Below are 144179 nucleotides of genomic sequence, written 5' to 3'. Positions count from 1 at the left end.
CGGCAAGTCGCTCAGAACCCAGATGAGAAGCCTGCTCTTTGCCTTCAGAGGCTCGCTGAGGCTGTAACCCAGTACCCTCGCCTGGACCCTGCCTCCCCGGCCCCGTCCAGGGCTACTGTGGTGGCGACGCATTTTCTCTCTCAGTCCTCCCCGATACCCGGAAAAAAAAATTCAAGAAGGCCGAAGAGGGTCCCCAAACTCCCATTCCCGACCTGCCGACCATGGCATTGAACACCCGAGACGAAGAGCGGCTGAACCGCAGGGGCAGGCCAGACTGCAGCTGCAGCTGCAGGTGCAACTCCACACCCCAGCCTCGCTGGCAGCCCTGCGGCCGGCGGGCTCCGGGAGGCACACAGAGGGGCACCCCACCGCATCCCGCCTGGGGCTTGCGTCAGACGCGGCACCGAGGGACACCGGGCCCGTCAATGTCCCAGGATCACGGAGCCGACGCGGCCAGGCCCGCGATGTCGAGTGACGGGCCACTGGAAATCCGCCTGCCCTGGTCTCGGGGCATCCTCGGCGCCTCCACACGGAGGCAACCCTGAGCCGCAAAGTCCAACCTTCCGACTACTCGGACTGGACCACGACTCGCGGGGCCCAGACTCGGACACCCCCTAACCCAGGCCGAGCCTGGGGTGTGGGACCCAGGGAATTTAACAAAAATCCCCTGCCCCTGGACAAGCGGAGCAGGACTAACTCCATTTTCTGCTGCACCCGCCACCTCCTGCTATGACCCCCACAGGACCTGCTTATTGCTTAAGGCGCTGCCCCACCCTAGTCAAGCCACTGAGCACACCTTACCCAAAATCAGATCATAAAAATGTAACCCCCGCTTGTGCCCCCCAACACTGCGCGCCAATTCTGACCAGAGTGATAGGCCAGTTCAAACGGTCACCATAGGTAGGGTAAACTGGGAGTCAACTGGCCCCCAGTTGCGGGCGGACTCACATGACTGTGCAACCTTCTGTGTGTGTTACAATCCCGTGGGCCACTGGCCCCCGGAAAGCTGCTACGCCTCTGAGCCCCGGGGTCCAAGTCCCTGCTCCGCCGTGTCGGGTATACTTGGACCCAAGCTCGAGCTTGTAAAGAAACCCTCGTGTGTTTGCATCGGTGTCGGCTCCTGGGGGCTTTCTCGGATTTGCTACCTGGGGCACAACGTGGGGTCCTGCTCCCGGGAGCGGGGAAGTCCGTCTCTTTCCTGCTGGACACGGGGCGACTGGCTCCATTCTGCCTTCCACTCGGGTGCCGGGTTCCCCTCTCCAGTGGTGGTGGTGGTGGGAACTGATGGCACCTCCATCTACTCCACGGACGGGCTCCCCTCTCACCCTCCTTCCTTAGAACTCCTTCCTGCCCGGCTCCTCTCCTCGGCCGGGAGATCCTACACAAACTCAAGGCCACCGTTCGTCTTTCTCCCTCACCCACTGCCTCTGCTCACCTCGTCTTACCCTTCACTTCTCCTGATCCCTCCACTCCACGCCCCCCGTCTCCCTCTACCCCTTAACCCCCAAGTCTGGGACACCTCTAAACCAATGGTGGCCACTCACCACCCCCCAGTCAAAACCCACTTAAAAGATCAAACCCCCCCGCCTCCTCTCCTTCTCAGCCCCAATTCTCCATTTCGGAAACTCACCGACGGGGACTTAAACCTAGTACAGACCGACTTGGCCAGCACGGCCTCCTTATCCCCAACAGCTCCCCGAGCATCACCCCCATTCTCCCTGCCAGGAAACCTTCTGGAGCCTATCGCCTAGTACAAGGTTGAAGACTCATCAACGAGGCTGCTAGCCCTCTCCACCCGCTGGTGCCCAACCCATACACCCCACTTCCTACTGTTCCCTCCACCGCTACTCACTTCTCACGCTTAGGCCTCAAAGATGCCTTCTTGATTCACTGCTCCTCCACACCCACATTCATACGTTCTCTTGGCCTTCCCATGGGAAGACCCCGACACACATACCTCAGGACAACTGGCCTGGACGGTCCTGCCTCAGGGACTCCAAGGATAGTCCCCATCTCTTTGGCCAGGCCCTTTCTAGACATCTCCAACAATGCTCTTTCACACAGAGCACACTCCTCCAAGAAGTCGATGACGTTCCCCTTTAGTAGGCCCTCCCGACCTTCCTCACAGGAAGACACTGCTCTCCTCCTCAGCTTCCTTGGTTCTAAAGGGTACCCGGTCACTCCCTCCAAAGCGCAACTTTGCACCCCCACGGTTACCTAGCTGGGTATATCCTTAACCCCTACACCTCGAAAACACTCACTGGAGACCGCCTCCGCCTACCACAACACCAGCATCTCCGGCCTCCCCTCTCCCCGCCAGAACGCCGACAACCTTCTCTCTTTCTTGGCTCTCGTGGGTTTCCTCTGGTACTGGATTCCTGACTCCGCTCTCCTGGCACGACCCCTCCACAGGGCAGCCAAACCAACCCCACGGGGGCCACGGACAGACCCCTCCCCTGTCAAACACCTTCTCTCCAAACGGGAAGACTGCCTTACTTTGGGACCCGTTTCAGCTCTTCCAGATCCCCCAAAACCTCCCTACTTATTGACTGATGAACGTTCCCGCTCGGCCCCTCGCCTCCTGGTACAGCCAACAGGACCAACGGAGCGGACACGGGCGTACCTCTCACAACAGCTAGATGTCGCCGCTCAGGGCTGGCAACCATGTCTCAGAGCCCTGGCTGGGGCCGCCTCCCTGACAAAGGAGGCCCTTACACTCACTCTACAAGGCCCCTCGCCGTTTTCTCCTCTCACCGCCTGGGACACAGATCTACTGAGCCAGAAATCTGTTTCTCATCTGGACCCCTCTAGACTCCAACTTGATCTTCTCCTCTTCATCGAAAACCCGGACATCTACCACCCACCAACCTCTCGTCTAAATCCTGCTCCCCTCCTGCGGGTGGGTACTCCCCCCGCGACTCACTCAGAACCCTCCCATTCCTGCCCTCAACTCCTGCACGAGCTGACTCCTCCACGTCGGGACTTTCCTATCAAGCCCTCCCGAAGCCTGACCGAATCCTCTTTGGGGATGGTAGTTCTCTCATCGCCCCGGACGGCCAGAGAGAGACACGCGGCCTACGCCGTACTTGCTTACCCTCGATGCCGTCCTGGAGGCGGCTGCCCTCCCCTTCGGGACACCACATACACTGCCTCCAAATACGCCTCCCTCATCACACACACACATTCTGTCCTCTGGCAAGAGCGAGGGTGTCTTACCACCAAGGGTACCACCCATAATCAATGGGCACCTCATTTCACAACTACTGGAGACCCTCAGCCCAGACCCTCAGACCCCCCAACCTCACTCAAGTAGCCACTGTCCACTGTCGTGGACCGACCCTCCGAGGACCTGGTGTCCCGAGGCAACAACAAAGCCGACTCTCCACTGCCCGACCCACTGCCTTAGACCCCCACCAGCTACCCTCCTCTTCCTCCACACACCACAGTCCCCCTCTTACACACACCAGGAAACTCAGACAGACACCCAAAAGGATGGGAGGAATCGCCAGGGACACAGGCCGCATCTTCATTCCAAAGAAACTCGCTCTTCCAGACCCTTCAGCCCCCATGATCGTTTCAGACATACGGCAGGCCCTACACGTCGGGCCCAAGGCCTTACACCAGTTCCTACAACCCCTTTTCCACCCTCCACATGTGCCACAGGTTACCGGAGAGGCGCCGAAGTCTTGCAAACCCTGCTCCACGGTCAACGCTCGAGGGGGAATTCGCAGGCCCGGCGGGGCCCAATCCCCAGCTCTGCGCACACCAACCTGGCGAGGACTGGCAGCCTGACTTTTCCCACGTGCCACGCCATAAATCCTTTCCCTACCTGTTAGCCTCAGTGGACACCTTTACACGGTGGATAGGGGCTTTCTCCATACCTCAGGACACTGCGGAGGCGGCGGCCACCATAGCCCTCCAACACGTCATTCCGAGGTTCGGCCTCCCGCGGACCCTACCATCTGACAACGGCCCGGCCTCATCTCCAGCATCACCCAGCAAGTCTCCGAGAGCCTAAATATTACCTGGAAACCCCATATCCCATACCAACCCCAGTCTTCGGGTAAGGGAGAGCGGGCCGACGGCCTTCTCGAGGGACGTCTCACCAAACTGCCCTTGAAGCCCGCCCGTCCTGGCCACCCTCCTCCCGCTGGCTTTAACAAGGCTCAGAGCTTCCCCTAGAGGGCCGTGGGCTCTAAGTCCCTTTCAGCTTCTCGTGGGCGGCCCTTCCTGCTCACTCAAAATCTTCCCGTCACCGCCTCCTCTGCTCCTATCTTGCCTACCTTACCTAACTCTTCTAAGAGCCCTCCTGCGGGCCCATGCGACTCAGTCAGCCCGACTCCAGGGGAACCCACAGCAGATACTCCCCAAGCCCTGGCCCCAGGGGATTGCGTCCTGCTACAAGAACTATACCCAAAAACCTTACAGCCTAAGTGCACCGGTCCCGATACGGTGGCCCTTACGACCCCCACGGCCGCCAAACTCCTAGCACACCACCCGCGGGGTACACAGCTCTAAGTGAAAGCGAGGCCCCTCACGACACGGATGCGCAGGACCACCTTTGGGACCTACTCCAATACTGCTTTCAAAGCTCCATCCTCCTCCTCCTGGTCCTACCTCCTAGTTACTCCACCACTGACCCTGGTTTAGGTGGACGTTTACATGACAGAAACCTGGCACCGGGGAATGTCCACCACTGATTGTCAACCACTGGGTTGCCAGGCCCTCATCAATTTCTCCATCCCCAATTGCCAGTCAATTCCTGTATCCACATCTGATCCTAGAATCTCTTCCACCTATGATCAAGACCCATCCTACCTGCCAAAACTACCCGGTTGAAATCCACGGATGCTGCCCTTATCGCGACTGGAATATTCATCGCCTTGGCCACTTGTGCCGGGACCCTTTCGCCGGCACCTTTGCAACCAGTGACCCATGAGGCCGCTTCTACAGAACACACAGTAACTATAGCCTAACTATTCTGGACCCTTGGGATTCCCACTGGGCGACGGGGGTAACCGCAAAATTGTACCGCTGCCCCTTTTCCTCCTACCCTACCGTCTTCTCTCCCCGCATCTACACGACATACACACGTGCGGCTCTCACTTCCACCAATCCAACCCGACCGAAGGAACCAGACTCCCACCATACACGTGCACAGGAGCAACTTCTCCAAACCCACCTACAGGCTACCCCAGCTCAGGCCCGGGGCGGGGCCCCTTCTGCTAGATGAAACTTAGCCAACAAGGCACTTACTTCCCTCTCCAGCCTTTCAGGCATGGGCAATCTGTCCCACTGTTTTATCTGTGCCGCCTGGGGCAAAGCCCCCCTCTTCCCTGGTGGCCGTTCCCCTCCCTAACGCATTGAACTGCGCCAACCTCACACCCGCACCTCCAGGGCATTGCATTCTCCCTCTCTCCTGGACAATGCCTTATTCACGGACCCTCTCAACCACCACTTCCCTTTGTGTTACTCCACCCTTAGGTCTTCCCTGCGTGTAGTCACCCTGTCAAATGTTACCTCTCATCACGCCCCGATCCGTGGTCTCTCTTGGCGCAACGGGCAGCCTTTCTGAATCTCTAGGTACCTCTGCCTCTCTCCTCTGTCTGCCTGTCTCCCTGATTCCGCGACGAACTCTCTCTAGTCGGGCAGAAGTAGCCCTCCTGGCCAGCCTCCCGGAGAAGCACAAACGAGTGATCTTTCTCCCACTACTTATCGGGGTCTCCCCGGCTTCAACCCTGGTGGCCGCCCAAGGACACGTCACTGGCGAGACAGGACCCAGGTAGGAAACCTGAACCATACCTTACTTACCCAGACCCCATAGAAAGGCAGAAGCGCTTATCGCCCCGTACCGCTTCCTCCAGTCACATGCCCCAATGCCTATCAGCCCGTACAGACACGAGCCCTTAGCACTCCCCCTTCAAAAGCCGCCTTCCCCGGCTCTGCTCCCTCTCGGGGCCTGGGAACCTCGCCCCAGATGCGCCCACTGAAAGCCTCTTTTGACCCACCTTTGCCTGGCCTCTCTAGTTCATTTGCCTACCAGTCGCATGAAACCTGAGATTTGGTGCCGAAACCCGGGAGGAGTTCGAGGCCCCGCTCTGGAGGGAGCCCCTCTCCTCTCACCACCAGGACCTGAACTGAACCCCACGCCTCGAGACGCCGGGTAGGCGCCCCCTGATTCCGTGCCCCTGTCCCGCTGGTGCTGCCGGAAGCCGCGGCCGCGCCAGGGCAACTCCACAGAGCCAGCGGGTGGCTCTCCGGTGCTCCCTGGGGATCAGGAGACGTCCTCATCCTTAGGGCCACCTCTGTTTCTCTGGTGACCCTGGGCTGCAAACGGGGACGCCTGTCTTCAGTCTCCGGGTTACCCGGTGCGAATCATGGAACTGCCCAATCCCAATGTGACCCCGAAACTCCGACGGGTTGTCTACTGTCCAATTTCAAAACCCGGGGCCGGGATCCCTGGGTGGCGCAGCGGTCTGGCGCCTGCCTTTGACCCAGGGTCCGATCCTGGAGACCCGGCACCGAATCCCACGTCAGGCTCCCGGTGCATGGAGCCTGCTTCTCCCTCTGCTTGTGTCTCTGCCCCCCACCCCCTCTCTCTCTCTCTGGGTGACTATCATAAATAAATAAAAACTTAAAAAAAAAGAAAAGAAAGAAAACCCGGGGCCTTTCCCAGGACCTGAAAAGGCGCCGCCTCAGCCTCATTCATTTCTCTACGGTGGCCCGGCCCCAATATTACCTGGACAATCAGTCTCCACGGCCCCTGAGGGTACTTCTGACTACCAAATTCTCACGGCCCAGGACAATCTCTAGACCTCAGGGCAAGCGGACCAAGGTCCCAGACATGCAGGCTTTCTGGGACCTCCGCTCTCGCCCCTCTCTCTGCTCCCAATGTTCCACCCCCCAGGTCCTTTCGGCGCGGGAGCCGCTCCCTCCGCCCCCTCCACCCATTCCCTCAGCTCCAAGAGCCCCCGAATCCTTTCCCCCTTCCCCTGTCTCAGGGTCCCCTGACACCCTGGCCCGAACACCTACTAGGGGAACGCCAGCCCTGCCCCCTGCCCCCTTCTCCTCCTCCTGCCTCCCAACCACACACCTCCTTACCCGTTTCTGACCCCCAACCTTCACCCCCCTACCTCCCCTCCGATCCAGGTGCACAAGATCCCACAAGGTCTCGCCTCCCCTGACCTGGCCAGACCCCTGCGACAGGTGGTGGGAGCTGAAGGGATTGTTCGGGTCCACGCTTTCTCCCTTCAGGACCTTTCCCACATGGAAAAGGGGGCTGGGCTCTTACTCTGCTAACCCGGGACTGCAGCCAAGAATTCAGTATTTGGCCCAGGCAGAGGGCTTGCTTGACTTGGCAGGATTTGCATGTGCTGCAGACCACCCCCCTTCCACCAGAGGACAGGGAGCGAATGCAGGCTGCCGCCCGACAACACGCCGGCCGGGTCCGTTTCACCGACGGGGCTGTGCCAATCGGTGCTCGGGCGGTTCCCGCCGAGGATCCCGCACGCCCTTAGCAGACGGGACGGGAGGCGGGGGGGCCGCCGCCGCCGCCGCCGCCGCCGCCGCCGCCGCCGCCGCCCCACGTCCACTGTCTCCACGCTGGCACGCGGGCGGTCTCTAACAGGGCTGTCTGTCAACTACGCTAGGGTCCGGCAAGTCGCTCAGAACCCAGATGAGAAGCCTGCTCTTTGCCTTCAGAGGCTCGCTGAGGCTGTAACCCAGTACCCTCGCCTGGACCCTGCCTCCCCGGCCCCGTCCAGGGCTACTGTGGTGGCGACGCATTTTCTCTCTCAGTCCTCCCCGATACCCGGAAAAAAAAATTCAAGAAGGCCGAAGAGGGTCCCCAAACTCCCATTCCCGACCTGCCGACCATGGCATTGAACACCCGAGACGAAGAGTGGCTGAACCGCAGGCGCAGGCCAGACTGCAGCTGCAGCTGCAGGTGCAACTCCACACCCCAGCCTCGCTGGCAGCCCTGCGGCCGGCGGGCTCCGGGAGGCACACAGAGGGGCACCCCACCGCATCCCGCCTGGGGCTTGCGTCAGACGCGGCACCGAGGGACACCGGGCCCGTCAATGTCCCAGGATCACGGAGCCGACGCGGCCAGGCCCGCGATGTCGAGTGACGGGCCACTGGAAATCCGCCTGCCCTGGTCTCGGGGCATCCTCGGCGCCTCCACACGGAGGCAACCCTGAGCCGCAAAGTCCAACCTTCCGACTACTCGGACTGGACCACGACTCGCGGGGCCCAGACTCGGACACCCCCTAACCTAGGCCGAGCCTGGGGTGTGGGACCCAGGGAATTTAACAAAAATCCCCTGCCCCTGGACAAGCGGAGCAGGACTAACTCCATTTTCTGCTGCACCCGCCACCTCCTGCTATGACCCCCACAGGACCTGCTTATTGCTTAAGGCGCTGCCCCACCCTAGTCAAGCCACTGAGCACACCCTTACCCGAAATCAGATCATAAAAATGTAACCCCCGCTTGTGCCCCCCAACACTGCGCGCCAATTCTAACCAGAGTGATAGGCCAGTTCAAACGGTCACCATAGGGAGGGTAAACTGGGAGTCAACTGGCCCCCAGTTGCGGGCGGACTCACATGACTGTGCAACCTTCTGTGTGTGTTACAATCCCGTGGGCCACTGGCCCCCGGAAAGCTGCTACGCCTCTGAGCCCCGGGGTCCAAGTCCCTGCTCCGCCGTGTCGGGTATACTTGGACCCAAGCTCGAGCTTGTAAAGAAACCCTCGTGTGTTTGCATCGGTGTCGGCTCCTGGGGGCTTTCTCGGATTTGCTACCTGGGGCACAACGTGGGGTCCTGCTCCCGGGAGCGGGGAAGTCCATCTCTTTCCTGCTGGACACGGGGCGACTGGCTCCATTCTGCCTTCCACTCGGGTGCCGGGTTCCCCTCTCCAGTGGTGGTGGTGGTGGGAACTGATGGCACCTCCATCTCCTCCACGGACGGGCTCCCCTCTCACCCTCCTTCCTTAGAACTCCTTCCTGCCCGGCTCCTCTCCTCGGCCGGGAGATCCTACACAAACTCAAGGCCACCGTTCGTCTTTCTCCCTCACCCACTGCCTCTGCTCACCTCGTCTTACCCTTCATTTCTCCTGATCCCTCCACTCCACGCCCCCCGTCTCCCTCTACCCCTTAACCCCCAAGTCTGGGACACCTCTAAACCAATGGTGGCCACTCACCACCCCCCAGTCAAAACCCACTTAAAAGATCAAACCCCCCCGCCTCCTCTCCTTCTCAGCCCCAATTCTCCATTTCGGAAACTCACCGATGGGGACTTAAACCTAGTACAGACCGACTTGGCCAGCACGGCCTCCTTATCCCCAACAGCTCCCCGAGCATCACCCCCATTCTCCCTGCCAGGAAACCTTCTGGAGCCTATCGCCTAGTACAAGGTTGAAGACTCATCAACGAGGCTGCTAGCCCTCTCCACCCGCTGGTGCCCAACCCATACGCCCCACTTTCTACTGTTCCCTCCACCGCTACTCACTTCTCACGCTTAGGCCTCAAAGACGCCTTCTTGATTCACTGCTCCTCCACACCCACATTCATACGTTCTCTTGGCCTTCCCATGGGAAGACCCCGACACACATACCTCAGGACAACTGGCCTGGACGGTCCTGCCTCAGGGACTCCAAGGATAGTCCCCATCTCTTTGGCCAGGCCCTTTCTAGACATCTCCAACAAGGCTCTTTCACACAGAGCACACTCCTCCAAGAAGTCGATGACCTTCCCCTTTGTAGGCCCTCCCGACCTTCCTCACAGGAAGACACTGCTCTCCTCCTCAGCTTCCTTGGTTCTAAAGGGTACCCGGTCACTCCCTCCAAAGCGCAACTTTGCACCCCCACGGTTACCTAGCTGGGTATATCCTTAACCCCTACACCTCGAAAACACTCACTGGAGACCGCCTCCGCCTACCACAACACCAGCATCTCCGGCCTCCCCTCTCCCCGCCAGAACGCCGACAACCTTCTCTCTTTCTTGGCTCTCGTGGGTTTCCTCTCGTACTGGATTCCTAACTTCGCTCTCCTGGCACGACCCCTCCACAGGGCAGCCAAACCAACCCCACGGGGGCCACGGACAGACCCCTCCCCTGTCAAACACCTTTTCTCCAAACGGGAAAACTGCCTTACTCTGGGACCCGTTACAGCTCTTCCAGATCCCCCAAAACCTCCCTACTTATTGACTGATGAACGTTCCCGCTCGGCCCCTCGCCTCCTGGTACAGCCAACAGGACCAACGGAGCGGACACGGGCGTACCTCTCACAACAGCTAGATGTCGCCGCTCAGGGCTGGCAACCATGTCTCAGAGCCCTGGCTGGGGCCGCCTCCCTGACAAAGGAGGCCCTTAGACTCACTCTACAAGGCCCCTCACCGTTTTCTCCTCTCACCGCCTGGGACACAGATCTACTGAGCCAGAAATCTGTTTCTCATCTGGACCCCTCTAGACTCCAACTTGATCTTCTCCTCTTCATCGAAAACCCGGACATCTACCACCCACCAACCTCTCGTCTAAATCCTGCTCCCCTCCTGCGGGTGGGTACTCCCCCCGCGACTCACTCAGAACCCTCCCGTTCCTGCCCTCCACTCCTGCAGGGGCTGACTCCTCCACGTCGGGACTTTCCTATCAAGCCCTCCCGAAGCCTGACCGAATCCTCTTTGTGGATGGTAGTTCTCTCGTCGCCCCGGACGGCCAGAGAGAGACACGCGGCCTACGCCGTACTTGCTTACCCTCGATGCCGTCCTGGAGGCGGCTGCCCTCCCCCTCGGGACACCACATACACTGCCTCCAAATACGCCTCCCTCATCACACACACACACATTCTGTCCTCTGGCAAGAGCGAGGGTGTCTTACCACCAAGGGTACCACCCATAATCAATGGGCACCTCATTTCACAACTACTGGAGACCCTCAGCCCAGACCCTCAGACCCCACAACCTCACTCAAGTAGCCACTGTCCACTGTCGTGGACCGACCCTCCCAGGACCTGGTGTCCCGAGGCAACAACAAAGCCGACTCTCCACTGCCCGACCCACTGCCTTAGACCCCCACCAGCTCCCCTCCTCTTCCTCCACACACCACAGTCCCCCTCTTACACACACCAGGAAACTCACACAGACACCCAGAAGGATGGGAGGAATCGCCAGGGACAAAGGCCGCATCTTCATTCCAAAGAAACTCGCTCTTCCAGACCATTCAGCCCCCATGATCGTTTCAGACATACGGCAGTCCCTACACGTCGGGCCCAAGGCCTTACACCAGTTCCTACAACCCCTTTTCCACCCTCCACATGTGCCACAGGTTACCGGAGAGGCGCCGAAGTCTTGCAAACCCTGCTCCACGGTCAACGCTCGAGGGGGAGTTCGCAGGCCCGGCTGGTCCCAATCCCCAGCTCTGCGCACACCAACCTGGCGAGGACTGGCAGCCTGACTTTTCCCACGTGCCACGCCATAAATCCTTTCCCTACCTGTTAGCCTCAGTGGACACCTTTACACGGTGGATAGGGGCTTTCTCCATACCTCGGGACACTGCGGAGGCGGCGGCCACCATAGCCCTCCAACACATCATTCCGAGGTTCGGCCTCCCGCGGACCCTACCATCCGACAACGGCCCGGCCTCATCTCCAGCATCACCCAGCAAGTCTCCGAGAGCCTAAATATTACCTGGAAACCCCAGTCTTCGGGTAAGGGAGAGCGGGTCGACGGCCTTCTCGAGGGACGTCTACCCAAACTGCCCTTGGAGCCCGCCCGTCCTGGCCACCCTCCTCCTGCTGGCTTTAACAAGGCTCAGAGCTTCCCCTAGAGGGCTGTGGGGTCTAAGTCCCTTTCAGCTTCTCTTGGGCGGCCCTTCCTGCTCACTCAAAATCTTCCCGTCACCGCCTCCTCTGCTCCTATCTTGCCTACCTTACCTAACTCTTCTAAGAGCCCTCCTGCGGGCCCATGCGACTCAGCCCGACTCCAGGGGAACCCACAGCAGATACTCCCCAAGCCCTGGCCCCAGGGGATAGCGCCCTGCTATAAGAACTATACCCAAAAACCTTACAGTCTAAGTGCGCCAGTCCCGATACGGTGGCCCTTACGACCCCCACGGCCGCCAAACTCCTAGCACACCACCCGCGGGGTACACAGCTCTAAGTGAAAGCGAGGCCCCTCACGACACGGATGCGCAGGACCACCTTTGGGACCTGCTCCAATACTGCTTTCAAAGCTCCATCCTCCTCCTCCTGGTCCTACCTCCTAGTTACTCCACCACTGACCCTTGTTAGGTGGACGTTTACATGACAGAAACTTGGCACCGGGGAATTTTCAGCACTTATTGTCAACCACCGATTCTCAACCGCCCCTGGAATGGCCAGGCCCGTACAGACTGAGTTACTGCGGGAGATGCCCTGGCCGCCGCTTCTGTTGTTCCTCCTAGTGTCACTTAGTACCTCGGACAGATAGGGGCCGCCAGTGAGCAGAGGCCTCACGGGATAAACAGCTCCCACGGAGCCTTGCACCTGCTAGGGGGCGAAGCATGTCCCACATGTGCACACACCTGAGAATCAGCATGGCCGGTCCCTCCCCCAGAAGACCAGCTGGAAGGACAGGGGAAGAGCAAGTTCCTGTCCAAGCAGCGCTAGAAGGTTCAAGGCTAAGTCTAGGCACTTACAGTATATAAAATCAGAGGATACCCCTTCTTGTTTTTTGTTTCCCGCCCCCTTTCTTCTTTTTCCTGTACTAGTTGTTTTTAGCTAATCTGCACTGAGCAAAATGACTAGGAGGAAGGATTCACCACAAAAGAAAGAATAAGAAACAGTCCTCTCTCCCACAGAGCTACAGAATTTGGATTTCAATTCATTGTCAGAAAGCCAATTCAGAAGCACAATTATGAAGCTACCGGTGGCTCTGGAAAAAAGCATAAAGGATTCAAGAGACTTCATGACTGTAGAATTTCGATCTAATCTGTCCAAAATTAAAAATCAATTAAATGAGATGCAATCCAAACTGGAGGTCCTATCCTGCTAAAAGATGAAAGGGTCAACCAAGAAATTAGAGAATTAAAAAATTCATGGAAGCTAATGAGAATGAAGATACAACCACTCAAAATCTTTGGGATACAGAAAAGCAGTTCTGAGGGGGAAATACATCACAATACAAGCATCCATCCAAAAACTGGAAAGAACTCAAATACAAAAGCTAACCTTGAACCTAAAGCAGCTGGAGATGAACAGCAAATGAACCTTCCACCAGCTGAAGAAGAGAGTTAATAAAGATTTGAGCAGATCTTAACAAAATAGAGACCAGAAGAACTGTGGAACACATCAACAAAACCAGGAGCTGGTTTTTGAAAGAATAAGATAGATAAACCATTAACCAGCCTTATTAAAAAGAAGAGAGAAAAGACCCAAATTAATAAAATCAGGAATGAGAATGGAGCGATCACCAACACCAAGGAAATACAAAGGATTATAATAACATATTATGAGCTGAGCAGCTATACACCAATAAATTATGCAATGGAGAAGAAATAGACGCATTTCTGGAAAACCACAAACTACCAAAACTGGAGCAGGAGGAAAGAGAAAACCTGAAGAGGTCGATAACCAGGGAGGAAATTGAAGCACTCATCAAAATCCTCCCAAGACACAAATACGAGGGCCACATGGCTTCCCTGGGGAATTCTATCAAATGTTTAAAGAAGAAACCATGCAGATTCTACTAAAGCTGTTTGAAAGATAGAAAGAGATGGGATACTTCCAAACTTGTTATATGAGGCCAGCATCACCTTAATTCTAAAACCAGACAAAGACCTGTCCAAAAAGGAAATTACAGACAAATATCCCTGACGAACACGGATGCAAAAATTCTCAACAAAATACTAGCCAATAGGATCCAATGATACATTAAGAAGAGTATTCACCATGACCAAGTGGGATTTCACCGCGGAACGCAAGGCTGGTTCAGCACTCCTAAAACAATCAATGTGATTGATCATATCAGCAAGAGAAAATCAAGAACCATAGGATCCTCTCAATAGATGCAGAGAAAGCTTTTGACAAAATACAGCATCCATGCCTGATCAAAACTCTTCACACTGTAGGCATAGAGGGAACATTCCTCAGCATCTTAAAAGCCATCTATGAAAAGCCCACCCCAAATATCATTCTCAGTAGGGAACCGCTGGGAGCCTTTCCCCTAAGATCAGGAATACGACAGGGATCCTGAAGTGGGATTCAAATCCAGAACCCGAGGATCATGAACTGAGCCAAAGGCAGATGCTTAACCGCTGAGCCACCCAGGCGTCCCTCATCTCTCACTTTCAACCAAAAGCTAGAAACAATTAAACTTAATAGGCATGTTGAATCCCTAGAGAAGAGGTCAAAAGCTTGGTGTGTTGTGCCAGTGAGCCAAATTGTGAATGTAAAGGAAAAGTTCTTAAAGGAAATTGAAAGGGCTATTCCAGAGAACACATAAATCCTAAGAAAGCAAAAGAATCTTACCACTTATATGGGGAAAATTTTAGTGGTTTGGATGGAACATCAAACCAGCCACAATATCTCAACGCAAAACTTAATGCAGAGCAAGGCCCTATCGCTCTTCAATTCTGGGAAGGCTGAGAGATATAAGGAAGCTGTAGAATAAAAGACTGAAGCTAGCAGAGGTTGGTTCCTAAGATTGAAGGAAGGAAACCATCTCTATAACATAAAAGTGCAAAGTGAGGCAGCAAGTACTGATGCAGAAGCGGTAACAAATTACCCAGATCAAGCTAAGACAACTCATGAGGGTGCCTACACTAAACAAATTTTTTTTAAGATTTGAGAGAGACAGCACCCACCCGCACACTCGTGAGTGCACAGTGGGGAGGGGAAGAAGGAGAGCGAGAGAGAAACTACAAGCAGACTCCACGCCGAGCACAGAGACCAACACAAGGCCCAATCTCACAGCCCTGAGATCATGGCCTGAGCAGAAACCAAGAGTAGGATGCTTAACAGACTGAGCCACCCAGGAGCCCCACAATAAATTTTCAACAGAGACCAAACAGACATATGGGAAGAAGATGTCATTTGGGACTTCATGGCTACACAAGAGAAGTCATGGCACGCTTCAAAGGAGGGGATGACTCCCTTATTAGGAGCTCATGCAGCTGATGACTTGAAGTAGAAATCTAAGCCCATTTACCATTCCAAAAATCCTAGTGCCTTTATGAATTATGCTAAGTGTACTCGACAAATGGAGCCTGGATGACAGCACACCTGTTCACAACATGGTTTACTGCATATTTGAAACCCACTGTTGAGACCTACTGCTCAAGGGGGAAAAAAAAGATTCCTTTCAAAATATCACCGCTGACGATACACTTGGAGACACATTCTGATGGGAGTTGTACAATGGCATTAATGTTTTCCTGACTGCTACACATCTGCTCTGTAGTGCATGGATCAAGGAATAAGTATGCCTTTCAGGTCTTATTATTTAAGAAACAAATTTTGGAGGTGCCTGGCTGGCTCAATTGGAAGACATGTGACTTGATCTCAGGGTTGTGAGTTCAGGCCCCATGTTGGGTCTAGAGATTTCTTTAAAAAACCTAAAAATAATAATAAATAAATTTGTAAGGCTACAGCTGCCACAGTGATTCCTCTGATGGATATAGGCTAAGTAAACTGAAAACTTCTGGGAAGGGTTCACCATTCCAGATGCCATTGAGAACACTCTCATGGTACCAATGCAGGAAAAAAATCCAGAATAGAGACACAAAAGATGAAAGCAAATTACTATAAAAAAAATGACCAAATAATAAAGACAGCAAAAGACAAAGAAAGGAACACAATAGCAAAAGAAAACAACCAAAATGGCAATACTAAGTCTTCATCCATCAATAATTATTGAAATGTTAAAAATTAAACTTTTTTATTTTATATTTTAAAGATTTTATTAATTTATTCGTGAGAGTTAGAGAGAAGGGGGCAGAGATACAGGCAGAGGGAGAAGCAGGCTCCATGCAGGGAGCCTGACATGGGACTCGACCCTGGGTCCCCAGGATCACGCCCTGGGCCGAAGGTGGCGCTAAACTGCTAAGTCACCGGGGCTGCCCATAAACTCATTAAAAAAAACAAAAAAAAAGAAAGAAAGAAAGAAAAAGATGTATTTTTCCAGAGAGAGTGCACATGCATGTGAGCAGGTCAAGGGCAGAGGGAGAAGAGAGAGAGAATCCCAGCAGACTCTCTCCTGAACGCGGAGCCAGACATGGGGCTTGATCTCCTGACCCTGAGGTCAAGATCTAAGCCAAAACCAAGAGTCAGATGCTCAACCGACTGAGCCACCCAGGTGCCCCAGCATTAAACTCTTTACTCAAAAGCCATAGAGTGGCTGAATGGATAAATAAAACAAGAACCAGTAACATGCTGCCATAAGAGACTTGTGGTATATTGAAGAATACACACAGACTGTAAGTGAAGGAATGGAAAATATTCCATGCAAATGGTAACTAAAAGAAAGGGTGGCTCTGCTTATGTCAGACAAAATGGACTTTAAGTTAAAAATGGTCTCACGAAACGAAGAATGCCATTATGTAATGATAAAAGGGTTAACCCAGAAGTAAAACATAAGACTTGTAAATACACATGCACCCCACATCATAGCATCACAGTGATAGACAGTAATCCCCCTCACCCACGGTTTTGCTTTCCATGGTTTCAATTACCTGTGATCAACTGTAATCTGGAAGCAGATGACCCTCCTCCTTCTGAGGTAAGATCAGAAGATCAACAGTAGCCTAACACTACGTCACAAGGCCTACGTTATTCACCTACTTCATCTCATCACACAGGCATTGCGTCGCCTCACATCATCATAAGAAAAGGGGTGCGTACGGTACAATAAGGTATTTTGTGAGAGAGACATTCACATAACTTTTTTTAGGCCATGTTGTTACAATTTTTTGTATATTAGCTTTATCGTTAATATCTCACGGTACCTAATTTATAAAGTAACCTTTATCATAGAAATAGATGTTTAAGAAAAAAACAGGATATGCAGTTGATCTGTGAACACCACAGGGTTGAACTGCATGGGTTCACTTAAATGTAGCTTCTCAAAGAGCTGCCAACATTAAGCCACAAGGCATTTATTTACAACCGCATAGGACCAAACTGAAGGCCTTTAGCACAGACGTCCCATCTGTTGTTGCCTTCTGAGTACCTAGAGAGGCTCAGTGAGGCTGCCAGCATCCGCCCACCACAGGAGGTCCCAGGACTGGGCAGGTCACATCATGTACTAATGGGGTGATTGGGCTGAACTCCTGGGGCTGGCAGGTAGAAGGCTGGGCTAAAGTAGAAAGTGCCCAGAGGGCAGAGACAGTGCCGCAAAGAGAGCCCCACACCCCTGGTGCCCTCATCCCTCCCAAGTCCTCCATGCAGTAGGTGTGACTGCAGGCCTTGGGCCCCTCCTGGGCTGGGTGTGGACTCCTCCTCCTAGTGGTGCCCTGGCCCCATGGCCTCCTGGAGGCCAGCACACTCAAGTTTGGCTACAGTAGCTGTTGACCATGGCTTGTGGTACACCAGCAGGCAGATGGGGCAGCTATACTGAACCTCCAAGATACTGCTGCCACCTTTAGACCCACCCAGTGACCTACTGATGAGCCAAGGCTACCAGGCTGCAGGACATGGCCATCTCGGGGCCACCATTCCTGTCACGAGCCAGTACACTCACGTAAGTATGTATACAGTACCCTGACCCTATCTTCTCTTTTTTATTAGAGTGCAGGTGGGCAAGTTGCGGGAGGGAGTGGGAGAGAGGATCTTAAGCAGGCTCTATGCCCAGCATGGAGTCTACACTGGGGCTTGAATTCATGACCCTGAGATCATGTATGGTCTACGTTGAAATCAAGAGTCAGATGCTTAACTGAATCATCCAGGTGCCCCCACACCCTTGAAGGTAGACTCCATTGGGCGTGGAGCCCAATGCAGGGCCTGAACTCATGACCCTGAGATTGAGACCTGAGCCGACATCAAGAGTTGAACTCTTAACTGAAGGAGCCACCCAAGCACCCCTATTTTCTCTTCTTTGTGATTTTTTTAATATTTCCTTTTCTCTAGTTTACTTTACTATATAAATACAGTATATCATACATATAACATAAAATATGTGTTATTCCTGTCGGTAAGGCTTCTCACAATAGTATGCCATTAGTACTTACGTTTTGGGGGAAGACAAAAGTTATATACAGATTTCTCACTGTTGGCATCTGTATCCACCATGCTGTTCTCAAGGGTCAACTGTACTAACAAACTAAATTCAACAGCACATCAAGAGAGTCCTATACCCTGACCAAGTGGGATTTATCCTTGGGATTCAAAGTTGGCCTCACACATGCAAAATCAATGCAAATCAATGTGAGACACAATACAAACAATGAGACACAAATATTACATCATCATCATTTCAACAGACGCAGAACATGTGACAAACTTCAACACCAACTCATGTTCAGTAAAACTTCTAAAACCTCAACACAATAAAGCCCATCTATGAAAACTCTACAGCTAATATAACCAGTGCGTTAAACCTGAAAGAACAAGGCAACGATCTCCACTCTCACTACTGCTACTCAACACTGTTCTGGAAGTCCTAGCCTGAGCAATCAGGCAAGACACAGAAACACAAGGTGTAGAAGTCATAAAGAAAAAAGTAAAATTATCTATTCACAGGTGGAAAGATCATATATGTAGGAAAGTGTAAAGACTTTCCACAAAAACCTACTAAAATTCAGTAAACTTACACAATATAAAATCAACATTTAAAAATTGGAGACATTTCGAAAGACTAACAATGAAATACCTAAAAAAGAAATTAAGAAAACAATTCCATCTACCATAACAACAGCAAGAATAAAATACTTAGGAACCAAAAGAGGTGCAAGACTCGTATGCTGAAAATTATAAACACTGATGAAGGAAATTTTCAAAGACACAAATAAATGGAAAGACATTCCAAGTTCCTGGATTGGAAAAATACTGTTAACCTATCCATACTACTCAAAGTGAAGCCTCCATCTCCTTGACTCCTTCTCACCGTCTCTCTCATTTCTCCGCCTGGGAGGGGTGTCCCCAGCTCTCCTCATATCTGGGTGCTTCTCAACACTCACCTATGAGTCATCAGAAGGTTCACACAGAAGCCTCAATTCCCTGATCTTCCCCACCACAACCCCCCTCAAAAAGAATAGGGGCTATAAAGGAAAACCCCAGTTCTGTCTACCTCCTTCAAAGGGAAAAACCTGGGGCTTCCCTGCTGGGAGTCTCTCCTGTGTCTCCGTTACTCTTCACACAAGTGACTTCTGACACTTTAGGCGTGAGGCGATTTTTCCCTGCAATGAGAACTCAGTCACATCACATCTCTGATACCATCCACCTGGAGATAGTGGCGGATCCCAACTTACCCGCCCAGTCCCACAAGACCGCCCCCGCCCTACTTCAGATGCCAATAGTAGTTAAGTCCCCAGGTTATACAACTTGTCTGATCTGGATGCAAATCAGAGGCTCCCATGAGCACCCCCTCGGGTTGGAGTAATTTGCTACAGTGGCTCACAGATCTCAGGAAAACACATTTACCAGTTATAAAAGGACAAACAATACAGATGAAGAGCCGGATGAAGACTTACACAGGGTGAAGTCCTGGCGGGGGGAGGACGTGCAGGAGTTTCTGTCCTTGTGGTGTTGGGGTACATCTAGGTGGAAGCTCTCCAAATCCCCTATGACTGGGGTTTTAGGGAGGTCTCCTCACATAGGCATGATCAATCATTCCATTTCCAGCCCCTCTTCCCTGCTCTGGAAGATGAGGGATGGGGCCTAAAATTCCAAGCTCGTAATCATGGCCTCATCTTTCTGGGGACCAGTCCCATCTGGGAGCCATCTGAGAGCACAGCCTGAGCCACCTCATTAGAACAAAAGATGATCCTAGCACCCTTATCACTTGGGAATTTATAAAGCTTTCAAGAGCCCTCTGGGGACTCCTGGGTGGCTCAGTGGGTTACCCTGCCTTTGGCCCAGGGCGTGGTCCTAGTGTCCCAGGATCCAGTCCCACATCGGGCTCCCTGGGCGGAAGCCTACTTCTCTCTCTGTCTGTGTCTCTGCCCCTCTCTCTCTCTCTCTGTCTCTCTCATGAATAAATAAAATCTTAAAAGAACAAAAGCCCTCTGTCAGGGATGGGGGTCAAAGACCAAATGCTGGAACAGAGGATGTTCCTAGTGTTATTACTTAGGAAATGACAAGGTTTCAGGAGCTCTGTGCCAGCAACTGAGGGCAGAGACTGATGCATATTCTCAATCATCTCATAGTGCTCCTAACTCCAATAAGCCCTCATCAGACTGGTATTCCTTCTGTCATTCTTACAGCGCTCCTTTGAAACCAGCTTTCTTACGGGTCTGCTGACTTGGTTTAGTGGGCCCCATCCTCTTTCAAAGCTAAGTTCTTGGAGAGCAGACACCCCGAATGTTTACACCGTCTTCCCGGTGAGAGCAGTTTCTGAACAAAACAGGAAGTCAACAAATATTTGAATAAATAGTTGAATGAACGCTCCGTGTTGATCGTATCACGTTCACCTATTCCTTTGATGAACATTTCATTGACCTTACTTTATAAACTAATGTTTTGAGAATTCACTCACCCAACTGCGTGTTGTTCAAAGTGGGAATACTGAAGCATAATGAAAGGGAAACTGGGTAAACAGACTAGAAGTACCAGTGTCAGGCGAAGTTGTCCTTTTATACGCAGCATCAGAACACTTGCACAGTGTCCATGTTTGACCAGTGCTTGTCGATTTCATGAAGAATTGAGCCCCAGCTGGATCCAGAAACAGCAGTCCCCACTGGAACGTTGGTTGTGTTTTCTTGTTTTGATAGTTTTCCTTGAAGCCACACCATCCGGGAAATCCACAACCACAGCTCCAGGACAGATGCTGCTCCTCTTCCCCATCAGGTCAGCTGTGCGTTTTCATTGTCAGGCCACTGAGGTAGAATTAGTTGACTCCATGTCGGCCCGCTGGGGTGGTTGCAACATTTCCTGCAACTTGGCGTGCACCCGGGCAAGTTCCACTCTGTTGAGCTTCCCCCACCTGTATTCATCCAAGTATACAACACATTCAGCAGGAACAGGGGACTGCACACGCTTCAGCTCCTTCAACCCTCCTAACTGTTGAAGCACGTTCGTGATGCCCGATGTGGAGATGACATTGTCGTAGAACACGAGCGAGGGGAGGCTCGAGCAGCAGCACAGAGCAGGCAAGCAGGGTTCGGAGCTGGGCTTCCTTCAGCCGGCAGCTGCACAAGTTCAGGTGCTGTAGAGTGCCAGACACCTCCCCCAGCAGAACCTGGAGGGGCCCAGGAACCGTGTGGGACAGGTTATTGCCACAGAGAACCAACTCCTTCAGGCAGGTGGCACGAATGCTCTGGGACAAGTAGGTGATGTCATTCTCAATGAGCCTGCATCCATTGATCACCAGCGTCTCCAGTGGTTTTGCAGGCCATTGTGGACAGACAGACACAGTCACTTCTTGGAAACTCGAGTGTCCCACTAGATACATTTGGGAAAGATCCAGAAATCTGGCCTGAGAAATTGGCACAATGCCTACCCGAGTCTGGATGCACATGGTGGGAGCCAGGCTTCTGTAGTGGTTAAGACCACAGAGTGTGGAGTGAAACCCATCCCCGCTGGCCATGGGACCTCTCTGTTTGCAGACTATGGAGTCAGGCACCTCTCAGCCTTAGCTTCCTAATAAGCCCCATCAACACAATTATCGCACATGCTCCACAAAGTGTGGCTGAATTAATGAAATTTAGCTATAGCTCCTACACATGGTAAAGCATAGGTTTTACTGGCTGGAGAATTTGGGAAGATGGTTCCCCATGCTTCTATTTACTCAAAGACCAGGCCCCAGGAGAACAGCTCTGTATTCAGGGGGGTAGGGGGGGGCAGGCTACAGAGAAGTCTGTGAGACACAAAAGAGAGGAAGGAGTTCATCAAATCAGCTGAGCTTAGACATTGGTGAGGGGGCAGTTCCCTCCCTCAAACACCACCCTGACAACCTACCATCCTGGTTCACTTTCTCTACATAAGCTCTAGGAAGACGAGACCCTGAGTTTGGTCAGAGTTTCATATCCATTCTTAGCTGTCTGCTTGGCACGGACTGAGTGCGTGAAAATGAATGAAAGAGTGAATGACAGGCCAATTTCAGACCTGCATCTTTCTCTTCTATAGCAATCGACAGCCACTGGCTGGTCCAAGACCTCAACCTTGCAGTCTGTGTCCTCAGTGACTCTGCGGCCTCACAGGATTGGAAATCCAGGCTTGTCTCTGCTCCGACGCAGCGGGGTTCAGGGACGACTCCAGGGATCCTGGCCCCTGGCCCTTCAGAGGGACTTGTCACACACTCAGCATCTTATGCAGCTGGCCCGAGAGACAGCCAAAGATGAGATGGAGCTTCTAGAGGCGGCCCAGTGGACTCAGCAAAAAGAAGCAGTCTGCAGGGAAATCCCAGGGGATGTCGTTCATGATGAGGTTGCCCAGGTTGCTCATTTACCCTTGCGCGGGTAAAAAAACTGGATTAGGTCAGAACGGGAGCAGAACGTACTCCTGTAATGAAGCCTCAGCTCCCGGATGGTCTCCAGCTCCAGCATCCCCAGGATCTCGACAAGGCTGAGGAATGGCACTTGGACAATGACCAGTGTCTGACAGTGGAGGCGCAGACCGCCATGGTTCTTCTCGACTCTCTGGAGTGTGTACGAGGGGAACCCAGACAGGTGGAAGAAGCCGAACAAACCACCTAGGAAAAGGTCTCTGTGTATTTCCTCGGGTTCTCGGTGATGCTAAGGCTGTTCTTTGTAACTGGGTGTCAGCTTGTCCGCCTCCGGCTCTTCTAGCATGTGAGTGATGACAAAGGGTGCAGGAGTAGCCTCCGAGCACTCCTCCCAGTTGGAGTGCTCAACGTCATGGGTAAAATCCAGCACCTTCAGCTTTGATCTCCTGTGGGGAATGAGGAGGAGAGCAGACATGAGGAATTTCAGGCCTGTAGAGCGGGGCCGGCAGGAGACCCGGCAGCAGCGGCAGACCCTGGGGACCCACCACTGTGCCAACCAGCAGCCCTGCCCTCTGCCGTCCACTACGCCTTCTAGGTGCCCTCCTTGCTTCCCCACATTATACGTTGCCGGGATACCACCCAGGAACCCAGCCACACTCTTAACCACCTCAGTAGCATGATCAGCTCTGAACTATGCCAGGACTCTCTTCACGGAGGGACTCTGACAATGGCCTCAGGGCCTCATGATGACAGATGCTGCACCACCAGGAGAGGCTAGCACATGCTTGGACTCCACATCCCTGAATCCAGCTCCCACTTCTGCAATTCACTGTGCCCCTACCAGCACCCCAACTCTCCAGTTACCTGGGCCAAACTGCGTTAGGAGGAACCAATTCCAGCCCATCCAGGACGGCTTCCAAGAGGTCTTGAGTTCTTGACTGATCTCTTAACGGTCCCAGACGGAGGCAGGGAAAGGGCCAGGCCTGCACCATTGCTGTCACAGTCTTCGTGTGTCCCCCATCAAAGGCTGCTGTGGACAGAGTTGGGAAAAGGCCCACAGGGAGCTCTTCCAGGTCACGTACAGCTGAGGCCTTCTCATTCCGCAGGCTCTGTGCTGCAAGATCCAAGAGATTGAGAGGGTCTTGTCCACTCATCTCCACCAACCTGGCACAAGGTTAAGGGAAAAGCCTAAGTAGATTTTCACAGTGCTCAGCCTCCTCCTGTTGGCACAGGACACTCAGCCTCAACCACCCATCTTAGCAGGAAGTGAGACCCTAGGCGGTCCTCCACCTCTCCTGCCATCCTACAACTTCTAGTCCTAAATCTTCAGCTCTTTCTCTGCTAGGTTCACCCAGTGTCCCTTAATACCAGCTAAGTGAAGGAAAACAATTATGGCTTCATCTCCATTCTTTATTGGACTTCAGAGAGTATAAATTGTTCCAAACCTAATTTCCTGAACTTTCCCAAAGATCATCACCATCTCCAAGGTGATTTCAAGGAGCCGGACAGAATAACCCATCTCTTACCCCAGTCCAGTGGTAAGAGGTCGGGTCCTGAGGTTTTGTTTGCCTTCTCTGGCAAGCAGAGCTTCTAAAACAGTAACGGCAACTTTCCACAAGTTCAGATCTGTCCTCCTTCCTGCTCTATGGAATACGTTCCTATTCACATTCTACCAAGCTCAGAGCAATTCAGAGACTAGAAAATTATTTTTAAAAAATCAAGAAGACATAAAAAACCCCTCTTATGGGGCTAGTGAATTTTTGACATAAAATGTCAGAAAAAGACAAGAGAAGGGAACATTAAAGCACCATCGTGGGGTGCCTGGGTGGCTCAGCTCTGCGGCTGCCTTCAGCTCAGGTCATGATCCCAGGGTCTTGGGATTGAGCCCCGAATGGGGCTCCCTGCACTCAGCGAGGAGTCTGCTTCTCCCTCTGCCCTTCTTTCCCCGCTTGTCCTATCTCAAGTAAATAATCCTTCTTTAAAATGTACCATCTCAAGTATAAGTAGATACAAAGGTCGTTACTAAAACATTACTAAGAAGAACTAATTGGCGTTCTTTGAACAGAATCACAAAGCATTTCTTCTAGGAACAAGAGCAGACTGACACATTTGAGAATCTCTCAGTGAACTTCTGATGACACATGGACAACTGAGCCTGAGTGCTCTCAGCTGCCTCCTGAAACCCTAAATGAAGTAAAGGAATAGCTAAGACCAGAAAGTCAAGTAGAATGAATTAGCCCCCTCTTCAAGAAAAGCCAACTTTTAGAATCTGAAAAAGGTGGATTGGGAAACTAGTGTGCAGACTACAGAAGCCAACACCTAAGCCTATACAGGTGGTGAAATCAGAAATCAATTGCAGAAGCCACGAGGCCTCAGGAGCAACAGCCGCAGGCAGGGCCCCAGGCGAGGGCCAGAGCCACCCGCCAGCACTGTGGTACTTGAGGAGGCTCTACAACCACATGCGTTTACCTCCACCACCAGCACGGCCAGCAATCCACACCCGGGCCCGACCTTCCTCTACTTCCCACCCCGACTGCTCTGCTGCTCCCTGGAGCAGTGCTCAGCCCTCACATCCCATGGCAGGCTGCTCTTCTGTGGGGCACAAGGGGAATGCGCTGGGGCAGGTTTGGTACGTGAGCATTTAGAACCACCAAAACACTGGACTATGACCCAACTGAGCATGCTCCACTTATGTATGAGCAGGAAGGGGCACCTGCTCAGAGCTGAGGCCCGGGAGGCAGCTTATGGAGCAGGCAGGACAGGAGGGCACACCAGGCCCCTGTCACAACCACCAACTGTTCTGATGGCAGAGCTCCTCGGAAGCAGGAGGGCCCTTGCTGCAGAAGTGGCTGTGTGTGAACCCTCCCCTGTGCTTCTGAAATGTCCCATTTCTCTGAAGGAACAGCCCAAGAAGAGCCACATGCCTGGAACCCAGAGGGGTGTCTCTGCCCTTGCCCCTCCCTCATGCCCCTCTCACTCAGCAAAAAAGTCAGTCCAACTACTTGACTCCTCATGAGGGATGTATATCCTACTGATGGCTGCAGAGGACACAGAAAAGAGGTTCTCCAAAGGTAGGCAGTGAGAACTCCCACCCTCTGAGGCGACCTCCATTCCCCTCCCCCTCAGCCTGTCAGCCTTCCTCCCAAATGCCTTTCTGAGGAGGAGCCATTCCCACCTACAGCTGCTCCCACCTGAAGCCACTAAGCATCTCCCCGATGCGCACCTGCACCTGAACGATCCTCATCAACCTCCCTCTGTAGTTGAGGTGGCTGTTTAAGCACAGTCTACTTGTCACACTGACTTCTGCTTTCTCCCTTTGTGGAGATTCTCAGCCCAAGGCCTCGGGCCTCTGCCCAGCAGGTAGGAGGAGATGAGGCCTCTGGCTTCTGAGTGCAGCCAACAATGGGTCACTCCTCTTCTCCTCCACAAAATCCAGGATCTATTGCTGGCCAACTGACCACGTGCACCGCCTGAATGCACTTCACCTATGTGGGAAGGGTCTCCCCTGAGATTCCAGTGGCCTCTAATCCTGGGGAAGACTCAGAAGAGGAAGACCAGTGAGTAAATGATGGCCTTGGCCACTGCAGCTGGTCTTGGGCTATGATGGATACTCATCTTGTCCTCCCTGCATTATTTGTTGCAGATTCCCCTCAAGGTCCCTACAAACTCTGCTGTCCTCCTCGCTAAGTTGCCAGGTGGCCTTCCTCACACCTTCATCTCTAAAATTTCTGAGCCCCAGCTCACCAGGCCTCTCTTGGCAAGGGTTGTGGCACTTGTCTTTTTACTGTCACAACGGGGCAAGGGAATACCAAGAGGGTCCTGGATGAATCTCCTGGGAGTCAAACTTATTGCTCTTTATGCCCTGGTTTTAATTTTTTTTTCCGATTTTATTTATTTATTCATGAGAGACACAGAAAGAGAGGCAGAGACAGAGGCAGAGAGAGAAGATTTCCCTCGGGGAGCCCGATGTGGGACTTGATCCAAGAAGTGCAGGATCACGCCATGAGCTGAAGGCAGGTGCTTAACTGCTGAGCCACCCAGGCGTCCTTCTATGTCCCGGTTTAAAAGCAGCCCTATCCTTTCCTAACCTGGGTCATTCACTCCAACCAAGAATGGGGGCTCCTTTGCTTGCCAACTCGGTGCTAGACACAAAGAGGATAAAGTCTTCAGGTGGCAGCCGTGGCTTCTAACTCTGTGGGACTCCTCCGCTCACCAGTGGATAGTTGTGGAACCTAACCAACGTTATCACTTGGTGGGTTTGACAGAACTTACCTCACAAGATGCAGTTCTGGGCATGCGGTCATGTCATGTCCAACGGTCTTCCACCAGGGCCCAGCAGCATTACAGGAACGGCTTTATGAAACATATCCGAGCCACCTCTGTGGACAGCATGGGTTTGCTCCAGACTCCTGGAAGGTATCGTTCCCTACCCATGATACACCCAATCTTCTGAGATCTGCTCAGTCTTATGCCCAAGTAACAAGGCTGCTTTCAACTGCAGCTTAGACTCTGCTGCTCTGCAGAGAACTTTCCTATCCTGGGATACACTCAAAAGTCGAAGTCTTTTTGGGTTCAGTCAGTTAAGAGTCTGACTTTGGTCAGGTCGTGATCTCAACGTCCTTGAATGGAGCCCTGCGTTGGGAACTTTGGCTCAGGTTGTGATCTCAATGTCCTGGGATCGTGCCCTGTGTTGGGATCCGTGCTCAGCAGGGAACCTGCTTCTCCCTCTCCCTCTGCTCCTGCCCTGTGCTCTCCTTCTTTAACAAATAAAACCTTTTTTTTTTAAGTGGCAGTCTTTTGTGTCACCTGGTATACAAGGCAGAGAAGTGTTCTGAGATGTGGAATATGTTGTCTCCAAAACCTGAAAAGTCCTCTCAGGCATTGTGCTTCCTTCTCTGCAGGAGATTCAAGTGGTAAAACTCATGTTTTACTTTGGATGATAGGACCCAGCATGTCCCCAACTGTTGGGGCACTCAAAATTGTTCTCATGTGGCAGATAATCGAATCTTCACAGGCATCTTCTCCAACAATGGAATGCACGTTTCTTACCAAGGCTTCCAATGTGCCAGACATTTCCTGTAATCTAACTCCATTGACAAGCTATCAGAGGAGCAAATCGGCACAATGTTCTTCAGATACCCAGGTGGTACGTGAACTATGACAGACTGGAAAGGTACAACCCTGGAGCAATGGGAAATGCATACTGTTGTCTGCTCCATGTGAATCCAAACGGTATCTGATAGGGATAGAAAGAAACACATTTGCCAACTAATGTTTGTATACCCTGTACCTGAGAAGTCATGAATCTGGCTTGAGCGAAGAGACTACATCTGGCATAGCAGCCTCAGTTGGGGCTACTATCTGGGTGAATTTATGGAAATTTCGGCCAACCTCCAGGATGAATCTGGTTTCTGCAGGGGTAGACAGGTGAATTAAATGGAAATGTGACAAGGACCATCACTTGAATCCTTTATATCCTTAAGAGGAATAAAATTAGGGATGCCTGGATGGCTCAGTAGTTGAGCATTTGTCTTAGGGTCAGGGAGTGATCCTGGGGTCCCAGGATCCAGTCCCACATTGGACTCCCTGCATGGAGCCTGCTTCTCCTCCCTCTGCCTATGTCTCTACCTCTCTCTCTCTGTCTCATGTGAATAAATAAAATCTTTTTTAAAAACAAAGGAATAAAAAAAACACCAAACAAAACAAAACAACAAAAGAGTAATAAAAATATCCGTCATTCCTCCTAGATTGTGATATTGTTTTATACTTACTATTTTGACCAGGGATGGAAACAGGTACAGAGGCCTCCACTTGGCCTCCACAATCATGATAGTTCTGATCCTACAAATGAAAGACGCAATGTGTGTTCTGCATGGATTTTCAAACATTCTATTCCATTACACATCTGCAAACTGAGTAATGTCACACGGTTACCATTGTGAGCTGGATCCTGACCTGGGATTCTATTTATTTGGCTCCCCATAGGCCCCATCCTAACAGTGAGCCACGATTATGTTTTGTATATCCAGAAACTAATGTTAACTCTGACCCTACATCCAACAATATTAAAATTCTTGGTATATTCCCCCTTCCCCAGTCCACTCCTCAAATTACTCCTAGAGTCCAATCCCCCTTGTTTATTTACATTTACCCAAATGTGGTAGGCAGCCTCCCAAATGGCCACAATGATTCTAGCCTCCTGGTATTCAGTCATTCCCTTGTGAAGTCCCCTGCCTCACTGAGTAAGGCAGACCTGTGACAATCTGTGACAATTACAATGTGTGACTTCCAACGTTAGGTCATAAAAGGCATTGTGACTTCCGCTTTGCTTCCCCTGGATCACTTGCTTTCACGTCACGGAAACACCCAAGTAGCCTTATGGAAACATCCATGAGGCAAGGAATTGAGGCCTCTTGTCAAAAACTTACTGGCCGGGCACCGGGGTGGCCCAAGTCATGATCCCAGGGTCTTGGGGTCAAGCCCCACATCAAGATCTCTGTTCAGCAGGGAGCCTGCTGCTCCCCCTGCTTGTGCATGTGAGTAAGCTGCCTTGGAAGTGGACATCCCAGGCTCAGCTCAACCTTCAAATGACTACAGCCCCAACCCACATCTTGTGTGCATTCTCAGAGACACCATGAGCCAGCACTATCTGGCTAAGCTTTAACTAGATTTTTGACCCACAGAAACCATGTGAGATAACAAAAATAGTCAATTATGCTACTAAGTTTTGGGGTAACTTATTGCACAGCTACAGGTAAAAGATATGCTGAATAACTGTACGAAAATTCCTGGAAGAATATTTATCCCCTTGCCATACATACATGGTCCTTTGTTCTGGGGACCTGGCCTCCTCTTCAAAGACTAGACAGTCCCAGGCCTGAACACTGACTAGAACTTGGCAAGGGATCATGCCTTAGTATTGAGCCGTCTTCAGCCTCCCATCATCCAGCCTTGATTTCTTTTGATAATAAGAGTACTACTCCTGGTGGCTGACCTTCCATTTTGTACGAAAAACACTGGGCTCTTCAAACCATTTCTGGAACCCTTTGTGGGTTGGTGCCTTGGCTGCCACTCCAACCTCATGGCTCACAGTAAATGGTGTAAACCTGGCCTCTGATGGTTCAATGCCACCGCCTGACCTCAAGTGCTGCAGGGTCCTGTCATCCGTTTCTATGACAGCCACTCTTACTGTTTGTCAGCACTGGCCTATGCACGTACCCCACCACTGAACTGTTTAACGACGCTGCTGTCCCTCTCATCAGCATATTCCTAGAGCCTTGGTAAATGATGTGTTTGTCGGTGCTTCCTGTGGAATATATCCATTTGCTTGGGTTTTCTTACCTTAGAAAGTCATCCTATGTATCCCAGCTTCACAATCCCTGAGCGGTTTAGCCTTCAGCTGCCATCTGTCAGGGGTCCAGCAATTTCAACCTCACTGAGCACGGGCCGTAGCTTCCTTTCATGCTTCTAGAAGCCATCCTTGTAGCAAGTTCACACAAACTCCTGCGGTCCCTGACAGAATGTCAAACCTTGTATCTCAGAAGAATACTCCCAAAGCAGTAAATTCACCCTACCCAATCTGAATCCCCCTCTCCTTTATCAAGCACCTATAATCCAGTCCCAAACACAGTCCCCAAGCTGGTACTTGCTGGTTAGGTCGTTCAGCCTCCTTAGGGTGTAGTACCTTCATCTGCCTTCTCAGCCTGAGCGCATCTCCTGCTCTGTTATGCTGGAACATAGCCCCAGTTACACACAAGGGGAGAAACTGGAGAAGAGGGCAAGAAGAGCAAATTCTGTCTCAGTGAAGGATAGCTCTGCAAGTATTCAAATAAAAGACTTTGATGGGGTTTTTGTTTCTTAGGGGGATGGTTTTTTTGTTTTGTTTTTGGTTTTGTGCTTTGGTTGTTTTCTTTTTAGGTAGGCCTCATGCCCAGTATGGGGACAGAACTCACCCCCCAAAGTCAAGAACTAAGCCAAGATCAAGTGCAATGCTTAACCAACAGAGCAACCCAAGTGCCCTAAAGATTTTAGCTTTGCTCGTTTTGTTTTTAAGATTTTATTTATTCTTGAGAGAGACAGAGAAAGAGGCAGAGACCTAGGCAGAGGGAGAAGCAGGCTCCGTGCCAGGAGCGCTATGCAGGACTTGATCCCAGGACCCCAGGATCAAGCCTTGAACAGAAGGCAGATAGATGCCCAACTACTGAGCCACCCAGGCGTCCCAAGATTTTAGTTTTTAATAGAGTGGGAGGGCAGCCCGGGTGGCTCAGTGGTTTAGCGCGCCATCAGCCCAGGGCCTGATCCTGGAGACCCGGGATCGAGTCCCACGTCAGGCTCCCTGCAAGGGGCCCGCCTCTGCCTCTGACTGTGCCCCTCTCTCTGTCATAAATAAATAAAATTTAAAAAAACTAGAGTGGCTTGGCCCACTCAGTCCCATGGGCTCAGAGGGTTCAGGACGATTTCAGATCACAGGGGCCTCAATGCAGGTAACTCCATCGACACGCCCAGGGGCCAGTCTTTCCCGAACGGGAGGACTTTAGCACAGCAAACCCGCCGTGGCTGGGAGTTGAGGCTTCTCGGGAACTCCGCTTCCCTGGGCAGTAGGTCCCAGGCGGACCCTTAGCTGCTCGGCCCGCATCCCCCACGCCCACCAGCCCGAGAGGAAGGCGTCCTGGCCGCTCCCCAGCAGCTCCCGAGGCGGGCTCTCGATCGCCAGTCGGCTCCCTGCCTCCGTGCGCCCGGCCCAGCACAGCCGTCCAACGCCGGGGTCCCCCTCGCTAACCACTTACTCGTCAGGACGCTCCCAGAGCGCGTGATGTGCGCGGGCTCGTGCCCTCCGTCCACGGGCCGCCCTCCCGAGTCAGCGATTCAGCGCCGCTGACGCCCTGACCCTGACCGTGGGGCCTGCGCATCCGCAGCCCGAGGCGAGGCCCCGCGGGGGGCGGGCGGGGCGGGGGCGGCTGCGACCGGGCCTAGCACGTGCCCTCGGGCCTCGGGTCAAGGCGACCAGGCCGCGCAGGTGGCGCAGGCGGCTCGAGCCCGAGAGAACGGCTCCGCCGGCCCGGCCCGTGGTGCCGCCGCCCGCACCCCCGGGGCCGACCGTCCGCCGTCCCGTCACACCCGGGGGCGCGGGGAGCCTGGGCCAGGCTGCGGCACACCCCGCCGTCCCGCGGCCTCGCAGGTGGGCTCGGGGCTCCTGCTCCACGTGGCGAGGCCCGGTGACCCCGGAGCCCCCCGCCGCTGACCATGGCGACGTGGGGACCCGAGTCGTCCCAAGAGCCCGGAACGGAAGGCTCAGAGCCTGACCGCGGCGCCTCGAAGCTTCCTCTGGCTCCCACGGCGGCGCCGGGAGGGGCGGCTTCTCCCTGAGTCACGTGGGGTGTGGGAGGGAAGAGCCTGCGCCCCTCCCCGGGTCACGCGGTCGGCAGCGGGCACAGCCCCGCCCCTTCCGTGGGTCCCCTGCGGGGAGGGCCTGCGCTTGTGGGTTCTTTGGTGGCCAATTAGCCATCATAGAGCGTAACGCCCAGTGCTCATCCCGTCAAGTGCCCCCTCAGGGCCCGGCACCCAGTCACCCCCACCCCCGCCCTCCTCCCCTTCCACCTCCCCTAGCTCGTTTCCCGGAGTTAGGAGTCTTCATGTTCTGTCTCCCTTTCTGACGTTTCCCACACGTTTCTTCTCCCTTCCCTCATATTCCCTTTCACTATTATTTATATTCCCCAGATGAATGAGAACATACACTGTCTGTCCTCCTCCGACTGACTTACTTCACTCAGCATAATACCCTCCAGGTCCATCCACGTTGAAGCAAACGGTGGGTATTTGTCGTTTCTAATGGCTGAGGAATATTCCATTGTATACGTAGACCACAGCTTCTTGACCGGAGGCTCCTTCCACAGTTTGGCTATTGTGGACATTGCTGCTAGAAACATCGGGGTGCAGGTGTCCCGGCGTTTCATTGCATCTGAATCTTTGGGGTAAATCCCCAGCAGTGCAATTGCTGGGTCGTAGGGCAGGTCTATTTTTACCTCTTTGAGGAACCTCCACACAGTTTTCCAGAGCGTCTGCACCAGTTCCCATTCCCACCAACAGTGTAAGAGGGTTCCCCTTTCTCCACATCCTCTCCAACATTTGTGGTTTCCTGCCTTGTTAGTTTTCCCCATTCTCACTGGTGTGAGGTGGTATCTCATTGTGGTTTGGATTTGTATTTCCCTGATGGCCAGTGATGCGGAGCATTTTCTCACGTGCGTGTTGGCCATGTCTATGTCTTCCTCTGCGAGATTTCTCTTCATGTCTTTTGCCCATTTCATGATCACATTGTTTCTTTGTTGTTGAATTTATTTTTTTAAAGATTTTATTTATTTATTCCTAGAGACACAGAGAGAGGAAGAGAGAGGCAGAGACACAGGCAGAGGGAGAGGGAGAGAAGCAGACTCCATGCAGGGAGCCTGACGTGGGTCTCGATCCTGGGTCTCTAGGATCACACCCTGGGCTGCAAGTGGCGCTAAACCGCTAAGCCTCCAGGGTTGCCGGCTGTTGAGTTTAATAAGTTCCTTATAGATCTAGGATACTAGCCCTTTATCTGATACGTCATTTGCAAATATCTTCTCCCATTCTGTAGGTTGTCTTTTAGTTCTGTTGTTTCTTTTGCCTGCAGAAGCTTCTTATCTTGATGAAGTCCCAATAGTTCATTTTTGCTTTTGTTTCTTTTGCCTTCGTGGACGTATCTTGCAAGAAGTTACTGTGGCCGAGTTCAAAAAGGGTGTTGCCTGTGTTCTCCTCTGGGATTTTGATGGAATTTTGTCTCACATTTAGATCTTTCATCCATTTTGAGTTTATCTTTGTGTATGGTGCAAGGGAGTGGTCTAGTTTCATTCTTCTGCATGTGGATGTCCACTTTTCCCAGCACCATTTATTGAAGAGACTGTCTTTTTCCCAGTGGATAGTCTTTCCTCCTTTGTCGAATATTGGTTGACCATGAAGTGCAGGGTCCACTTCTGGGTTCTCTATTCTGTTCCATTGATCTTTGTGTCTGTTTTTGTGCCAGGACCACACTGTCTTGATGACCACAGGTTTGTAGTACAACCTGAAATCTGGCATTGTGTTGCCCCCAGCTCTGGTTTTCTTTTTTAATATTCCCCTGGCTATTCAGAGTCTTTTCTGATTCCACACAAATCTTAAAATAATTTGTTCCAACTCTGTGAAGAAAGTCCATGGTATTTTGAATGGGATTGCATTAAACGTGTGCTTCTTAGGTAGCCGGAGCCGGAGCGTGGGAAGTGGACCAGGGCCTGCTCCCTGAAGTCCTCTCGGGCGGCCGGATGGGGCCTGATGGCATCACACTGGTCACCTGGGCAGGACTGTGGGCAGGGCCTGGGATCACTTGTCTGCTCACCCCCGTGTTGCGGGAGGCCAGCGTGCTGGGCAGGAGGGAGGAGCACCAGCATGGGCCTGGAAACCTTGAGGACTGAGATCGGGCTGTGGACTGGGCGCCCAGACTCTGGGACTGGCTCGTAGCCAGCCTGGTGTGACGAGGAGACGGAGGAGGGGGTGACCCTGGAGGACCCCAGAGGCAGCTAGACCCTGGGAGGGTCCCTCTGGGAATTGGGCAGAAAGAGCTTCTGAACCCGAGGGAGGGATCCTTGCACGCAGAAGTCCCAGCACTTGGTGTAAGGATTAGGGGCTGCAAGGCAGCCCTGCCCCAGTGATCAGCTTGACGACCCCCCCCCACCCTTTACCTTGGGTTTTGGTGCACCAAAAGGGTCCCCAGAGGTCTGCAGAGGCATGCTCTGAACCGTGTTTTGTGGAGAGAGCAGGTTCTCAACCTTCTCTCCTAATGGCATCAGGTAGCTGATGAAGTAACTACTTCTTGATGGAAGTCTCTCCTGTGCCAGGCACCCTGACAAGGGCTTTATGTACTACCTTTTGTCCTCCTAAGAATCTTGCTGGAGGGTTCTGCACACACCCTTCATTTTCTGTCTGACCCATATAGTTTTCTCCTTCTGGAACATTCTTTTTAATTTAATAGTCTTCATAAGGATATCCTTGTATATTTTTCATTCCAAGACCCTGATCCCATTCCCAAGATCCCGTTCATGTATCTTCCTAGAATAAAAACATTTTGTACGTAGTGCCTCTGCTAGATTCACTGATGAATGTGCACAGAGTAAGACTGTGTGATAGTTGATTTCATGTGTCAGTTTGACTCCTCCAAAGGATGCTCAGATTCAATGTAACTTCTACGTGTGTCTGTGAAGGTGTCTCTAAGTTAAATTAGCATTTGAACCAGTGCACTCATTAAAGGCTGTGGCCCTCGCCAAGGTGGGTGGGCATCTTCCTGTCCAGGAGGGCCTGAATAGAACAGACACGGGGAGGAAGGGGACTTTGTCCCTTTCTGCTTCCTGCCTGTCTCCTGAGCAAGGACATTTGCCTTCTCCTGTCCTTGGACTGGGTTTTACACTATGGGCTCCCCTGGTTCTTTGAACTCCCCTGAGCCTTTGGACTCAGACTGAATTACCCCACTGTGTTACACACACACACAAACACACACACACACGGTCTACGACTCGAAGACACACATCCTGGGACTTCTCAATCTCCATACCTGATTGAGGTGATTTCTCATAATAGATCTCTTCCTTTGTATATGTCCCATTGGTTCTGTTTCTCTGAAGAACCTTGATTAATAGGGACGTAAGTCTCTATCTGAGCATCCGGACAGCCTCCAGCTGCACAACCTGCATAGTTTTGTGGGCAGCATGGACGCAGAGAGCAGGTCTCAGGCCTTCTAGAAGTGCTTGGTGATGGGGTCAAACTCAGGTGAGGCAGGGATGGGACACACAGAACTTCTGCAGGTGCAGGGACTGGCCAAGGAGAGGGCGCAGGACCCCGGGGATTATTGCTTTCCCTGGGGAGACTATTGTGAAGAGGAGAGAGATTAGGAAGGCTGAGGCCAAGCCCCGGGGGGGACCTGATGGGGGCAAAGGCTTCTCTACCTCTTCCCCCACCTGTCCTGGGCCCCACATGGGGGCGTTCCCAAGTCCCTATTGGTGTTTCTTTCTCAGAAGCTGTGAGTCACTGCTGCTCCAGTCTAGGAGGGAAGAGGACTGGCTTTGGTGGGAGGGAGTGGCAGGAGCATGGAAGGGGACAGAGTATCCTCCTTACCCCAGGGCCCCAGCATTTTCTCTGCACAAAGCAGGGGTTTTCACCACCCTGAGGATATATTGTCTCTACTGGTTCACCAGACATCTAAATCTGGACAAGAACCATGTTACTGTGCAGTTCAGCTCCCTTAGGAGGACGTTGAGGTTCCCCTACCTCAGGGACCCCACCTTGCAGGCCGGCCTCCTGGGCACTGGCCCGTGAGCTCGCAGCAGGTGCATCCTCCCCAGACACTTCCCTGGGGCCAAGGCAAGAGCCACAGAGGCTGCCATGGGACCGTTCCCCAACCGCCAACTCAAGAAAGTTCAGGATGGTGGCAGCCAGGAAGCAGGCATGCAACGGCCCCGCCCCTGGGAGGGCACAGGAAGGTGCTGGCCCAGGCCCGAGAAGGCCCAGAACCAGCGCAAAGCTAACAGCCCAGCACGTCCACACCATGTCCTGGATCCCTGTCCTGCTGGCACTTCTGGCACACTGCATAGGTGAGAACACCCCGGAGTTCACTACCCCGGCCCCATCCCCGGCCTTCCTCTGCATGCCCCCCACCATGCCCATATGTTTCTGTGTCCCCAGGTGGTGGCTCCCAGCCGGTGCTGAACCAGCCACCATCCATGTCCTCATCCCTCGGAACCACAATCCACCTGCCTTGCACCTTGAGCAGGGACCACGATGTCAGCGTTTACAACATCTTCTGGTACCAGCAGAAGCCCGGCCAGCCTCCCAGATTCTTGCTGAGATATTTCTCCCACTTGGACAACCACCAGGTTCTTTGAAAGAATTAACAAGATAGATAAACCGTTAGCCAGCCTTATTAAAAAGAAGAGAGAGAAGACTCAAATTAATAAAATCATGAATGAGAAAGGAGAGATCACTACCAACACCAAGGAAATACAAACGATTTTAAAAACATATTATGAACAGCTATACGCCAATAAATTAGGCAATCTAGAAGAAATGGACGCATTCCTGGAAAGCCACAAACTACCAAAACTGGAACAGGAAGAAATAGAAAACCTGAACAGGCCAATAACCAGGGAGGAAATTGAAGCAGTCATCAGAAACCTCCCAAGACACAAGAGTCCAGGGCCAGATGGCTTCCCAGGGGAATTTTATCAAACGTTTAAAGAAGAAACCATACCTATTCTCCTAAAGCTGTTTGGAAAGATAGAAAGAGATGGAGTACTTCCAAATTCGTTCTATGAGGCCAGCATCACCTTAATTCCAAAACCAGACAAAGACCCCACCAAAAAGGAGAATTACAGACCAATATCCCTGATGAACATGGATGCAAAAATTCTCAACAAGATACTGGCCAATAGGATCCAACAGTACATTAAGAAAATTATTCACCATGACCAAGTAGGATTTTTCCCTGGGACACAAGGCTGGTTCAACACCCGTAAAACAATCAATGTGATTCATCATATCAGCAAGAGAAAAACCAAGAACCATATGATCCTCTCATTGGATGCAGAGAAAGCATTTGACAAAATACAGCATCCATTCCTGATCAAAACTCTTCAGAGTGTAGGGATAGAGGGAACATTCCTTGACATCTTAAAAGCCATCTATGAAAAGCCCACAGCAAATATCATTCTCAATGGGGAAGCACTGGGAGCCTTTCCCCTAAGATCAGGAACAAGACAGGGATGTCCACTCTCACCACTGCTGTTCAACATAGTACTGGAAGTCCTAGCCTCAGCAATCAGACAACAAAAAGACATTAAAGGCATTCAGATTGGCAAAGAAGAAGTCAAACTCTCCCTCTTCGCCGATGACATGATACTCTACATAGAAAACCCAAAAGTCTCCACCCCAAGATTGCTAGAACTCATACAGCAATTCAGTAGCGTGGCAGGATACAAAATTAATGCCCAGAAATCAGTGGCATTTCTATACACTAACAATGAGACTGAAGAAAGAGAAATTAAGGAGTTAATCCCATTTACAATTGCACCCAAAAGCATAAGATACCTAGGAATAAACCTAACCAAAGATGTAAAGGATCTATACCCTCAAAACTATAGAACACTTCTGAAAGAAATTGAGGAAGACACAAAGAGATGGAAAAACATTCCATGCTCATGGATTGGCAGAATTAATATTGTGAAAATGTCAATGTTACCCAGGGCAATATACACGTTTAATGCAATCCCTATCAAAATACCATGGACTTTCTTCAGAGAGTTAGAACAAATTATTTTAAGATTTGTGTGGAATCAGAAAAGACCCCGAATAGCCAGGGGAATTTTAAAAAAGAAAACCATATCTGGGGGCATCACAATGCCGGATTTCAGGTTGTACTACAAAGCTGTGGTCATCAAGACAGTGTGGTACTGGCACAAAAACAGACACATAGATCAGTGGAACAGAATAGAGAATCCAGAAGTGGACCCTGAACTTTATGGGCAACTAATATTCGATACAGGAGGAAAGACTATCCATTGGAAGAAAGACCGTCTCTTCAATAAATGGTGCTGGGAAAATTGGACATCCACATGCAGAAGAATGAAACTAGACCACTCTCTTTCACCATACACAAAGATAAACTCAAAATGGATGAAAGATCTAAATGTGAGACAAGATTCCATCAAAATCCTAGAGAAGAACACAGGCAACACCCTTTTTGAACTCGGCCATAGTAACTTCTTGCAAGATACATCCACGAAGGCAAAAGAAACAAAAGCAAAAATGAACTATTGGGACTTCATCAAGATAAGAAGCTTTTGCACAGCAAAGGATACAGTCAACAAAACTCAAAGACAACCTACAGAATGGGAGAAAATATTTGCAAATGACATATCAGATAAAGGGCTAGTTTCCAAGATCTATAAAGAACTTATTAAACTGAACAGCACAGAAACAAACAATCCAATCATGAAATGGGCAAAAGACATGAAGAGAAATCTCACAGAGGAAGACATAGACATGGCCAACATGCATATGAGAAAATGCTCTGCATCACTTGCCATCAGGGAAATACAAATCAAAACCACAATGAGATACCACCTCACACCAGTGAGAATGGGGAAAATTAACAAGGCAGGAAACAACAAATGTTGGAGAGGATGCGGAGAAAAGGGAACCCTCATACACTGTTGGTGGGAATGTGAACTGGTGCAGCCACTCTGGAAAACTGTGTGGAGGTTCCTCAAACAGTTAAAAATAGACCTGCCCTACGACCCAGGAATTGCACTGCTGGGGATTTATCCCAAAGATACAAATGCAATGAAATGCCGGGACACCTGCACCCCGATGTTTCTAGCAGCAATGGCCACGATAGCCAAACTGTGGAAGGAGCCTCGGTGTCCAACGAAAGATGAATGGATAAAGAAGATGTGGTTTATGTATACAATGGAATATTACTCAGCTATTAGAAATGACAAATACCCACCATTTGCTTCAACGTGGATGGAACTGGAGGGTATTATGCTGAGTGAAGTAAGTCAGTCGGAGAAGGACAAACATTATGTGGTCTCATTCATTTGGGGAATATAAATAATAGTGAAAGGGAATATAAGGGAAGGGAGAAGAAATGTGTGGGAAATATCAGAAAGGGAGACAGAACGTAAAGACTGCTAACTCTGGGAAACGAGCTAGGGGTGGTAGAAGGGGAGGAGGGCGGGGGGTGGGAGTGAATGGGTGATGGGCACTGGGGGTTATTCTGTATGTTAGTAAATTGAACACCAATAAAAAATAAATTAAAAAAAAAAGAAAATCCCCTACAGATCCAGGCTTTAAAGTTAATTTGTATAGAGTTTTGCAAAGAATTCCCATAATTATTTTGTGTTCGTCTGTCATTAATGCCCCTTCCTTGTTCACATGTCTCTTCATTCATTCCTCTTTCAGCTTTCCTGTAACTTATTCTCTTCTCCATTTTGTCACGTTGACATTAGTTCACCGGGTCGGTCGCTGACCTTGCTGGGTGACTCAGAGCCTGGGATCTGCTCCTTTCCTCACCCCTGGTAGAGGACTGATGATAAAGAGTTTTCCCCATCCCCAACCAGCCAATCTTTTCTCTCTTGCCTATAAGAGCTCCCCAGGGATATCATAACACCAAATGGGTGACTTTCTAAACAAAAGGGAGTCTGTTGTGGTACTTACATTGCTCATATTAAAAGCATTGGCTCCAGCGAGATTAATTTCTGGAGTATCTGGCATGAGGTGGACTGAAGTTTTATCCTTGTCCCAAAATTCTCTGTGCTTTGGCTGTGGAAGAAAACACAATAACAACATTACTTTGCAATTTGTAATTCTTCTAGTTCAGTGCACTACTTTCAACTTTTCTGATCTTAAATTTTTTCATATTAAGGAAAAACATCTAAAAGTTTTCCACGTTACTCAAATTTAATATGAAATTAATATTAATATATTTTTGTTTAAAACTTATAAACAACAATAAAACAATCCTACTAACATTACATATTAAAACCTAAAATCATCAATGGTATCATTTTACAAATAGATTACTGGGTTAATTATCAGTCACTTACAAGCATGACTTAATTTTAACATAGATGGGGAAAAGTGACTTTCAATACTAATATTCTCAGCATTCAACTTAGCAAGGACAACTTTTGGTGTGTCAACAATACGTGTCTACCTGAGGCTCTCTATAGGTGTCCGATAGACACTGTCTAGTAGGATCTTCTGAGCATTTTTGACTCTCAACTCTTCAGGAGACCCTGCAAGTCAGCCTTATAGATGGCCTGGGAAAGAAAACAAAGTTAGATAGAAGCGTTTTTTTTCTTTAATTATGATAAGAAAGCAGTTTCATGGTATATTTTACCTCCCACAAACTAATTAAAATTGAGCATTGGCCCGACAAACACAATTCATCATGTGTAGAGCAGGATGCATTAGAGCCCAGCAACGTTCTAGTCTGCTTTTTCTGTGGCGGGGCACCTATGCACTCATAAAGAAGAATGATGCAGAAGGAGCTCTCTCTCTATGGGATGCATGGAAGGTTTTCAATAATATTTAAGTAACCTCATACTAGCTCGGGTGGACTTTTAAAGCAATAATAACAGGCTTTCCAGTAAGTTTTCTATACAGCAGGCAGAACGATCTTTATAAAATTCACAATTCAAATCTGACACCACAACATTCCTCTCATCACATGGCTTCCCATTGGCTTTAGGAAAAAGATCAAATTCTTTACATGGACTAGAAGGTGAGGATAATCTAGCACCATCTTATATGCTTCCCTTTGACCTACGGATTCTGTCCACACTGGTTTTTTGGTTTGTGATTCGTACACAGCCCTCTCCTTTTGCATATATTGGTCATTCTGTAGGAATCCCTGTGTCTTCCTCACAGAACCAGCTCCTGTCCTCCCTTGCAATCCCTATTAATGTAGTATTTCCTTAGATAATCTTTCCCCACCTCACTTTTTCATAGCACCATTGATCATTATTTCTCATCCATCAGATTTTTTATTGATATTCTCTAGTTAATATCTGTTTATTTGCTAGCAATGTAAATTCCCTAAAGTCTGAAACTTTGTCTTGGTTCTTCCTCTTCCTTCACCATTGGATCTTCAGTGCTTAGCACAATACCTGGCACATGGTGTATTTTAAAGGGATAATTAAGAATCCAATCCTATTGTGGTAAACAGTAACAAGGTTGTTCAAAAAATTGAGTATAGAAATACTGTATGCTCCAGTAATTCCACTACTGGGTATTTACCCAAAGAAAATGAAAACTCTAATTCAAAATCATACATGCAACCTAAATGTTTACTGTAGCATTATTGACAATAGCCAAGGTATGGAAGCAATCAAGAGATGGATGGATAACGAAGATATGGTTTATGTATACACACACGCGCACGCATGCATGAAATATTACTCAGGATACAAAAAAGGATGAGATCTTGCCATTTGTGACAACACAGATGGACCTAGAGGATATTCTGTTAAGTGAAATAAGTCAAACTGAGAAAGACAAATACCACATGATTTCACTTATATTTGGAATCTAAACAACAAAAACAAATGAATAAAAACAAGCAAACAAAAAAAAAGAAGAAACAGATCAATAGATATAGAAAAACACTGACGATTATAAAGAGGGAAGGGGTAGGGGGTTGGGCAAAGTGGGTGAAAGGGAGTGGGGCATACAGGCTTCCAGTTATGGAATGAATAAGTCATTGCGAAGAAAGGTACAGCATGGGGAATATAGTCAACGGAGTTGAAATAGGATTGTATGGTCACAGATAGTAGCTACTCTTCTGGTTGAATCACTATGCTTTACTCGTGAAACTAATGTGCCATTAGGTGTAAACTGTAATTTTAAAACAAAGAATTCAATCCCTGGTTCCACAATTTCGATCACAGTTGGCTTTTCATTTTCCCTAGATATCTCTTCCTTTTGAATTAGGATTTACATTTTCTTGGTCATTTGTTTCTTTTTTTCACTTTCCTGTAATATTTTTTAAATAATAAATTTATTTTTTATTGGTGTTCAATTTGCCAACATACAGAATAACACCCAGTGCTCATCCCGTCAAGTGCCCACCTCAGTGCCCGTCACCCATTTATCCCCAGCCCCTGCCCTCATCCCCTTCCACCACCCCTAGTTCATTTCCTAAAGTTAGTAGTCTTCGTGTTCTGTCTTCCATTCTGATATTTCCTACCCATTTCTTCTCCCTTCCCTTCTATTCCCTTTCACTATAATTTATATTCCCCAAATGAATGAGACCACATAATGTTTGTCCTTCTCTGATTGACTTATTTCACTCAGCATAATACCCTCCAGTGCCATCCAATTGAAGCAAATGGTGGGTACTTGTCGTTTCTAATGCCTAAGTAATATTCCATTGTATACATAAACCACATCTTCTTTATCCATTCATCTTTCGATGGACACTGAGGCTCCTTCCACAGTTTGACTATTGTGGACATCGATGCTAGAAACATCAGGGTGTGGGTGTCCTGGCGTTTCGTTGCACCTGTATCTTTGGGGTCAATCCCCAGCAGTGCAACTGCTGGGTCGTAGGGCAGATCTATTTTTCACTCTTTGAGGAGCCTCCACACAGTTTTCCAGAGTGGCTGCACCAGTTCACATTCCCACCAACAGTGAAGGAGGGTTCCCCTTTTTCCATATCATCTCCCACATTCATTGTTTCCTGCCTTGTTAATTTTCCCCTTACTCACGAGTGGGAGGTGGTATCTCATTATGGTTTCTATTTGTATTTCCCTGATGGCAAGTTATGTGGAGCATTTTCTCATGTACTGGTTGGCCATGTCTGTGTCTTCCTCTGTGAGATTTCTGTTCCTGTGTTTTGCCCATTTCATGATTGGATTGTTTGTTTCTTTGCTGTTGAGTTTAAGAAGTTCTTTATAGATCTTGGAAACTAGCCCTTTATCTGATACGTCATTTGCAAATATCTTCTCCCATTCTGTAGGTCGTCTTTTAGTTTTGTGGACTGTATCCTTTGCTGTGCAAAAGCTTCTTATCTTGATGAAGTCCCAATAGTTCATTTTTGCTTTTGTTTCTTTTGCCTTCGTGGATGTATCTTGCAAGAAGTTACTGTAGCCGAGTTCAAAAAGGGTGTTGCTTCTGTTCTCCTCTAGGATTGTGATGGAATCTTGTCTCACATTTAGATCTTTCATCCGTTTTGAGTTTATCTTTGTGTATGGTGCAAGAGAGTGGTCTAGTTTCATTCTTCTGCATGTGGATGTCCAATTTTCCCAGCACCATTTATTGAAGAGACTGTCTTTCTTCCAATGGATAGTCTTTCCTCCTTTGTCGAATATTAGTTGACCATAAAGACATTAAAGGCATTCAAATTGGCAAAGAAGAAGTCATACTCTCCCTCTTTGCTGATGACATGATTTCATGCCGATGACATGATAAAAAATGATATTTTAGTAACTAGTTAATAGCATACAAATAACAAGCTAGAAAGATATATGAGGAGTGAATTGTGGAGTAAAATTTCTATCTTAGTGAAGAACATTTTATATTTTAGCGTGTAAAGTATGATGGATATCCAAAATTCAAAAGAAGGGATTCTCAAAAAGGATTACATACAGATTTTGAAGTTTCCCTTTCTCATTCTTTAGAAACTTGATTCATATGCATTCCTTTGTATACTAATGTTATTCAGGTTAATGCAGAGTTTACATTTCTCTAAAAACTGGCCTAAATCTACCACTTGGCAACTCATGTCAAGGATGGGTATGGGTACACTTTTCTATAACAAATGTATTCATTAGGAGAAAGCATTCCTTGAAGCTCTGGGAACCAAGTTTAAATAATTAAAAGAACCCGTGATTTCCAGTAGAATGGGCAAAAAATATGAATAAATCTAAAAATATTTCAGGTAAACTAATGAAACACCACAGTGTGGAGACTACTACATTAAGGGAAACTAGTGAGTTTGGAGCATGCTGCTAACCTTTGAAATTAATTTTAAGGAAGTATCCCTGTCATTCTTCAATTGAGAGGCCATGGCAATTTTCATGTTTAGGAAACACACAGCACACGTTCAAGAATCTACGAAAAATTCTGGTAGCACCACCAAGAGTAAAAAATAAAACTTTCTAAATAAGCCTAGCTGTAAGGTAGACATTCAGTAAACTTGGTAAAATGCTAAAGGGAAGTGCTTATTAGGGAGAGTTGCGTTTTCCCAAGGCCTAGGAGGAATGACCAGGCAAAGCTGTGGAAGGCTTTCTCCCCAGAGAACAGCTCACGACTCAGGCACCTCGGCTGGTCCTCTCTGCACAAGCAACAACTTACATTACTCTGCAGGTAGTGGGCTTTCCCGGCTTGGATCACATTGTTCTGGTCAGGAAAGCAAGACCAGTCAGTGGTGCAGATACTGGCGATAATCCACATCACTTGCTAAGGCCTGGCCTTCTTTGGCAGCTTTGATGGACACCATGTCCACTGGGATGGAGATCTTGGCCTTGTGGTTATTGTAGGCCTTTTTGTACAGCCTGCGATTCTGCATTTTTTTAAAATTTTTTATTTATTTATGATAGTCACACACAGAGAGAGAGAGAGGCAGAGACACAGGCAGAGGGAGGAGCAGGCTCCATGCACCGGGAGCCTGATGTGGGATTCGATCCCAGGTCTCCAGGATCGCGCCCTGGGCCAAAGACAGGCGCCAAACCGCTGCGCCACCCAGGGATCCCCCATTCTGCATTTTTAACACAGTTGCTGCCCAAGCCAGCTTAGGGTCTTCCTTGGTATTGCGACATCCAATATAATGGCCTTTCTGTTTCTCGTAAGCGGTTTTCCATAGATACTGGTATACGTGAACAAAAAAGAAGAGTCATGTTTCTCAATTCACTTTTTCTAAACAGTCTGCTCCAAGTATGTCCACCTCCCTTACATTAGCCTTTTTTGGGCACTGTTTTTCATGAAGTCCATACTCTAAGATTTAGGATTCCTAACCCATTGGTTTGTCTTCTATGTCTACATGCATGAACACATTATGAGCATTTCTAAGGCAAGAAGTGTTCTTCTGGATTATCCCCAATACAGGCTTATCTAGTGTTTCCCAACCTTGAGTCACTGTCTACTACCTTCACCTTCTGCCACAATCAAGTAGCACCGTACTTCACACTTTAAATTTAATAAACAAAAAAATCTAGTCAATAAACTAAAGTATAAACTTTGAAATAGTTGTATTCTAAAATTTATAATCTCATTTAAATGGAAAAATATATTTCTAGCACATATTAACATATAACTTTTAAAAAAGGCTTGTCCATCCACTGGACAAGAACATCCTGTATGTTTAAAATTCTCACAGGAGAAACTTTATGTATGCTGCACTTCAAGAAACAACAGAACTTTTTGTATTCATTGAATTTTTATAAGTGCTTGTAAATTACATGATTTTGAGATGACAGTGAAAAGAAAATAAAAACCTGCGCTTAAACATAAGAACAACAGAACCAAGCCCGATGCAGAAGGGGCACCAAACTGTTGTACAAGTTATTCTTGGTTTTGCGATTTCAAAGCAAGACACTAATCACGATGATCTCCTTTCTACTTAAGTGTATTAATGGGGAATTAAGCTAAAGATCAGAAAAATATTCATTCCCATATGACATCTATTAGCATTGGTTAAGGCTGGGAAAAAAGGAGCTCTCACATCACTGGCGATCTCCCTGGAAGCCCTGGCGTGCTGAATTGGGATGGCATCTTCCCGCAGGTCATAACCCTTCATCTTGACATCTTCTCAAGCTTGGTTACAATGTTTCTGCAAATGGAGATTGCAATGCCACAGTTAATCTGAAGAGGGAGCCACTGAGTCAGCCTTACTGATGTGTAAGAAAACCTGTTAATAAGTCACATGGAAAATTAATCTCCCGTTAAGACTTATAAAAGAGGCTGGTTTCATACTGAAATTAAGTTCTAGTAGGTTTTTTAAATGAAATTTAGTAAAGTTCATTCTTTTCAAGAAAGAAATTAGGAGACAGTAAATCAAGTAAAAAATGAGAAAAATAGATAGCGTTTGGCTTTAAAAGGAAAACTCAGTGATGGGCCACTGAAAAGAGAACCAAGTAATACTATACTTGCATATATGTATGTTTTTCTGTGGTGTTTTTGGTGAAAGCAGTGCATGTTTCCTTCCAACAAAGATAAGGACACACATCTCTATTTATAAACACAACGTGCATATGCATATGCGTGCCCGTGTACGTGGGTGCTCACACGTGGCACTTCTCATTAGTTTAAATACTAGAAATCAAAGGAATGGTAGGGAAATGCCTTTTGCTAAATTTCCTCTGGAACATATCAACTTAAGTTTCAGTTAGGCAGAAAATATTGTGTAACGCAAGTGAGCGTGTAGCTCCTTACATTACTGATCTGTACGGCATTGATCTTGGACTGCAGCATCCTTGGGGTGTCCGCTGGCACATTCACATTCGCCTTCTCTCTCTCCCAGGCATCACAACACAATGGCTGCTAAAAACGAAAAACGAGAGATGGTTGATAAGTAAATAGGCCAATTACCGCACGAATAAAATTATAGGGACAGTTAACGGTTCTCTTTGGATGTTCTCAGATATGAATGATATAAATCTAGATCACATTTTGTTTTCATTGTGTGAATTTTCTGGGTTTTTTTTTTTTTTTTGGTTGTTGTTGTTGTTGTTAAGTACTCTCCACAGCCAGCATGGAGCCCAACATGGGGCTTGAACTCACGACCTTAAGATCAAGACCCGAGCTGAGATCAAAAATCGAATGCTCAACTGACTGAACCACCCAGGCACCCCTTCATTTCTGTTTTTATTTAAAAGGTGCCAATAATGACTCCAACAAGAAGAATACATTGATGTGTGATAGAATATAACTGGAAAATGAATCCGAAATACAGTAGTAAAATGATCCTTTTTCATCAAGTCACATGTAATCATCTGGCAGGAAAACCTACATTGCAGGTAACTATGATAATCCACATCACTAATCAAATCCTGGCTTTCTTAGCCCAAATAACTATCATGGTATCGAATATTGAGGCCATCCCTGGACTTTTCAATTTCCCTCATGATTGAAAAGCAATAAAAGGTGGCAGTTCTGTGATCATGGTATTACCTGGGAGACTTGCATTACAAGCAAGACCTCAAAATGTATTCAAGAATGGGTATCCGAGTCTGCAGGATATAAAGATGCCGACCGCATCTATGTCAAAGTGTCATCTAGGTAACTGAACTGTAGATACCATTAACTTATTGACTACGAAAGTGTATCTGGATACATGAATGTTCAAGGTTCTAATCCTGGTAGTAGCAACTTAAATGTCACACAATTCTTATGGAGACTTCTTCAACACGTCCGAACACATCATCAACCCCACTCACCTCACTGATCTGTATAGCACCGATCTTTGCCTGGATGACTTCAGGGGTATCAACAATGCTGGTGAATTTGAAGTCCTCCGGCTTTATACAACCTCTCATTCAAGAGGTTCTTGAATGGGCATTCTTCACTCTCATCACTTCCACAGAACCCTCTGGCCACCATCCTATACCCTTCAAACGTTCCAGGTCTGATCTGTACATGTTCCGTATGAAGGAAAGGACCACAGAGTTCAAAGGAGTCAAGTCTGCTCACTGTATCACCATGATGCCAGCAGGCCACACACTACCTCTATTTAAACTAGCTGGGTGGCCAGTCCCATGGAATGGAAGGATCAACAGTAAATATTAATATTTGGTGTTACATCTCTGACACACATCTCTGGGAGAAGTTCACATAATCCTACAGGAATTGGAGCAGGGCTGACAAGTGACCCATGTGGAATGACAGCAATGGCACATTGTTTTGTTTTTATACAAGGTTGACCATCTGCGCTCACCACTTGAAATCTGCCTTTTTTGCACTACTGAGAATCACATCTGTAAGAACTTGAGAGAATAAGGTCTTCAGAGGCATATATAACGAGGAAAAATATATACTTCTACCTGTATACACCACTCTATCTATAAATGTATGTACCAGATAAACTTAAAATCCAACATTTCCTTACGTTTATATTTGTTTCTGAAATTTAGATATTTCATCATGCAACCGTAATGGGTTAAAAACAAAACAGTTGGAAGGAATAGGTATCATGATGACACTAAACGCGTGTCTTTCAATAGTAACTCTGAACGTGAATGGGCTTAATGACCCCATCAAAAGGCACAGGGTTTCAGACTGGATGAAAAATCAGGACCCATCTATTTTCTGTCTACAAGAGACCCATTTTAGACAGAAGGACACCTACAGCCTGAAAATAAAAGGTTGGAGAACCATTTACCATTCGAATGGTCCTCAAAAGAAAGCAGGGGTAGCCATCCTTATGTCAGATAAACTGAAATTTATCCTGAAGACTGTAGTGAGAGATGAAGAGGGACACTATATCATACTTAACGGATCTATCCAAGAAGAGGACTTAACAATCATCAACATATATGCCCCGAATGTGGGAGCTGCCAAGTATATCAATCAATTAATAACCAAAGTTAAGACAAACTTAGATAATCATACACTTATACTTGGTGACTTCAGTATAGTGCTTTGTACACTCGATAGGTCTTCTAAAAACAACATCCTCAAAGAAACGAGAGCTTTAAATGATACACTGGACCAGATGGATTTCACAGATATCTACAGAACTTTATGTCCAAACGCAACTGAATACACATTCTTCTCAAGTGCACATGGAACTTTCTCCAGAATAGACCACATACTGGGTCACAAATCAGGTCTGAACCGATACCAAAAGATTGGGATCGTCCCCTGTGTATCTCAGACCATAATGCCTTGAAATTAGAACTAAATCACAACAAGAAGTTTGGAAGGATTTCAAACACGTGGAGGTTAAGGACCATCCTGCTACAAGATGAAAGGATCCACCAGGAAATTAAGGAAGAATTAAAAGAATTCATGGAAACTAATGAGAATGAAGATAAAACTATTCAAAATCTTTGGGATATAGCAAAAGCAATCCTGAGGGCGAGACACATCGCAATACAAGTAGCCCAAAAACTGGAAAGAGCTCAAATACAAAAGTTAACCTTACACCTAAGGACCTAGAGAAGAAAGAGCAAATAGATCCTACACCCAGCAGAAGACGAGAGTTAACAAAGATACGAACAGAACTCAAGGAAATCGAGACCAGAAGACCTGTGGAACAGATCAACAAAACCAGGAGTTGGTTCTTTGAAAGAATTAGTAAGATAGATAAACCATTAGCCGACCTTATAAAAAAGAAGAGAGAGAGGACTCAAATTAATAAAATCGTGAATGAGAAAAGAGAAATCACTACCAACACCAAGGAAATACAAACAATTTTAAAAACATATTATGAGCGCCATACGCCAATAAATTCGGCAATCTAGAAGAAATGGACGTGTTACTGGAAAGCCACAAACTACCAAAACTGGAAATGGAAGAAATAGGAAACCTGAACAGGCCAATAACCAGGGAGGAAATTGAAGCAGTCATCAAAAACCTCCCAAGACACAAAAGTCCAGGGCCAGATGGCTTCCCAGGGGAATTCTATCAAACGTTTAAAGAAGAAACCATACCTATTCTACTAAACCTGTTTGGAAAGATAGAAAGACATGGAGTACTTCCAAACTCGTTCGTTCTATGAGGCCAGCATCACCTTAATTCCAAAACCAGACAAAGAACCCACCAAACAGGAGAGTTGTAGACCAATATCCCTGATGAACATGGATGAAAAAATTCTCAACAAGATACTAGCCAATAGGATCCAACAGTACATTAAGAAGATTATTCAGCGTGACCAAGTGGGGTTTATCCCCGGGATGCAAGGCCGGTTTGACGCTCATAACACAATCAATGTGATTCATCATATCAGCAAGAGAAAAAACAAGAACCATATGATCTTTTCAATAAACGTAGAGAAAGCATTTGACAAAATACAGCATCCATTCTGATCAAAACTCTTCAGAGTGTAGGGAGAGAGGGAACTTTCCTCGACATCTTAAAAGCCATCTATGAAAAGCCCACAGCACATATCATTATCAATGGGGAAGCACTGGGAGCCTTTCCCCTAAGATCAGGAACAAGACAGGGATGTCCACTCTCACCACTGCTATTCAACATAGTCCTAGAAGTCCTAGCCTCAGCAATCAGACAACAAAAAGACAGAAAAGGCATTCAAATTGGCAAAGAAGAAGTCAAACTCTCCCTCTTCGCCGATGACATGATACTCTACATAGAAAACCCAAAAGTCTCCACCCCAAGATTGCTAGAACTCATACAGCAATTTGGCAGTGTGGCAGGATACACAATCAATGCCCAGAAATCAGTGGTATTTCTAGACACTAACAATGAGACTGAAGAAAGAGAAATTAAGGAGTTAATCCCCTTTACAATTGCTCCCAAAAGCATAAGTTACCTAGGAATAAACCTAACCAAAGAGGTAAAGGATCTATACCCTAAAAACTACAGACCACTCCTGAAGGAAATTGAGAAAGACAAAGGAGATGGAAAATTATTCCATGCTCATGGATAGGAAGAATTAATATTGTGAAAATGTCAATGTTACCCAGGGCCATTACCACGTTTCATGCAATCCCTATCAAAATACCATGGACTTTCTTCAGAGAGTTGGAACAAATTATTTTAAGATTTGTGTGGAATCAGAAGAGACCCCGAATACCTAGGGGAATTAAAAAAAAAAAAAAAAGAAAGCCAGGGCTGGGGCATCACAATGCCAGATTCCAGGTTGTACTACAAAGCTGTGGTCATGAAGACAGTGTGGTCCTGGCACAAAAACAGACACAGATCAATGGAACAGAATAGGGAATCCAGAAGTGGACCCTCAACTTTATGGTCAACTAATATTCGACAAAGGAGGAAAGACTATCCACTGGAAGTAAGACGGTCTCTTCAATAAATGGTGCTGGGAAAATTGGACATCCACATGCAGAAGAATGAAACTAGACCACTCTCTTGCACCATACACAAAGATAAACTCAAAACGGATGAAAGATCTAAATGTGAGACAAGATTCCATCACAATCCTACAGAACATGGGCAACACCCTTTTTTAACTCGACCACAGCGACTTCTTGCAAGATACATCCACGAAGGCAAGAGAAACAAAAGCAAAAGTGAACTATTGGGACTTCATCAAGGTAAGAAGCTTTTGCACAGCAAAGGATACAGTCCACAAAACTCAAAGACAACCTACAGAATGGGAGAAGATATTTGCAAATGACGTATCAGATAAAGGGCTAGTTTCCAAGATCTATAAAGAACTTCTTAAACTCAACAGCAAAGAAATAAACAATCCAATCATGAAATGGGCAAAACACAGGAACAGAAATCTCACAGAGGAAGACACAGACATGGCCAACCAGTACATGAGAAAATGCTCCACATAACTTGCCATCAGGGAAATACAAATCAAAACCACAATGAGATACCACCTCACATCAGTGAGAAAGGGGAAAATTGACAAGACAGGAAATCACGAATGTGGGAGAGTATATGGAGAAAGGGAACAATCCTGCACTATTGGTTCGAATGAGAACTGGTGCAGCCACTCTGGAAAACTGGGTGGAGGTTCCTCAAAGAGTTAAAAACATATCTGCCCTATGACCCAGCAATTGCACTGCTGGGGATTTACCCCAAAGATACAGATGCAGTGAAATTCCGGGAACCCTGCACCCCGATGATTATAGCAGCAATGTCCACAATACCAAACTGTGGAAGGAGCCTCGGTGTCCATCAAAAGATGAATGGATAAAGATGTGGTTTATGTATACAATGGAATATTTCTCAGCCATTAGAAACGGAAGTACCCAACATTTGCTTCGACGTGGATGGAACTGGATGGTGTTATGCTGAGTGAAGTAAGTCAGTCGGAGAAGGAGAAACATTATATGGTCTCATTCATTTGGGGAATATAAAAAATAGTGAAAGGGAATAAAGGGGAAAGGAGAAAAAAAAGTGGGAAATATCAGAAAGGGAGACAGAACATGAAAGACTCCTCACTCTGGGAAATGTGAACTAGGGGTTGTCGAAGAGGAGGATGGCGGGGGGTGGGTATGACTGGGTGACTGATGGGCACTGAGGTGGGCACTTGACGGGATGAGCACTGGGTGTTCCTCTGTATGTTGACAAATTGAACACCAATAAAAAATAAAATTATTATTAAACAAAAGGAAAAAAAAACAATTGGGACTGAAATTTTCTACCTAATTACATAGAGTAAGAGAGATTTTCTTTGTCTTAAGAAAAAAGAATTGCCCCATAAGGAATCCTCCATAAAACAATGTTCCAAATGATTCTTTTACCATGAAATATTCAGATTATGTAAGGTTCTATTAAAATCACCACTTAAATTATATCCCTAGGTAGTACACCATGACACTATTCACAGAGACACACGTCTCCCCCCAAGAGTCTGGTGACAAATACATGCACATCACTCTGCAGTTCGTAGGCCTTCTTAGCCTGCCAGATCACATCATTCTGTCCTGTCAAACATGTCCGCTGGTGCAGATAATTACAATGATCAATATCACTAACCAGGACCTAGCACTTCTTAGCCTGAACAAGTGACATCATGTCCAATGGTGTATTGGGAATTCTTTCAGACTTCTCATAAGCTTTCTTGTATTTTCTGTCACTCTGGATCTTGGCAGTGTGTATAGACCATACCAATTTGGGGTCATCTTGTAGGGTGCGGAAACCCACGTGGTGGCCCAGTTGCTTATGCTAACCTTCTTTGTACTTGTACTAAAGTGGTGAAAAATCAGATAAACAGATATATGAAAATAATGTAGTACGGTCTTTTGAACAAATGTTTTCCGAATATTGGCAGTCATTTTATATTTCAGTTCACTCTGAGCAAAATAGAGCTATTTTAGGTAGTTTGATAGAGAACGGGAATAAATCAGGAGGGCAATAGGATGGTGAATAAGAGTCATTACAAAAAATTATAGCTGACATTTACTGAGCAATGACTATATATGCCAGACACTATTATGAGTGCTTCATATGTATCAGGCTGATCCGTGTGAAACTGCTGTGTTTTTTAGCAAAAAATAGTTGAGTAGTAGCAACTACAATCCCATTTAATCTTCCCAACATCTCTGTGAAGTGCATACTATTATTATTACATTTTTCAGATGTGGAAAATAAGACACAGTGGGTGTAATCATGGGTCTCCAAAGGCCGCCTGAATGGTGGAACATTAATAAATTATCTGGTCCCCCAAGAGGACTAACAATACCTCAGTAGGAAAAAGTTATTTGTGTGGTTTGGGAGACAGGTAAAAATGGCGCATATTTCACAGGAATGGAAAGCAAGGTGATTGGTTTGAATCAGATGACAACAAAAGCCCTGGAACAAGAGTTTCCATCTTGTTCAGACTTGTCCTAAAAGTGTCTTAGGACTAGACTAAGGTAATATCTTTTCTATATTTGGATAACATAGAAAAGTTTGGACAAAAGGGAGGGAGAGACACCTGGGAATAAGGCAGATCCTATAGACTGGCTACTGTATTTAGAGACAAAAATGAGAAATAAGAGGGAAGAAACAGGTGGATACACAAGATAAAAAATAGAGAAGAGCCCAGATAAAGGGAACAGGATTGCTTAAAGATTTGGAGCTGAGGGTGGGAGGTAGGGAGCTTGGTAGGATAATTATTTTGACTAAGTTTTTAAATTACTATTAAATGAACTTCAAAAGGTTGCTGAGAGCATTATACATAAGCCTCCAGTATAAAATCTTATGTATAGAATGTGATTTCGGTCTTGTCTGATATGAAACTTTCAACTGTGATCTAGATTTATGGAGAATGTCATAAATATTTGGGGGATAAAATGACACTGGTCAATAATCAAATAGATTGTTTCCTGAATTTTTCCCAAGAATTCTGCATAGATTCTTCATGGTTTTTTTTTTTTTCACTTCTACTTGGAAACAACCAAGAAGTTATACATATACCTCATCTATGCTAACCTTAATGTGCTTCATTCGGTTTTAATGTTTTTATTGTTTTGAAGATGTATCTGACAGGGAGAGAGAATGAGAGAGAGCATGAACACAGGCAGGAGGAGCAGCAGGCAGAGGGAGAGGGAGAAGCAGGCTCCTCATTGAGCACAAAACCTGACATGGGGCTTGATCCCAAGACCCTGAGATCATGACCTGAGCTGAAGGGAGATGCTTAACTGACTGAGCCACCCAGGTGTCCCCATTCTAATGTTTTTAAATAGAGAAAGTCTTTAGTTAGTGCAAAACAAAATAAAATTGTTTACATAGATTTTTTAACCCCCCTCGTCGATTGTTAAAAACACTACTGTGTTCGTTACAAGAAAAGCTAAACCACAAGGAAATAGAGGCCATACCTCACTGGAAATATCTCTGGAGTCTTTGGCTTGCTTGATTTCAATGGCATCTGCTTTGAAGTCATAGCCTTTCTGCTTGGTCTCATTCCAGTCTTTTTGGTAAAATTTCTGTTGAGGGAAAACTCAGGTTTGTTTACAAACATTGAAAATAAGTGAATACTCCAAGTACTCAAAATATGAATATGACAAAATGTGAATGAAGACAGGATAAGGAAAAACAGGGATTTCTGAGTTCCTCTGGTTGTTGGCTATTTCCTTAATGGAGTGCAGGATACTTCTGACTAAGATTTTAAAGCTAAACATCTAGACCTAGTAAATGTTTGAATGCTTGTCTTCATCACAATATGGTACACATCTGAAAATACCGCAACACGCAAAACATGGAAACTAAGAATCAACTGTGAAGCTAGAAAAGCTTCATCAAGGTCTCATGTAAGGTCCGGTAAGATATTTTTTTTCCTAATGTTGCCTTTTGACTTTTCAGAGGTCCCTGCTCAAGGGACATGACATAGATATGTTATCGTTTAGATATGATCTTAATAATTTAAAATCTTTTAACTTTCTGATGTGGAAAATAAGACACAAAGCTAATGGCTTTGAAATATCAAACAAGAATGCTCTGGATCAATCAAAAATTTATAAAGATAAAGGAGACTGTCACCTCATACTCCCTCAAGGAAGAGAAATTCAACTAGGTATTTCAATATTCTCTATTAATATATGATGAAACTGAGCTGTGAACATTGGATATCGAACAATGCTTTCAAGATTGAAAGGAAGACACCGATAGAATACAGATATCCCAACTCTTTGTAGTCCTGGGACCCAGCCATGTATTTAAACTAACATTTAAAAGGGAGAATTTCATTCATACTGCATTAGGAATAGAAAGCTAAAGAAAAAATGTTTAGCACCAAAAGCTGTACACATTTCTAAGATAGGTAATTTGTCCATTTCATTATACCACACTCCCAAAGCTGACATATATTATCCTATGAAGGTATTTTCAATTCGTATTTATGCCTCTTACATTGCTGATTTGCAGGGCATTTATAGGGGCCTGCAGCATGCCTGGCATGTCAGAAGGAATGGTGATGTTGGTTTTATCTTTATTCCATGCATCTTGATATAGTTTCTGTGGAGAGAAGGGAAATGTTATTTGAGTAGTGGATATAGACAATAAATTGGGCTTTCATTGTGATTTCACTGAAAACCCCACAACTTTGAATTTCATCCATGACAGTCCCCCTAGGCTATTCCTGGGGAGAGACATTTCGGCTGGGGAAAGACATCTTCATTGAGTGACAATAAATGGACGCCATATCTTTCCTTACAGAGGATGATTCTTACAGAAATCTGGTTCCTGCAGAAGGAAATGCCCTGAATATTAAATAGCCTCCACATGCAGCTCTCCATGAATCATGCTACAATCACAAAACCTCCCTGGTTCATTTAAGATGACTCACCACATAGATTAACATGCATGAGAATGTGAGTTTTAGTTAAAAAAAGAAAAAAACTTTCCTGAATTCAGAAAGAGTAGAGAATACTATTTATCATTCTACATGTCACCAATGAAATGGGTCTGCCAAGAGTGACCATGCCCTCTTGCTGGGAATCAAGGTGGTTTATATACTTAGTGGAATATGGTTTTGCCTTTGGCCTGTGAGTTAATAAAGACACTGTCAGTGACTGTAACAGGAGAACACAAAGCCAGCAAAAACCCTGATCATCTACCATGCTTTTTGGTAAAGGTGCATTTCTCAAATATCTTCCTGTATTGTGAAGCCTACTAAGACAGGAAGAGAATCACCCCTGAAGTGCCAACATTCCTGGGCCTGTCACACTCACATCGCTCTGAATTTGATTCACATTCCTGGTGTGCTTGCTTGAGACTCATGGCATCGGGTAGGTACATGTAATGGTGTACGGGCTGTTTGTAGTTGATATCGCTGACAACATCCCGGGACAACTTCGCAGCTGTAATGCTAAGCATGTCCCCAGGGGTATGGTAGCTCATTTTGACGTTCTCATAGTTCCTCTTGTGTTCATGATCCGACTACAGTTTTGCCACATTCATGTAATGGACCAGCGTGGGATCATCCTGAAGGCTTCTAAAACCCACATGCTTTCCCTCTGACTTCTCATAAGCTTCCTTGTATTTATACTGCGAAGGTAAAATTTGGTTAGCAAAGTCCTCGGCGTTGATAACATTAGGTATAGCAAGAATAGCCACACACAAAGGCACTTTGACACTGTGACTTTCTGGAAGACTACAAGAAATCCAAACCATACCTGCCCACTCCTATGTGCCCCAGAATATTCAGAGTGAAAACAGTTATTTCCAACACTGCTGGGATAGAAATAGGTAGGTATCATGATAAATTCAGGACCAGTTTTTTTCTTTGCTATAAATCCTACAAATGCTTTTGTATGTCGGACTTCACTTAAACAACCCATCTGAATGTTCATCCTTAATGCAACAAGACATTCCAAACATAAGGCCAGTACCTCTTGGTTTCCTAGGGATGTGAATTTTCCCAATCCAATATGGCACCACCACCACAGAATGTTATCATACATCACAGGACGTTAGAAATTAGTGTGAAAACCTTCCATTTACTGCTCCCATTGACTGAGTGATACGTATGCAACTGACGCAGAAGAAAATCCAAAGAACTCTGTGAGTTCACACACAGTTTTTCTTGGGAGTAGGGGGTGGAAAACTTTACTATGTTGTCTCAGGCTGCTGGAGTAAGGTTAGAACAAACCCCTCTTCTTTCTAGGGGGCATCAATTTAGATACTGCATAAGCAGGTAGCCAGGCCTTTCCCCCCCCCATTTCTCGGCAGCCACTTTCCAAGCCCCCTGCTGAAGCAGCTGCCGATGAGTTCAGGAACAGGAAGGGCAGGAATGGCTGGGAGCTTCCCCTGGCAGTAAAAACCTCAGCACAATGCTCCACAGCCCAAGCTCTCTCACTGCTGGACCCAGCAATGGTGTATAGATAGAGTTGTACGGTAGGTAACAGGTCAAAACCTCAATTTTTATAGAAGAGAACTCAAATCCACTTAAATTCTGCAGAAACTCTGCTCGTGCCATTTATGCACTGATTTATAAACAAGAGCTTAGCATGCACTGATTTATAAACAAGAGCTCAGCAGACAAAAGGGTCACCGAGACATTTCTAGGTATGTTAGAAAGAGCCCTGCACAAGGCCTTAAAGAATGATAAACTCACATTTAGACTTTCATTTTGTCCTTAACCGAGAAATGTACTTCCTCGTGGTGTGCACATCTTTGAGGGACGCATTTTCAGGGACCTCTAAGGAAAGCTGTAGAATTCTTCCATCCTGAGCTCCCCTGTGGACTGCACACATGGGCATCTTATTTCTTCTCCTTTCCCAAACCGTAACTGTAGCCCTCAGAATAGTAGGTGACAGTGAAGTCTACGGGGCATGTGTGCTGTTTGACATTTTTGATCTGCAATGATAAGAAGTGGAAGTGTATACTTTTCCTATTGCAGATGAAATGGCATTGATTTACATACATGAAAATTAAATTCAAGAAAAATGGACCACACCTTTACCCATTTGGTTTACAAAATCCTTACATTTTATACATCATCTTTTCAATCTTCTTAATACAATTATTATGCAGGCAGTCATTTGAATTTAATGTGTTACTGTCAGGGAGGGTGTTCTCACTGAAAATTAATGTAGGCTGTCAAGGAAATGTGTCACTAGGGGTAATCTGGCCTACGAATCAGGGGAGAAAGTGGTTGTCAGATTTACGATAGCTCTACCAAGTGGGGTCAATGGAAAAGAATCACGGAATTTTGAAAAAATGACAGCTCCTCAAAACAGTATCTTGTGGAGAATTTCAACGTCATTAACTCGACATATTGTTTTCAATGTGGCAACATTTAGACAAGCACACATTTGATTAGTTTTTTAAAAGGCAATGCACCCACATTTCACCGAAAATGTTTACTCACATCACTGGCAATGTTTCTGGATGCTTTGGCTGCAGTGATGTGCAGCCTCACCTAGCGCATTGTTGCCCTTGGCTATTAAATCATGCCAGTCCCGTTTGTAGCAGACCTGAGGTATGAGGGAAAGAAGGAGGTCAGCATGCTGTACATGGATCAGCTGAAGTGAGTCCCCAATTGCTGGGACTGTTTCGTTCGTTTCCAGATATAAGCTAAAGGAATCTTCTACAGTACATTTTATTTTGGGAAGTCACATTAGCAAAACATTACACCTTGTGTAGCATGACATTACAGGATGCTGCACCAATTATACACCCAAACCTGGTTTGAGTACAGAGCAAAGCAGGATACTGAGAAACTGGAGTGGATCTGGAAGAGAGGAATAAAGGTTCTTTCTGGAAACCTTGGCGTGTGAGGACCAACTAGAGAAAATGAAGTTGTCCACTCTTATGGAAGGAAGGTCAAGGGAAGACCTGGTGGTTAGCTTTAGAAATTTCAGGTCTGCTGTAATAAAAGGATTTCATTCATTCTTATTTTTCTGCAGGATAATAACTCTCTCCACTTGCAAAATGAGGAAAACCAACTCGAAGTTTGAGAGGAATAGATGTTGGGCTCCACGTAAGGGAGAATGTCACATCCTTTTGGAATTATCCTGCCCTGGAAGAGGCCGACTTAAGAGGCAGAGAGCCATCATCATGAGATAGGCTCCATCCAGTGTGTGTGTAGGAAACCAACCTAAATAGTTATCAAGGCCCCATCCTACTCTGAGATTCTATTACTGTACCACCTTGTCTGGGTTTCACACCCCATTGAAAACCCTACTTACGTCACTCATATTGTAAGCATTGCACTTGGCCTAGAGAAACAGAGGAAGATCAGGACTCATAGTGTATTTATGTTTCACATCTTCTCCTTTAGCTTTGTAGAAGATCTGCAATACACAATCACAAAAATAACATGTATCACAGAGAGTACAAAAAAGAAAATGCTTAAAGTGAACACCAATAAAAAATAAATTAAAAAATAAAAAATAAAAAAAGGAGTATTTGGAATAAATCATGAAAGGAACTACAATGGAAAGGATGGAAACTGAGTGTGTGTGGGGGAAGTTAGAGAAAAATACAAATCATGAGAGACTCCAAACTCTACAAAACAAATAAAGGGTTGCCGATGGGGAGGTGGGTGGGGGGATGGGGTAACTGGGTAACAAGCATTAAGTAGGGCAGTGGTGAGATGAGCTCTGTATGTTATACCCTATGCTAACATATTGGATTTAAATAAAGTATGTTTTAAAATAAAAGAAAAAATATTCCAAAGGAAAAAGTTCTAGGTATACTAGAAGATGTCTTCAAATGTCTTTTGAAGTCATTTATCAGAAATCCTTCCAATGTTATGAGCCACTAAAATACTCTCAATAGCTTGTGTTTTCACACCCCACACACTGACCTCTTCCCACAAAACTCCCCAAAATCCTCAAAAATCAGCAATTAAAATTGTCATCTTACATTTGCCAAAGGGCAAACATTACTTTGCTGTTATCTTCTAAAAATAAAGTTGTTAAAAGCAAAATAAAATGCTTCAATTGTACACTTAAAGGAGTTATTCCCAGCACAGTCCCTCTACTACTTCTGTTGTTAAAAATCAAAGGTATTCTCCTATTTTTAAAAAAGTCAAGCATTTTTGTCATTTTCAGAAAGACCTAAAAACTCCGTGTATTAAAATAGACAGAAAAGTAGAAAACAGTGATCTTTGATGGCTAGAAATGAATGGAAATCATTTCAAATGCAAAACCCTAATTTGAATAAATGGAGTTTACCAAAGTCAGAAAAGTCCAATCTTTGCTAGTGGAGTAAACCGGTCTTGTTTTTGTTTTGGGTTTTTGATTCTTAGAAAATGGCATTTAGAATGAGACTTTCACTTCTGCTAAAAAAAAAAACAAAAAAACTTTCCAATTACAATTGTAGCACTAAAACCATATAATAATTTCCTCATGCTATGAGGGCGCTTCTACATAAACCCAGTGTACTTAAGAGGTTTACCATTTCATACTTACCCTATCTTATCCTTTTACAGATGTCCGGAAGACAGCTAGGTCCAGGATGTAGAACTTAGATTGTATCCTCCTCTTGGTAATAGAAAAGAAATTGCTTGATTTCTAAAATCTAAAATACAACTGGAACCACTAGATTTCCAGTCTCTTGACTGTCATTTATCACATAAACCTTTAAGCAGATTATCACATGTAAACTGTTGTCTATGTATCACAAAGTCTAAAGAGGCTGATATCTATTTGAATTCTCAAATCCTAAATAATTTCTTCTAGGCATCCAAGAGCTAACGTTATTCCCTCACTGCCTTTAGAAACCATAGCTAGGCATTCACAGAGTCTCACCGATTCTACCCTCTACACATCTCCTCTGCCATTGCTAGTGCTTTAGTTGAAGTCCAAAGGAGTCTTCTGCTAGGTTTCTGTAAGCACTTTTAATCCATCTTCTTACCTCCATCTCTTCCCTCATCAATGCCATCTCAGCACTCTTGGTCAGAAGTATCTTTTAGAACACAGATCTGATAATCCAACTCCATGGATTAAGATCTTCAACACCTCCCATTACCTACCCCACAATCTCCAGAGTATAAGCACACAAGATCCTCAATGATCACATAATAATCCCGAACCCTTCACCGTCCTTCCAGTTCATTAGCTCTTGTTGGTCATCATGATTTTTTCTTTCACCAGGAATGCACCCTTCCCTTATTTGCCAGGGAAGCCTTGGTAGGGGGTTACCCTCTTCTCTTGTACTTGGCACATACCTCTCCTGTAGCATTCACCTCTTGGTGTGGCAATGCTCTGGTTCCATCCATGCCTTTGTCTTACACTCTTATATCCTTGTCATCTCCTATCTATCTCACCACTCATCATCTATGGCGTCTTTATAGCATCAGCATATAATACAATGCCCGGCTCAGGGAAGGAGTTCAAAAACGTTCATTCAATGGATTAATAAATAAATGCTTTCCATGTCCCTTTAGTTCTTCTACACACTAAGCTTCCCTTTAGGTCTGACCTTAGCCAGGTCATACACATCGCTCATGGACAGCCAGGCAAATAACATACTAATCTCCAAGACCTAAGTTTTCTTTTTTTTAAATTTTTAATTTATTTATGATAGTCACAGAGAGAGAGAGAGAGAGAGAGAGAGAGATAGGCAGAGACACAGGCAGAGGGAGAAGCAGGGTCCATGCACCGGGAGCCTGATGTGGGACTCGATCCTGGGTCTCCAGGATCACGCCCTGGGCCAAAGGCAGGCGCCAAACCGCTGCGCCACCCGGGGATCCCCAAGACCTAAGTTTTCAAAAGCCTCTATAATATTTGTGTATGATGAATTCTGAGAAGTAAAACCATATAGGCATGTGAGTTATTTCCCTGTACTAGTATTTTATATACGAACAGCAAATATATGCAACTTAATATGGATCTGAAGGTGATGAGTTTGTTAAAGTGTCTGGAATTCAAGTTTAAATTTTGTGTGTGTATATACAGGTGTAGTACAAGAGTAGAACTTTTTCATCACAACAAATTTATCCCATAACACAGTATTTCAAAGGCAGCTAAAAAGGAAGATGTTATAAAAAGGAAGATAAATAGTAATATAGAAGAAAAAGAAAATGTTAGTGCCCAAACTAAAAATAATTGTTGTGGTTGTTCTTGTTTGTATTCCTAATGGAGCCCAATGCAGGGCTTGAACTCATGACTCTGGGATTAAGACCTGATCTGAGATAGCAAGAGTCTGACACTTAACCAACTCAGCCACTCAGTCAGGTGACCCCCAAACTAAAAATAATTGTAATTGTAATTTTAAAATACATAAAGTAAAAGGAAAATTAATGGCTCAGAAGAATTAAACTTTTGAGCTGCTATTTATTTTGTTGAAGCCTCCTCCCTCCATTCTTGGCCCCCTCTTTTGTACTTACATCACTGACTTGCTTTGTGTTCTGTTTTGCCTGGACCATAACTGGGGAGTCCACGGTGCTGGTAAATTTGAGGGTGTCTGGATGCTGCCTGTACTTCTTTTCATTCAGGGCATCACCTGCTTTCTTAACGTTTTCTACATCTAGACTGCCAATAGGTATCCAGCCTATGCGTTTCATCCAGGTGTTGTAGTCTTCCTTGCAGGCATTCTATTGCAAAGGGAAAAAAAAGGAGTAAGTGCCCCAAGCAGTGGGTTCTCATGCACTTTCTGACTTTAGGAGAGGATTATCCTGTGAAATAAGTGTCACTTACATTGCTCTGTACGTGCATCATGTTTTTAGACTACTCCAGGTCCATGGCATCAGGCAGATAGGTGTAATGATGGAGTGTATGCTTATAGTTGACATTGCTGGCAACATCCTGAGCTTTCTTGGCTACCACAACATTGAACACATCATGGGGTGTGTTGTATTTTGTTTTTGTCTTCTCATAGTCTTTTTTATACTCCCGGTCGGATTGTATCTTGACTACATTCATATAGTGAACCAGTTTAGGATCATCTTGGAGACTTTGGAAGCCAACCATTTTCCCTTTGGTGTTTTCATAATCTTTTTTGTATTGAACCTATTGGAAACAAAGTGGGTATATTTTAAAATGTAGTTATGAAGATTTTACTGATCAATAAGACTATGATTTAAAGCAATTGAGCTTCCCAGGAATTACTTCAACAACCAGTTAGATGTATTCATTTGTATATAGTTTGAAATGTAGCCTGGTAAAATTAAAATGTTACTTAGAGCCCATTTAATTGTCTGTAGCTGCCTCAGCCACCTGAGAGAGATTGGGGTGGGGAACGTTTCCATAATTCATGTCAGAGACAAGGTAGTAAGTTCCTTTCTACTTATACACTGGTAGAGACAAATGAAAAGATAAACATTCTGCAATCATTACCAGTTATATTGTGCTGCTCCAGGAGACCCCTCCCCAAATAGCTGGCTATCTTAGTTGTAGTAGAATTTTAATGAGTATTTGGATATTCAAAGGAAGACCCAGAGCCAGTTGTGTGTAAACATGAATTGGATCTAAATTATAAAGTGAGAAGAACTGAACTTGCTTGGGGAGATCTGGGAAGAAGCATGGGAAACTGAGAAGCAGAGATGTGAAGGAAAGCTAATGTGTGTGTTGGGGTGGGGAGGAGCTGGAAGAGTGCACCCAGAGAGAAAGGGAATGGGTATCATCAGCGCTTTGATGATACCAGTATTTATTACTCAATTGTAACTTATTTACATCGGCGCAATGTCAACTTCATTTCAAACCATCGATGAGGTTGTGCTTGGGACTTGGGTTCGGGGGACTAAAAGATGGTTCTGGACTGCTGTGTTCCATCTCTGGACCATGCAGACCAGAAAAAAGTGAACCCAGGGCAGGAGAGTCCAGGTGAGCATGAGCAAAACCACTGTGTACAAAGTAGGAGCCAGAGGTAATGGAAAGACAAACCTCAGAATATCTGCATTGAGCAGGAGGAAGGGTATCCTACTTCCTAGAGGTTAGCTGGTAGGGGTTTGAGTCAATTTGATTTGAATCTCAAAGAGGAAAGTAACTAGTTCATAGTTACAAGTATGATAAGGAAAAGAAAAAAGACAAAATTTTTAACTTTCATGGAGCCTAATGACTGCTATGGACCTTGGAGCCAATTAATCCATCTCTGGAAGCAATTAATTAAAAAGAAATAAGGGAAAGAGGGAATCCATGTAAATTAAGAAAATTTTGAGACAAAAATCTTACCCCCAGGAGGCGATTAGGACTTAAATAGTGACTGATTTGTTTACTTCCATGAGGAGAATAATGTGAATTTGTACAAAAATGCAGAGGAGACCTTAAACTTAGAGTGTTGCACTAGAACAGGTTAGTAAAGGTTCTACAAATCCTTACTGCCAGGAAAATTCAGACCTTTTTAGGGAACTTTCTTTTCTAAATAGTTTTCAACAGGACTCACTTCGTGCTGGGGACAGCAGACACGGCGACTTCTGCATAACGAATCCACCCCACCCATACTTCCTAGTTACAACACACCAGTGACCCCACCACCGGCACTTACCTCACTTGCTGCCTGCCAGGCAGCTTTGGAGGCTCTGATGGGAATCGTGTCCGTTCTCAGGTCATAGCCCTTCTTGCTCAAATCTTTCAAGCCTGTTTTTGTACATATTCTGAAAGAAAAAAGTCCCTTGCATATAACTGAGGCCACATTTAGAAAGGCCTTCACACGCAATCAGCAGCTGAGCTCACGTGCATACCTCATTGATACTGTAGGCATTAACTTTAGCCTGGATGAACTGGGGCAGGTCGGCTGGCAGGTTGTACTTGTGAAGAAGTTCTTCTCCTCTGGCTTTGTATGCTACCTTGAGAGATGAAAAGAAATGCATGAACAAAACAAAGGGGATCCCTGGGTGGCGCAGCGGTTTAGTGCCTGCCTTTGGCCCAGGGCGCGATCCTGGAGACCCGGGATCGAATCCCACGTCGGGCTCCCGGTGCATGGAGCCTGCTTCTCCCTCTGCCTGTGTCTCTGCCTCTCTCTCTCTCTCTCTCTCTCTGATGTGACTATCATAAATAAATAAAAATTAAAAAAAAAGAAATGCATGAACAAAACAAAGGAGGGAAAAGGGTTTAACGACAGGAAAATAATTTCAGAACAGATCACATTACACAGAGGTGCTTTTCTTGAAAGACGTTCTCTGGGTCACCTTCACATTCACCTGTGCAGATCTGTGGGCCTTCAAGGTCTCACATGCAATGCACAGAGTCCCATCCTAGTGCCCGTTCAGCCTTGGCAAAGGTCCCTTGGTATGTGCTAGGAACCTCTGAGCTTCGTGCGGTAGGGGCACCTCACAGAAGTTAGCCCCGGGAGAGGGCCTGATGAAAATGTTAACCTGCAGATACTTCCCTGAGCACCGAAAAGGCTAACTGGGTGGGATACACACACTATCTATCTTACACTTGGTGGGTGACTGATGGGACTTTGGGGTGGTTTTTACTCTATATGATTTTTGTCTTAGCTCTGACTTACAACGTAGCTCCTCCAGAAGGTGTGCCGCATACATTCATTTTCTTGGTCTTTCCTAAAAATAGGCTTATAGTGTGTCTTGTCATCAAGAGAAGCCCCTGACCTTCAGTGTTAAATGGCTGGAAGGACGGTCAGCGTAGCATCCATAACACCCTGAAGACGTGACGTAGGTGTGCCTTATTAGTGAAAAGCTGGGAGAGTTACAGAATTGCTCATGGAACTGAGTCTCTTTGGTTTGCAGAATAACCACAGGTGATCAGCACGTTTAGAACCAAATGTATTTGTTTCCGTTATTAAACTACAGATAGAATTAGCACTCATATCACTTCTTTGGGCCTGGTTGATTTTGGACTGTACTATAATCGGAGCATCCTCAATCGAAGTAAAATTGAGAGCGTCTGGATGTTGGCTGCATTTTTTCTGTTTGGTGAATTGAAACAAGATAAACAGCAATAATACTTTCACTTAAGGCTAATACATAAAAATCCTTGAGATTTATTTTGGAGGGACAAGGGTTTTTTTTTCCTGATTTAAAAATTTTTAGATACTAGCTTCTTGGTTGGCTTGGGGGAAAAGATGAATACAGTACAAGAGATGATGTTCCAAAAATTGGCTCAATTTTGGATGGTCTGGGGCATTACAGACCAAGATAACTTTCAGGAACCAGGCTACCTCTTGCTTATGAAATGAAAAGAGGGTACTCTTAGCTAAACAGAACCCAGAAACACCACAAAGTTTTCTAAAGTATCAGAAAAGCATGCAAGGAAATTTGGAGTGTCTTTTGTGTGACACTAACAGGCTCTCAGATTCCTGTCAGTTGAACAGAGGTAACGCAGCTCTTTGGTTGAGGGAGGAGGAACTGGGGAATTAGGCAATGGCTAGGGGTTCCTATAAGAAAGGGAGAACTTCTGCTCTGCAACCTCCATGTGACTAGTCCACAGCTTGTCACTAAAGTACTGAGGAGCTAGCTACAGGAGAGAAGAGAGTGGAAGGTGTTCCGACGGGACCTTCTAGCTACATTCCTAGATTTTCCTCCCTCTAGTCTCCCACTCTTCTTCCCTTGTGCATCTTCTACATCCCACTTCTGTGTATGAAGTGGCATCACTCAGCTTTAGACATCTAAAAACCACCAACTCAGAGGAACTTTTGTGAAAAATTGGAGGATATAAAATGTTGTTTCCTAAAAGCAAGCAAAAGCCCAGAACAACAGAAACAAGAACCTTCACTCAGTACCTCCGTCCCTCCTTTATGTAGGCTAACCTCCCTGATGTGTTCACCTGACAGCCATGGGAATGTGCCTCTGTCGGAGGGGAAGGGTCAGATCACCTGGCCATTTAGAGTGAAAGATCATCGCTGCTTTTTTCTTAGACTGAATAACAACTTATCTGGTACTTCAAAATGATCAAGAATAAGACACACGGTATAATAGTTAAAGGAAAATTTCTGTAGTATTCATTCTATGCATTATTCATAATTGCCAAAACTGGCAATTATGAATCCACATGTGTACCACTGGACAGCCAAAAATATAGCTATGCAAAGGAATACTACTCAATAATAATAAGGAATGAATTGTAGATATGTGCAGATATATAGATGAGCCTCTAAAGCATGGTGCTAAATGAAGGAAGTCTCCTACAAAAGAGATTTCTAGGAAAGTACAACTATAGGGACAAAAAGCAAGATCTCTGGTTGCCAGGCATTGCAGATGGGAGGGGGAGTTTTCAAGGAAACTTTCGCATACTAGCAGCATTTTAAAATTCAATTATAGTGATGACCATAAAAACTACATGAACTTATTAAAAATAGATGAATTTTATGGCATGCAAATTATACTTTGATACAGTTGTCAAAAATATTTTTATCATGAATGGTTAATATAAAGGATTTTGATGATGTAAAGCTTATCTGTCTGGATAATTCATGCATGTGGTAAGGGCTCTTTTCTCAGTAACAACCATGAGAGAATGAAGAGGGAAAAGAAGGTGATTCCACGGTTCTGGGGGCCTTAACACGGCACAATCCCAACCCCCTCTGTGGCACATGAGATGTCTTTACCTCATTTAGGGTGTCTGAAGCTCTCTTTGCCTTTCCCATTTCTAAGGATCCAAAAGGCACCCAGCCACAACCTTTCATCCAGCTGTTGTAGTCAGCCTTGTATTCAACCTAAAACACCAAGAGGAAGGTTACAGGTTTTTTGTTCAGCATCATCCTTATTCATGAAATCATTAACATTTTACCCAAAACAGTGTTAAGATTTCTGACCAGCTTCCTTACTTCATATATCCTAAGGTTTCTTTTTGTTTTTGTTTTTTAAGATTTTACTTATCTGAGAGAATGATGAGAGCACGCACATCAGTGGGGCAAAGGAAGAGAGAAAGAAACGCAAGCAGATCCCACATGGAGCACAGAGCCCAACACAGAGCTTAATCTCACACTCAGAGATCATGACCTGAGCCAAAATCAAGAGTCGGATCCTTAATTGACTGAGCCACCCAGATGCCCCACATTGAGATTATGTTAAGTATTTCCTTGGTGGGAGATTTTAACAGCCCTTAGGTTATCAGTGTTCTTCTAGCTGGCATGTAGTCCATCTCCTCCTTATTTCCAACTGAAAGGAAGTATGTGGAACTCTAATTCCAATATGGACAAATACTATATTTAAAGCTCTACTTCAAAGAATAAAAAAAAAATTATATGTAGATAATCAAAGGTGAGGTGTTTGCTCCCTGGAACTCTAAGTATTATGTTTCTTTGGTCAAATTAGGACTGGTGGCCACATTGAAGGTAGGTAATTTTGCTCACCTTCTGAGAAGACTTGATAATGGTTATTCGTACTATAGGTTTGCACATGTTGCCCTTCATGTGTAATGGTTAACTTTGAGTGTCCCCATATCAGTTAACAATGCACTTTAAAATAGTTATGCTAGGGGCACCAGGGTGGCTCAGCTGGTTAAGCGTCTGCCTTTGGTTCAGGTTGTGATCCCCAGGTCCTGGGATTGAGCCCCATGTCGGGCTTCGCCCCACGTCGGGCTTCCTGCTCAGCAGGGAGTCTGCTTCTCTACCTCCCTCTGCCCCTCCTTGCTGCTCACTGTCTGCTTAAATAAATAGATAAATAAAGTATTTAAAAAATAAAATAGTTACAATCAATTTGCTTGTACAAGGCTCTTACTATTTGGAATTTTTCCTATTTTGGGGACACACTTGATGCCATTAAAGTAATAGGCCAGTCTTGGTGTGCTTGGGTGGCTCAGTTGCTTACACGTTCAACTCTTGATTTTGGTTCTGGTCATGATCTCACTGTTGTGGAATCAAGCCCCATGTCAGGCTCTGTGCTGGGTGTGCAGCCTGCTTGGGACTCTCTCTCACTCTCCCTTCTCCCCTCTTCCTCAGCCCTCCTCACACACACCCTATTCCCTCTCTCTAAAAGAATAAAATAAAACAGTAAAATAAAATAATAGACTACTCTTATTGTCTGGCTATATGTGGTATGTAAAACTTATATTTCTAGATACAAATTTCAAACCATTGTTCTTTAGTGTGGGCCTTTTAATTGGAATAAAAAATCAAGAAACTATTTGGTTCCTGCCTTTGAAAGGCTTACCATCTACTTGGGAGAAAGAAACATAGCAAAATTAAAAAAATAAATAACCACGCATGATACAGGATTGTTAGTGATGGAAATTTAAAATCGTTCAGGGGTTGTAGAAAAGAGTAGATTGGGTCCTCAAAAAGTTAAAAATAGAATTACCATGTGATCTAGCAAACCCATTTCTGAGTGTATACCCAGAAGAATGGAGAGCAGGCTCTCAAAGGAAATATTTGTCACCTACGTTTGTAGAAGCATTATTCAGAATAGCCAAAAAGATGGAAGAAACACAAACGTTCACTGATGGATAAAGGGACAAACAAAATGTGGTATACACATACAATGCGGTATTATTCAACCTCAAGAAGGAAGGAAATTATGATACATGCTACAACACGAATGAACTTTGAGGACATTTCATTAAGTGAAATAGGCCAGTAACAAGAAGACAAATACTGAATGACTCTACATATACATGGTCTACAGAGCAGCCCAGGTCAAGTACAAGGGTGGTTGCAGGAGCTAGGGAGAGGGGAAAAACAGGAAGATAACTGCTAGAGTTTCAGTTTTAGAAGATGAAAAGGTTTTGAAGATGAGTGCACAACAATGTGAATATAATTAGCTGCTACTCAACGGCACACTTGGTTGGTAGCTTTCCCGGAGGGATATAGTGATGAGTTCATGCTAGATCTAGGTCTAACTCTGAGGGGCATGCTCTCATCAAGCCACAAGGGTCATTTCCCCATTACATACTAGCTACATACAGAAGACAATGCCAACACCTCTGAGAATGGCCAAAAACACCATTCCACTTAAAGATTATTTCCTTTTCCACCTTAGAAAAACGGAAATGAGAAAATGTGATTACTCACATCACTCTGCAGTGCATAAGCCTCCTTGGCAAGATCCATGTTGATGCTATCGGGTGGGTAGCTGCAATTGTGTAAGATGTGCTTATAGTCCATAGCACTGGCAATTTCCTGAGATTTCTTAGCTCGAGTAACTTGGAGCATATCAAGAGGTGTCCTGTAGATAGTCTTTGACTTCTCATAGTCTTTACGATATTCACGCTGTGAATAGGAATTTTCCATTTATTACCATAAATCCTCAATGGAATTTCCGGACAAGCACAGAAATCTCTCATAAACAACAGACACGAGTTAGAGAAACACATTCAAACGTGCGAGTAGTTTTTTTTTTTTTCCTAAAATTTGTTCATCTGTTACACATTATTGAACCCTTTCCCTCCAAAAACCTCAGACGTGGACATATGTTATCAAATCTACTTTTAGATCAAAGAGCAACTGTCAGACAACAGGAGGGGGCCACAGTTTCTACTTCAGGAAGGCATTTTATTTTAACACAGGGCTTTTTCAAGACCATTAAGAAGCATTATTTTTACCAAAGTAATCTAATCTTTTAATTGTGTTCCAATAAAGAAGTACTTTTTTAATTGATGAAGACTATAGAACAATCATTTCATGCTTCTAATTTCATAAAACGACCACTTCATGAATAAAGCTGTCCACTTGACTACTTGGCTTTTCTAACAGCATGTTTAAGTGGTCACTGAGTTTTTCAACCTGACTATTCTACTTTTGACAGTAGATAAGCTCCACTGAGAATCCCAAAGGTTCTTTTTTTACCAAGTTTAATTTTGGTAACAATTTAAAAGCAGCTTCAGATTGCAGCAGTAATAAGACCTCAAAGGAGAAAAGTTTGTGACACTGAACCATTCAAGTAACCTTGGCACTTATTACAGTGTTCTCATAAACCAAATGTCTTGACTGGGCCTCAGAAGGCACTTTCACTGGCTGGTTTTCCGGAATGTTAGACAGGGTGTTAATTAGGTCAAGGGGTCAAGGTCCCAGCTTCATCATGCCCACTCAACCAATTACCTTAACAGAGAGAAAAATTCTACCCCAGTGCCTGTAGGAAAATTCTAAACCCTTATATCTCCCCATAATCACATAAGCATTAAAGACGGTGACCCAAGCTAGCAAGTAGACATGTGCCTTATGAATCTTCTGTAGAAATTCCTGTTGCAAACAATCTGATCATTTAGCTCCCTTAGGGAATGTGATCTTCCTCCTAAATACTTTGTGGGCAATCACCCTCACTGAATAAACATCACTTAATTGTAAAATCTAGCCTTTGGTTTACGAAAATAAAATATGGAAACTTTCTGATCGTATGTAAGAACATTGAAAAAATAGTTTGTCTTTATTAGAAATAAGCTGATGGGGTGCCTATTGGTGCAGTTGGTTGAGAGTCTGACTATAGGTTCAGCTCAGGTCATGATTTTGGGGTTGTGGGACTGAGCCCCACGTTGGGCTCCACGCTGAATGTGGAGTCCACTTGAGTTTTTCTCTCCTTCTCCTTCTGCCCCTCCCGCTCATGCTCTCTCCTTCCTTCTCTAAAATAAATAAGTCAATCTTTAATGAATAAACAAACAAACTGATAAAGTAATGTTGCCACAGCATTGGTGTGTGGAAGTGTTTTTGACTAAACCATTTGATTCTTTTGTTCATGTTTATACCAGTTCATACATATCTGTACAATGTTGTCAAAGGTCCAAATGGCTTTAAAAGATTCTCTTTATTTTTTAAAATTATTCATTCATGAGAGACAGAGAGAGAGAGAGAGAGAGAGAGAGAGAAAGGGAGAGAGACAGGCAGGGACACAGGAGGAGGGAGAAGCAGGCCCCATGCCGGGAGCCCGACGCGGGACTCAATCCCGGGACTCCAGGATCACGCCCTGGGCCAAAGACAGGCGCCAAACCACCAAGCCACCCAGGCATCCCCTAAAAGATTCTCTTTAAAAGCCATGCATGTTCTATACCTGTAGCTTAGCTCTTAGCCTGGATGTATATGAAAATGATTCATCATTGACTAGCTCTTTTGGTTACCAGTATCAATCAATTAACAAGTATTTACCGAAGATACTACGTGCTTCGTGTTCTAATGGGTACTGTGATAGGATAAAGACATGTTCTGTCAACAGACAGATATGAAACCTTCTGAACTGAGAAAGGATAAGGAGCTACTAAAAAACATAATATGATGTATGTGATCACTATATACAGATATAAATCAGCGTGAAGTTATTAGAGAAAACTACTGACTACGGGATGCTTTAAACTGCCATAGGACTACACAGCACATGCAAAATGAATTAATGAAGATATAGATCATTATATGAATACATGGTTGAAATGAAAGTAAAGGATACAAACATCCTTCTATTTAATTTTGAAAAAATAATATTTGCAAGCTATGCTGAACACTCTTACCACTCTTTAAGGAATTCTCTAATCATTTTTTAAACACAGCATATACTGTGATTTGCAATAGATCTTTCCCCTCTCTAGTAAGAACTTTACCCAAAAGATGAGACTTGGCCCATAGACAAGCTGTAGGGAATTTATATTCTCTGAAATTCAGACAAAAGGCAGGAAGAAAAAGTTCAATTTTCTAGACGAGTGATCAAGTCTTTAATCAGAGGCTCAAAGGAGCCTATAATCAATGGAGTATTTTTCTTGAACCTATACCAGTACTAATTACTAAAGTCAATAAAAAACAATGATAATTAACAATAAGATTTTTATCTCTGACTCATGGTTTTCTTCCACTATAAAGACAGTTTCAAAATCATCATTTAAAGTTTATTTTTCAATCAGAAGAAAATATGAAACCATCTAGTGATGTTTTCAGGAAGTTTTGAGAATTAAAATCACTTCTTTACCGATTGCAATATTGAGAATTAAAATCAATATTCTATTACATATTGAAACAAACGGTTTTCAAACTGAAATAGAATCAAGTAATCAGAAATACCTCTCCCCAAAGGTACAAGAATCTGGGAAACCATTCTACTTCTAATGTTCATTCCCAGCAGTCTGTTGTGAACATGATAGAGCCCATGGATATGGAATCCTTTTACGTGCTACCAACCCCTTGGGCATATTAAGAGGGACGTCACCTTGAAAGCAAGATAGATCTACAAAGACATCACTCTGGTTTTTTGGCTCTCTTCAAAGAATGCAGCATCTTGGGATCATCATTAATGCTCAGGGCTCCAATCATCTTTCCTTTGCTTTTATCATAGTCTTTCTTGTACATCACCTATGAAAACATCACACATGCCAGATCCCACCCATCAGGCAGCGTCACTGGGGTCCCCTGCCCGGGTGCCCAGGCCATACTCTCATCCCTGGCGATCCTGCTGTTGGCTTCGGCTGCCAGCAGGGGGATGGCGTCCACTTTCATGTCAAACTGCTTTGCTTTGCTCTTCTCCCAGTCATGTTTATAGATATTCTGAACAGGAGGTTTCAGCAGAAAAATGGTTAGAACAACATCTAACTCAGAATCATTCAGTAACAATAAGAAACAGACTGAAAATTTCTACATGTAGACTCTTTTCACCTTCAAACACTATACTTCCCAAATGATAGTATAATTATTCATAAGCCTGTCATCTTGCTTCTCCCCTCCCACCACATAAGGATAATACGCTTTCTTAATATCCTATGAACTCTCTAAAGTTTCGGCTATGCCGATGTATAAAGGACGATGTAGAAAGACAACCACTTAGAGAAAGTGAAATGGGACATTCACAGGAGCTTGCCAATGCTACAGAGATTAGCTGAGGGTAATTAAGAGGATGTTTCTGATGGTAACAGAAAATGTGGAAAATGAATTAGAAGAGCAAAGTAAGAGCCTTCTGAGCAGTTCAGCCTTAAAAGCTCCACTTATACTCTGGAAACAATTGCCACCATTGTTTAATTGCATAACTCCTAATCTGGTCTTTTTAAATACCCATAACATTTCCCCTTCACGTGGGCACATAATGGTAGATTTCTGTAGCTTTGATACTTACATCACTTAAGTTATAGGCATTGACTCTGTGCTGGATAAACTGTGGAGCATCTGCTGGTACGCTGCACTTGAACTTCTCACTTTCACGTTTTGCTTTGTAATTCAGCTGGAAAACAGAAGATATCCAAACAGTTCAGGGTCAGGATTTCCTTGAGGGCATGTGGGAGAGTGTATATAAATGACTGAATTACTTCTATACTTCTACCCTTTTCTGAAACACGCCTCAAAGTGATGGTATATCCATCCAGTCAAAGTCTGTTACAAGGCCTAGACTCTGACTCCCTCTTTCAGGATTGTGGTGTAATCCAGTTTGGGTTGTCATTTTTATAAACGCTATCACAATGTATGTGTGGGAAACTCATTGATGGATCTAAACTTTTAGGCTGTGACTTCAGGACACGGACACTGAAAGTCTATTAAATTCTATGATCAGAGAAATAACAAAAATAGAAATAATCCTAAATAACTAAAATCCTAGTACAGTCAAAAAGATACATATATTCTGATTATTAAAAATGTAAAGTACAGCACTGTATTTAAAAAACTTAAAGCTGACATAGGTGGAAGGAAGGGGATAGAGACAGAATGAGGCTGTTGAATTCTGGAGCTAAAGGCAAATGCACGATTGAACGTCAGCAATAACCACCTCGAGAACAGTGCCCGTGGCCGGTCCAGGCCAATGAGAAGATCATGCTGTGAGAAGACACTGCCTACAACACTCTGTCCCTCGTCAGCTTACCGAGTTCAGCTGGGCCAGTGATGTTGGTAACTGGCCAGCGTTTAGCTGTTCCTTCTTGTGGCATAAAATATTAATATGCTAGAAATGCCGCATGATGAACTGACAGGACTCCTGGGGTATAGCGATGTCATTCACTTCATTACCAACTGCAAATGAGCTGTGATACTAAAACACATTTTATCGTAGGACAGGATGTATTTTCCTTCCTGAGAAGGTTGTGCCGCTCTTAGCTGCTGGCACCGTGCAGCCCAAAGTGTGGTCTAGCAGCAGCAGCATGGGCATCGCTGAGGAGCTTGAGAGAGAGTCAGCATCTCTCTCCAGACCAACTGAATCAGAATCTGTACTCTAACCAGGTCGCTGGGTGACCCACACGAGTGTGACCGAGAAGCACTGCTGCTCTTCCCCGATCTTCACCCGGCTGGACCGTTCTGCTTTAGATCACCCTTGACCACCCTCTCTCTCTCTCTCTCTCACCATTCTGTTTGAATTCTGTATCGGTATCCTGTATTCATTTTCTTATTACTACCTGATGTCTTTCTTGTTTCTGCACTCTTCGTATCTTTTTGTATTGCCTTTGTCAGCAAACTCACAATGGGAAATGCTTGCCTTGTTACCTACACAAGTACATGCTTTTGTTGTTTTCAAATTCATGAAATTTAGTATGCATTATTTTGGGTGTGTGTCAGATCCCAATGGGCAAATTCCCCACTAAAAATTGGTGACTTATTGAAGAAATATTATTTTTAGTATCGTCTAATACCACTTTTCCCAAGGCTGCAATTCAGTCAAGCAGCTTCATTTGCATCTTATTAAATCTTGAAAAATGACAGTGTTGGGTAGATAGATGAGCCCGCGAAAATGCTTATGTTTCAAATAAACACAGCATTCCAGGTCATCCACACTTGCACAAATCAAGGCACTTACATCGCTAAGCTGTTTCGTGTTGAGTTGGGCTTGCAACAGTACAGGAGTGTCGGTGACGGCCGTGAATTTGGTCTTATCTGGATGAACTTTCCACGTATGCTAGAAAAGATGTTCTTTAATAAAATATCATAATAACGGATCTTTATATTCTTGTTTATATACATACTACATATAAAGAGTTTCCAGTTAAAAATAGAATTTATTTTCTGAAAACTTGGTTGATATGTTGTCACTTCTCTCTCTCAATCTCCATCCCCTGATGTTGCCTCTAAATTGGTCTCCCTGCCACAATTCAGCAACCAGATTAATCTTCCTCCGGATGACACCTTACAACAGCGCTCCATATGACTTGACCTAAACTGTGCTGTGGGTGATGAGCCCTACCCTACAGAATCTGCCCACCCCCATCCCCTACCATTTCACTTCTTCCCACTGTCTCCGTCTCCAGAACGCTTCTGCTACTTCATCTTTGCAATTCCTTAAGTGCCCAGCTCTTCTCTCCTTAGACCGTTCTTCCAGTTAGTTGCTCTCACCTTGATCTTGGCAGGACTGCACATTCCTGCCTTAGAACTCTCTCAGAGCACCCAGCCTATGGAGCCCATCCAGTCTCACTCCCACTTCATCCTATTTCAATCCTATAGCATCATTCTTCATAGGTTGTATTATCATTGTCTAGTACCTTCCTTCTTTATACGTTTTTTGTTATCTATTTATCCCTCTCAAATGCATGCTCCCCCAGAGGCAGCCCACCTTGTTCCCTTTTCTTTCTCAGCATCAAGGACAGTGCCTGACATAAGCTAGCTCCTCGTGTAAATTTGTGAAATGAATGAACACCCCTCTCTCACAAATCTATCTTACCTTTCCCTCCACTAAGCCACGTGTACATAAACTACTGAAAGTAAAGCTTTATTAAGACCACAAACTATTCTGTAACAGATCGGTTTCTTCACAATAATTTTTGTGCTCCCCAGTTCCACCCCAAATTTAAAATTTAACATCTGCTAACCACTAGGCATTAGCATGTAAACTCCTGCTGAGTTCACCACTAGATGGCACAGGAATCCCAAACCCCATTTGGAGAACTCTGGGCAGCTGACTTCTGTCTTTACACTGGTCTAGCTTCGTGATTGCTTCATATTCTTGTGTGATTTTCTGAGGGAAAAAGCATTTCCCTTATCTTCTTCATACCTGGCTTTGTAATTTTTCTATAATGAGAAAGAACTAAAATAGATCATGACTGTTATTACCCCCAAAGAATGTCATCGAGAGACAGGAACAATGGTCTTCAACTTAATGTCACTGTTGGGAGTGGAGACTTTCATGCAGTGTATTTGATATGGGTCCTTGAAGCTGCCCACGTAATGGCCCAAGACGTTCTGTACATAGGAATGTTTGTATTTAGTCTGAAAGAGAAGCATATTGACAAATATGCCAATTAGGTACGTTATTTGTCACATCGTAGAAAAGCCCTCAAACCCCCGGAGCAACCATGGCCTTTCCAACCTCGCTGAAGTTCTTCAGCAGAGTGTCAAGTTGGTATTTAGGGGTCTCACAGTAGTTCCTGCTCTTTGCTTTTGTCTTCTCATAGCTTTCCCCTCTATAATCTCTCTGTCAAAGGAAGAAGAAAATTAAACAGAGAAGAAAAATCTATGTCATGGTGTAGAAGCCATTCCCATCATTGCTATACTTAACCACAAAGAAAAATTTTGTACTTTTTCAGAATTTATTTTCCATACGGCGAAAAAGGCAGTATTCCTATGGTAGAGGCTCACATCTTAGATAATCTAGTCTGCTAACAACCATATATGCGCTTGTGTTATTTATCCTAACATTGCTGAGCCAGGATATTCCATGACATAACAATGCTGCTTGAGCAACTTTTTTGTCTTAATGTAATTCTATCCACTTGAATGCATTTGAAGGAAAATGAATTTTTTAAATAGTACAAAATTAGGTAAAAGGTATAACATGGACCTTAAATACTTAGGCACAGTCCCAGAAAAGTCTTCAGCTCATTACTTGATGGAAACGCATTTTATTTACAATAACTTTGGAAGCTGGATTTTCTCCTTGAGTTCTAATATTTTTCTTTATAGTAATATGCAAAAATAGTTTTTTTCCATTTTATTATAGGTATCATGTATTCTTACACATTCTCCTTAATTTTACCGTGCAGAAATCCAAAAATATACGCAGGACAGACAAGCATACTTATAAATGATACAGGATAGGGAATATTTATTTAATGCCATGAGTTAGAGAAGCAATTTTTATAAGGAATTTTTAATATTTTAGTCTTTGAAATGAGATCAGTGTTTTATACAATTCTTAAAATACTTTGTTCTTGAGGTTATGCTTCATCATCTAGTTTTCCTACTTTATTGTCTTTAGCCTGATTTTCTCAGTTTTTGCCTTTTATTTTTCTATATATATTTTTGCAAAGTACCTGAAGTCAGATCATTACATGGAATGAATATGTGTTTATGACATACTGAGATATTAAATCTATTTCTAGGAAATGATAAAGAAAAGGCTATTGCTAGTATATTTTCCCCCTAATAAAACAGAGGGCATTAAAGAAATTAAGGAAACATTTACAATATACACTGATGTCTCGAAGTACAGAGTTGTTATAAGAATAAGGAACTTAATCATTTTTTACTCCTGGGCTTTTGTGTGTGACTTGTCATCCTGAATTGGAGATTTCATATAGGCTAAACATCTCATCCAAAGTTATAGTAAACAGTAAATGTAGCCATATCTGAAAGTAAGCATGATTTTACAAAGACACTCACGTCACTCTGGTTCTTGGGATCATCATTAATGCTCAGGGCTCCAATCATCTTTCCTTTGCTTTTATCATAGTCTTTCTTGTACATCACCTGTGATAACATCACACGTGCCAGATCCCACCCATCAGGCAGCTTTACTGGCAGCCCCTTCCCAGGGTGCCCAGGCCATACTCCCATCCCTGGCGATCCTGCTGTTGGCTTTGGCTGCCAGCAGGGGGATGGCGTCCACTTTCATGTCTAACTTCTTTGCTTTGCTCTTCTACCAGTCTTGCTTATAGACATCCTAACAGGAAAATTGTAACAAAGGAATCGACAAAGGTGATATGCATATTATCATACTGTCAAGACTAAGGAGTATCTCAATACTCTGTATTAATATGAAACAAATGAACCATTTTTGCTGTAGAAAATCATGCATATTTTAGTTATTTTTCTTCAAACTGAAGCTTCTAATTTTCCAAGATCAAGGTACTCTCCTCCTCATTAGAATCTTTCATTAAATTAACCTAATCCTAGTTACCATACTAATACCTAACTCCTGATACTGAGCCTTTCACAGAGTGGCACCAAATATTCTACAGTTAATTTACTTTTTCTGATCTAGAGATATCACTTTCATTTGATCTCAAGGTCCTTTGAAAGGTTATTTCCTGAATCATTACAATACTCATTGATGCTAGATAATCTAAGTACTTATTTATAGAATTGTTGAAGAAATGAGATCTACCCTTCCAAGGGGGATTTGCACTTTCTATAAAATTGAGTTTTGAAAATGAAAGGTAGCAATGGATACCTACCTGGCCTTATGCCTTTTGTGCAAGCTCTCTTACATGTAGAAATAAGCACCATTTATGTGAAATAAGGGATATTATACATCTGAGGAATAAATAAAATGAAACTGTATCTGAAAAAACAGGTCCTGGATGAAAATTAATCATTGTATAACATAAATGAATATATGGCTAAAATATCTCACATTATGATTTGCAGTCAAACCTACATGAGTGGTGGCATTTTGGAGGTTGGTTAAAACATATCAAGATTGTCTAATTGTATGAAGCTACCTACAACATTGCTACACACATTTATAAGGTGAATTGAACATGGGTAGAGGCATAAGGGCATGGTGCAGATGCTAAATGTTCTTCCCATCTTTATTTAAGATTTATCTATTATTGAGAGAGAGGGTGGGGGGCAGAGACACAGGCAGAGGGAGAAGCAGGCTTCATGCAGGAGCCTGATGTGGAACTCGATCCCACGACTCCAGGATCATGCCCTGGGCCAAAGGCAGGCGCTACACTGCTGAGCCACCCAGGGATCCCTGTTCTTCCCATTTTTAACACTGAAGTGTTTATGCAGTGAAACAACCCAGAAATAAAAGCACAGGTTGTCAGGATATCCCATACCATAGTATATAGGAACTTCCGTCACTCAGGTTATAAGCATTGACTTTGTGCTGGAGGAGGGGCAAGAGTATCCGGAGGTATGTGGCACTTGAACTTTTCACTTTCATGCTTTCCTTTGTAGTTCAGCAGAGATAGAGAGTGAAAGAGACAAAGACAGATAGAGAGACAAAAAAAGGAGACCATTAGCTCGAAAGAAGAATTGTCCCAAAATATAAAAATCTTGGGTGGTACATTTCATAGAATAAAACGTAAAATACATTATGTTAAATAACAACTGACAATGCTGTTGAGATCAATACAGAAGTCCAGAGCTAGGGTAGTCCACCCTGCACGACTGACAACCTGCATGAACGCACGTCTGTCACCGTGGTAGGACTATCCTGGAAGCAGGTGGCTCTTTCATATATGCTCCCTCTCCAGGCACATCACAACCGGCCCCCAGAATCAGTAGATTCTGAGACTCACAGCCCTTTCTCTCTTTCCATTGTCAACGCTCACTTTCTGGAGAAACACGTTCTAACAAACCTGGTTACGTCCCCTCACATACATTATGCTTTGTTAATACTCTTTATCTGAAGACTTTATTTCTGGCCATCAATTGACTGAGGTTACTTTTATTGCTTTGCTTACTTCAGCACAAGTTTGGAAGTTCATACTTAAAAGTCATGTGATAAAAGTATCTCCAAAGCTCCATTTTCCGAAACTTATTGGAGACAGAGACATACCGTGTATTAAACATCAACTCCGGGCCAGGGTATTTACTATGCTCAGATCTCCTTTCGTTTACTCTTCAAAACAACTGCAAATTACAAAAGGGTAACTAACACGAGGCATAACGAGGTTAAACAATTTGCCTAGGGTGCCGGGTTATAAACGACAGAGCTGGAATTTCACCCAGATTTGCCTGGCTAAAGACCTCATGTTCCTTCCAGCATGGTAAGCTATATTAGGCCCCCTTAGAGAACCATTCTGCTATCCTTGCTATACATCCCAGAAGATGCAAGGCAACTAAATAAGGAGATCTTTTAGGTGATTACAAATATAGACAAGTTAAATTTGATACACTCACTTAGCCTTTTTTTTTTTTTTGGTAAATGTGACAAGTCACTGGATTTTATATACAGAGTTATGATAGGTTATCCCTCAAAATTGGATTTCCTGCCTATTTAAAGGAACTTACATCACTCAGTTACTTGGAATTGACTTGGGCTTGCACCAGCACAGGAGAGTCGGTGACTTGAGTGAAGTTTGTTTTATCTGGATGGACTTTGTAGGTGTGCTGTGGAGGAAAAAAGGAATAGTCTTAGCAATCAAATCCTATAGTCCAAGCAAGGAGAACCCATTCCCCAAAAGAAAAGAAACTTGTAGTTAATAAAACACAAGGCTCTTTTCTAATTAGACTGCAGTGTTTTAGAGATGCTTTCGCAGCTGTACAAGAAACTTTCTCATTCTTCAGATTTCTGATAACTCCTCTTTGGGGAAATGAACTAGAATTAGCTCTTGAAAAGTATGGATGACAGCTAGGGAAAACAGTTCATCACCTACAAGATAGATTTTGTTTCTTATAATTTCCTTGCTTGCATATATTTGAAAAGTGTTAAAATTTTAAATTTCTCTTGAACCGCTAGATGCTCTGGAGGCCAGGATGTTTGAAGGTCATACTACAGACTCACATCTTTACATGGATCCAGCTTCTCGATTGTTTCATTTTTTTGAGTTATAGTCTGGGGGAAGAAGCCTTTGCCTCGGTCTTCTTCGAATTCTGCTTTGTAGTTGTTCTACGAGGAAGAAAAATCAGACACGAGGATGCAACCATTTTATCCATGCCCTAAAGATGTGTTAAGTGGAAAGCTAAACAACTGTCTTAGGACTTACATCGCTGTTTTGAGGTGCAACTTTCATGCAGTGTGTATGATATGGATCCTCAAAGCTGCCCACATAGTGTCCCAAAATATTCTTTAAGTAGGAATCTTTGTATTTGGTCTGAAAGACAAAACATATTTCATGTATTTATTGGGGGAGAATAATGGATCTTTTCTTAACAGAAGAAGTAACCACAGAGTTGCTTACATCACTAGTGAAGTTGTGCAGAACTGTATCAAGTTGGAATTTGGGGGTTTTACAGTAATTTATGCTCTTTGCCTCGGTCTTTTCATAGTTTTCCTTGTATGGTTCCTGTCGAAGAAAAAAATCAAAGTAGATTCTTGTCACTCCCACACTGATTATAGTGCTTGTATTTCTCAACAACAATAAACAAGAAGGAGAAGATAAAAAGATATATCCTGTCAACGGTCTTAAAAACTGACAATCAATATTGGGGTGTAGTGAATGAAAAGTTTCTTCTATTAGCAATTACTGTAAAGTTTAGGTTTTTAACATTCACCAAAAAAAAGTCAAGAAACCAGTACTCTACCTCAGACCAAGCCCTTAGTTGTGGAGATTTGTGTGTACTTCAGGACTGCTACATCCGCTCTCCCTCAACTCAGACTCGTCTTTCACTGATGGTGCAACAGACAGGAATCTTCTGAGCAACAGTGAATTCTTTTTGAAACAAACCTTCACAAAAATGTTTAGTATAAGTTGAGAAATACACTCTCTCTTCCTCCTTCCACCAAGGAAAAAACCTCCTTACACAAACAGATAGTATATCCTGTATATAGGTATATACAGGAACTCAGATGATAAAGCTACTCACTCTTCCTCTCAGCTATGACCCAAATTTAGCTCTAATACTGACAATAAACAACCACTGGATTTTAAATGCACAACTGATAAAGTGAGAGTCTTGTCCCTTTCTCATGTTAGGTTTTGAGGTTGTACATGGTGCTTTTTGGTTTTTAAAAATTTATATTGTTCTCTTTATCAACAAAGTAGGTTTGAACCTGAGCTTTGCTATGTTTGATAAAGATGACCTTTATTTAGGAAACAGAAAACATGCTTTGCATTGATTTCCCAACAGGGCTATTTGGACAGATCCACTCACGCTCTCTCACCTGCCACTCCAACTCCACTCGCCTCATTCCTCAATCACAGGTACACATTTCTATGGTGCTGACTTAATTTGAGGGACAAAGAAAAGATAACTAACCCACAGGGGGAACACCATGTATAATCCTCAAATATTGGGAAAGCTTAATACTGTGGGAATAACTTAATTGATCACATGTTCCCTCTTATTTATATAGTCAAAGTGGTCTTGGGCTGTTAGTCTCTTAATGCATCTCTCACTTATCCGATCTGTTTTATTTTAAATCTTATGGATTGGTCAGACTCTTAATTCTACAAGTAGAAACTCCTGTGAAGACTTAGGGAGCCACCTTTTATTTTTTGTTGTTGTTGTTTGTCTTTTGGGGGAGCCATCTTTTAAGTCGTGCTTTCTGCAAATGATGGTTTCTAGGGCCAAGATTTGCACAGAGAATGACAGAGGTGAGGGGAAGAACCTGTGGAACCCAGGACATTTGTCTTTGCCCTGCTTGAAGAACACAAGGGCAGGGTGCACACACAACTTCACCTCTCACTCTCTGCCCCTTGCAAAGCCTCTTTCTGTGTCAGGATCCCAAAGAAGCACAAGCACTAGAACCTATAAGCAAATGAGGTTTTCTCTGCCCCTTGAGCTAAATCCACAGGCACCCCCCCTCCCAAACTAACACACATCATACTCAGGGGGCATTCCTGTCTTCCTGTGGTTATATAGTTCCAGGGAAACTGCTACACTAGAATCCTAAATTATTTGCAAAATTATGTATGCATTTAGTCATTATAGAAAGAGAGATAGTTCATCTCTCTAGCAGCTAAAGTTAAAAAAAACACTTTCTGACAAGAACGTACTTATTACATCACTCAGGGCATTTCCTGCCGCCTTCAGCTGCTTGAGCAGTGGGTTCTCTGAGGCAGGAAGTACATTATAATCAGGCTTTCCTTTATTCTTTTCAGAGTCTTCTTTGTATTTTACCTGTAGGAGTGAAATGATAAAGTAACTGGGTTACTTTTGTTCTTGTCTCTATTATGGATATTATGACATAGTTCTACAAATCAATTTTCTCTCTAGAAAAGTGGCAGCTTGACATTTTATAAACAAAATACTCATAGTAACTCATAACAGCAGCAAAGAAACTGCATAAATCTCCAGGATAACTTTTCTTCCCATTCATTTATTCACTCAAAAACATCCATAGGGTATTCATTACATGCTGGCCTTGGGACAAATACGTGAAAGAATAACACCTGGTCCTTGCCCTCAAAGAGAAAAAGACATACACAAATAATGGCAGTGTATCATGTCTCAGACACTTGCTACTCCACAACTCTCATTTAACTTAGCCACCAGTGACCTAACTGCCAACACAGTTTTTCAAGAAAGCAAGCCAGAAGCATCATCAAAATCTATCCTCTGATGCCTCATTGACTGTGTGTGAGCATGTGTGCAGTTCACGTGCGTGCAGAAGTGACTGTACGTTGGTAATTTCAATTCAGAAACATTTTAAATAGCGGATCGCTCCTTTCTCCCTTCACTCACTTCTCACTCTCTCCTCACTCTACTCCTACCTCATCTCGCTGATGTGTTCACATGGAGATACTCCAGAGTTCAGTCCTTAGAGTTTTCTGTCTATGCTTGCTCCCTTGATGGCCTCCAGTCTTCGGACATTAAATACTCTCCATATACTGATGACTCCCAAATTTATACAACCCTCCCATATATCTCCCCTGAAACTTCAGACTTGTACAATCAACTGCCCACTTAACATTTCCACTTCGATGTCTAAAACGCATTTCAAATCCTACATGTTGGAAGCTTAGCTCACGTTTTCCCTCCAAAAATAATTATGCCCTCCTTCCACACTCTTCTCTCTTAATAAAGAGAAATCCCATCCTCCAGTTGCTTAGACCCATTCTTCTCATATCCCACATCCAACCCAATAGCAAACCAGGTCAGCTCTATTCTCAAAGTCCATTTCATCCATCAGCCCTGCTCCCCTCCTGATCTAAAACATCACTATTTTGCACCTGGATACTAAATGGCTTCCTGGTCGTGTGATATCCTTGCTTTCACTCCCTCAACAGGGCCAACGCTAGGGTTTCAACCAAGTCTGATTGGCTTTGAAGTTTATTTCTAGTGCTTTAGAACGTCCAGGATTCTTCTTACCAAAGTCTACTCTACAGAGTATAGGAGCATATCCATGGATTTGTGTATCTTGTCTGTGTCTAGATGTTCAGCAATTGCTGAAGGAAAATAAGAAAAATCATGGTAATAGATTGTGTGGGAGTTTCCATATTCAGAGAAGGTTGACAGCTGTCCTTTCTTGAGGGGTCCTTCTGTCTGAGAGCACAACCTTTCTAATTGCAGGTATCAAAAGGTCCTTTAACAAATACTGAAGATGATACCTGACTATTGTTAAAGGTCAGACATAGGAAAATTTTTCAAAAATTTGGTAGCCTTATGATAACCCCAAATTGCACTTTTTGTTGAGCCCCAAGAACCCTCTTTTTTTTCATTACATACAAAAGCAAAATTTCTAAGAAACTCACCCACAATAAGACCATCATGACAAATAAGAGCATTTCTTCATACCTTGCTAGCTGCCACTCCAGCTTGTTTATTCACTTTGTACTCTGGTGTTTCGGTCTACGTGAAGTAGATCTGGTCTTTCATATTCTCAAAGTCTTCCTGGTATTTCCTCTGTAAGACATTACACACACTGGAGAATTGCCATGAGCACAGACTATGAAAGGGTTCACATGGGAGGACAGGGGCCACTTCAAGAGCTCACGCACAGCCGTGCTCCTCTTGGCTTACACATGGGTCCGGTTACAATGAGAGATGGTAGTGCCATCATCAAAACAATTAGCAACTCAACAGAGATTTGGAGCACTTACAAGAGGCTGAAAACCAGCCTCTAAAGAGCTCTCAAAGACCAGGGGCAGAGAACTTCAGAGGGAAAAAAAAGAGCACTTTTACAGTGAAGAAACTCTGGGAAGAAACGAATCAGTTTCATAAAATGTACTGGTTGGGTTCTCCAGGCAAATAGTACTTTAACAAGGGCCCCTTTAACCTGTACTCACTTTGAAAACATATTGTTGATATGAAAATTGAGGCAAGCATAATGGAATTTAATCAAAACAGTATTTCTCAAAAAAAGAAAGATGGAGAGATTTCTTTGTCAGCAGGAACTCTACACAGGTCTTGTCCCCATGAAGAGGAACCTGGACTCCAATGTACTTGTAAACCTGCAGGTGCAGCTGAGGGCCAGAAGTCATAAAGGAAAGGGTCACTTTTTCAACCTAAGAATATCTGGCTCTCCCTTCGTACTGCTATTCCCACTAGCAGCCCCCTGTGCCATGTCCACAGTCACCCCTTCTTTTTCGACAGCTTCAACCGCTCGCTCTTCATTAGCTCCTTTCCTTTAACTTACTAAAGGCCTCTCTGTTGTTAAAGTATCATGTCCATTAAGCATGCAGCAGCCCCTTCACCCTTGCCCTCTTTTTCCTTCACTACTGACTACTCAGGGCTTTCCTTCCATCAACCTTGAACCCTGCCTCCAAAAAAGCAGGACGATTTGTCAATCCCCAGATACATGAAGCCCTCTTACGCCTGTGGACCTTGTACCTGCTGTTCCCTTTCTTCAACATGCCCCAGCTCCAGACTCTCCCCATCTGCCTACAGGCTGCTGCTCATTCTCCATGGCCCTGGGTCAGCACAAGATCCCCTCCTGAGCCCTCCCTGACCTGAAGACCTTCTCCTGGGGTCTCACTCAATGTGACCGTTAGCTCCTTGGAAGGAACTGTCGGATGATGCCATGACTGGTTGTTTACCTATCTGCCCCTCCTTGGACTGTCAGATCTGGATGACAGCAAACGTAACCTCTCATTTGGGAGCCCTCGTGGCTTGGGCAGACCCTGACCAGAGCAAAGGTTCAATGATGGATTTCTGAATCTATGTTTTATATACTGACGCCATGGAGGGAAATCTCATTAGGAGACTTACTGTGCCAACTCTGCTACTACTCACTTGTGAGACTTACACAAATTACTTCTCCTTCCAGGTGGCAGTATTCTTATTTACAACATACAGAGGCTGGATAGTTCCTGGGGCACCTGGGGGGCTCAGTGGTTGAGCATGTGTCTGGCTCAGGGTGTGACCCTGGGGACCCGGGATCGAGTCCCGCATCAGGCCTCCTGTGGGGAGCCTGCTTCTCCCTCTGCCTGGGTCTCTGCCTCTCTGTTTCTCATGAATAAATAAAAACCTTTTAAAAAAAGAAGCTGGATAGTTCCAAGGTCCCAGTCATCTTCATGCTTTAACCAAGTCTAACTATGTCCCATCCTAACAACATCTACCTACTGCCTAAAACAAAAGCTTTTACGAATATCCAAGGGTCAATGGAGATACAAAAGACCAGTTTTAAGATGCAGTTATATTAGTTCCTCTACTCAGTCTTTAAGGAGCGAAGGCTTTATTTTAGGCATAGGGCGATTGGTATTTTCCATGGCTGGCCGAGTCCTCAGAGTGAGCAAAGTCCTATCAGAATGAATGCTTACTAAGTAGGGCATCCTGTCAGGAAGCTCCAGAGAAACCGGATCTAGAAGTCCTCATTTCTCAGGAACTTTCTTCAGAATTCTGTCTTGTTAGAATTCTGTACTCTGGATCCACTTAAAGTCTCTCTTGGTATTTGCCAAATATTTGTTTCGGCTCAGATAACAAGAGAAACCTAGTAAGTGGATTTCAGAGAAACTGGAAGAAGGCACAGGTGAGGGGGACAGAAAGCCTCCAAACCCAAGCCCTCAGTTGAGATCTCCGTGCCTAGGCAGCGGAATGTTCTGTGAACAACAGCCCGCGGCGGGGGCGGGGGGAGCCTCTGTGCCCAAGAACTGTAGGAGCTCATGGTGTGGACAACAGTATTAATAGGCAGGCTGGGAACCTGATGCTTGGTGCAGTTAGTCTGCAATAAAGTTACAACCCGTATCTTAAGTGCCACGTTTTTCTGAGGAAGGATGGGAAGATTTTACTTCACTATGCAGTCTCCATTATGTATTCTGTTGAGGTATCTCAAGACATGTGGTCAACTGTACCTGTTTGAAGTCCCTAGCACCAAAGTGGCATGGAGGTTTCCCTTCATCTGTCCATCTTATGGGTAAAGGGAGACGGGAAATTAAGTATCTTCTTGGACACTCTTCCTGAGCTCACGTGACACGGCATTTCCTGGTTCTCCTTCAACTTCTCTGACCATTTGTTCTCTCATTACTCTGCCGGCTGCTTTCCAGATGTCCTAAGTAGGGGTATCCTCCAAAACTCTGCCCTTGGCCATACACTACTCCACCCCCCCTTCATATATTTTCATGTCCTCAGCTATCACTTTTATTCCGATGACTCTCCAATATTAATCTTTTGTCCTGTTCTTATGCCTGTGCAATAGGACAAAGTTTCTAATGGAAGATCCAGATCAAGGCATCTTATGGATGAGGCATCTCAACTCCATTCCTCCGTTCACTAGTACAGTTGTACCCCTATACACCCAGACTACCAGTCTCTGTTGTAAGCTCCTTGATGGCTCCTTTCACTCTCTCATCTCCAATATCCAATGTCCTTAACACTTTTAAAATACCTATTGCCCTCAGATTCCTTTCTTCCTCTCCGTTGTCCTCCCTTTCATTCCATGATATTATTAAAATAGTCTTCTTCAATGTATCACAATTATTCCTAGTCCCAATCCACTATATTGTCCATCAAAGTTTTTCCATATCCTACTTTTACCATACTGTTTGCCCCCCAAAAAATCACAGGGTATCTCTTAAGGACTACCATATCATGTCAAAGCTATTTGGTCTGATTTTCAAGGTCCTGCCACCACTTCCTTAAAAGCACCCTCCTAATGAGGTGTCCACAGCATTCAGTTTCTTTCTCCTCACCAGACTCATTCCACCTCTGTCCCTCGTTTCAAGTGTACTCTCTACTTGGAATGCCTTTTCTGGTCATAATTGCCCTTTCCCTTGGGATTACCACTTCCACGAGGCCTTCTCTAATTACTTGCATGTGTCTTTTCAGCAAGTATTAGACTGTAGAATTTGCTCCCTAAGATTTTTGAAAACTGTTTTCTTATTGTTTCATGTATAACAATTTCATCTTACCAGCCTGATTATAAAATCTCAAGGGAAAGGATGAAAACTTCTTTTCTATCCTGCCAGCTGTCCATGCATAGACTTTCAACAAGTAACTACTGATCACTTGATAAAGGTCACACAGTAATACATATTCATAGATACAGAAGGTTACACAATATTATATATTCATAAGATACAGAACCAGAAAATGAACTTAGAAGCAAGAAGTCCCTACACATTAAAATTGGTACCGTGTACTAGAGAGCCTTAAGTTTTTGTTATGGCTTCTCTAGTTCCTATGTTACTCTATGGAAAGACTGGAGCATAATCTATGCTATATTTTAACGAATTATATGAAAACAGATAAAAATATATCCCCTAAATTTGCAAATGACATCGAGTGAGAGGCAATAAAAGATCAAGACCTCGGGATCCCTGGGTGGCACAGCGGTTTGGCGCCTGCCTTTGGCCCAGGGCACGATCCTGGAGACCCGGGATCGAATCCCACATCAGGCTCCCGGTGCATGGAGCCTGCTTCTCCCTCTGCCTGTGTCTCTGCCTCTCTCTCTCTCTCTCTCTCTCTCTGTGACTATCATAAATAAATTTAAAAAATTAAAAAAAAAAAAAAAAAGATCAAGACCTCAAAAGTCGGAGACACCATCAAATGAGTCTGCATAATTCCAGTACAAGGCAAGATAGGATCCTAAGACCCACTGGAAATAAATCCCAGTAATTTTCAAGACGCCAACTGACTTGTTAAGTCCATAGTGAATGTAAGAAGTTCTAGGGGTCTGATTGACAACTGAATCAAAAACAACTTGTTGTTTTATACAAGAGTGCTCTCCTGAAGACTAGAACAGTAGCCTTTGGATTTTCAATATAGCCTCTAGCAAATCCAGAGGTCAAGAAATAAAGCTCCTCAAAACAAGGGGAAGTGCTAGAATCAAGTGGAGTTCTCTGCTGCGGATATAGCTTTCAACCTAAGGAGTCTCTTAGGCCTTTTAAGTCCCTCTAAAACTGTTTTCAAGATAAAAGACACTAAAATTCTGGTCAGTGGAGACAGCTGATTTTTCTTTTTACTAACTTTGAAATATCCTCCATGTCTTTGAAATATCCTCTGTGTATACCTTACGGCAAGAGCTTTTGTGGGGTAACTACACAAGCCATGTTTGGACAAGTGTGTCAGTTCATGTAGACAAAGGGGGACACATCACAATTCACACTTTAAAATTAGGAAGCAAATCAAACTCCTTCAATAACATTTTTCACTTAATATATTTCGGGAAATGGCTACGATCCCAACAGGTTTTTTTTTTAAGTGCCACTCTACTGTCACTGAAGAACTTCAACTCCAGCCAAGGGAACAGAGGGCACAGGCTACAGTGGAAAGAACACCGGTCTTGGGATCACAAGATCAGGTTTCTAATCTGGGTTTTGCCCACTAATGACCTAGGTCTTAGACTCAGGTTCTTCAACTAATAAAAAACAAGATTGGGTTTAATTATATCTAATATAAATTATACATCTAAGTACACATCATAAATTACAACGATTCTAGATGTATTCATCTGCTATTATGACATTTAGTCTTTTTGAAAGAGGAATTGCAAAGAACATTTGGCCAGAAGACCTAACTGGAAGCGTCCCGATTCCACACTCCCAAACAATGTTGACTGCACTTGACTTACATCACTGAGGGCTTTCTGGGCCTGGGCCACCCGTCTCAGCTCTGGGCTATCGTTGTACGCGTAAAACAAGCTTTTGTCAGCTTCCCAGTCCTCAGTGTACAGTTTCTAAATCAGAAAAGAGTGAGAAGTTATGAGATAGGAGCTCCCACTTATACGAAATACACAATTTTGAATTCATCCATCAATAGCAAGAAGAACCGAGGGCAGGGTAAGAGCAAAGGCAAATGGAATCTCCAGATAGCCTCCCCCATTCCACTCAGTCCAAGTCATCTTCATTAACAGCGTGTCCTGCTTCTCCTGACAAATCATGTTTTCAGGAGGGTAGATGTGTCGGATTTTGTTTCATCTCCTCTCTGGGGCCTTATCTGCTTCCCACAACAACTATGAATGCAAGCGGAAGGAGGCAGGAGGCACCTCGCATAGTTCCTTGTCACGAAATAAACATTTCGTAAGAGCGATAGTCAGAAATAACTCGAAGTGTAGCCCCGGTCTCTAAGAGCCAGGTCTCCGGCACATCTCCCTTCTCCCCACGTGTTCAGCTTCCCACCAGGACCCTCCCTCCCACTCAAGAGCTTTCCCCTCAGTTCCCCCTTGCCAGCCACAACCCCTGCAGCCCACACGGCTCAAGGACACTCGCAGAAAGGCTGGGCCACCACGCGCCAGGTCCACACAAGCACCAGGGATTCCTCTGAATTAGGTGGAGGAGGACAGAGTTCATGACAGAGCAGAAGCCCTCACCTTCCCACACATGGCTGTGTTCTTAACTGCCTGGACAAGCTCAGGGGCATCAGGGGGACGCAGGTACTCATCGTTGGTGTCTTCCCAGTTCTGCTTGTATAAAACCTAGACAGACAGGGAAGAGGACCCGTGGTTGAGGCCACCCACGAGCTATGAGGGTTCAGAGAACAGAGTGCTGTTGAGTCTTTCACAGTCAAAGCGCTCTCATGGAGGGGCTGCCCTTGTGCCAGTTGTCACCAGCACTGACTGTGCGAGCGGTGACCATGTCAACATCCCACGATACTTCCCCTGCATTGTAAGCTTTTACTTGAAAAGTCTGATCTCTTAAACTAAGTCATGATCATGATTCTCCATAGATTCCTTTTAAGGGCTGCAACCTTTGAAAGTCATTGGCCGATTCTGGAGAGGGGGCATGTTCCTCTTGACCTATGTGGTATTTTTTCCATGTTTTTGATTAGTTATTTACATTTGAAATTTAAGGATTTCTTGTAAAAATTAAGCTCCCTGACTTCTCTAAAAAGAAGTAGGAGCCTCTGGCAACCCTGGGATTGCATTCGGCACGGCAACTGCCTGGACCGAGTTGCAGGGCAGAGGTTTGACAACCCACTTCAGTCATCCGTGCAGTCTCCCTGACAGGTGTGGGCACCGAGCTCATGATGCCCTGAGATTCAGGGAAGACTGGCGAGCAGGATCAGGCCTGTCGCGTTTTCTTAGGTCAGATAGAGGAAACCCACATGCATCCCAAACATCCACACTGTGACCTCACCTTAGTGACTTGCTGCGACACTTTCTTCGCATGTTCAATGTCCTTTGCTTTTTCGTCCACGTGACACACAGTTTTAGCAACATCGCCATCCATTCGATACTTAACCCGCAGAAATCAAGCACAGCATTCGTGACGGGTGTGCCAATGTGAGTAGATTAAAGGCTATCTTACAACCAAACAGCATTAACCCAATGACTCAACGTCTGTGCCGCAAAGTGAAGTTTCTGCACTCTTAGAAAGTAGAAAACTATCATAGTAGAAAACTATCATAGTAGAAAACTATGATCCCCAAAGATCTGTGGAGCACCTGCATTCGCTGTATATCTGCTTTCCTGGTGGAATTCCAGCCTCCCTGCACTCCTCTGTGGAGGACCACAGTGAATTCAAACTTCCCATCTCCTATCATCTCTTAAGCTAACCTACTTAGCCAAGCTTTTGGAAATCTCTGGGGGGTTCTCATTTAGAGCCACATAATCTATAGCCAAAGCTTCCTCTAGATTTCTCGACTGTCTCAGACTAATCTGACTCGTTTCCTCTACACCTGTTAAAGCCCTCAATTCCCAGTGGTGAGCATGTTTTCCACCTCTCCCTCCCCTTTATTTTAGCAATGCCACCCACCTCACTGAGTTGATCTTGTACTTTCTTTTTTCATATAAATTTGTATGTTATCGGTGTTCTATTTGCCAACATATAGAATAACACCCAGTGCTCATCCCATCAAGTGCCCCCTTCAGTGCCTGTCAATCAGTCACCCCCAGCCCCCACCCGCCTCCCTTTCTACCACTCCTAGTTTATTTCCTAGACTTAGCAGTCTCTCATGTTCTGTCTCCCTTTCTGATATTTCCCACTCATTTTTTCTCCATTCCCCTTTATTCCTGTCCACCATTTTTTATATTCCCCAAATGAGACCATATGTACGTCCTTCTCCGATTGACTCATTTCACTCAGCATAATATCATCCAGTTCCATCCATATTGAAGCAAATGGTGGGTAATGGCTAATTAATGGCTGAGTTATATTCCATTGTATACACAGACCACATCTTCTTTATCCATTCATCTTTCGATGCACACCGAGGCTCCTTCCACAGTTTGGCTACTGTGGACATTGCTGCTAGAAACATCAGGGTGTGGGTGTCCTGGCGTTTCATTGCACCTGTAGCTTTGGGGTCAATCCCCAGCAGTACAATTGCTGGGTCGTAGGGCAGATCTAATTTTCACTCTTTGAGGAACCTCCACACAGTTTTCCAGAGTGGCTGCACCAGTTCACATTCCCACCAATAGTGCAGGAGGGTTCCCCTTTCTCGACATCCTCTCTAAGATTTGTAGTTTCCTGCCTTGTTAATTTTCCCCATTCTCACTGGTGTGAGGTGGTATTGCATTGTGGTTTTGATTTGTGTTTCCCTGATGGCAAGTGATGTGGAGCATTTTCTCATGTGCTTGTTGGCCATGTCTATGTCTTCCTCTGTGAGATTTCTGTTCCTGTCTCCTGCCCATTTCATGATTGGATTGTTTGTTTCTTTGCTCTTGAGTTTAAGAAGTTCTTTGTAGATCTTGGATACTAGCCCTTTATCTGATATGTCATTTGCAAATATCTTCTCCCATTCTGTAGGTTGTCTTTTAGTTTTGTTGACTGTTGGTTTTGTTGTGCAAAAGCTTATCTTGATGAAGTCCCAATAGTTCATTTTTGCTTTTGTTTCTCTTGCCTTCATGGATGAATCTTGCAAGAAGTTACTGTGACCAAGTTCAAAAAGGGTGTTGCCTGTGTTCTCCTCTAGGATTTTGAAGGAATCTTGTCTCAGATTTAGATCTTTCATCCATTTTGAGTTTGTGTCTGTGTATGGTGAAAGACAGTGGTCTAGTTTCATTCTTCTGCATGTGGATGTCCAATTTTCCCAGCACCATTTATTGAAGAGACGGTCTTTTTTCCAGTGGATACTCTTTCCTCCTTTGTCCAATATTCATTGACCATAAAGTTGAGGGTCCACTTCTGGATTCTCTATTCTGTTCCATTGATCTATGTGTCTGCTTTTCTGCCAAGACCACACTGTCTTGGTGACCACAGCTTTGTAGTACAACCTGGAATCTGGCATTGTGATGCCCCCAGGCCTGGCTTTCTCTCTTAAAATTCCCCTGGATATTCAGGGACTTTTGTGATGCCACACAAATCTGAAAATAATTTGTTCCAACTCTCTGGAGAAAGTCCATGGTATTTTGATAGGGATTGCATTAAACGTGTTAATTGCCCTGGGTAACATTGACATTTTCACAATATTAATTCTGCCAATCCGTGAGCATGGAATATTTTTCCATCTCTTTGTGTCTTCCTCAATTTCTTTCAGAAGTGTTCTATAGTTTTTAGAGTATAGATCCTTTACCTCTTTGGTTAGGTTTATTCCTAGGTATCTTATGCTTTTGGGTGCAATTGTAAATGGGATTGACTCCTTGATTTCTCTTTCTTCAGTCTCATTGTTGGTGTATAGAAATGCCATTGATTTCTGGGCATTGATTGTGTATCCTGGCACACTGCCAAATTGCTGTAGTTCTAGCAATCTTGGGGTGGAGGCTTTTGGGTTTTCTATGTAGAGTATCATGTCATTGGCGAAGAGGGAGAGTTTGACTTCTTCTTTGCCAATTTGAATGCCTTTCCTGTCTTTTTGTTGTCTGATTGCTGAGGCTAGGACTTCTAGGACTATGTCGAATAGCAGTGGTGAGACTGGAAACATCCCTGTCTTGTTTCTGATCTGAGGGGAATGGCTCCCAGTATTTCCCCATTGAGGATGGTATCTGCTGTGGGCTTTTCGTAGATGGCTTTTAAGATGTTGAGGATAGTTCCCTCCATCCCGACACTTTGAAGAGTTTTGATCAGGAATGGATGCTGTATTTTGTCAAATGCTTTCTCTGCATCTGAGAGGATCATATGGTTCTTGTTTTTTCTCTTGCTGATATGATGAATCACATTGATTGTGTTATGAGTGTTGAACCAGCCTTGCATCCAGGGATAAATCTCACTTGCTCATTGTAAATAATCTTCTTAATGTATTGTCGTATCCTACTGGCTAGTATCTTGTTGAGAGTTTTACATCCATGTTCATCAGGGATGTTGGTCTATAATTCTCCTCTTTGGTGGGGTCTTTGTCTGGTTTTGGAATTAAGGTGATGCTGGCCTCGCAGAACGAGTTTGGAAGTACTCCATCTCTTTCTATCTTTCTAAACAGGTTTAGTTAGAATAGGTATGGTTTCTTCTTTAACGTTTGATAGAATTCCCCAGGGAAGCCATCTGGTCCTGGACTTTTGTGTCTTGGGAGGTTTTTGATGACTGCTTCAATTTCCTCCCTGGTTATCACCTTGTTCAGGTTTTCTATTTCTTCCAGTTCCAGTTTTCGTAATTTGTGGCTTTCCAAAAACGCGTCCATTTCTTCTAAGATTGCCGAATTTATTGGCGTATAGCTGCTCATGTTTTTAAAATCGTCTGTATTTCCTTGGTGTTGGTAGTGATCTCTCCGTTCTCATTCATGATTTTATTAATTTGAGTCTTCTCTCTCTTCTTTTTAATAAGGCTGGCTAATGGTTTATCTATCTTATTAATTTTTCAAAGAACCAACTCCTGGTTTTGTTGATCTGTTCCACAGGTCTTCTGGTCTTGATTTCATGGACTTCTGCTGGATTCTTTATTAACTCTCTTCTTCTGCTGGGTGAAGGATCTATTTGCTGTTCTTTCTCTAGCTCCTTTAGGTGCAAGGTTAGCTTTTTTATTGGAGTTCCTTCCAGTTTTTGGATGGATGCTTGTATTGCGATGTATCTCCCCCTGAGGACTGCTTTTGGTGTATCCGAAAGATTCTGAATGGTTGTATCTTCATTCTCATTAGTTTCCATGAATCTTTTAAATTCTTCCTTAATTTCCTGGTGGACCCTTTCATCTTTTAGCAGGATGGTCCTTAACCTCCATGTGTTTGAAATCCTTCCAACCTTCTTCTTGTTGTAAAGCATTATGGTCTGAAAATATGCAGGGGATGATCCTAATCTTCTGGTATCAGTTAAGACCTGATTTGTGACCCAGTATGTGGTCTATTCTGGAGAAAGTTCCATGTGCACTTGAGAAGAATGTGTATTCAGTTGCGTTTGGATGTAAAGTTCTGTAGATATCGGTGAAATGCATCTGGTCCAGTGTATCATTTCAAGCTTTTGTTTCTTTGGAGATGTTGTGCTTAGAAGACCTATCGAATGTAGAAAGCGTTACATTGAACTCACCAAGTATAAGTGTATGATTATCTAAGTTTGTCTTAACTTTGGTTTTAATTGATTGATATATTTGGCAGCTCCCACATTCGGGGCATATATATTGAGGATTGTTAAGTCCTCTTGTTGGATAGATCCGTTAAGTATGATGTAGTGTCCTCTTCATCTCTCACTACAGTCTTCAGGATATATTTTGGTTTATCTAAGGATGGCTACCCCTGCTTTCTTTTGAGGACCATTTGAATGGTAAATGGTTCTCCAACCTTTTATTTTCAGGCTGTAGGTGTCCTTATGTCTAAAATGAGTCTCTTGTAGACAGCAAGCAGATGGGTCCTGCTTTTTCATCCAGTCTGAAACCCTGCGCCTTTTGATGGGGTCATTAAGCCCATTCACATTCAGAGTTACTATTGAAAGATAGGAGTTTAGTGTCATCATGACATGTATTCAGTCCCAGTTTTTGTGGATTGTTTCCTTGGACTTCCTTTTTCTTTTACAGGGTCCCCTTTAATATGCTTGCAGAACCGGTTTGGAGGTCACATATTCTTTCAGTTTCTGCTTATCTTGGAAGCTCTTTCTCTCTCCTATTCTTATTGGGAGCCTTGCTGGATAAAGTATTCTTGGCTGCAGGTTCTTCTCTTTTAGGACCCTGAATATATCCTGCCAGCCCTTTCTGGCCTGCCAGGTCTCTGTGGAGAGGTCTGCTGTTAATCTAATATTTCTCCCCATAAATTTAGAGATTTCTTGTCTCTTGCTGCTTTAAGGATCCTCTCTTTATCTTTGGAATTTGCAAGCTTCTCTATTAAATGTGCAGGTGTTGAGCGGTTTTTATTGATTTTAGGGGCGGATCTCTCTATTTCCTGGATCTGAATGCCTGTTACCGTTCTCAGATTAGGAAGTTTTCAGCTATGATTTGTTGAAATACATATTCTGGACCTCTGTCCCTTTCAGCGCCCTCGGGAACCACAATTAAACATAAATTTGCCTTCCTCAGACTGTCATTTATTTCCCTTAATCTATCCTCATGATCTTTTGTTTTTCTTTTTCCTCAGTTTCTCTCTCTGCCACCAACTTTTCTTCTATGTCACTCACTTGTTCTTCCACCTCATTAACCCTCGTCGTTAGGACCTCTAGTAGGGGTTGCATCTCATGTAATAGATTTTTAATTTCAGCCTGATTACATCTAGATTAAGTCTCTTTAGTCCTTTAAACTTTTTTCGAGAGCCACCCAGTAGCTTTATAATTGTGCTTCTGAATTGGCTCTCTGACATTGAATTGTAATCCAAATTTTGTAACTCTGTGGGAGAGAGGGCTGTTTTTTTTTTTTTTTTTTTTTTTTGAGAGGGCTGTTTCTGATTCCTTCTTTGTTTTTTTTTTTAATTTATTTTTTTATTGGTGTTCAATTTACTAACATACAGAATAACCCCCAGTGCCCGTCACCCATTCACTCCCACCCCCCGCCCTCCTCCCCTTCAACCACCCCTAGTTCATTTCCCAGAGTTACCAGTCTTTACGTTCTGTCTCCCTTTCTGATATTTCCCACACATTTCTTCTCCCTTCCCTTATTTTCCCTTTCACTATTATTTATATTCCCCAAATGAATGAGAACATATAATGTTTGTCCTTCTCCGACTGACTTACTTCACTCAGCATAATACCCTCCAGTTCCATCCACGTTGAAGCAAATGGTGGGTATTTGTCATTTCTAATAGCTGAGTAATATTCCATTGTATACATAAACCACATCTTCTTTATCCATTCATCTTTCGTTGGACACCGAGGCTCCTTCCACAGTTTGGCTATCGTGGCCATTGCTGCTAGAAACATCGGGGTGCAGGTGTCCCGGCGTTTCATTGCATTTGTATCTTTGGGGTAAATCCCCAGCAGTGCAATTGCTGGGTCGTAGGGCAGGTATATTTTTAACTGTTTGAGGAACCTCCACACAGTTTTCCAGAGTGGCTGCACCAGTTCACATTCCCACCAACAGTGTAAGAGGGTTCCCTTTTCTCCGCATCCCCTCCAACATTTGTTGTTTCCTGCCTTGTTAATTTGCCCCATTCTCACCGGTGTGAGGTGGTATCTCATTGTGGTTTTGATTTGTATTTCCCTGATGGCAAGTGATGCAGAGCATTTTCTCATATGCATGTTGGCCATGTCTATGTCTTCCTCTGTGAGATTTCTGTTCATGTCTTTTGCCCATTTCATGATTGGATTGGTTGTTTCTTTGGTGTTGAGTTTAATAAGTTCTTTATAGATCTTGGAAACTAGCCCTTTATCTGATATGTCATTTGCAAATATCTTCTCCCATTCTGTAGGTTGTCTTTGAGTTTTGTTGACTGTATCCTTTGCTGTGCAAAAGCTTCTTATCTTGATGAAGTCCCAATAGTTCATTTTTGCTTTTGTTTCTTTTGCCTTCGTGGATGTATCTTGCAAGAAGTTACTATGGCCGAGTTCAAAAAGGGTGTTGCCTGTGTTCTTCTCTAGGATTTTGATGTGATTCCTTCTTTGGATGTAAGTTTTTCCTTCTAGTCATTTTGCTCAGTGCAGAGCAGCCAAAAACAATTTGTATTGGGAAAAGGAGAAAAAGAGCGAAGAGAAAGAAGAATAGAAAAAGAAAAAAAGAAAAAAAAAGAAGGAAAAAAGAGAAGAAAAAAAGGGGGGAAGCAAAACAGAAAACAAGAAAACAAAAAACAAGAGGGAGTAACCTCTGATTCTGTATACTGTAAATCCCTCAACTTCCCCTGGAAATTTCCAGTGCTGCTTGGTCAATAATTTGTTTTTCCCCTGTCCGTCTAGCAGGTCTTCTGGCGGAGGGGCCTGCTGTGCTCATTCTCAGGTGTCAGCACTTGGGGGAGTTGCCCCCATGCTTGGTGCATGGCTCAGTGAAAGTTGTTTAACCTTTTTATCCTGTGAGGCCACTGTAAGGCTCAGTGGGGGTTGTTTATCCTGGGAGGCCCCAGGAGGAACAATACTGGTGGCGGCCAGCTCTCCAGCCCTGGAGTCAGCTTCCACAGTAACTACAGAGCTCTCAGTCTGCAGGGGCCTTGATGCTCCAGGGGCGGGAGTCACCGATCTGCACAGCTCGGGGCCGCCGGGTGGCAGGAGTATCCTTGCTGTCCTGTGCCCTCCTGGCTTCTGCCTATTCGGGGGTGAGCGCCGGATCTTGGGCTGTGTCCCTGGTGCCCTGTGCTCCCGGGCCTGCGCTCTTGGAATTGCACTCCCGGCCACACAGCTCCCTTCGTGTGGAGCCTCTGCCGGAGCTGCCTCTGAGCTGCTCCCGGGGTCGCACAGCCCCCTCCACGCGGAGCCTCTTCCCCTGCCGCCTCCGAGCTGCTCTGGGTCCAGCCGGGCGCGTGCTGCAGCCCTTTAGGGAGCTCAACCACGGGGTGTGGGGTGCTCTCCTGGGGTGCAGGTCCTCTGTTAGTGTCCCAGGGAGCCTGAGGGCATCCCGACTGCTCTGGGATCCTGCGACCTCCTTTCTGTCCGAGAAGATTGGTGCAGCTCCTGCTTCTCCAGGACAGGGCTTTCCCGCCCTGGGGGCTCTCGCTGGGGCCTTAGCCCGACTCCTGGTGGGGCTCCTCTCCCTTGGATTCCTCTTATTTCTTTCTTTTTTCCCCCCATCTTTCTACCTGAAGAATGAACTCTTCTCACTATAGCATTCCAGCTGTTCCCTCTTTAAATCTCAAGTCAAATTCATCGGTTTTCAGGATGATTTGAAAGTTATCTAGGTAATTTGGTGGGGACAGGTGACTTGGCCCTACTCTTCCACCATCTTGTCCCGCCTCGATCTTGAAGTTTCTTCATTTGGGGAAGTTCTGGTGTATCCATCGTGATGGCATATGGCTGTCCTTTTGCTTTCTCACAGTTCTCCCTATATTTATTCTGAAAAGAATAGCAGAGATTAGCCTAAAACCTGACAAGATGGTAGCAGAAATTTCAGGCAATGCATTCATCCCCTTGTGATAAAAAAAAAAATCCAGCAAGTTCCAACAATTATCAGTTATAACAGCTTTCTTTTTGTCCCCTACTCGATTCACAGCAAAAATTATAATAGATTTGTTATTTGTTATTCCTAACATGATTGGATACTTAAGACAGTAGAAATTTTATTACAAGCTATGGTCTCGAAAATGCCCTAATATGATTCAAAGTTTTTATTGTCTGAATGCACACATAAAAAGCCTGAACCTCAACAGTTTTAGAAAATATATATATAGAAATTGAAAAGATTTGATTGATAACACAATGCAAAAATACTCAATTCTGACGTTGCAGCTGAATCTCGATGGCTTGGATAGCTGAGACACCAGCTGAATTAATGGCAAGTCTGAATTATGGAGTATTTTGAAAAGGAATGCAATTTTATTATTTCTGCTACATATACAATGAGTTCTAATAAATAAAACACTAAGAGCTGTCAGTCTAATCTGTAGGAGCAGAACCTCTGATTGACCAAAAGGCATGTGGATTTAGGTTCATCTTTGTGCATGTGTGTCAGACCTCTCTATACTGCCCATGGCAAGTTTTTGATGGTCAGTGGCTGAGGTTGCAAGTGGCAGAGAGCTTTGGGCCTGTTGTACTGCTGTCGGGGGCCTCTCCCTCTGCCAGTAGGGGCTGCAGATGCCTAGTAACCAGCAAAGACAGGGCCCTTTGGGGGCAAAAGGATTTTTTCTAGTGTGATGTTGCTTGGGAGGGCCCAAATGTTGCTTGGGAGTGTCCGTGTCTTCACTGTAATTTCTGGAAAACGTTACCTCAGACCTCCCTGAATGGAGAGGTCTAAGTTTGGAGGGAAATTTGACAAAGCCTTCATTTGAGGGAACGGAGGAGTGTGTGTCCATTTCTCTGGCCGCACCGTAACTGTACATGGAAAGTTAAGGACCGGGGACTTTCAGCAGCGGTGATTATGCACCTGACCCTGGTTTTCTAAACTACAGGTTCTTCTTCCCTATATGACTCTTAAAGACCTTTTTATATATTTTTAACTAGTCTACTTAAGGGGCATCCTGCTCAGACACAGTGTAAAGAGGTGTTCTTTAGCTTCTGTGAATGGATTTCAATTGAATCTGTATTTAGGACTTCAGGATTCTAGATTAGCCAGAAAACTGTGAATAAATATCAATAAATGCCTCATAATAGGCCTCCTGTTTATTTTGTGGGAATGATTTCAGAAAGGAGGTTTCTCTGAAACTGCAATGGTGCAAATGAATTACATGAAGGGAAGATTCAAGAGTCACAAGAGCTTATGTTTCTGCAGATAAGTTTTTGTCTCCTACAAGGTTGAAGAACAATCTAGCTGGCGCCCAAAACAGAGTCACTGGAGATCAGTAATTTCTCTATAATAAAACCAGATTGGCACAAGATGTTAGAAACTCACCGGGCCAAAGAGGTCCTGCATCTTCTGGCTGTGTACAATGTACACAGGTCATGAACTTCAAAGAATCCAATTTCTTCCAGATAACCTTCTTCCTCTCCGCTGGATTGGCTGGTACTGGCTGTGCAACACCAATGCCGGTTTGGAAGGTCCTGATGGTTCATAGTCCAATGTGGTCGTCCTTGTGGTAGTAGTTTCAAAGATTTCTGTTATTGTCTGAAAATGAGACATGCAGTTCCAATGGTTATGGAAATAAAAATGGTGATGGCATGATCTAGTTGCATACGCATTATCCTGACCTCAAGTCAGACTTGCACCCTAGGGGTGCTTCAACATGTCTGAAACAGACCAAGGCGGCAAGCCATGTACTGTATACATCACGTTACAGAAATCTGAATGCTGATTGCTCAGGAGGGTGTGGAATCAAGAGGTCACTCCCTCTTCATTTGCTACAGTGCCTTAAAATTCCATTGGTAGGAAGGAACCCAAACACTTTCAGGTTGGATAAAACTCAGAAACACAATCTTTTTTTTTATTTTTATTTATTTATGATAGGCACACAGTGAGAGAGAGAGAGGCAGAGACACAGGCAGAGGGAGAAGCAGGCTCCATGCACTGGGAGCCCGACATGGGATTTGATCCTGGGTCTCCAGGATTGCGCCCTGGGCCAAAGGCAGGCGCTAAACCGCTGTGCCACCCGGGGATCCTGAAACACAATCTTCTTAAACATTTACAATCTTCTCAAATCGTTTGGGTAGAGCCAAAGCAAACTTGGCATCAGGGAACAAACAATTAAGAAGATCAAATAAAGCTCACCTTGTTGACTTCATATTAACTCTAAATGAGTCTATGAAAAACCTGCTTGCTTTTTCCACAGGTCTTCAGGCCTCTCCCCTGCAGTCCTAGGCAAAGAATAATGAACTTTAAAGGAATGAATCACATCAGTATCACAAGTGACTACCATCCTTTTGGCTTAGTCAGTTAATGTGAACTAGAGTGCCATTTACGCTAACAAATGCTTAGGTGGACCAGGATAAGGACGGCAACATAAGGGGGTAATCATCCTTGTAACAGTCGTACACGTGCAGTAGGTGGGAAATTACGGTTTCTTACGCCAGGGTGTACAGAAGAAACTAAGGCCAAAGTTTAGGTCTGGTCCAAGGTTAAAAGTACCGTATGTAAGAAAAAATGGTAAGCAGGCAACTGGTCCATCCACGTGATGGCAGGACTTCCTTCACAGCTAGTATCATCTCTACCAAAGCAAGAGTCCTTGCATCAATTATGGAAAGGGAAGCTGAACCAACAAGGAAACCGACATCTGGGACAACTTCCCCTGGTGTCATCAGGTCATTGCTGATGGGCTGCTTTCTGCTGCCGTTGCTGGCAAACAGGGATGGGGAGAAACTAACCGACTGGCAGCAGCTGCAAATGTTAGGTCTCATGCGCTCCAAGCCCTGTGACAGCCATCCTCTGTGTGCCGTGCTCAAGAGAAACAGATCTATCCAGAAAGGAAGCATGAGTGAGCTTTTTCACCCTAAAAAAAGTTCCACCTTGGAATATTCACGGGAAAGGCTTTGTGCTAAAACCTCAGTAACGTTTCGTTGCACCATCGGGGGCAAAGGCAGAGATGGTACCCAACAGGTTACAGCTCTCTACGACAAAGCTGCTGGTCACCCTGCAAGTCACCCGTCCGAGGCCCTGGGATTGCGACGGGTACCACGTGCTGGCAGCCTCTGGCATTATTGCAATTAGCACCCACTGTGCCAACAGCGCCCCACGAATGGTGGGGAATGATGCCCAAGCACCCTGGGTGTGCTGGAGAGCAAGAGCAGGGACACGGCCTGTCAGGGGCAGCATTTCTCGCCGGCTCCCGCAGCTGTGGGGTGCAGGCAAGGAACGGTCGCTGCCCCCCGACCCTGCGCGTGCCAGCTCAGAGCCCCGGGAGCCCGTGGCAGGTGCTGGCGGCCTCAGCGTGCACCTCAGGCAGCCTTACCTGTCTGGCCCTTAGGAAGGGGCTCCCCGGGTGCATCGTTAATGGGCGGCAATTTCCCTGGAGGCCAGGAAAACCTCTTCTGGGAGCCAGGGCCTTGTTCGCAGCGAGGCGGCAGGACGATGCGGGAGGCTGCTGTCTGCACAGGAAGGACCTCGGGTAATGCGCTGTGACCAACAAGGCGGCGGTCACAGGGCCGGGGACGAGGGCGGCACAGAGAGGAGAGCCAGAGGAACGCAGCACCCAGACCACCCTCGTCCCCAAGGCCCCCAGATGTCCCGAGGACGAGTGGCCCTCCGGGGCGAGGAGACGGAGCCCCGAGGCCGGGTATGAGGGCGGCAGGGACCGTGTGGCACAAGGTGCGGGCAGGCCAGGCCGCCACCTGCAAGGTGCCCCAGGCCCCACCCAAGGTCAGAGCCACTCTGTACTCCCGGCGTCACCGCCCGCCGCAGGAGCAGGTGCGGTCGGGTGGCCGCAGACACGGGGGGCCGCAGTCCCGGCCCCGCCACCCAGGCCCCCGGGACAGGCGCGCGGGCCCCTCGGCTCGCTCTCTCAGGCCACACAGTGCACCTCGTTCTATGCTTCACGTGTCCCTTCTCTGCCACCAAAGAAGACGCTCGGGGAGAGGGGAAAGCCAAGGACCAGACCTCCTGCAGCCAGGGTCCCACCTGTCCCCCGGGTCAGCCAACTCTTTCAAGTTACTTGGCCTTTGCCCCGAGGCCACCAGCTCTAGTCCATCAGCAGGGACTCGCCCAGGGTCCCCCGTCTTGTGCTTCCCCTGCTCCCGCACCATTTCTTAACTTCGACCCCAATACCCATCTGGGTCCTTAGGCAGAGCCAGAGATGCCTGGGCTCCTGCAGGACACCGGGTTCCTCCATGACGGGCTCAGCCTTCATCACATGGGAAATAGCGTTTGGCCGCTTGGGGGCGGCTGTTTGGTGGTGAGCCACAGAGAACCCCGCCTCTGGCCATACAAAGCATTGTCAGTGACTTGAGAAGGGATGTTACATCAGAGTGAAGGATTCACGATTTTGGATTTTCTTAGCACCCAGGGAAAAGCAGTCCTTTGGTAGCTATCCAACTTTACCTTTGTGGGACTCTCACCCTTGGCAGATGAAGCTTAGAAATAAGCTGATAAAAAAGCAACAATACCCAAATGGTTGGCATTAACTTACGTGCCAAATCCCACATAGTTTTTAGAGCTATGTCCCTAATTGGTTAGTGCATCCTTGCTTCTTTTCCTTTCTGTCCAAATTTCAACTGGAGTCAAGAGTGATAGTATGATTTTATTTAGATGTCTGAGACCCCTAACAGATGTTTTTAAAGCTAGTTCCTGGTTTTGAACTCTTCCCTGACCATCTTCCCAGATTTGCCACCATTCCATTCTCTGTGACATCTTTTCTGAGGTCAGGGAGACCTTGGGTGAACACTCCCAGGCAGGGAGTCTAGCAGTTAAGCAACTGCTGGTCAGTAATAGGAACAAAATGGCGAGGATGAGATGCCGAAAAATAGCCCCTTCCATTTTTTTGGCATCTAGTTAAATCACTCAAGTCTAACACCGAGGACAACTTCCAATGACCACTGAACGCCGTTATTTTAAGAAAAACAAGGGAATTTTTTAAGTTGAAGGCTACAAAGTATTACTGGCATTACTACCAGAGGGAAGGCAATTTAATTTATAACTGTGTCAGCGCTTAATCGTGATTATTCTGATTTTCAGATTATTCTGATTATTTCTTTGCAATTCTAAATCCCACATAATTACAGTAAAACTGAACGTAAAATATTCCCTTCTCATGCTCTCCTAACGATGCTTTGTGAAGTTATAATAGATGATGTATTTTATTTTGCAAATGATTGATTCACCTACAGTACGGCTTTGATTGTCGCTACATAAAATACTTGGCTGTCAGAGTCCGTTTTTCTCATCTTACCTCCACCACCTCCTCATATTCTTCGTCAGCTGCCATTTTCCCTGAGTAGTAGTGGCACCTACAAACTTTTCAGGTTCCAGACAAATGAAAGATACATTAGAATCTACCCTCGGACTGAAATCAGAACATCAGAAAAAAAGAATTTAAGACATATCCACGCTACACATCCCTAGATCTTTGTAGGCTAAGTGAAAGGAGAGATCTGAGTACAGGTCTAAAGAACTCGGGCCCCAAATGCCTTTCTCTGGATTCCCTCAGCAACATGCCAGGTATGGCTACTTCTAGCTACACGATCAATTTAGTTCAAGTTGTGAAAGGAAGTGGAGGTAAGAAAGCGAGAGTTTGGATCCAGAGAAACGTTATTTAAATTGCTAAATACTTGCAGAAAAACACTTTTAAGCAAAGTATTAGTTAAAGGGAGGTCAGCTCAGCTTCCAGAAGTTAGTTTTGGGCCAGCACCAGGATGCTACGAGGGTGCCGTAGGTCTCTAAAATGCTTTCCTACTTGAAATCAGACACATACAAACAATCTGTCAGTAGCTTTAAAAGAAAAATAGAAACCTCAAGGCAATGGGGTTATTCTTTTCCTAAACATCATTGGCTTGTATGGATTTTTCTCTTTTGTGTCTGTAGCCCTTCCTCAAACCTGAAAAACAAGACACGTTTACACCATTGACTGAAGCGCATCAAAGATCGTGGGCCTTGGGTCTAAGCTTCTAATTCGGGAGCTAGGGAAAGGGTCTCCCGGGGCCTCTTAGGTTGATGCCAGAGAGTGGGACGTGCTTGATAAAAGTGGATGATGACCTGGAGCAGCTGTCCCTTTCATTGCCTAAAGATATTTGCCGTGTAGACCAATACCCCACCATGGCTAGTTTTGTTAAGCTAGCGAAACCGCCGCCCCTTCTGAGGCAGATGAGGCCCAGTAGGATGGGATAAATATATAGGAAGCCAGATCTTAGAGCCCTTTTCATACTCATACATTTAGAAAAAAAAAAAAAAAGGCAAAAATTTTTGAGATTTTTTTCTGTTAAATGAGAAAGTCCACCGGGTCAAGCAACCAGGGGATAGTCCAGGGCCTGACTAACCTCACAGCACAGGGCAGATGCGAGTAGGGCCCGGGAGGGCGACAGGGCCACAGACTTCGCTAGTCATGTTCCCATCGCGATTTCCCCAGTTAGGATACCAAGCTTTGGAAAACACTTCAAGGGAAGCTGCAGAACGTCTCCAGCAAGAACATTACGAGAAAAAGCCACCAAGCAGCCTTCGCTGTCCTCTAGCACATCAATTTCCTCAGCAGCAAAGCCTCTCCAGACTCTCCCCTCCCGAGAGCCCCAGGCAGAGCCAGCGCGATGCCCAGTCTCCAGGTGACCACACGGCCGCGGCAGCCAATCAGACCCTGAGTCGCTCGAATTTCAGAAGCTAAATATACTGAGTGATCCCCTGAAAAGCAGCTGTTCATCAATTCCAGTAAAGGATAAAGGGTAACAGACTGCTTGCTTAGAACTACTCAAACGTAATGGAATTGCACTTAACTTCCAGCATACGGGCTTCCAGTTTAGGTTTCATCTCTCATTTCCTGCAACCCTGTTTAATACCACATTCGTGCAAAAGAATCTAGGATAAAATAAGCATGTCTTTGAGGGGCTGTGACCCTTCTGTAGCTGCTTTCCTAAGGTCACTTGCCTCATTTTCATGGAGGTAAACCTATTCCCTCTTGTACAGCTCCCCAGGTGAGCTACAGGTAAGTTACAGGTGCAAGAAAGGAATAAAATCCATGAAACCTCAAGTTGGCAAAACCAATGTCTAAAATCATGAACAAAAGAAATGACAGTGGGAAATGGTTGATGTGACCCTAGATAAGCTGGCCACAGAGCGTAAATAGAGAGAATAGGCTCCATCCTTTTTCTGTTACTAAGCCAGAAAGGGATGCGGAGACCTTACTGATTATCTTCTCCCTCCCTGGGTAAGGCTGCCTGCTAGCAATACCGAGCCGCTTTCCTAGGTAACCCAGCTTCTGATTTACAATTCAGCCAGGTAGCTTCTAGAGGCAGAGTGTGAACACAAGCACAAAAGCGTTCAATTTTCAAACAGCAGAAGCAGATACAATCTAAATCAATTACTAGGAGAAGATAATGCCCTATTAGGTAAGTCTGAGTGTATGACACTGAGTTGACAAAATTGACCCAGCAATTTCCCATCTGAAGACAATTTTCACTGACTTGGTCTCTCTCTAAACCTCTGTACTAAAGCAAAACCCCTTTTGGTCACTGGTTTCTTGACATGGGTTTAAAATTAAACATGTTCTTTTTTTAGCTAAACGTTAGGAAGCATTGCCACATTTCAAACATATGTACCTCTCCGCCTTCTGTGATTCAGACGGTGGTAAATAAAATTGAACAGGACTTTTAACCATCTAAACCAATTAAACCTTGTTCACTTCCTATGTTCTCACAGGTTTTATGACCAAGGGATATGTGTGTAATAGGACACCATTCCATTGGCAGATGTAAACTAGAACTGACTTACTCTTCATTATGTTTTAAAAGATGGTGTTAAATCGGAAAAGAATTCAGGCCCATTTTCTATGACACATAGGATAAAACCATATAAAGTAGAAAAATAAGCATAGACACTCGAATGCTAACCTGGAACTCTGTCCCCTAGGCATGAAAGAGCCAGTCTATATTTCTGTCCTATGTATGACCTTTCCCGTGGAAAAAGAATAAATGATCCCTGATCTATTGATGGGCTCTTATCACACGCCTTGCACGTAGTAAGTGCTCCATAAACATTAGCTATTATTATTTTTATTATCATATTTAATAGTTATTTTATTTGATATATATTCTAGCTAATAATCAATATTATTAGCAATAATTATAATCACCATTTTAAAATATTTCATTTATTCATTTCAGAAAAAGAGGGTGAGCAAGGGAAGGGCAGAGGCAGAGGGAGAAGCAGGCTCCTGGATGAGCACTAAGGCCAAGGCACACCTAAGCCGAAGGCAGACGCTGAACCCACTGAGCCACTCAGGCGTCCCTTATTATTAGCGTTTTACGACATTTTATTGGAATCTTCATGCTTTACTCTGTATTAAACTGAAATATTGTGACACTTCTGAAATCAGACAGTAGTTTGTCCAGGAATTTATGAACCAACAGGAGTTTGACGATAAGCCTACACAATTGACAAGAGCAAGGCAGGGTGAAGTTAGGTGCCAGGAGCAGAGTTTCAGACAACGTGTCCCTAAATGTCAGACAACAGAAGTATCCTGTCTGGGGACCAGAGTAGACCTGATGCACAAGATGGCACTGTAACAGAGCTTTTGTCTTTGCAGTTTCCTCTTCTTTTTTAAGGTTTATTTATTTGAGGGGGGGGGGGAGAGAGAGAATGAGAGCACACGAGAAGGAGACCCAGAGGCAGAGAATCTCTTGCAGACTAGACTCCGTGCTGAGCGTGGAGCCCATCTCACAGCCCTGAGAGCAGGACCTGAGCCGAAATCAAGAGTCAGAGGCTGACCTGACCAAGCCACCCAGGTGCACCTGCTTTTGCAGTTCATTCTCTTCTATTTATAATTTTAATCAAATCATACCTACATATCATTAAGAATCAAATAGTTTTTGTGAGGCTTGTTCCTAAATTGATGCTCCCTGTTCCCACCATTCCTCTACTTTCTCCCTCCACACAGACCATCGTTTTAACTCTTTTAGTTGAACCTTTCATGATTTGTCTGTACACATTTAACAAAATGTCTCTGTAACTTTTTCCTGATATTTCTGATATCTCACAGACATTATCTGTTAACTTCCCACCTTGGAATGTGAGGCTTTACAGCTCTTCCCTACGAACCCCCACTCTTACCAGACATACGCCTCATCTCAGCCCAGCTTCCTCCCCAGAAAGTCCTTTCTATTTGTGGAACTCAGAATTCAATGCTTATGATTAGCAAAGGCTATTCACAGAGGAACCCCATACACTATGATTATTTTTCTTTTCCTGCACAAGTTTGTTTTTCTGCAAATTGGGATTTCTCTCCTTCTCTTTCTCTCTTTTCCCTTGGCTCCATTCTTCTAGGCAAGCAATCCTCAACAGAACTTTCTGCAACGACAAGAACATTCCATACCAGCGCCATCCACCACGGAAGCCACCAGCCACGAGTGACTACTGAACATTCAAAATGTGACTGCAGAACTGAGTTGTTCTACTTTTTATTTAATCTAAACCTAAACAGCCACATGTGGCTGGTGGTGGTGGCACTGAACAGCGCAATTCCAGAGACGGATCACAACTATCTCATACTTTGTATATGACTCTGCTCTCAGGGTTTTCAGTGACCTCAGGCAGCAAGCATGGCATCACTGTACCCACCTCATCCTTGATCTCAAGGAGCCTTCTGTTCCGTGGGCCCTCGTTTCCTCTGTAGGTGATGCTCGGCTCTCATCTTGGTCCCCCCCTTCACTGTCATTCTGGGGGATTGTGTAGATGATAATATAAAAAAATCCCATTTCTTTAACTAATGTTTATTGAGCATGTTCAACGTACCAAGGACTAGTCTCGGTGCTTCCTTCCCACAGCATCACTAGTTGACCAAGCAAGATATATGTTCCACTTCTTGCTTGTTAACAAAACCACATTTTAGTTTGGCACAAAAATATCTTCATTTAAAAGATATGCTCCTCCTCAAATCCCAAGAGTTAGGAGTAAACTATGTCACAGTTTTGCCAGTAAGGTTGAAGTGTCATCCTAGAGATTAGGCTTCTAGGAAAGGTACAAGTTTACTGATGTGTAGGTCCAATCCAGCTGGCATGTACGGTTCTCCTCTTGCCATTCTTCCCTTCTCTATGCCTAGAACCCAGGTGTAATGTCTGGGACACAGCAGCCATCTTGAGACTATGAGGATAAGTTGTACATTAAGAATGGTAAAGCCAGAAGGAGACTTAGCCTTTAATGACTTCCTTAGTTCTTAGATTTTGTGATAATTTTATAGCTTAATACGTTTTGTATATCTGTATTTTATAGATGATTATATTCTGATTACTTTAAATGACCCTATATTTTACATATTATTTTTTCTATTTTGCAGTTTACCAAATCCTAATAAAATGTATTACTTTTTCATGCTTATTGATCCTTTGCAACTTTCACTCTGTGTATTGCCTGCCCTTCCACATCTCTTTTACATTGATTTGTAGGCATTCTTCATATACTATGGATATTAGCTTTTGTGTCTTGTAGACGTTGTGAATATTTTCTCCAAGTTGTTTGTTGTATCTGCGGCCATAGAGATGTTTTAAATGTATTTGCAGTCAACTTTGGCGATCCCTTCTTTCCAGTTTTGACACTCCCTGTTGAATGAATTGAATTTGGAATTTGAATTTGAAATATTACTTTTAGCAACCCATTGAAATAGCATGTATGTTCGTCTAGTGGCTTTCATGGTCTTTTTTCTTTTTTTTTTTTTTTACTTTCTGGGTTTTTTATTCTTTACTTTGATTATGAGGTATAATAAACAACTATCTAAATCTTATGTGTACAGTTTAGCAAATGATGGTAAAAAAAGCATCCATATAATGACCACTCAGGTACAAAAAGGTCATTTTTATCCTGACCTTGATGGTATTTATTTCCTTGCTTTTATTTTTAGTTTTACCATGGCCTGAAGCATTGCTAAACAGTATCGTTTAGTTTTGTCTGTTTTTAAATTTTATATAATATTCATGCTATATGCAATTTTGTAACTTCACTTTTTACTTACTATCATGTTTGTTGATTGTTATTATTTTGTTGTTGTTGTTATTATTGTACAATATTCCATTGTATGACTACACTTCCGTTTTACCCATTCTACTGTTGAGGCAGAATGGAGTATTTCCAGCTTTTGTCATTTAAGAACAAGATGAGATGAACATTCTCGCATGTTGATTCTGGTAATCATAAACAATTAAATGATGAGACCATGTAAGTAAGTAAGGAGTATGCTCATCTTCAACTTTAATAAAACATGCTACCTGCTTCCCAATATTGGTATCAATTTATATTCTCATCAGTTGTGTGTCCTCCTAACTTTGCTACCACTTGAGATAAAGCTTTCTAAACTTTGTTCATCTTGTAGGTGTGTAATGGTATCATCTTGTGGTTTTAATTTGCAATTTTGTGACTTGCTAGTAAAGTTGAACTCCTTTTCATATGTTTATTAGATATTTGCGTATTCTATTGTTTTTTGAGAAGTGTCTGTTTAATTCTGTTGCCTATTTTTCTGTTAAGTCGCTGGCCTTTTGCTCACTCATCTATAAATCCTCTTTTTCTGGATAATAATCCTTTGATAGTTAATGTGTGTTGTAAATATCCTCACCCTCTCTGTCTTTTTATTATTTTCGTACTGGCATTTGATGAACAGTTGTTCTTAATTGTCATGTAGTCAACTTCATCAAGGTTCTCCTTTGTGACTAGGAGAGTAAAAATCCTTCTACCACAAGGTCATGAAGATATATATATATAAACACACATATATGATATATCATATATAAACTTCATATATGATATATTTATATCATATATAAACTTCTAAAAAACTTGGGACTTTTATCCTTCACATATAGTCCTTAATTTACCTGGAAATTATTATGTTCTTGGATATGATATAAACGAGAGTTTTATTTTATTTTTTTGCATATGGATAGCCAATTTTGCCAGAATCTTTTACTAAAAAAAATCCATTATAGCTCTTTAGTATGTTTTGATATCTGTAGGGTAAGCAGTCCTCACTCATCTAAGATTCACTTGGCTAGTTATACTTCCTTACTTTTAGAAGTACTAAGAAATAGCTTATCAAGTTTCATGAAAATTATCCTTGAGTTTTTTAGGATTGCATTGAATTCATGGATTTATTTTGTAAGAATTGACACTTTCACACTTTAATCTTCCCATCCGGGTCCTAGTTTACATCCATCAGCAAAGTTTTCTGTTTTCTTTATATAGATCTTGCACATTAAGCGGGACAAGTGAATTCATAGGTATATTAAACATTCATTTTCACGGTACACAAGATTTTGTATAGAACTTCTTTTATACTAAATTTATTTTTTATTGGTGTTCATTACCCAACATACAGAATAACACCCAGTGCTCATCCCGACAAGTGCCCCCCTCAGTGCCCGTCACCCATTCACCTCCTCCCCTTCCACCACCCCTAGTTCGTTTCCCAGAGTTAGGAGTCTTCACGTTCTGTCTCCCTTTCTGATATTTCCTACCCATTTTCTCCCTTCCCTTCTATCCCCTTTCACTATTACTTATATTCCCCAAAGAAGATGTGGTTTATGTATCCAATGGAATATTCCTCAGCCATAAGAAATGACAAATACCCATCATTTGCTTCAACATGTATGGAACTGGAGGGTATAATGCTGAGTGAAATAAGTCAATCATTCCTTTGTATAGAATTTCTAATAGTACTTATCAAGTTTCTTTTTTTGTTACTATTGATTTACCTTTGGTATTATAAACTTTTTCATGGGGATCCCTGGCTGGCGCAGTGGTTTAGCGCCTGCCCTTGGCCCAGGGCGCGATCCTGGAGACCCGGGATCGAATCTCACGTCGGGCTCCCGGTGCATGGAGTCTGCTTCTCCCTCTGCCTGTGTCTCTGCCTCTCTCTCTCTGTGACTATCATAAAAAAAATTATTAAATAAACTTTTTCATGAAATTCATTAGGATTTTGAGAAAGGTGAATATAAAAGTGGGTGCTCAGTCAGCCATCTTGAACCCCAAGCACGGACACAGCATTTAGAGCAAATTTTGGATAGGACTTGAAGAGCTGGAAATGACAGGACGAAGAGCATTCCAGGATTATAGACAGGACGAGCAATCACATAAAGGGGGGAAAGTTTGTGGCATATGTGGGGAATGAAGATTGATGTGGTTTAGGTCAAGAAAGGTATATGTGGAGATATAATGGAGGACTACAGAGTAGAAGCTCTGCTGTGGAGGACCCTGAATGCCTAGCTAAGCGGGACACAGTGATACAGACTGGCATTTCAAATTGCTCCTCTCTTCATATGGTGTAGAGCTGTCAGTCACACATTAGCAGAGCAGAAATACATCACAAATGTACATCATACAGCATACAGAGTTAAAAATATTCAATGTGGGACATGCAGATCCAGTAACACAGCAGGATATAGAGATACGAATAAGAGCTTTCTCAAATTATCAAAACACCCAGGTGCTATCTGCTTTCCAAAATCTATATTGAACAGAGTAAGTTTCACCTGGGTTGCACACTTGTCTTTGTAAATACTTCCTCTAAATACGATCTCTTCCTACTGATGTTGCCTAAAGTCAGACGCCACGAAAAACACATAAACATGAAAGAGGGAGATTTAAAATGTTAAATTACCTGTGACCCATTTCCCTGATTTCTTGTAGGACTCAGAGGCTTGTTTTCTGTGTGAGCTCTTCTTTACGTTTTATTGCAGAAGAGTCCTGACTTTGAGGCAACATGTCTCTCAATCTCTGCCCTGGAATGAGAACAGGCAAGGATGTTTTGTGTGTTTGGCTTCTAGTCTCCCCTCTCCGCAACCCGATCTAAAATTGTTCTTTGAACCCCACTATGCCTGGGATGCCTGAGTGGTTCAGCGGTTGAGCGCGCCTGCCTTGGGCTAAGGGCGTGATCCCGGGATCCGGGATCGAGTCCCACATCGGGCTCCCTGCACGGAGCCTGCTTCTCTCCCTGCCCGTGTCTCTGCCTCTCTCTGTGTGTCTCTCGTGAATAAATAAAAATCATTTCAAAAAATGAACCCACTATGCCAGTTATTGAATGGCTATGCAAATAAATTATCAGCATCTACAACTTATTGCCCATCGCCAGTGGTACTTCACAAATGAATGTGGCCTCAAAACTACCCACCATTTGCTTCGACGTGGATGGAACTGGAGGATATTATGCAGAATGAAATAAGTCAATCAGAGAAGGACAAACATTATATGGTCTCATTCATTTGGGGAATATAAATAACAGTGAAAGGGGAAAAAATAAGGGGGAAATAGCAAAAAGGGAGACAGAACATGGAAGACTCCTAAAGCCGGGAAACGAACTAGGGGTGGTGGAAGGGGAGGAGGGTGGGGGGTGGGGGTGAATGGGTGGCGGGCACTGAGGGGGTCAGTTGACGGGATGGGCACTGGGTGTTACTCTGTATGTTGGCAAATTGAACACCAATAAAAAATAAGTTTATTATTAAAAAAATAAAAAATATAAAAACCCTTACGTGTGATTTCTTGACTGGTCACATCTATACCGACATGCCCAGGAGTTTAACAAGCAGCAGAGACCTTTGGTTTCTGTGCCATTGTGGTTAACCCCCCATGGTGGTGACAGAGCAACATTCCAAGGGATCTCAAAAAGGAATCCAGGGCTGCAGAGACTGGGAGGGCCTGGGAGCGGAATGCAAATGCACCTGAGGTGCCCAGGAGGCTGAACCTTCAGGAAGAGGACAGGGCGACCTCAGTCAGGGTATTCCGGGCAACTGAACAGGAGACCCTGCAAGAGGCTCTGGCGACGCATCAGCCTCCAGGGCACATCCCGCCCAGAACCCGGCCCTCTTCGAGGTTTGTGACTGGCTCCTACTTTCTGGAACCAGCAGAGAATGTTCCTCCAGAACGGGGACAACTAAACAACCGTCCTACATGCAGGGAACGGGCAGAGAAGAGGAACTTGGACATGTTCCCTGAGCATCCTCAGAAAAGCCAGAGGAGCCCCCGTCCCGCTCCCTCCAGCTCGGTTCACCTCGAGAACTGTTTGTGCAGTTGCACAAGGAGGAAGTGAGCGCAGACTCATAGGCAGGTGCCCCCCCTCCCAACCGCGCACCCGCCCAGGACACAGTCCAGCCGCAGCCCCCCGAGCTGCAGCTCAGGACTCAGGGGCTGCCCCGGCAGCTGCCGCCCGGAGTGCCAGAGACCACGCAGCCTCCGTCTGCACACCCGACGGTCCCTGCACCCTGCTTGGCTGCACCTGCTGCCCTGCACACCTGAAGCGTGCCCGCCGCGCCATGGTGGCACCTCCCCTTCCCCGAAGGAGCTGCCTGCACTTAGAGCACCTCCACTGAGGTCCCTCCCCGCTCTCTGGGCTGGGCTCTACATATCCCATGGCCCTTCCCCAACAGGAGGAAGGGAAGTCCCCAGAAACAGGTGGCACTGCAGAGGGGGCGTGGCTCTGAAGGCAAGCCTCCCCTGCACCTGCCTAGGTCTCAGGAGGGCACCCCACCGGGAAGTCACTGCACCGCGGACCCAACTCGCTGCCGCCCTTTGGCGCACCTGCAGTCCTGCGTCCCAGCTGCTGTGTCTACCTCCCTCCTAGGACTTGGGTCAACACGAGAGAGCACACTGCCCCTCTAGGGCCGTGGTTCTCAAAGTGTGATCCCAGGACCAGCAGCATTAGGATCACCCAGGAACTTGCTAGAAACGTGGACGTGGAGTCTTGCTCCAGCCTCTGGAATCAGACATTGCTGGGTAGGGACCTAACCTCCCTATTTTCATAGGCCCTCCAAGTATCCCACAAGATTCGAGAAGGCCAAAGTTGGAGAACTACCCTTGCAGGAGGTCTGTCCTGGCACCCGACCTCCCTCGTGGCTGTGACAATGTCCTGCTCCCGCTCCCACTAGGCGCCCACATCTACTCAGTGCCTGAGACCGCCAGCGCTCCCCGGTAGACCTCTCCTCTCCCCTGGCGGCGTCTCTTCTCCATGGCTTCCACTGCTCACCAGCTGGTCAACACAGCCTCCCCGCAGGCCCCCCCACCTCCTCTCCATCTGCCACCATGTTTGCGTGTGTCAAATGCACATCCCTAGCGCTTCAATTCCTCAGGGTCTCAGTGGCCCCTCCAGGGCCCATCTTTGAAGGCACCGTGGGTACGAGGGGACGAGGCTGGAAGGCAACATCAACCTTGGCCAGGCTCTCTGGCCCACAGGCAGGACTCTGTTCAGGAGGAGAATGGGGAGGGGCCGGAGCTAGGTCTTTCTCTGCCTCTGTAGTCTTCCTCAGGGAAGGTCTTACCCCCTTGCGGCCCTGGGGCCCCGTCACGCCTTGTGGCTCTAGCCCTTTCTGCACTATTCTCTTTGGCTCCAGGATTTCTCCGGAGATAAATTTGCCCTCTGCAAACTGGAGATAAATGCTTGCACATTTCTCTATCACACAGGGCTGGTGGAGCCTGAAATGAGAAAACTCTCTTTTTTTATTTAGTTCACGTGTTTAGTTAAGTAACCTGTACACCTGGTGTGGGGCTCAAACTCACAACTCCAAGGTCAAGAGTCCCGTGCTCATCCGTCTGAACCAGACAGGTGCCCCTCGAATGAGAAAATACTTTAAGAAGCTTTGAAAACTATTTTGTGGCACAGGTTACTTTGCCGATTGGTGACACCAAATGTCCCACCCTGTTTATGCCATTGCACGACGTCGCCAACCCTGCTACAACGTTTTCTAAAAATCTTTTTTTTTTCTTAAGCTTTTACATATCTGACATCGAGCCAGTGAGCGCAAGATGTTCCTGATTCAGTTACATCCCCAGCCTCCGTTAGGCCCAGGCTCCCTTAGTCTACGGACCGGACCGGACCGCAGGGTGGGTTTGCCTGTAACAGGACACCAGAGCCCCTCGGGATTTGCCGGCGGGTCCAACGCCACCCCAGCCTCCCGCTAATTAACTACACCCTCGGCTTAGTGAGGATGGAGAGGCGGCAAGTGCCTGATGGGGGGGGTAACCACGGGCCTGGACATGTGCCCCCCACCCCCAGCCCTGAGCACACACGCGGCCCTTGGGTCTTTTTAAAAGTAAGTCACAGGGCAGCCCGGGTGGCTCAGTGGTTTAGTGCTGCCTTCATCCCAGGGCCTAATCCTGGAGACCTGGGATCGAGTCCCACATCGGGCTCCCTGCATGGAGCTTGCTTCTGCCTCTGTCCGTGTCTCTGCCTCTCTCTCTCTCTCTCTCTCGGGTCTCTCATGAGTAAATGAATAAAATCTTTAAAAAAAAGAAGTAAGTCACAGACTGTTGGCTGCCCCACTGCTTTGCCTGCGAAACAACTCGTTAAAATTAAAAATGAGTGTGACTTCATGTTTGGCACACATCCCGGGGACAATGTCCACTGTACGTGGGTTTGCTCCTCTCCAACCATTAAGCACACTTACATGTGCGTGTGTGTGTGTATTCATTTCTGGTGTTGCTGTCAACACCATTGGATGTGACACGTTCTGACTTTTAACGTGACGCTAAGGCGATGATCATTTGGTTGGATTTATTTTTATTTTTATTTTTTTTTATGATAGTCACATCACAGAGCGAGAGAGAGAGGCAGAGACACAGGCAGAGGGAGAAGCAGGCTCCATGCACCGGGAGCTCGACGTGGGATTCGATCCCGGGTCTCCAGGATCGCACCCTGGGCCAAAGGCAGGGGCTAAACCGCTGCGCCACCCAGGGATCCCGATCATTTGGATGGAAATAATCACGTTGTCATCCAATATGTCCGTCACATTAAGAGGAACTTAATAAGAAAAGGAAAACCACGGTGATTCTTCAGATCGTTAAAGGTCATGTGTTTTCAATGCTGGACATTTAAAATTCCTCCGAATGTATTACTTCAAAGATATCCCATTTTTACCTCGCTCAAAAAAAAGCTGTGTTTTGTTACTTGCCCTTAGCTGCAAATCGAGTTATTTGTAACGGAACCGTGGTGCCTTGACATTGGGACCATCCAGTCCACCTGAAGAGCTGCCCAGAGCATCAGTCGGGAAGAGGGAGGCCTATGTGCTCACCATCTGTTTCCCACACTGCCTGAGGGAAGATCCAGAAAATCCCAGCACTCGGGGCGGTGACCTGCAGGTCCGACGCCAAAAGGAAAAGCAGCTCCTGCCACCGCCTGAACTGCCCGCAGCGCGATCACCACGCCTCAAGCTCAATGGTCGAGGCACGATGGGGTTCCGGGTTCTGGCTCAGGTCACCGTGTCAGGGTTGAGCGGGCCCCACAGGGCCTGGCATCCCCGACGGGCGCCCCTTGGGCTCTGCTTTAGGCGCCGTCCCTGCCCGCCCGCTGCTCGCACGCTCGCTCGCTCGCTCGCTCGGCAATAAAGGAATCCTTCAGAAACAACAACGAGGGGCATGTTACCTAAAGTCAACTATACGCATAGACGCGAAAGGAACACTTTTCTGTTCAACATTTGAAACAACTTTGTGGACGCGGGGTGCGGGCGGTGGAGCGTCTTGCTCCGGCCCAGGGCGTGACCGTGACCCCGGGGTCCCAGATCGAGTCCCAGACGGGCTCCCTCCGAGGAGCCGCCTTGTCCCGCTGCCTGTGTCTCTGCCCCTCTCTCCCTGTGTCTCTCACGATTGAGCAAATAAAACCTGAAAGAAACCGTGTAAGAGGCGACAATGTCCGCATGACGCAGAGCACGAGAAACCACTTGCGGACGGACGACGTTCCCTGGAGCCGGGAGGCCCCGGGGGCGGGGGCTGCACCTGCGGCTGCCGGCCTGAGCCTGCCCTCGGCGCCTTCCCGCCTCACGTCGCGGCCGGGACCGCCGGGCGCCAAGGCCTCGAGGCCCCGACTCGCTCGCAGACTCCGCAGGTGGCCGCGCGGCGCGGAGGGCTCCGGGGACTCGCGGCCGCCCCCCCCGCCCCCTCGCGGTCGCCCGCCCCCCACGGCCCCCCTCGCGGTCGCCCCGCCCCCCACGGCCCCCCTCGCGGTCGCCCCGCCCCCCGACGGCCCCCCTCGCGGTCGCCCCGCCCCCCACGGTGCCCCCCACGGTGCCCCCCACGGGCCCCCCCCCGCCCCCCTCACGCCCCGACCCGGCCTCCACCCCGGGGCATGTGTGCGGGGGTCTCTGGGGCGGACCCCGAGCTTCGTGCAGCCGCAGCCGCGCGCACCGCCGCCCCGGGGGTTCGGGTTGGCCCGGCCTCGGCTTACCCCTCAGGGGACGACTGCGTGTCCCGCGCCGGCTTCGGCGACCCGTCGGGGTAGTGGGGCCTCCCCGGAGAGCCTCTGCGCCTCCGCGGGCGCCTTCCCGAAGCTTCTGCCGTCGCCGCCCACCGCGCACGCGGCTCCGGGTCCGGCGCGGGCTTCCGGCTTCCGGCTTCCGGGCGCGTCCGCGCGGCCTTCCGGGGCCCAGGCGGCCTCGGGGCCCCTCGCGCGGAGGCCGCCGCCGCAAGGCCCGCCGGGAGACGCAGGGGGCCGGGCCGCCCTGGCGCGCGGTGGGGAGCGACGGCCCGTGTGGGGCCGCGTGTGGGGCCGCGAGTGGGGCCGTGGCCGCCCTGGGGAGGCCGCTTCCCGCTGCTGACGGCCGCGCCCGCCGGGTTCGCGCCGCACCTCCCCGCCAGGCGCCGGAGAGGGAAGCGCACGCACAGCCTGGGTCCCCGCAGCCGCCCTTGGTCCAGGCCCAGGTCAACGCCCTCCACCTGGGTGACGTGAGTGTGGGGCCGCGGGGCTGAGACTGCGGCCTGAGCTTGAGGGGCCGCGGCGGCAACCCCTTCGGGGCCTCTGATATTTATATATATATGCATATTCATAGAGAGAGAGAGAGAGAGAGAGAGAGAGAGAGATTACAAACAGTGGGAGGGGCAAAGGGAGAAGCCGACGCCCCACTGAACTAGGAGACCGACATTGGGCTCCACCCCAGGAACCTGAGATCGTGATCTCGCTGAAGGTAGATGCTTCACCAACTGAGCCACTCGGGCACCCCTGCTTTGTGCTTTATACATTTATTTGATTGAGAAAATCTTTTCAGAGGATTGGGATTTGAATCGTCAAGGAATTTTTGAAAATGAAAATAAGTTCAAATAATCAAAATTAAAAACTATTGGTCACAGCTAAAGAGAATGAGCTGGTGACAGGGCCAGGAGAGTAATTATGTAGAACGGGCTCAGACCTCAGGGTTCAAGTCCTCCCTCTGCCATCGGCTGGGTGCATGACTTTGGGCAAGTTTCCTGACTTCTCTGTAAAATAGATTTATTTTCCATCTGTAAAATAGAGATGATAATAGTATCCGTTTCATATGATGGTTGTGAGGATTAAGCGAAATATATATGTCATGTAGAGGAATGTTTGTCACAAAACATGTCCTATGTAAGCACTTGTCATGATTACTGCCATCTGAGAGGTTTGAGCGAAGCATAGCCATGCTAACAGTTGGAAATGGTTGGGAAATAGGAGAGCAAAGTGTGGAAGGACCAACAGTAAATGTTAATTACACACTTACTCTAGAATAGGTAGGTCTGAGGGGTTCACAAGCAAACATAAGCTGTAGTTCATCACACACGTGTGTGCACACAGTTTTTATTTAAAGATACAAAGGGAGGAGGGGCAAGATGGCGGAAGAGTAGGGTCCCCAAATCACCTGTCCCCACCAAATTACCTAGATAACCTTCAAATCATCCTGAAAATCTACGAATTCGGCCTGAGATTGAAAGAGAGACCAGCTGGAATGCTACAGTGAGAAGAGTTCCCGATTCCCTCAAGGTAGGAAGGAGGAAGAAAAAGAAATAAAGAAACAAAAGGCCTCCAAAGGGGAGGGGCCCCGCGAGGAGCCGGGGTAAGGCCGGGCCGAGTGCCCCCAGGACAGGAAAGCTCCGTCCGGGAGAAGCAGGAGCTGCACCAACCTTCCCTGGCGGAAGGGCACCCGCAGGGAGTAGGAGCAGGACCCCAGGAGGGCGGAGATGCCCTCGGGCTCCCTGGGACACTAACAAGACACCTGCGCGCCCAGGAGAGTGCCCCGAGCTCCGTAAGGGCCGCAGCGCGCACGGCGGGACCCGGAGCAGCTCGGAGGGGCTCGGGCGGCGGCTCTGCGGAGGGGGCTGCACGGCCGGGAGCGCGAATCCAACAGCGCAGACCGGGAGCACAGGGCACCGGACACAGCCCAGGATCCGGGCTCCCCCCAGGACAGGCAGAGGCCGGGAGGGCCCAGGATAGCAAGGATGCTCAAGCCCCGAGCTGAGCAGAGCAGCGGCCCCGCCCCCCAGAGCCTCCAGGCCCTGCAGACAGAGAGCACCGTAGTTACTGCGGGGGCTGAATCCAGGTTTCCAGAGCAGCCACTGTGGTTGTTCCTCCTGGGGCCTCACGGGGTAAACAACCCCCACTGAGTCCTGCACCAGGCAGGGGGCAGAGCAGCTCCCCCAAGTGCTAACACCTGAAAATCACAACAGGCCCCTCCCCCAGAAGACCAGCTAGAAGGACAAGTTCCAGGGGAAGTCAAGGGACTTAAAATATACAGAATCAGAAGATACTCCCCCGTGGGTTTTTTGTTTGTTTGTTTGTTTTTTGTTTTTTTTTTTGTTTTTTTTTTTTTTTGATTTCTGTTTGCTTCCCCCACCCTTTTTTTCCTTTTTTTTTTCTCTTTTTCTTCTCGTTTTTTTTCCTTTTTTCTTTTTTCTTTTTCTCTTTTCTTTCCTTCTTTCTCTCTCTTTTTCTCCTTTTCCCAATATAACTTGTTTTTGGCCACTCTGCACTGAGCAAAATGACTAGAAGGAAAACCTCACCTCAAAAGAAAGAATCAGAAAAAGTCCTCTCTCCCACAGAGTTACAAAATCTGGATTACAATTCAATGTCAGAAAGCCAATTCAGAAGCACTATTATACAGCTACTGGTGGCTCTAGAAAAAAGCATAAAGGACTCAAGAGACTTCATGACTGCAGAATTTAGATCCAATCAGGCAGAAATTAAAAATCAACTGAATGAGATGCAATCCAAACTAGAAGGCCTAACAACGAGGGTTAACGAGGTGGAAGAACGAGTGAGTGACATAGAAGACAAGTTGATGGCAAAGAGGGAAACTGAGGAAAAAAGAGACAAACAATTAAAAGACCATGAGGATAGATTAAGGGAAATAAACGACAGCCTGAGGAAGAAAAACCTACGTTTAATTGGGGTTCCCGAGGGCGCCGAAAGGGACACAGGGCCAGAATATGTATTTGAAAAAATCATAGCTGAAAACTTTCCTAATCTGGGAAGGGAAACAGGCATTCAGATCCAGGAAATAGATCCCCCCCCTAAAATCAATAAAAACCGTTCAACACCTCGACATTTAATAGTGAAGCTTGCAAATTCCAAAGATAAAGATCCTTAAAGCAGCAAGAGACAAGAAATCCCTGACTTTTATGGGGAGGAGTATTAGGGTAACAGCAGACCTCTCCACAGACACCTGGCAGGCCAGAAAGGGCTGGCAGGATATATTCAGGGTCCTAAATGAGAAGAACATGCAACCAAGAATACTTTATCCAGCAAGGCTCTCATTCAAAATGGAAGGAGAGATAAAGAGCTTCCAAGACAGGCAGCAACTGAAAGAATCTGTGACCTCCAAACCAGCTCTGCAAGAAATTTTAAGGGGGACTCTTAAAATTCCCCTTTAAGAAGAAGTTCAGTGGTACAATCCACAAAAAAAGGACTGAATAGATATCATGATGACACTAAATTCATATCTTTCAATAGTAACACTGAACGTGAACCGGCTTAATAATCCAATCCAAAGGCGCATGGTTTCAGACTGGATAAAAAAGCAGGACCCAACTATTTGCTGTCTACAAGAGACTCATTTTAGACAGAAGGACACTTACAGCCTGAAAATAAAAGGTTGGAGAACCATTTACCATTCAAATGGTCCTAAAAAGAAAGCAGGAGTAGCCATCCTCATATCAGATAAACTAAAATTTACCCGGAAGACTGTAGTGAGAGATGAAGAGGGACACTATATCATAGTAAAAGGATCTATCCAACAAGAGGACTTAACAGTCTTCAATATATATGCCCCGAATGTGGGAGCTCCCAAATATTTTAATCAATTAATAACCAAAGTCAAGAAATACTTAGATAATAATACACTTATACTTGGTGACTTCAATGTAGCTCTTTCTATACTCGATAGGTCTTCTAAGCACAACATCTCCAAAAAACGATCCTACACCCAGCAGAAGAAGAGAGTTAATTAAGATTTGAGCAGAACTCAATGAAATCGAGACCAGAAGAACTGTGGAACAATCAACAAAACCAGGAGTTGGTTCTTTGAAAGAATTAATAAGATAGGTAAACCATTAGCCAGCCTTATTAAAAAGAAGAGAGAGAAGACTCAAATTAATAAAATCATGAATGAGAAAGGAGAGATCACTACCAACACCAAGGAAATACAAACGGTTTTAAAAACATATTATGAACAGCTATACGCCAATAAATTAGGCAATCTAGAAGAAATGGACGCATTCCTGGAAAACCACAAACTACCAAAACTGGAACAGGAAGAAATAGAAAACCTGAACAGGCCAATAACCAGGGAGGAAATTGAAGCAGTCATCAAAAACCTCCCAAGACACAAAGTCCAGGGTCAGATGGCTTCCCAGGGGAATTCTATCAAACGTTTAAAGAAGAAACCATACCTATTCTACTAAACCTGTTTGGAAAGATAGAAAGAGATGGAGTACTTCCAAACTCGTTCTATGAGGCCAGCATCACCTTAATTCCAAAACCAGACAAAGACCCCACCAAAAAGGAAATTACAGACCAATATCCCTGATGAACCTGGATGCAAACATTCTCAAGAAGATACTAGCCAATCGGATCCAACAGTACATTAAGACAATTATTCACCATGACCAAGTAGGATTTATCCCCGGGACACAAGGCTGGTTCAAGACTCGTAAAACAATCAATGTGATTCATCATATCAGCAAGAGAAAAACCAAGAACCATATGATCCTCTCATTAGATGCAGAGAAAGCATTTGACAAAATACAGCATCCATTCCTGATCAAAACTATTTAGAGTGTAGGGATAGAGGGAACATTCCTCGACATCTTAAAAGCCATCTATGAAAAGCCCACAGCAAATATCATTCTCAATGGGGAAGCACTGGGAGCCTTTCCCCTAAGATCAGGAACAAGACAGGGATGTCCACTCTCACCACTGCTATTCAACATAGTACTGGAAGTCCTAGTCTCAGCAATCAGACAACAAAAAGACATTAAAGGCATTCAAATTGGCAAGAAGAAGTCAAACTCTGCCTCTTCACCAATGACATGATACTCTACATATAAAACCCAAAAGACTCCACCCCAAGATTGCTAGAACTCATACAGCAATTTGGTAGCGTGGCAGGATACAAAATCAATGCCCAGAAATCAATGGCATTTCTATACACTAACAATGTGACTGAAAAAAGAGAAATTAAGGAGTCAATCCCATTTACAATTGCACCCAAAAGCATAAGATACCTAGGAATAAACCTAACCAAAGATGTAAAGGACCTATACCCTAAAAACTATAGAAGACTTCTGAAAGAAATTGAGGAAGACACAAAGAGATGGAAAAATATTCCATGCTCATGGATTGGCAGAATTAATATTGTGAAAATGTCAGTGTTACCCGGGGCAATATACACGTTTCATGCAATCCCTATCAAATACCATGGACTTTCTTCAGAGAGTTAGAACAAATTATTTTAAGATTTGTGTGGAATCAGAAAAGACCCCGAATAGCCAGGGGAATTTTAAAAAAGAAAACCATATCTGGGGACATCAAAATCCCAGATTTCAGGTTGTACTACAAAGCTGTGGTCATCAAGACAGTGTGATACTGGCACAGAAACCGACACATAGATCAATGGAACAGAATAGAGAACCCAGAAGTGGACCCTGAATTTATGGTCAACTAATATTCGATCAAGGAGGAAAGACTATCCACTGGAAGAAAGACAGTCTTTTCAATAAATGGTGCTGGGAAAATTGGACATCCACATGCAGAAGAATGAAACTAGACCACTCTCTTGCACCATACACAAAGATAAACTCAAAATGGATGAAAGATCTAAATGTGAGATAAGATTCCATCAAAATCCTAGAGGAGAACACACACGCAACACCCTTTTTGAACTCAGCTACAGTAACTTCTTGCAAGATACATCCATGAAGGCAAAAGAAACAAAAGCAAAAATGAACTATTGGGACTTCATCAAGATCAGAAGCTTTTGCACAGCAAAGGATACAGTCCACAAAACTAAAAGACAACCTACAGAATGGGAGAAGATTTTTGCAAATGACATATCAGATAAAGGGCTAGTTTCCAAGATCTATAAAGAACTTCTTAAACTCAACACCAAAGAAACAAACAATCCAATCATGAAATGGGCAAAAGACAGGAACAGAAATCTCACAGAGGAAGACACAGACATGGCCAACAAGCACATGAGAAAATGTTCTGCATCACTTGCCATCAGGGAAAAACTAATCAAAACCACAATGAGATACCACCTCACACCAGTGAGAATGGGAAAATTAACAAGGCAGGAAACCACAAATGTTGGAGAGGATGCAGAGAAAAGGGAACCCTCTTGCACTGTTGGTGGGAATGTGAACTGGTGCAGCCACTCTGGAAAACTGTGTGGAGGTTCCTCAAAGAGTTAAGAATAGACCTGCCCTACGACCCAGCAATTGCACTGTTGGGGATTTACCCCAAAGATTCAGATGCAATGAAACGCCGGGACACCTGCACCCCGATGTTTCTAGCAGCAATGTCCACAATAGCCAAACTGTGGAAGGAGCCTCTGTGTCCAATGAAAGATGAATGGATAAGAAGATGTGGTTTATGTATACAATGGAATATTCCTCAGCCATTAGAAACGACAAATACCCACCATTTGTTTCAACCTGGATGGAACTGGAGGGTATTATGCTGAGTGAAGTGAGTCAATAGGAGAAGGACAAACAGTGTATGTTCTCATTCATGTGGGGAATATAAATAATAGTGAAAGGGAATATAAGGGAAGGGAGAAGAAATGTGTGGGAAATATCAGAGAGGGAGACGGAACATAAAGACTCCTAACTCTGGGATACGAACTACTAGGGGTGGTGGAAGGGGACTAGGGCGGGGGGTAGGGGTGAATGGGTGATGGGCACTGAGGGGGGCACTTGGCAGGATGAGCACTGGGTTTTATTCTGTATGTTGGTAAATTGAACACCAATAAAATAAATAAATAAATAAATAAATAAATAAATAAATAAATAAATAAATGTAACTTGCTAAATAATTTCTTTCTTTTTTCTTTAAAGATTTTATTTATTTCTTCATGAGACACACACACACACACACACACACACAGAGGTAGAGACACAGGCAGAGAGAGAAGCAGGCTCCATGCAGGGAGCCTGTTGTGGGACTTGATCCCAGGACCCCGGGATCACACCCTGGGCTGAAGACAGATGCTCATCCGCTGAGCCACCAAGGGGCCCTCTTGCTAAATAATTTCTAAGTATAAAATCAACTTCGTGAGCTAAATATTGTCCGAAAAGACACCTAAAGTGTGTATATTTAGGAAAACCTATGAGGACAATTAGTCCCTTCCTTGTGAGGAAAATTATCCCTTCTCAAACATTCACTCTTATTTGATCTGATGGGTTTAAAAAAAAGTCCTTAAAAATGGATTTTCATCCAACTTCATTTCAATCACTTTCTTCAAGAATCTGGTTTTGACATCAATAGAATCATAATTTTAAGTATATTTAGTTCTCAATTTTATATAATCAACCGCATTTCATCTACTGATGACTTAAGACATGTTTTCGCATTTACATTTTTCTGACGTAATTTCCTCCTGAAGCAACATTGTCCAGGCTCCCAAAAGTGTCTACTTCTCCCTTTGGCCACCTTCCTTCTGTTAATACACAGCCTTATTTGTGTGTGTGTGTGTGTGTGTGTGTGTTCTCTCCCTCCTGGTGAATTTAAATGTGGAAATATCAAACAGTAAGTTGATTTCTTGTTGGCAGCTTAATAATAATATTTAGGGGGAAAAAGGTAAGGAAATTAATAAAAATGGGCTTGATTTCCCTGGCATTCAGTTCTTTGCAGCTTACCTTTGACCACTAATGACTGCATTTGTAGTGACCACTAATGGTCTTCATTTGTAGTGACTCTACATGTTACCCTGGAGAAACAAGCCGTCATCATGTCTTTATCTTAATCAACAGGAGCTTTGCCTTCTCAGACTTTCTTCATTGCATGTAGAGACTGAGATTGCATCCACAGAAAATTGTGTTTGCTCCCTAAGTGACAGGATAATTACTCCACAGTGCTTTTGCTGTGTGCTGATGACAAGTCTGAGCAGGAGCTTGAGGACAGGGATGAGGAAGGACATGGCAAAGGGGGTCAGTGCCATAAGTATTGATTCATTACTCTCCCCAGCAAAATACTAGTCATTTCTGCCTGAGAAGAGGTCAAATATTATACTCAGGAGGGCTCGTAACCATGTGCGGGACCCCACAATGAGGTGAGGGCTAAAACAAGTGTTTTCTGAACTGATCTTTTGACTGTGCAAGTCCTCCCAGGTGCTGGGGGCAGATCCAAGAGGGCAGGGCTGGGGTCAGTTAAAAGCCATCTGGGCATCCCTCTTCAGACTCACCAGCCTACTCTAAGACACGAAACAAGCTTGATTTTCAGTATCATTAAGTTTCACTTTTTCTGTAAATTGTGTTAGGTAAAACTATAATTAATTAATTATTAATTAATTAATTATTAATTAATTAATTAATCATTTCGAGAGTGTGAAAGTGGGGAGAGGGACCAAGGGGAAGGAGGAGGGAGGAAGATTCCAAAGCAGACTGCACTGAGCATGGAGCCCACGTGCGTCTGGAACTCATGACCCCGAGATCAGTTGCTGAGCTGAAACCAAGAGTCAGATGCTCAACCAACAGAGCCACCCAGGCACCCCAGGTAAAACTCTGTCTTACCCAATTGTTTTTCTACACTGTGCCGAAAATTTATTCTGAGTGAAAATACTCTGAATTTAACTCCTCAGAGCAGCCAATGAGCTAATGTACATTTGCTCATGAGTTATGGCCAATGAGGAGCCTGTAGAGACCATGCATGTGTGCTACAGAAATTAACTGACTTGCCGGGCTAGCTCCTGTGAACCAGTCCAAGGGAGAAAAGTTCTTCCATCTGAGTCCCTGACATGGTTTCAACTGTGATGTTTTGTGAACTAGAGAGTATAGTTTGGGTGTTAAAATATTATGTAATGAACCCAACAGATGACATGAAAATATGCACTCCAACACTTTCCATACACTGTGTAATGTGACTCAGGTTAAGCAGAGAAGGAGCATTTGTTTGGTGAGTGTGACCCAAATAAATCAGGATAGAATTCACAAATTGGTTAATATATACCCTGCACTATTTCTTATGTGATTGGAAAGAAGTTCAGGGGTTCGATTTCAGTAAGAAATGCCATGTGCAAAGATGCACAAGACATATACTTCCAGTTTGGGTACATTGTAGATGCACTAATCTTCTATTTTTTAATAACCGATATTATTTAATGCTAGTGAATCCACTTACGTTTTAGAAACAGAATAGAACTCCATCATAATGTAGCTTACTTATATTTAGATTGGGTAATAATTATGATAATTACAAAAATTTACTGAGTCCTTAATATAGGCTACATCCTATGCTAAGTACCTTACATGTGTTAAGTTATATAATCCTTTCAACAATTCTATGGAGTAATTATTATTATTTTCTTCATTTATAAAAGGGGAAACATGTATGGAGAAATCAAGGACTTTTTTTTAAGGGATACACAGCTGGAAATTAGTAGAGTCCAGATAATCTGATTTTAATCTTTTTTTTTTTATTTTAATCTTAACCACTAAGGTACACTGCCCCTGTGAGTATAATATGGCACTTGTAAGCATGGCACTTAAACAAAGTAAAACACATGGTAACTAAACAAAATAACACACAAATGTAATATAGTACTTATGGTCAGTAAATCAAAAATTATTACATTTATAAAGAAGTACTATGGTTTGTCATAAATTGTGTTTATGTGGATGTCTCTAATATTTCTTAGGAGAGAAGTTGTTTCTGTTTCCACCAAAGTCAAAAAACTGCTAAAATATTATACTTAATTATGAGTTTTAAATCTATTGATCTTTAGTATCATTGTCCACTATGGAAGAGCTGTGGTCAGTTCCATATAAAAAAGGGTAGTTGGCAGTTTTTGTTCAGATTTTATTTATTTATTTTAGAGAGAGGGTACACACCCACGTGCAGGCCATGCAGTGGAGAGGAACAGGAGAGCATCTTATGCAGACTGTGCATTGAGCACAGAGCCCAATGTGGGGCCTTGATCTCATAACCCTGAGATCACAACTGAAACCAAGAGCAGGATGCTTAACCGACTGCTTCACCCAGGTGCCTCTTGGCATTAGTATTAGTCATTTCAAAAGTCATTAAAGGGTTGACTTGATCTCTCTGAATTTGTTATATGCCCTTGCTTTTGTTGCTATTGTGATTCAGTGTACCATGGTGACTGCATTATGCATTCTCTGTAAGTTTGGACAAATCCACAACCTTATGAAAGCTCAGTGTTCTCATCTGGGTGAGAATATTGGTTCATGGGGTGGTCAGGAGAGATAAATGAAATGTGTATAAAGTACTGCTATTATCACATTCTTACCCCTTAACTGGGATGCTTACTTGCCATATATGATTTCTTGGATAGCCCTTCATTAAACTTGTGACTAACTCATATTTGTGTATTTGCAATTCTTTGGTGCTTTCTTCGTTGACTGTCATATGACCATTCTACAAACAAAAGTGAAAATGTACTATGTTGCAGGCCTTTGGGCAATGTCTTTGGAATAGCACATTTCTGGTTGTCCTGTTAATTTTCCTAGGATTGGTTTTGCATTAAAGGATGATTCATTTTGAGTGGAGTATTCCAGTCTTCTGGATAAACTGTACTAAAACATGAGAACAGGGCATTCCTCTTTGCTCTGTACATACTCCAGCTAATGATGGTGGAGACATAATTGCCTTGTCCCCAAGTAACATCAAGGATAAATAAATGCTCATGAATGCTCTTTTCTGCTCTTATGACTCAAATACACAAGTATTTTTTTGTTCTATATTCCCATGAGAGATATCTCTGGCTTATCTGATTTGGCTAGTTTTTTTTTTAAGATTTTATGTATTTATTCATGAGAGACAGAGAGAGAGAGATAGAGGCAGAGAGAGAGAGAGAGAGAGAGGTAGAGATATAGGCAGAGGGAGAAGCAGGCTCCATGCAGGGAGCCCAATGTGGGACTCAATCCTGGGACTCCAGGATCATGCCCTGAGCTGATGGCAGATGCTTAACTGCTAAGCCACCCAGGTGTCCCTGATTTGGCTAGTTTTATACACTCCTCAGTTTCTTATCATTAGTCCTTTCCTTTCATATATGAATATCCAACATAACTTAATATAAAATTTTAGTGCAAACTGTGTACTCATAGGATAATATTTTTTTTGATGGATTGAAAGGGAGGGATATTAGCACCTGCATTTGGTACAATGAGCTTATTAAGAGTTTATGTGGAGTTATATTTCAGGTTACTATCCACTGTATTTTAAGATTTTACTTATTTATTTATTTGAAGAGAGAGAGCATAGCATGAGCAGGGGCAGAGGGAGATGGAGAGAGAGAATCTCAAGCAGACTGTGCTGAACAGAGCACAGAGTCTGACACTGGGCTCGGTCTCACAACCCTGAGGTCATGACCTGAGTGGAAGTCAAGAGTTGGGATGCTTAGCTGACTGAGCCACCCATCACCCCTGTGTAGTATATTTAATAGTAAGCTCTGTTTGTGAGGAAATGATTCTTTTGGAACAAGAAAATAAGCATTATTTGTTTACATCATCTCTAACAAAAGATTTACCTGATAGCCCTTCATACTTCCCAGTAACACAAGCTGAACTGTGGAGAAACTGAGAATAAGTGTCTCTGGTCTGCATGATCCTGGTTGGTTAGCTATCTGGTTTCTGACTTACTGAAGGATGTCTCCGGGCTGAATTAATGGCCACACATCTCCTGGTGATCCAGTCATTTCACAGAAGCTGTTTTTCCCTTTACACTTTTTACCAGTAAGTACCTTCCTAGTTGTGGAGATGGATTCTCATGAAAAAAAATTGAGTGATCCAGCTTGAAAAGAGAGTAAACAAATACAAATTCTAGTTCAAGGGTAAGTTAACTAATGATAGACACAACAAATATTTGTTACATACATTGAATAAAAATGACATTAATAATTTGACATTTTTCAGGATCAAATGAACTCCTTTATTTTATTAGATATTTCAGGGATAAAGCTTAAGTGTAAATAATACCCTGCTATCCCTGCAGTTTAGGAGCAGTGCTGAAAAGACCAGAGGTCTTTCTTTCCCACAATGATAAAAATACAATAAAAAATAATAATCAGATACCACCTTCCATATGCTAAGCATGGCAGTGCTACAGAACAATGCATTAAGTAGCTATTCTGTGCATACTATTTTAAAAACCTATATCAAGTGCTTGAGTGATAAACATGCAAACTGCACACTAAGACAAAATTTGATTTTGAAAAAGAAGCAGGCAACCTCAACATTATAGGAAAATAGTTCCCTTTTTCTAGGAAGTTATAAAGAGGATACTTTGTGGCACACGGGTGTAAAAATTCTCTACCCTACTAGACCTCCTTCAACATTGACGTCCATTTTGCCAATAAAAAGAAAACCTAATGAGGTAGAAAATAATTAATCATAAACTCCATTAATATGAACCCAAAGTCTACACTTACTTTCTAAAAAATAAGCTAAGGGAGTGAAGAAAATATTAATGTAATATATAATGCAAATGTATCTTCCCATGTTTGGAGATTTAAGACATTAGAGTCTGTTACCTTAGGGAAATGGGAGACGGAATTTCAAAAGCTAGAGAATAAATTGACAACGTGGTAATTTTCTGAGGGTACTACTCAAGTGGCAGCAATTATTTTGAAAAGATTATTGTGAAATGTGTGGACCCTGGAGGGTACTTAGGACTAAGCCATCTGTGTATAGCCATACCACTTGTCATATATAAAGATGTTCCCTCCATCCAGGCTTTGAAGTGTTGACACTGCATTACTCATCCCTTCTGGTCTTTATAGCTCCACAATGGCACATGAGGTGAGGGGCATTTGGGGATTAGCCCACAGGGTACAACACCCCTTGAAAGGTAAAGAGAGGATCTCCAAAAACTTATTCACAAACATCACATTTTCTTGGAGCTGGCCAACTTTTAGGAACATTAGTCAACTCTCTACAAACTGTAGAGACTCTTATTTTACAGATTTAGAAAAAAACTGAAAATGGACATCATAGTTCTAGTGGTCTGAGGACACCACATATCAAGATATCAGAGTCTTGTAACACTTTCATACTTGAAATTATAGCCTAACTTATACTTTTGATTTTTTTCTATGGGCTAGAGATGACAAATAGAATAATATTAAAAACCACAAACATTAATTCTTATTTTCAGATGAGAAGTGGAGATCCTGTGATGTTAGGTAACTTCTGCAAACTGAGAAATTAGGAAATTCTGCTTTGAATCCAAATCTGTCTGACATGTAGACCCACATAGATTTTTTTTCAATGGAAGCTTTTAGATGAGGAGACATATTTGAAGACTGCTTAACAGTAGAAAGATCTAGACATGGTAAAATGACTTAGGTTTCAATTACAACAAGATATCTCCTGAGATTGCATTTTATCTTGTTCTATTTCCCCTAATTGATTTATTTCCAGTTATAAGTTATCCTCAAGAAACTGGCTCATGATCCTGTTGTTTTATATACTGGTTCATTATCCGAGTAAGCATAGTTTCCTCTAAACTAAATCCATGTGATCTATATTTTAATAAAGAGTATAGACTCTATATTGTGCGGGAGTTCTGAGCCCTGAATCATGACAAATCAAAGAACACAAGTTATCTGAAACTTCTCTGGAATGATCCAGAGCTTCTTGCACCTCATTGTACTCATCAATCCCAGTCTTGGTTGCTATTGTTAGACAATACACTATATTTCCCTGGAACTGGCCTTCCATACTATTTGGGGGATTTTAAAGTCATGAATGATTCTACTAACATAGCTGACAAAGCTGGAAGCAATCAGATTCATATCCAAATGTACTAGACGAAGAATTTGAGATTGTAGAAGTCTACTAGCTCTGCTTGGATATATTGGTCACCATGTCCCAAGCCAGGATCATAAGGGCTTCTGACTGATTCAAGAGCAGGTTTTGCTGCTGTGTTGGAAGAGTTTGGTGCCAGCTGTCCGGTGATGACTTTGTTACTTGGGACAAAGTAAGGTCTAAGGCTTGTAGGATGATTAGAAATTTAGCATGTTCTTAGATTCTTGGTAATTCTGAGTCCCTGGTGATGGACTCAAGCTTAATTACATAGGAAAGATCTAATCTCCAATGTGTGGAGGGGTATGGTGGAGTGGAAAGCATCCAGTACAGCCTCCAGATTAAGCCAACCCTGACTGGAGTTCTGGCTGTGGAATTTGGAGACCATATGATCTTGGACCAGCCACTTGACCACTCCAAGACATTTTTCCAATCACAAATTTCTCACAATAATAAGAAATTCATTCATAGGGCTGTTGTGACCATCTAAGAAAAAAGTCGTATGAAGCTGTTCTATAAATTGAAAGGAATTGTTTAAAGGCTAGCTTCCTCAGAGCCTTTTTTGGAAAGGGACTAACAGTATAAATCCAATAAGAAATATATTAATGCCTATAGTTAGTTACTATTTTTTTTTCTTATAGATGATGCTGATAGAGTCAAGGTTAACTAAGAGGAAATCTCTCAACAGTTTGCAGTAGTAAGTGACATAGAAGGTAACTGTTAGATACAGATTAAGGAAAGTCCACAAATAATAATTTGTGTTTATTCTCAACATATTTAACAATAATTAAAGGTCATAGAAACCTAGAATTCCACACACAAAAGTCCCACTTCTCTTCACAACCATGAGCAAAAATCCTCACATAATTCTTGCGGCAGACTTGTGGGTTAATATTAGGGAGTAGAAAATAATGTGATTTTGGTATCTTATAATGAAAATTTCATTTCTATTTAGTATTATAGTGCATGAGAACTGATGGATTTATTGTCAGAAGGTTTGGTGTGTGTGGTTGGGATTTTCCCTCAAAATATGGGATACATGACACTTATGTTCCCCTTAGAGCAGTCCAGAGCAGGAGAGGCATACAGGGCTGCTGCTAGGGTGAGACATACTTTGTTCTGGCAGCTGAAACGGCTTTCTATCTGAAAGATGTTTCCTTCCCACTGGGCAAGACATGTCCTACGTATCATGGTGTCAAAATGAGGATCCTAAGAAATCCGTGTTGAAGTTCTAGAAGTTGTCATTATTGTCAAGTCCTGGAAGCTATATGCGTTTCTACTATAAAGGTCAAATTGAAGCCAATACCCAAATTCCTCAGTAATTGGAAATGTTTATTAATAGAGAAACATCCAGACTTGACACTTAAGCAATTTCATTGGCTGCAAAATAAGATGAGTCTTTGCAGCCACCTTCATTACCTCTCATTTCTTCAAGCTACCCATTTCTTGTAAAATAACTGCAATTCCTGAGGTCTGTTGCTGGCATTGATGTTTCTGAAGCAGGTGTGTTGTTTTGCAAGGGCTGCCCGGGGAAGGAGCTGCTTTGCACATTGGTGACCTCATGTAGCATGCTCTAAGATAAGGAGTAAAAAAGGTGAGTTCATTCCTGCATAGTAGGATAACGGATGTGACATTTGAAAATAATTTTTGTTATGAAGTAGAAACTTATATAAGACTGTATGAATTATTAAAATGACAAGACGATTCCAATTCCAATTAGTAAATTCTATTATTTTAATGTCGCTAATTAAACTTAAAATATTTAGAAATTGTTACAAAGTATTGAACAATATTCAGCAGGAGGGCAGCCCTGGTGGCTCAGCAGTTTAGTGCCACCTTCAACCCAGGGCCTGATCCCGGAGACCTGGGATCGAGTCCCACGTCGGGCTCCCTGCATGGAGCCTGCTTCTCCCTCTCCTCTGCCTGTGTCTCTGTCTGTCTCTCTCTCTCTGTGTCTCTCATGAATAAATAAATAAAATCTTAAAAAAAAAATAGCAGGAAAGCCGATTCGTAGTGATAATACCAACAGCTGACACACGTTGAACTCAAACTATAGGCCAGACTCTGTCCTGAGTGCTTCATTGGATTTATTTATAATTGTCATGTAAGATACATTGAGGCTTTGAGAAATCAGGTCATTTGCTTATGATTACTAATTCAGTAATGCCTTTCTGGGACTCCTACTGGTCAACTTCCAGAGGCCACATTCACTGCGTTGCCGCCTTCCCATCATGTGCTTTCTGCTTGGGTCTTGGGTTTTCTAAGCAACATGATGTGTACGTAGAGCAGTATACAGCAAACGCTGCATTACGTTTGTAAATGTGGACGGGATCAGATGCCTTTTTCATAGGGATGATGCTATTTAAATACTGTTTCAAGGCTATCTTGCATTTCTTCTTCTACTGATTATCCCCCAAATCAGTGTGGTCAGAAGAAGGCTATGTTGGCAAAGAGAATATACAGTAGGGTTGTTCAGTTACAGGCTGCTCATCCAGCAAGGGCGTAAGTACATGCAAAGCACTGTGACAAAACCTGGGAAAGGTCTGGGAGATGTAAATGCTTAACCTCTGGTATTGTCCTTCCCTAGGTGGACACACCAGAAACCAGAGCTGAGTGCTGTTTTTGGCTTAGGCCTCTGCCTTCTGTCATGCTGGGCTTGCTGGTGGTACATCTGCACATGCTTTCTCTTCCTCAGGAGACTTCCTTCTGTGGCTCCCACTGACCAAGCCCTGAGCAGCAGTGACAGTTCTGTTCAAGCCCCAACTTCTTTACCAGCTCAGACTGGCTCTCTTCCTGTCTCAGTTCTTATTACCAGAAAAATGTGCTTTTGTGGCAGTTGACGTTCTTGTATCATTTTTGCCCACTTAAGAAGAGAAAAACATGTGCTGCAAACTCGGGGACAACATCACGGGCATTATCTTCATCTGTGTATCTTGGCAACAGACTTTATACACTCCCAGAAGGTAAAATGAAGACTCGTTGATTGGTGCATTTTTATAAATTTTGCTCATTTATGTTTATTTAAAAAATTGACTCCTATAGCTTTTCCACTTTCCAGTGCCGTGTGATTTAGGCATAAGTTCTGTGACCTCTCAGGATCTAATTTAACAGGAAGATTGCAATAGAATGAAAAGCTGAGATATTTTGTATTAAGAAATGTCTTTTAATGGATACAATGTGAATCTTATATTCATCCAATTTTCTCTTGCTGAATGTGCTGTTAGTACATATTTCTGTTTTGGGATGACCCCTATTCCTTGTAATTTTACTACATAAACAGTTGATAGAATCCTGTTTATAAACCACCATTCTTCAGGAAGAATTGGTGCATTTTAAGTGAAGAGCTCTTATAGAGATCATCTTCACAAGGAAATTACTTCCCTCTTTTTAGTAGGAAATGTTAGAGACGTTATTTTACCATGATTCTCCAGGCTCCATCTACATCAAGCATTTGAGTTGTTCATGTCTCAATATAAAGGAGGACTGTAACTTTTCAAGATACCCAAATCTGCTGAGCTGAAAAGTCTTGTTACTCATGACTCAATACTGATGAAGAAATGAAAAGCACTCAGATTTGTTTTGTGGTTGACAAAGCAGCTCCATTTTTTGTTAGTTTCCTGGGCGTCCCTTTTGCAAAGTGTCATCTATTCATGTACTAAGAGCTTCTCACGAGTCATGGGCTGTCATAGAATCTGGGCTACACAGTTCACATTCGAAAGGTCCCTGTCCCCACAGGACATGCATTTATTTAGTGGGACAGATGGACATTTAATGACAACGATAAAAATATCATGCTCCATGCTCTCTATGGCACAATTCTGAAATAAAAAACCCCAGAAGACCAAAACTTTTGCATAATTCATCTGGCTTCTCCTGGCCTAAGTCAACAAAAGGCCATCTATAATCTTTATTCCTCACAATTACAGTGAATAGTCATATCTTAGTTATAGAAATATTAATGCACTTGATCTGGGGTTGCTGCCCCTCGTCCTGTGGGGCACACAATAAAAGTAGAATATATGCACTGTATTGCTTTTCTAAGGTAGAAAACGCCTGAATTCTCAAAGATATTTGGCTGTAAGGGTTTCAAGTAAGTGTCTGCCCTGTGTAATGTGGGCAGTGATAAATCTTATGAATAAAAATAAAGGAGGGAAAGTGACAGGAAGTGCCTGGAAGGGCTCTTTCCTTTCCTGAATTTAGTGCATTGGATCCTTGCTGCATTTACAGCTCTCCAGTGTCGTTAAAATAAGACTTATTTTTGTTGTGCATTTGTGTTCTGCAGGGCAACTTTGGGATACTGCACCCTGCTGCATCTTACCCCAAAGCAGGATCCCAATACACGCTTCTTTCAAAGTTCAGATGTAGAGAGGTTAAATATCCTCGAATCTAACCACTGGGCCCTCGCAGCTGTCTATCTAAGCACATAGCTGCCTTTTTCAGAACAGTACTCCCAGGACAGGCTTTATGACTTCATTTTCCTCGTGAGCATCTCCTACCACCACATCACTCTCAAAGCCTGTGGTGGCCTCTTGGCATGATCAGAGAAGTGGACGCACATCTTCTGGGCAATACTGCTAACTCAGGTTTTTTCCCTCTACTCATGATTGAAGAATGTCACCTTGAATTTTTTCATTATCACTTTATATTCATTAAGTATTTTTCTTAAGTTTATGTTGAAGATGCGTTTATTCTAAAATAATATTCTCTGTTAACACTTGAGTTGAAATATGTATGGGATATCAGCTATCTGACCTTGGCAATTTAAAGTCCCCCCAATTTTTTAAATCATCTTTAATTGAGAATGATAAATAAACTCACCTGTCAATAATACTCTGATGTTAACTACTGTTATTCTTATTTTTTCAATGATTTCCACCTTACTAGATTGTTTTGAGTATCAAATGTCCTGATGGGTATAAAAATTATTTGCATGAGCTGATTTTTATTCACTGTTACTTATGGTTCCTGTGGTTAGTAGAATGAATAGGCGACTTCTAGAAATATGCCAAAAGAAAACTAAATTAAGTATTATTGACTACATAAGATAAAATATCCATTTATCAATTTTAGGAAAGAATGGCTTAGAAGGAGCCACATGTGAAACACGTAAAGCTTAAAAGTAGGAAAAAAGTCAGACTTGAAGTTAGGAAATGAAGGTTATTAGATCAGAAAAATTATCAAAATTAGTATGATATAAAATACAAAAAAATGCACAAAATTTATAAGATTTTGCATATGCTCATACTTCTGCTTATGCAGAATTGTACAATTCTGTACAAAGTTACACAATTGTAACAAATAATCAGAAGGACAGGAAAGGGTTTTATTCACTCTTACCTGCAAGAAACAGTCTAATAATAAAACTTTGAAATGGCATGTATGAAAGCATTTATATAAAAAATATTTTTTTTTAACAAGTGTCTGGAAAAATATCTGGTCTGATTGCTTTCTAGTTGCAATTTGCATTTTTGCCAAGTACATTTGTCATTTCAGATTTAAGTCACAGTTATTCTAGATTGACTTTCTACCCAATTTAAAAGTATCCATTAGACAGGTTGATGATAAAATATTCAAAAGTGATCTTAACTGCTTGTTTTGAGTCATGATGATACCAATGTGTCCTCTTCCTTGCCTCTGGCAAGCCTGGAACTAGACATGGCTTCTAATACCCAGATGGCACGTTCTGAACAGTCTGGAAGCGAGGAGAAAGCTGGTGAGCTGGGGCAGTGTCTTCACAGCTGCTGCCAGGCCTCTCTGTGAACCGATGATTGTGGTGCAGCTTACAGAGGACAGTGTGAAGTGGGGACAGGACACTAGGCCCGGGGGTCGCTAACTCCCTGAGGAGGTCTGTGAAGTCTCCTGACCTCACCAGGCTTGGGCTCCTTTATGGGCTAAATCCAAGCTTTAAGATTTCTTCTAGTCCAGAATGTTTTACTTTTATAAAGCGTGTACCCAGGTGTGCAAAAGAAATATTCTTTTTCTGTCAATTGTTGCGAAGTGCCTCTTCTGCCAAGGCCAGACAGTATCTTTGATGTATGTGCTGGATTTTGTTTAGTGACATGTAAACCCGTCACTGACTGTCCCATCATTGTCACTCACTGTGGCTGGGCTGTCAGGTGGGCTCACCTGACCATCTGTGGGCGTCTGCCCGAGGTAGTGCGTGCCCAAGCTCCACAGTCTCCGGCCTGGTCCTCACAGTCACTCCTCCACAGTCCCTCCTGTCATGACCCAAGACAATGCCACACATCTTCTCTCTTTCTCCCACCCTCTTGCTCCTTCTTGGCCAACACCTCCAGCTTTCTTGGAGGTGTAAAAACTATAAGCTATTGCCTCATGAAGACAAACGGGAACGTCGTGTGTCGCCTGGGCCAGTCTCACCTCTCTGATGTCACAGCACGTGCAGAGGCCAGGGCAGCTCTTGAGGCCCCCCTGGGCCTGGCCAGCACCCCTGCCTGGGACACCCCGAGAGAGGGCAGGGTGCAGCTCTTCCTGCCCAAACCGTCACCATCGATTTCCAGGCTACCTGTCCGGGCCTCCTCGTCCCCTCTCTCAGAAAGGGAGGAGAGTGGCCAGACCAAGATGAAATATTCTCCAATATCCATTAGCAGATCCAAACTTTGGGCCCATGATGAGAGAATGCTGGTAATTCAAAAGCCATGTTGTTCTCAAATGTATTAACGAGGGGATCAAAATCCTATCTTCCCAGTTAGTGCTGAGCATAACTCACATCATACTCTGTATATACCCAGTGAAGACAGTTTCCTGAAGGCAGGTGTGCACGTGCTGGGTGTTTGCTCCTCGCCACAAGGGTTGACCTTGGGTATAAACAGGGTACGTGTGCCCACGTGCCAGTTCATACTCGAACATGTTTGTCATCACATATTTGTTACTATTTCATACTTCTGTCTTGATTTTTATGATAAGATACTTGTGATAAATGATTCCCTTCTTAAGGCTAACATGACATACAAGGGTAATAGAAAGAGTCTGAATTTTTAAAGGCTGTCAATATTGCAAAATTCTGAGGTTACTTGGGCACGATTGGTAACTATTATCTTTTATTTTTATGGCCCTGAACAGGGTGGAAAATGTGTATTTCCATTTTAATATCCCTGGAAACAGATGACTTCACAGATTTTTTTTTTTTTTTTTTTTTACCATACAATAATAAATGATTTGGGCATAAAATTTTGCCTTTCAAAAAAAAAAAAAAAAGATGTCAGTGACATCAGAAAAATGACAGAAAAGGCAGCTCCTACTTCCCTTAAACCAATACAAAAAATACAAAAACGTTGAAAAGTATCCAGAAACTGTCATAGCCAACTTTGTCAAAAGTCTAGGAGACAAAGTTTACGGCAACCAAGCTAATTACTGCTGGATTCAGAAAAAGGCAACTTCGAGCTGGTAGGAAAGTTCCGTGATGTTTCCATGTGCCCCCAGCCTGTCCCCCCAGCTGGATGGAGAGCCCAATGGGAATGCTGGCCCTGGTTCTAGGAGCAGAGCCTGCCTTGTGCACACACGGTGGCCTTGTTTGCTCTCACCGGAAGTTCCCACACAGGCACCTGTTTCTGTTTCACTAACTCAGACCTCATCCGGGCTGGAAAAGTGCAGGTGCTGCTGGGAGCTTTGGAAGTGGAGGGGACAACTTGCAACTGCTTGGGGCTGTCCTTGAGATGTTTCCCAGCCCATCCTAAAGCCAGAGAAGAAGAGCCTGGGAGGATTTCCTAGAGACATTAGGGAATTTCAAAGCACTTCTATGTGCTGAGGAATTTAGAAGCCTGCAGGCACATGTAGAAAAAGTACAAGGCAAGCTCAGAAAACATCTGAGGAGCCCTTGTGGTCTCAGACCCCCACCGAGCTTGGGGGAAGGGAAGGCTGGCTGAATGAAGACAATCTGTCAAGATTCACACAAGTATTTGTTGTCCCTTCCCTTGGCTTTAGGGCAGCCAGCGGGGGGGGGGGGGGGGGGGGGGGGCTGGCGGGGGGGCTGGGGAACATCACAGGCATCCCACCTGGGAGTGGGAGTTTGTGGAATGTCAGCCTGGGCTTGGTCCTCAGAGGCCTTCTGCTCCCTCATCATTTCCCCCTGAAAAATTCTGACCCTTAAATCATTAAAGTTGTTGAAGGCGGGAGTTCTCATCTTCTGTACCTTCTTCCTGCTGAACAGGGGCAAAGAGAGGTCCCTGCCTGTGCGTCACTGTGTGTCAGTCAGGAACCATATCGGGGAGTTGGGAATGAGAGAGGCAGTTGGATCCCACATGGAAAACACACATGAGCCTCCCTGAGTAGTTGGAAGTCATGTCTGGGAAAGTCTTGGCACCAGGCAGGGAGACAATGGAAATGACAACAAAATTAGATTAATAATATTATGAGAAAGAGAAGCCTGCATAAGACCTTTGATAGTTGACCACAACTTTCCTGAAGTCCAGGAGTTTTAACCAGTCACAAAAGGAAAGAGAGGGATTGCTTAAAGCACCATCTTGAGTATCCACGTCAGTTAGAAATCCAGAAATATTTCTGCGGTAATCTGGAACGTGCACATAGCATCCTGTTGTTATGTTAGCGTGCGTTTCACTGCATATAGCAGTTAGAGCATCTCATGCCAATCTATGTATTTTTATGTATTTGCGTTATTTTAGTCTTTAATAGGGAAATACTATTCCTAGTGTCATTGAGGGCTTCGACTGTGTACTTAGCAAGAGCTTCCATGTTCCAAACAACATCATCCAGTCCCAAAGAGGGAACAAAGATGGATGCTAGGCGGTCAAATCAATGAAATACAGAGGGTCACCACCGTTGTTTTAAATTTGGAAGGTTGGCTGGGTTGGTAATGGTTTTCATAATATATCTGTGCATCCAGGCGAAACACAGAATCCAGTGGCCTACCAGCCTGGAGGAAGCTGTGGCCACAAGTTAGAGGAACAGAGCCACTGGGTCCTGTCAGGAGCCAGTCATTTAATTCTGGGCCTCCTTGAACTGCGGTGAAATATCAAACGCAATTTGGTTTTGGATGGCCACCCTTTGAATGTGTGGGTGACCACGAGTTGGGTCTGGTTAAAGGTGGCTGTTGTACACTTGGCTAAAGCCTCCATTTGCAATTTTATATCAATAGAGGTTGCTTCAGGATAAATATGACTAAGGAATAAAACCATCCAGAAACCCCCTTTGTTTGAAGTCCAGCGTTAACAATATCCTAATTACAAGAAATCTCTGGCAAATGGAAGAAGACTTGTCTCAGGAGATGAGGACATCCCCAAGTGCATCATCCAATGCAATCATAAGGAAAGAGGGATCATCCAACATCTCCACAAGTCCGTGGTTAGCCCCACGGGGCGGGGGTACATTCTGGCTTTTAAGGAGCGATTTTGTTATCCCAGCTACATAGAACTGGTCAAGGTGATGGTTGAGTTATACAATTGTTGGAGAATCCTATTTTTCAGTTCAAATAATCATATGCCACTGGGGTCCTGTTATTATCCCCACTGAATAACAAGCAAGAAGATTATCCATACATGAGCTATTGTGGCAATTTCTCTGAAATTTTACAAGTTTTCCATCATTTGTTTTTAGAGCTTTTAGGAAAAAGACGTTTTAGTTTTTAGTGACTTTAAGTCAAGAGATGGGAGAAGACTGGAGACCTTAGTTGGAGAGCCATAGCCAGATATTTAAGAAAAAATTTAATATTTACAAAGATGTGCTACTGAAACATAATTTTTCTCTATAATCACTTTCATTTCCAGAGATAGCCAAATCAAGACTAATTTGTTTGTGAAACAAGTCCAATTTTAACAAACTTGTTCTAATTATTTTTATAAGCTCAGCAAGAATAACGTTTGATCATGTAGATTCAGAATCTGCTTGGCTGGAATCTTTTATAAGGAATCTAGATTGAACTCTCAGTATCCTCTCCAGGCCAGAAGCCAAGCCCAGTACTTGCCATCAGATGTGCCTGCAATACCTGTAGATTTGGGGGAATTCCTCTTCACGAGGTACCCAAAGCATCCTGAGGTCCCTGTACCTGCCAGGAATAAGAGTCGTTACTCACCTGCCGCTGGGATCTCTGTAACCAGGTATCAGGCCAATATTTCCAAGGGGACTTATGGCTCCAGGTGTCAAAGTCAACCTCAGTTCCTTAAAGCTGTCTGATCATATCTGAGTCTATGCTTCTCTCTCTCAAATATGACATTCCAGTCAAAGCCTTGGTATAATAACCAATGTTTCCAAGGGTGTCCTGTTACAAGGAGAACTATGCAAACGACATGGTTGCTATGGAAGAAGGAATATTCAGAGACTTCTTGAATTTCAGAGAGTTCAGGTAGGGAGAAAAGTTAAATGCTTCAATTTGTTCAAAAATGAATATTCTATCACATTTCTGTAAGTCATAGATATCTTAAGAGCAAGATTCTGGAAGAGCAAAGATTAGAGATTCTGGAAGAGCAAAGATTAGAGAATCAGTAATGTTTCAAACAAGAGTCACA

The 144179-nt window shown here is 44.6% G+C and overlaps 1 protein-coding gene, 4 long non-coding RNA genes and 1 pseudogene across 6 annotated transcripts; 1 reads left to right on the top strand and 5 right to left on the bottom strand.

The window, feature by feature from the left end:
- Positions 1 to 27202: 27202 nt before the first annotated feature.
- LOC144299398 (uncharacterized) lies at positions 27203 to 28798 on the bottom strand. Of its 2 annotated transcripts, none has more exons than XR_013366139.1 (3): positions 28719 to 28798; positions 28339 to 28479; positions 27203 to 27803 (listed from the first exon to the last, which is right to left on the bottom strand). It is a non-coding gene; the product is annotated as an uncharacterized LOC144299398 (long non-coding RNA). The 2 variants fall into 2 exon arrangements; XR_013366140.1 differs by having other exon boundaries at positions 28339 to 28408.
- A 2756-nt stretch (positions 28799 to 31554) lies between these two features.
- Positions 31555 to 36430, top strand: LOC144299388 (uncharacterized). The gene is made up of 3 exons (XR_013366124.1): positions 31555 to 31745; positions 32285 to 32375; positions 36293 to 36430. It is a non-coding gene; the product is annotated as an uncharacterized LOC144299388 (long non-coding RNA).
- LOC144299405 (uncharacterized) lies at positions 36199 to 45938 on the bottom strand. The gene is made up of 4 exons (XR_013366148.1): positions 45831 to 45938; positions 40323 to 40428; positions 39824 to 39928; positions 36199 to 36486 (listed from the first exon to the last, which is right to left on the bottom strand). It is a non-coding gene; the product is annotated as an uncharacterized LOC144299405 (long non-coding RNA).
- Positions 45939 to 46953: 1015 nt separating this feature from the next.
- On the bottom strand, positions 46954 to 70258 carry LOC144299464 (nebulin-like). Its single transcript, XM_077874975.1, has 12 exons — positions 70040 to 70258; positions 67637 to 67744; positions 64812 to 64912; positions 64616 to 64724; positions 62830 to 63141; positions 62520 to 62726; positions 59374 to 59478; positions 58554 to 58659; positions 56413 to 56728; positions 55592 to 55696; positions 54562 to 54669; positions 46954 to 47737 (listed from the first exon to the last, which is right to left on the bottom strand). The coding sequence occupies exons 1-5, from the start codon at positions 70256 to 70258 to the stop codon at positions 62860 to 62862; spliced, it is 819 nt and encodes a 272-aa protein (XP_077731101.1). The 3' UTR covers positions 46954 to 47737; positions 54562 to 54669; positions 55592 to 55696; positions 56413 to 56728; positions 58554 to 58659; positions 59374 to 59478; positions 62520 to 62726; positions 62830 to 62859.
- A 2756-nt stretch (positions 70259 to 73014) lies between these two features.
- On the bottom strand, positions 73015 to 92283 carry LOC144299463 (nebulin-like; annotated as a pseudogene).
- Positions 92284 to 100254: 7971 nt separating this feature from the next.
- Positions 100255 to 102761, bottom strand: LOC144299417 (uncharacterized). Its single transcript, XR_013366159.1, has 3 exons — positions 102613 to 102761; positions 101800 to 102012; positions 100255 to 100307 (listed from the first exon to the last, which is right to left on the bottom strand). It is a non-coding gene; the product is annotated as an uncharacterized LOC144299417 (long non-coding RNA).
- Positions 102762 to 144179: the final 41418 nt, after the last annotated feature.

This window comes from Canis aureus, chromosome 27 (genome assembly GCF_053574225.1).
Source record: "Canis aureus isolate CA01 chromosome 27, VMU_Caureus_v.1.0, whole genome shotgun sequence".
NCBI classification, from domain to species: domain Eukaryota; kingdom Metazoa; phylum Chordata; class Mammalia; order Carnivora; family Canidae; genus Canis; species Canis aureus.
Note: the sequence above shows the minus strand (reverse complement) of the source record. Positions and strands in the feature narration are given on the sequence as shown.

Bases quoted from the DNA above. Each gene is read 5' to 3' on its own strand.
- LOC144299464 (XM_077874975.1), bottom strand. From the start codon at position 70,258: ATGGAAAATTCCTATTCACAGCGTGAATATCGTAAAGACTATGAGAAG. The intron at 67,745-70,039 runs GTGAGTAATCAC...TTGGTGTTTTAG, and splicing joins CTTATGCACTGCAGAGTGAT to GTTGAATACAAGGCTGACTA. The intron at 64,913-67,636 runs GTAAAGACATCT...CTCTCAAGGTAG, and splicing joins CTTCAGACACCCTAAATGAG to CATACAAAGCCAGAGGAGAA.